The sequence below is a fragment of the Stenella coeruleoalba genome, assembly GCF_951394435.1.
Source record: "Stenella coeruleoalba genome assembly, chromosome: 19".
In the NCBI taxonomy this organism is placed as follows: domain Eukaryota; kingdom Metazoa; phylum Chordata; class Mammalia; order Artiodactyla; family Delphinidae; genus Stenella; species Stenella coeruleoalba.
The window spans coordinates 53,963,339-54,079,416 of NC_137165.1; the positions used below are offsets into that span (position 1 = coordinate 53,963,339).

The 116,078-nt window shown below is 55.8% G+C and overlaps 4 protein-coding genes across 14 annotated transcripts; 1 reads left to right on the forward strand and 3 right to left on the reverse strand.

Moving 5' to 3' along the window:
* Window positions 1–258: 258 nt before the first annotated feature.
* On the reverse strand, window positions 259–34,009 carry LLGL2 (LLGL scribble cell polarity complex component 2). 2 transcript variants are annotated; one of them, XM_079904361.1, is made up of 26 exons: window positions 33,784–34,009; window positions 22,867–22,959; window positions 13,512–13,609; window positions 12,351–12,432; window positions 11,941–12,056; window positions 11,412–11,570; window positions 9,256–9,418; window positions 8,989–9,121; window positions 8,619–8,673; window positions 7,862–8,016; window positions 5,936–6,153; window positions 5,790–5,857; window positions 5,499–5,652; window positions 5,305–5,409; window positions 4,634–4,926; window positions 4,385–4,535; window positions 3,881–4,031; window positions 3,108–3,224; window positions 2,827–2,993; window positions 2,195–2,459; window positions 1,800–1,953; window positions 1,517–1,545; window positions 1,245–1,292; window positions 979–1,021; window positions 790–851; window positions 259–600 (listed from the first exon to the last, which is right to left on the reverse strand). In XM_079904361.1, the coding sequence occupies exons 2-26, from the start codon at window positions 22,939–22,941 to the stop codon at window positions 590–592; spliced, it is 3,072 nt and encodes a 1,023-aa protein (XP_079760487.1). In that variant the 5' UTR covers window positions 22,942–22,959; window positions 33,784–34,009; the 3' UTR covers window positions 259–589. The 2 variants fall into 2 exon arrangements, 1 of the variants encoding a protein (XP_079760487.1); XR_013825018.1 differs by lacking the exon at window positions 259–600 and having other exon boundaries at window positions 792–851; window positions 1,245–1,545; window positions 5,790–6,153.
* Window positions 34,010–34,379: 370 nt separating this feature from the next.
* On the reverse strand, window positions 34,380–42,150 carry TSEN54 (tRNA splicing endonuclease subunit 54). Of its 3 annotated transcripts, none has more exons than XM_079904702.1 (11): window positions 41,919–42,150; window positions 41,425–41,589; window positions 41,263–41,326; window positions 41,095–41,178; window positions 40,668–40,766; window positions 39,623–39,675; window positions 37,977–38,078; window positions 37,146–37,792; window positions 36,398–36,470; window positions 35,979–36,095; window positions 34,380–35,471 (listed from the first exon to the last, which is right to left on the reverse strand). In XM_079904702.1, exons 4-11 carry the CDS (start codon window positions 41,158–41,160, stop codon window positions 35,321–35,323), a joined length of 1,308 nt encoding a protein of 435 aa, XP_079760828.1. In that variant the 5' UTR covers window positions 41,161–41,178; window positions 41,263–41,326; window positions 41,425–41,589; window positions 41,919–42,150; the 3' UTR covers window positions 34,380–35,320. The 3 variants fall into 3 exon arrangements, with proteins under 3 accessions (XP_079760828.1, XP_079760827.1, XP_079760826.1); XM_079904701.1 differs by lacking the exon at window positions 41,919–42,150 and adding an exon at window positions 41,733–41,884; XM_079904700.1 differs by lacking the exon at window positions 41,919–42,150 and adding an exon at window positions 41,733–41,884 and having other exon boundaries at window positions 41,095–41,326.
* A 675-nt stretch (window positions 42,151–42,825) lies between these two features.
* On the forward strand, window positions 42,826–55,844 carry CASKIN2 (CASK interacting protein 2). Of its 4 annotated transcripts, XM_079904307.1 has the most exons (21): window positions 42,826–43,073; window positions 44,220–44,301; window positions 44,455–44,768; window positions 48,805–48,856; window positions 49,378–49,475; window positions 49,878–50,023; window positions 50,126–50,221; window positions 50,308–50,438; window positions 50,625–50,733; window positions 50,912–51,020; window positions 51,212–51,306; window positions 51,762–52,023; window positions 52,145–52,266; window positions 52,366–52,426; window positions 52,540–52,631; window positions 52,830–52,940; window positions 53,019–53,120; window positions 53,210–53,348; window positions 53,486–54,955; window positions 55,047–55,269; window positions 55,709–55,844. In XM_079904307.1, the coding sequence occupies exons 3-21, from the start codon at window positions 44,675–44,677 to the stop codon at window positions 55,797–55,799; spliced, it is 3,603 nt and encodes a 1,200-aa protein (XP_079760433.1). In that variant the 5' UTR covers window positions 42,826–43,073; window positions 44,220–44,301; window positions 44,455–44,674; the 3' UTR covers window positions 55,800–55,844. The 4 variants fall into 4 exon arrangements, with proteins under 4 accessions (XP_079760433.1, XP_079760435.1, XP_079760432.1 ...); XM_079904309.1 differs by having other exon boundaries at window positions 44,269–44,768; XM_079904306.1 differs by having other exon boundaries at window positions 42,826–42,989; window positions 44,220–44,768.
* On the reverse strand, window positions 55,832–92,047 carry TMEM94 (transmembrane protein 94). Of its 5 annotated transcripts, none has more exons than XM_079904304.1 (32): window positions 91,926–92,047; window positions 80,959–81,088; window positions 70,135–70,254; window positions 69,654–69,781; window positions 68,927–69,063; window positions 68,151–68,353; window positions 67,645–67,796; window positions 67,158–67,260; window positions 66,857–66,943; window positions 66,481–66,597; window positions 66,034–66,090; window positions 65,629–65,733; window positions 65,336–65,500; window positions 64,946–65,089; window positions 63,966–64,281; window positions 63,342–63,515; window positions 62,848–62,950; window positions 62,509–62,726; window positions 61,655–61,836; window positions 61,426–61,564; window positions 61,062–61,177; window positions 60,838–60,937; window positions 60,384–60,492; window positions 60,000–60,189; window positions 59,679–59,756; window positions 59,303–59,388; window positions 58,961–59,042; window positions 58,547–58,695; window positions 58,371–58,465; window positions 58,184–58,277; window positions 57,839–58,009; window positions 55,832–57,662 (listed from the first exon to the last, which is right to left on the reverse strand). In XM_079904304.1, the coding sequence occupies exons 2-32, from the start codon at window positions 80,980–80,982 to the stop codon at window positions 57,590–57,592; spliced, it is 4,017 nt and encodes a 1,338-aa protein (XP_079760430.1). In that variant the 5' UTR covers window positions 80,983–81,088; window positions 91,926–92,047; the 3' UTR covers window positions 55,832–57,589. The 5 variants fall into 5 exon arrangements, with proteins under 5 accessions (XP_079760430.1, XP_079760428.1, XP_079760429.1 ...); XM_079904302.1 differs by having other exon boundaries at window positions 55,833–57,662; window positions 61,655–61,833; window positions 64,946–65,155; XM_079904303.1 differs by having other exon boundaries at window positions 55,833–57,662; window positions 59,303–59,367; window positions 64,946–65,155.
* Window positions 92,048–116,078: the final 24,031 nt, after the last annotated feature.

The window sequence follows — 116,078 nt, forward strand, 5'->3', positions numbered from 1 at the left end:
GGATGCAGTCAGACTCAATTCAGTTAACTTTCACCATTTATTCCCAAAGAGAGAAGGCATATAGCGTTCGGACACGACCAGATACAGTTTGATCTGATTCAAATAGCTTAAAAAACAGATTCTCCTGAACACCAGCCTGGTCCAGGGGATGGACCCGAGGGGCAAAGGCAAGGAACCAGCTAACGATCATTCCTATTTACGTGGAAAATCTCTGCACAATTAAAAAAGTAAAGTCGTTGGGCCAGTCCAGTGAAGAGGTAATAAGGTGTTTATTAAAAACTTTTTCACCCAGAGGCAGTTAACATTTATAATTTAAAACCCAGCCCACTACAAAAAGCGGGGAGACGGGGATAAAAACTGTGCAACATTGACAAAAGGACCGAGAGGGTCAAGGCCCGAGGAGGGAGAGCCCCAGGGGCCTGGGGTCCCTCCTCTCCCAAGGCCAGGAGCAGCAGCAGGGTGGGCACTGGGGGTGCCCCCAGCCCCTGCACGGCCCAGTGCACGGGCCTCTCCAGGTGGGGCAGTGCCCCCAGGAAGAGCCGTCAGTAGTGTGTGTTCGTCGTGCAGAAGGAGACAGAGCCACAGCGACTCAGGAGCACCCTGGGCGGGACGGGGGCCTCAGTCACCCGCCTGAGCCCAGACATGGAGGTTTTCAGGCAAGTGGGGGTGTGTGTCAGGGCTGGGATAGGCCTAAGGGCCTTGGGGAGCGGGGACGGGGGCTCCTGTCCCTCCTATCCCTCCCCAGGAGCGTGCCCCACCCCACCGTGCAGCAGCACCCAGAGCCCCTACCTCCCCCATTGCTGAGGCTGTACCCCACGGCCACTCGCGGAGAACGCCAATCACCACAGCTCCTGCATGGGCAAAGACAGGGCCGTCACCGTCCACGGGGGCTGCAGACAAGGACCCTCATTCCCAGAGCTCCCCTGGAACGTCTCCCGGCACCAGGGGCCCAGCCCTGCAAGCCTGAGAGTCACTCACCCTCGGTCTCCCTCCAGCGTGCTCTGGATCTCCTTCAGGACTCCTGCGGGGCAGGGGGGCAGGGGTGGGGAGCAGAGGCGTGGTGAGGCAAGCTGGGGCTGGGCCAGACACCCCCCTTTCTGCCCCTTCTACTGATGGGGTGAACGGGACTGCCCTCCTTCAGGAAAACGGCCCTCGTTCCCACCCTGGCCTTCCAAGCACGCTCCCACCCTCCGCCCCGCACATCCCCCCTGCCAGCCAGCCCACCAGCACCTGCCCTGACTCACTCTCGTCATTGAGCAGAGCGTGCTCCATCACGGGGCCCGACCTCCTCTCTGGAAGGCAGAGGCCAGGCCAGGTGAGCCTTGGGCCCTCCTCTGCCCCAGCTCCCTGCTTCTGGGGGTGGGGTTGCTGAAGCCTGAGCCCAGGACTGGAAGGGAAGCTGTTTCGACTCCCAGCCCGAACACCACCTGCTCACCTGGGATCCCCTTCCCTCCCCAGGTGTGCTCACAACGCCTCGGCCCCCACACGCCCCTGGCCCCCGAGAGGCCTGTCTTACCCTCTCCATCACTCTGGCTCCCTGAATTCCTGTGGAGAAGAGACAGTAAGGATGGGGGGGCCACTAGGCTCCCCGTTCCGGAAAGCCCTGGTCCCGTGAAGAATGAGGTCGACTGACCAACTTGCGTGGGAGGGTGGGGCATACAAAGCGGGGCAAGGAGGCAGAGCTGGGAGGGTGGGCTGAGTTCACGGGGGAAGGGGACTCTGACCAGCCCCCAGGGGGCACCCCAGGGAAGGTGGGGTGAGGAGGGGCTGGAGCAAAGGCCACCTGGCCTCTTACCCACCTGGCTCGGCACGAGGCCTTTTCAGGGCCCGATCTGTCGCGGAGACGGCTGTGGTTCTTCGTTTCTGCTGAATCCACCAGGCACCGGGGCTCAACCAGCCACTTGGTGGAGAGAGAGAAGCGCTCAAACTCGGAGGGTGAGATCAGGTAGAAACCTGGGGGGTGGAGAAGCCTGGCAGGTGAGGCCAGCCTGAGTCTCCCGGACCTTGTGGCTGCCAACAGAGCTGCCCCCCCAGGGGGGCTTAGGGGCCAGAGGCTCCCAAAGTTCTCTGCCTGAGGAGCCTGGCCTTGACCGGAATACCCCCGACTGCCCTTCCCAGCAGCCCTCGCAGCAGAGCAGGAGCCCCAAACGCAGCCCTGCGGGCAGAGGTCCCGACGTGCCCACCGCCTGCACACCTTGGCCATATTTGGTGAAGACGCAGGAGGCGATGCCGCTGACGTCCTCCCGGCGGATGCAGCTGTACCGCACCTGGGGCTTGAGCAGGGGCAGCGAGACCACCTGGATGTCGCCCAGGTTGGTGAGGACAGCCAGGTGGTGCTCCCCGTAGTCCTCGGCTCGACAGCTGCCGAAGCGGGCCGCGCTGACCCGCCGCACCCGCGAGCCCTCCAGGGCGGTCAGCTTCAGCTTCAGCCTGGCGCTGACCTTGGGCAGCGTGAACACCTAGGGCACAGGGCAGCCGGTCACGCCTGAAGCCAGACCAGTTTGCAGAGCTTCGTCCAGTCAAACGAGGACTTCCCGCTTCCCTGCCCGAGGCTGCCGCTGGGCCTGGCCCTCAGATGTGTGGTCGCTGCACTCAGACTGCGAGGACGCCAGTCCCTGTCTGTGTTTTCTGTCCCTTACCCAGACATAGGTCCTGCTTCAGTGTCCCCACCACTGACCCTGGGGTCCGGGGCTCCATCAAGACCCTGCTTCTTTCCTGTGCCTCTGCAGCCCTCACACAGCAACTACAAACAACGTTAAGTGAGTCCCAGCCATTATCGTTTGTGCCAGGGATTCCCGGGGGACCCCAGCTCCTCCCATAAGGCACCTTGAACTGCTCCTCCGACACGACAAGCAGCTGGTGGCTTCCCTGCATGTCGGGGCTCTTTGACAGGTCGTGGGCCACCTCCAGGGGCTCGGGAAGGGGCACGCTGTGTCCGTCCAGCACCAGGATCCCCACCACAGGCGCTCGGTGCATCAGCTGGATCTCCTTGGCTGCGGGGACGGAGGGAGGCGATGGGGCCGGTGGTCGGGCGCAGCACGAGGCCGGACACACCCTCCCGCTCCCAGCCGAGGCAGACAAGCGCTCTCCCCCCGGCCGGCACTCACCCTGCTCCGCCCGCACCGGCTCATCCATCCTCCGCTCGGCGGGGGGCACGCGCAGGGCAAAGGCGTAGACGGTACCTCCGTTGGTGCCAGCCCACAGCGAGGGGCAGTGGCGGGAGCCTGCCAGGAGGCAAAGGTTTACATCTAACCCCTGGCTCTGGGGGTCAGGGGGAGCCAGGAGACCTGGCTCACTACCTGTGTGACTCTAAGGTCAAGTCAGCAAACTTTCATAAACCTCAATTTCTTCCTCTGTAAAATGGAGCTGCTGTGGGCCCTGCCTACCTCCTGGGTGTAGACGAAAAAGGCTGGGAAGGCTCTCTGACGACCCAGAGACCCAAGCAGATGAGCCCAAACCCGGGACAGCTCGGCCCTCGAGATACAGCAGCAGACAGCCCTCAGCCCACCCTTGCCCTGGCAGGAGAAGAGAAACAGCCAGGGAGCTTCTAGAGGGCCTACTGGGTACCAGCAGGCACGTGGCACGTCCCAACGCTCGCAGCCACTCTAGGAGGAAGCTATCCCTCCATTTTACAGGGGGAGAAGCGAGACCCAGAAAGGCTAAGTGACACGTCCAAGGTCACACTTCTAGAGAGTGGTGGAGCCTGGATACGAAGCCGGGGCGATCAGACTCGGAGACCCAGGCACGGGAGGGAAAGGGGCGGGCGAGGGCTCCAGTCTCCCCTTGCTCACAGGGGGAACCCCTCTTAGGGGTGCACCAGCCAGCAGCCTCCGACACGCCCTCACGCCAGAGGGCCCCCCACCTCAAGCTGGCCACTCACTGTCCCGCAGGTAGGTGTCAGCGAAGTAGAGGGTCCGGACAAAGCCCGTGAAGGAGTCCTCCGCCGAGCGGGCCTCGATCTTGCGCTGCACGGGCGCCAGCTCCATGTTCTGGAGGCCAGTCCTCTCTGCCCTGCTGCTCCCCTCCTGCACCTGCGGTCAAGTGGGCCAGGACTGAGGGTGGGCTCTCGCCTTCCTTCCCGGGGGCATCAGATTGCTCAACAGCGGGCCTTCCGGGAAGAGTGGCCACAGCCCCTGCCACCGCCTGCCTGGTAATACTGACTGAGGACGTGGCCCTGAGGCATTACAATGACTGCCTTTCACACTTAGGGAAGCCGAGGCACAGAGAAGCAGTGCGGCGGATCCGAGGTCACAGGGTTGGTGGGGGTCGGGGGTGGCCCAGAGCCCGTGTCTATGGCCAAAGCAGGCGGGGCAGGGATGGGTGGTGGGGACCTGCCGCTGGCTGCTCCGGGCTCTGCCCGGCTCGTGTCCGGCCCCGGCCTCACCTCTCCCGGAGGGCCAGCAGGCCGCCGCTTCCTGCTGGACACCCGGCTGCGACGTATCCGGCGGAAGGACTGGCGCAGGGACTTCTTTAGGGACTTCACACGGGACAGCGGGCCCTCCAAGGCTAGCTGGTCATTGGGGTGCAGCGTGCACCTGGGGGGACGATGGGCCATCAGCGTGGCCAGGGCCCGAGGGACCTTGCCAATCCAGGCACCAATCCCAGACCCGGCCACCCCGGGAGGTCTGCTCACTTGACAAAGACCTGCCGCCGCTGCTGGTGGTCAAAGAGGCCAAAGCCGTGGCTGGTGCCGAAGGCCACGAGCCGCCACTCGGAGTGCAGGGCCAAGGAGGTGACCACAGCCGGGGGCTGGCACTGCACCAACACAAAGGGCTGGAAGCCGGGCTCGAAGTGCACGGGCCCCGGGCGGGCACACAGGCGCTCGTGCCCCTTCCAGCGGTAGCCCTCCTGGTCCTGCAGCAAGTCGGCCTCCACCTGCTCCACCGCGTGCTCCGCCGCCTCGTCATTCAGCTCCAGCACCAGCACCTGGGCGGGGCGGCAGATGGGCTGAACCACCCCCCGGCACCAAGGGACGGACGGCAGGACCTCAGGGACCCTAACGGCAGGGGCGGCAAAGGACCCAAGCTCCACGCCAAGGCCAAGGGTCAGAAGTGCCCAACCTCTGGCTCTTAACCCTGATTTCTGGAGGAGAAAGGCCTCCCTCTAATGGGATCAGGGAACTTCTATTCACTGGGAGAAATCAGAGCCACAGGGGCAGGGGATGCACCAGGGGGGCGCTCAGGAAGCTGGTTCCTGGCCCTGCTGCCCCCCAAGACTGAGAAGCAAGCTCGTGGGCCTGGACGCTGCCCAAAGTCACCTGATCAGCCCTCCCCACGGCTCCGCACGCCCAGCCCGGCCCGCTACCTGCCCTGCCGTGCCGGCCACAGCCAGGTAGCCACTGTATCTGCAGAGGAAAATCTTCTGGATGCCCAGCCGGGGATCGTCGCTGTAGGGGTCGAAAGAGCCCACCTGACAAGGGAGAAGAGCTCCGTGAGGGGCCCTAAGTGCTGGGCCTGGCCTATCCCCGCCCTCCCCGGTTCCCAGGCTCCGGGCCTCACCTTGCGGAGGGGGGGCCACTCGTCCTCACCCTGGGCACTGAGGCTCTCGCTGGGGTCTGTGTCGGTGAGGAACACCCGTACCGTGCTGAGCTTGTAGAGCAGCCGCAAGCAGACGCCCGAGGCATCCCAGAACCGCACTGTGCCGTCCTCGTGCCTGTGGGCAGAGCCCGCCTGCCGCCCGTGAGAAGGATGCCGGGCCAGAGGAGCCCGGGACTGGCACGCACACCCCCCGAGCTCTGCTCCCACCCCACACGTCCCACTAGGCAGGAGAGTACGATCAACGTCACCTACCCCGTGAGCAGCAGGTCCCTCTGGGGTGGGGCCGGGGCCAGGCTGGTGCCACCGTCGATGGGCCACTCCTGGAGGAGATGACGGAGAAGTTCATGGGCGAGCCTGGCTCTGGGCTGGGGCGGGGCTGGGGCCGGGGCCAGACCTACCATGGTGGAGAAGTGTGTGTTCTGCCGGCTGCCGGCAGCGATGATGCGCTCCCACAGCTTCAGGGGGATGTTGGAGACATGGTGGGAGCAGGTGATGGCGGAGCAGTGCAGGGAGGCCAGGTAGGGAGGCTGGACCGGCGGCCAACCAGCCGTCTGCAGGTCAATCACGACCAGCTCCTCCTCAGCCAGCACTACCAGGGCATAGGGGTCATCAAGGGCTGTGGGGACAGGCCAAGGGTCAGGGGCTGCAGGAGCCACTGGGAAGCAGTCTGTCCAGCCTGGCCCTGTAGAATCTGAGGCTCTAGGGCTGGAGCCAGGGAACCCACATTTTAAAAGCAAGCTCCAGATCCAACAACGCATAAAAAGAATTATATGCCATGACTAAGTGGGATTTATCCCAGGTATGCAAGGCTGCGTCAACTTTCGAAAAACAATTAATGAAACCCATTGCATCAAGAGGCTAAAAAAGATAAATCGGGAACTCCCTGGCAGTCCAGTGATTAGGACTCTATGCTCTCACCGCCAAGGGTCCGGGTTCAATTCCTGGTTGGGGAACTAAGATCCCACAAGCCGTGTGGTGTGGCCAAAAAAAAAAAAAAAAAAGAAAAATCACATGATCATAGCGATAGATGCAGAAAAACTATTTGACAAAACCCAACATCCATTTATGATTAAAAAAAAGCTCTCAGTAAACTAGGAATAGAGGGGAACTGCCTCAACTCGATAAAGAATATCTACAAAAAACCTACGGCAGGCTTCCCTGGTGGCGCAGTGGTTGAGACTCTGCCTGCCGATGCAGGGGACGCGGGTTTGTGCCCGGGTCCGGGAAGACCCCACATGCCGCGGAGCGGCTGGGCCCGTGAGCCATGGCTGCTGAGCCTGCGTGTCCGGAGCCTGTGCTCTGCAACGGAAGAGGCCACAACAGTGAGAGGCCCGCGTACCGCTAAAAAAAAAAAAACAAAAAAAACCCAAAAAACCTACGGCTAATGTAATACTTAATGGTGAGAAACGTGAAGCTTTCCCACTGAGATCAGGAACAAGGCAAGGTTGCCTCCTCTCACCACTCATTTTCAAGTACTAGCTAATGCAATAAGACAAGAAAAGGAAATAGAAGGCATACAGATTGGGAAGAAAGAAGTAAAACCGTCTTTGTTCACAGATGACATGATCATCAATGCAGAAAACCTAAAAGAATCGACCAAAAACTGGCCCTGGCTCCCACCATGCTGTCAGGTATGAGGAGGGAAGAAGAGGCTGAGAAAGGAGGAAAAGGAGGTTCGGAGTCTCCCTCCAAAGGGCCACTGGTGAGGCTGGGAGAACACAGCCCAGGGTGTCCTGAGCAGGCCTGCCTCCCTCACCTGGAGGCCTCGGGCCTGTCAGGTCAGAGTCATCTAGGGAGGAGGCCCACCCTCCTGGAGATCTCCCACCAGGCCTCCTCTCTAGGTTTTGACACCAGCCCTTTCTGGTCTTGCCTGTCACCCAATTTAGAAAGCTGACTCAGGGCTTTGTTGGCCTGGCTGAGTTCCAGGAGACCAGCTCAGCTGGCCCACACTGCTACCGGCCCCACCCCACAAGGAGGGCTTCACCATGTCCAGGCCAGGAGCCCTTTGCCTCAGCCAGGTGGGTGTTAAGCCCAACAGTGTGGATCTGCCCACCTTTGGGCCAAGTCCCAGCTGAGCTGGGGGAGGGCAAAGAGAGCTTGGGGTGGATGGGAGGCGTGGCCAGCAAGGACAAACCACAGGCCAGCAGGGAAGGGGAGGGAGCAGCCTTGGGGACACAAAGAAGAGGTGCAGTGGGACCTAGGGACTCAGGGGTGGCAGCTCTGGGAACGCCTGCAGGCCCTTCCTCTTTGTTTATGGATGGGGGTGGGCCGGATCCCCACACCTCCTGGTGGCCTGCCCTTCACACTCACTCCCGCTCGCCTACCAGCCTCAGGGTTCGCCTCAATGAGGACAGTGAAGTCGATGACACGGGAGGTGAAGTCAAAGGCTGTCTGCTGGCCATTGTGGATCACTGAGATGCAGTGGCGGTCCCCATAGCTGGCCCGTGGCATGCCGCCCTGGAAGATGGTGAAGGGCAACCTGGCAGGCACAGAAGAGCAGGGGGTGGGCTGCTGACGCCGCCCCAGAAGCCAAGGTCTGAGCCAGCCGTGGGGTGGCCCTGTGACTGGCCTCTGCAGCAGGGCCTGGCATGAGGGCTGGCCTCAGTGTAAGTGCTCACTCAAGGTTCCCAGGAGGGGCTGGAGCGGACCCCCGTCTCTTCCCAACTCAACAGCCCCGGAGAACTTGGGGGCCAGCAGCGGAGCACACAGGCTGCAGGCTCTGAGTCTCTGCCACCACTCCCGTTTCAACCAGAGTGCCCTCTGTCCCCCTTTTCTGCTTATACATCAGGTCTCCCTGTATGATTCCGTTTGAAGAAACAGGTCTGCTCCTAAGACAGAGTTTGGAACCTGCTGGTCTGAATCATCTCTCCAGGAGGGTGGAAGGGAAAGAATGGGAATGAGTTTTCAGGAATTAGTCGGAGAGAGGTATGAACGGCACCCCCCTTCCCTTCCCTGGAGACCCGGATATGAGACCTAAAGGCAGTCACTAGGCACCATCTCCCCCAGGCAGAGGTTTGAGCAGCCTTTCCAGCTCCCCAGGAAAGCTCTAGAAAGGGAACAGGACAGAGCACTGATACCTACCCCTGCTTGGTGGTCAGCCAGAAGATTTTGGTAATAGCTTTGCAAGGAAAAGGGCCTAAAAGAAAAGGAAATACCTTGAACGGCCCTCCCGCTCTCAGAGGCCCGCGGGTCTGCAGCACAGATCCCGCAAACCTGCGGAGCAGATCTAGGCTTGGGAGTCTCGCTGTGAGCAGTTCCCAGAGAAAGTCACAGTGCGTCTCAGAAAACCCGCTGTGTGGCTTCGGACACAGCCTTCACCATCTCTGGGCCCCAGGTTTTGCTTCTGTGAGTTGGACACCTACATCTGAAAGCAGGAGAGACCGACTGGGGCCAGAGAGGACACCGCCTTGCTCACTGGAAGGCGGTCCCAGGTGGCGGGCAGAGCACTGACCGTAAGGCACACAGCTGCGCAGGGGCTCCAGTTGCAGGGTGTCACTGGACACGGGCCACTGGCAGTAGCTGCCGTCAGAATGGCAGCTGACAATCAGATGGCCATCCCGCTGCCAGCAGACGTTCTCCAGTTGCTTCACGGTGGGAAAGGAGAGAGAGTGCGCGAAGGCTGGGATCAGGGGTGCGGTTCCATCGCCTGCACCCCCATGCCTCAGATGGGGGCTGGATGTGTTATGTGGGGTCTGGGAGAACCATGTGGCACCCCTACCTGGCTGCTGAGGAAATGACAGAGCACACAGCTGCCCTGTAGGTCCCAGATGACGACAAGGCCCCGGCTGTAGCCAATGAGGATCTGGTTGGGGTCCCGAGGATGTTCCTGCAGAGCCTCCACCATCTCAAATGCCCGCCTGTGGCGGACCTCCTCTGGCAACCTGGGCGAGGGGAGCACCGTGAGCCCACGTCACCGTCCACCGGTGGGGCGTGGCTGAGAGCGTGGCACAGCCATGCCCGGCATCCCCGAAGCAGCGGGCACGGAATGTGCCAGCGCGGAAAGGCTGCCAGGACACGTCATCAAGGGGAGAGAGAAGCAACGCATAGAACAGGGCAGCGATAGAGAAAACCCCCTAAGGATGCAAACGCAGGTGGCATGACTATAAGGAAAAGCAAGGAAGTGGTTTCCAGAAAAGTCGATGTGGTGGTCACCTCTGGGGGAGGGAGGGAGCTGTGACAGAGAAGGGCAGGTGGGGGACCCTGGGGGCCTGGCAAAATTTTGTGTTTGCCCAGAGTTGGCTGCAGAGACGCTCACTTAACAAGAATCCATTAAACTGTACATTCAAACCTAGTGCATTTCGGCAAGGTGTTGGTGTTTCATGAAAAAAAAAAAAAGTTTTTAAGACCTACAAAACAAGACTCTCTGTATCAGTTGGCCTGGCCTTGAGCCTTGACCCCCTCCTCCTTTTCTGGGCCTGGAATGCTGGTGTGAAGTTTGGAGGTGCTACACCAACGGAAGACCGTGAGGTGGCAGGCACAGGACCAAACGCCAATACCGAGCAGGGCGAGTAGGAAATGGAAACAGCCTGGATCCCAAGGGCATGTCTACGCTCAAACCCAAACCAAACCCTCTACACTTAGAACAGGATTTAGACCAACAGGAGGGGTTCCCAGGGCACCCAGGCTGGGAAAGCCCAGCAGGGGCTCCTCCTCGACTAGACTCCCACCGGCGCGGGTACGGTGGGCACTGGTACCGCCACACACTGAGGAGCAGGTCCTTCCACCGTCCTGCCCACAGGCCAGGCGCCCCGGCTGAGCACCAGCTGGGCCTGCCACCCTGTAAACAGTCCTGCTCTGACCATGGTCACGCTGCCCTGACTCTACCATGCCCAGTGCTCAGAAGGACCCGGCCCCAAGCAGGAATCCTCCCAACCCAGCAATGCCCAGCCCTGCTTGACCATCACCCGGGGCCTGACGACTATGTTACAAGCCTGGCCCAGGGCCCTTAGGAAGGTCTGGCATGAAGCAGCTCCACAGCCCAGCACACTGGCCTCCTCCCTGCCCCTTTTTTTTTTCTGTGGTACGCGGGCCTCTCACTGTTGCGGCCTCTCCCGTTGCGGAGCACAGGCTCCAGACGCGCAGGCTCAGCGGCCACGGCTCACGGGCCCAGCCGCTCCGCGGCATGTGGGATCTTCCCGGACCGGGGCACGAACCCGTGTCCCCCGCATCGGCAGGCGGACTCTCAATCACTGCGCCACCAGGGAAGCCCTCTCCCTGCCCTTCTTCACTGCAGAACACTCCACGGCCATCAACCTGGCTCCCGTGGGCTCCTGCTGGACTCCTCCATCCCCTCCTGTTTTGGGCCCTGGCCCCCCTCCACACCCAGACCTGATCTGACTCCCTCTCTCCCACGGACACCACCATTAACGAGCAAAGATTCTCAAATGATCTCAAGAAACCTACAGGTTGTGGCCGCCAGGGACTCGGGGCCATGGAGCCTGCAGGCAAACGAACATGTGGCAGAGACTCCAAAGTACAAGCATCAGCAGAAGCTGCCCGGCTGATGCAGGGAGGTCTGGGCCCCGTCTGCCCCACTGTGGAGCCCTGGGGCTTTGAAAGAGGTGGTATCTGTGCCAAGAACGCTGGACTGAGAGTTCGTATCATTGCACAATCATTTTGAGCCTTGTTTTCCTTTTAAATGAGGTGACAAGTTACTCCCAAAACCCCTTTTAGTGCTGGGATGCTAACTCTTTTTTGGGGGTGAGATTCTCAATTTGGGGGACAGGTGGAGAGCTGAGAGTCTGTCCTCCCATCCCTACAGACTTCCCAGGAGAGAAATCATAAGCTCCTGAGGCATAACCGGCATGGAAAGGAGAAGGCCACTCGAGGGGACAGGTTCCTCAGGGCACGAGGGTCTCCGGGCCTGGGGCTCACCGCTGCAGCACAGCATCTGAGCTGATCGTCTGGTCCTCCAGCGCGCGGAAAGCCGGCAGCTGCACCACGAACACACTGCCGCTCTCGGTGCCCAGGTAGAGCAGCTGGCAGGAGGAATGCGGCAGGACCACGGTGATCTGCGTGGCACTGGGGGCGGCCCTGCAGAGGGAATGATGGCCCGTGAGCTGGCCCTGCCCAGGCAGGGGGGACCCACAGATAGGATCCCCCACTCCCTCAGCGGCCCCAGGGAAAGCCATGCCTGCGGTGGGGAAGCAGGCCGGTGAGGTCCTTTGATGGGGTCCAGCTACTCAGGCCCGGACAAACATACTGTTTTTTTTTCTGCCAAGACAGGAGACAGATGGCAGAGAGCTGGGGCTAAGAAGCAGAAAAAAATCCCTTGGCGCCTCCCACGTAGGCTCTGTGTGGGATGGGGGGAGGCGGGCCGCAGCCCTGCCAGCTCCTCCCAGGGCACCCTGGAGTTGGTGCACGGGTCAGGCTGGCTAGGAGAGCAAGAAGACAGAGTTCTTACCCTGGGGGGCCACGCAGCGTGAAACTCTCATCTTCCTGCAGCTCCGACACCCCGCCTTTGACCTTCAGGCTCCACAGGTGCAGGCTGTTGTCGTCCAGCAGGGTGACCAGCTGGCACTAGGCAGGAAACGGGGCAGAAGCGTGCTGTCTCGTTAACCAGGGAGGGACAGCATTCACCGTGACCTTTACACACTGGGGCGGCCCAGCCTGTGCGGGTCATTTCCAAGAGCTCCAGAACCAAGAGACCCCCAGCTCCTGTTAGGGTGGCCGTGAACGGCAGCTGGGGAAAGACAGGTTTGTCCCGGGTCCTCCCATCAGCACCAAACCCGGGGCCACCAAACGCCTGCCTTTCCATACGTCCTTTCTGGAAGATGGGAAAGTAAGAAGGGCATGGGGGCAGGGGGGCCTCACCTGGCCAGGCAGGAAGTGGATCTGCACTACCGCATTGTTCTCACGGTGCAACCCCATGAACTCCACCCCTGGGGCACCGTAGCTGGGAGTAGCAGGCTCAGGAAAAGCTCCACAAGGCAGGACCCCACCCCTCGGCCTGCCCGCTGGGCCCACGTGGCAAGGAGTGTAAATACCCAGCAGCAGAGAAGGGCTGCTGGGGGCGGGGGTTGGGGGGGTGGGGGGGATGTTTAGGGTGGGGAGGGGACAGCGGGGGGCCTGCCCTGAAGGCACCGGGCCAGTAACCTGACCCCTGAGGGTAAAGCCAGCCAACCAGGGGGCGCTGTCGCAGCCAGGAGGGGTGAAGCATTATCCTGGCAACTGTTAGGCTGTTCACTGTACCCCTGTCCCCCACCCCACCGAAACCCATAACCTGAACTGCAACAGACTGTCAGCTACCACGTGGTGGCACCTGTGAGAAGACGCACAGGGCACCCGTGGGCCCACCTACGGCAGCCATGGCCGTGAGCCTTGGCGCTGAGAATCGTAACCGGGATATGGCCGTGGCCTGGCAATGATTAACCACCTAAGGAAGGGCTGAGCCGATGGAAGCTGGGCCTCTGCCCTCCTGTGTACACACCCCCTGCAGCCTCGTGCTGCTGACTTGCACCCCCAGGCTCCCTGCACCTGCCCTGCAGCAGTGGAGGGAGTTACAGCTTTACTGGAGGAGGTGGCGGCTGGGCTCTCCAAGGGTGGTCCCCCACCTCCCAATTCCCCTAGGTCCCACCCTGGCTCACCGTGGGGGCTCTGAAATGGACCCACTGGACCATGTCCAGCCGCAGGCCAGTGTACGCGGGGGGTGTGCAGGGTCGGGGGTAGAATCTGGAAGAGCATCTGGCTTAGCACAGCTCCTCTAACCCAAGGCCACCCCGTCTCTGGTTTGGACTGAGCCCTGAGCCCAGTCTACTGATCCTTTGCGGGTGGGGCCCATCCCCGGCCTCCACTTACTGCATTCGGGGCTGACTCCTAAGAGGGTATTTGGAACGTCCCGGGAACAAGAGGGGTCGTCTGCAACTTGCTTTTCTATGGAGAATTAGGGGAGTCCTTCCTGAATCTCACCAATGCCAAGGCCCCTGGCCCTTCCAGGGCATCCCTGGGTGGGAGCTGGGAGAACGGAAAGGATACAGCTTGATGGCTCCGGAGCGGGTGCCGATGGCCAGGATGCGCAGAGAGGGGCTGTAGCCGAGGGCGCTGGGCTGGTGCGGGAAGCCATGCTCCACCGTCTGCAACGAGAACCAGGCAGGCATGGGCCTGTAGACGTGTCCCCTCTGCCCCTCCATGGCCGGGGGCAGGGGGTCAGTGCCGGAGGGAGGAGCCACAGCAGAGAGCCACCCCCAGCAGGAAGAAGGAATTCAGTCTCGTTCAGGTCCCCACCTGGACCCACCCGGGCCCCACCCTCAGTCCATTTCTGACCCGGTCCTTGGCCGCGTGATGCTCCCTGGGAGCGCATTCTCCCGGGACACCGTGCTGGCCCCTTGCTCTCCAGGAACTCTGACCTGGTTCCTCCACCACCCGTACTGTGGGCCACCCACCCAGCCCTCCTGCAGGGGTGCGGGGGAAGCTCTGGGGGGCTGGCACAGGGGAGGCGCCAGGTGGCTCAGGAAGCCCAGCTGCACTGCAGCTCCAGGAGGGGCCCTGGGGTCTGACGGAACCCACAGCTGCCCTTCCCGACTCTGAGCCCCGTGAGGCTCCTCCAGCACTGAACATCTGCTCTGTCTCAAGTGCCTCATTGCCACTATGAGTTCTCTTCCACCATCTTCCCAGGGAGGAAGCTTCTGGAGTGTTGTTGCAGACACATGCCTTGGCTCAGTTCTTCTTATAGAAATAATACACATTGTAGAAAACTTGGAACATATAAAGGAGTTTGAAAAAGAAGACAAAATCACCCACACTCCCCAAACTGGAGTAACCCTTCCTAACAAGGGTGTGTATCCGACTGTAAGCGTGTATGGGCCTATACTTAAAAACAGACACCTCAGAGAAAGACAAATACTGCATGATATCACTTATATGTGGAATCTAAAAAATACAACAAACTAGTGAATATAACAAAAAAGAAACAGACCCACAGATATAGCGAACACACTAGTGATTACCAGTGGGGAAGGGTGTTAAATTTTTTTTAGATTTTGGGACTTCCCTGGTGGTCCAGTGGTTAAGACTCGGCGCTTCCACTGCAGGGGGTGAAGGTTCAATCCCTGAACTAAGATCCTGCATGTAGCGCGGTATGGCCAAAAAAAAAGAAATTTTATATATATATAATTTTTAATGTTTTAAATAAAATAAAGTAAAAACATATAGGAAAGGACCAAAAAAAAAACCCAGAGACCTATCTGGGACCATGCCACATGAATACACATACAGACACATAGCTCTGTGGTCTGTCTTTCCACCTATAGCCAGCCCAGGCTGTTAAAAGCAGTAAAACGACTTTTATTTTTCATTTTCGTCGCACGGTATCGGTATGGCTTGCAGGATCTCAGTTCGCCAACCAGGGATTGAACCCGGGCCACGGGCAGTGCTGAGTCCTAACCACTAGACCACCAGGGAGCTCCCTAAAACGACTTTTAAACGGCTGAAGAATATTCCTCAGGGGGAGGTGCCCTAACTCACCAGGCCTCTGTTATTGAACATTTACTTTGTTTTCAGAGGTTTTGTAATTGCCCGTTGCATCGATGACTATTCTTGGGCTCCTATCTCTGCCTGCAACTCAGTATTTCCTTAGGCAGGTGTCCCAGGGGTGGAATTACAGATGAAAGAGGTATGGATTGAGATCGACAAACCATCTTCAGGCAGGTTTTCGGTTGTTTCTCAGTCAGCTAACCCCACTCTGCCCCACCTCATCCAACCCGCCAGGGGATACTGAACCTGTAGAGCTATAGATTCGAGCAGGACAGAGGATGCCAGCCAGCGATTTCAAAGTTTTGTGTTTTTTTTTTTTTTTTTTGCGGTATGCGGGCCTCTCACTGTTGTGGCCTTTTCCGTTGCGGAGCACAGGCTCCAGACGTGCAGGCTCAGCGGCCCTGGCTCACGGGCCCAGCCGCTCCGCGGCATGTGGGATCTTCCCGGACCGGGGCACGAACCCGTGTCCCCTGCATCGGCAGGCGGACTCTCAACCACTGCGCCACCAGGGAAGCCCTGTGTTTTTTTTTTTAAACCATGGAGACTGCCCTGCAGAAAAAGGGTGTCCCAATGAGGCAGCTCTCCTTAGGCCCAAGGCTCTACTCTGGGCTTCACTTGGCCTCCAAGGAGCAGAAACAGATAAGTCGTGGTGACAGCTGGAGCGCCAGCTTAGCAGACCCAACTGCTTTGCTGCCTGCCTGCCCCCAGGCCAGTGGCTCGCGGAAGAGGGGCCCTGTGCTGGGGTTGGCCCAGGGATGAGAGCTCCAAAGACTGCCTATTCTGGGGACACGTAGGTGTGAGGGCCCCACAGGCTTGGTTCTCTGCCAGGAACACAGTCTGCCCTGCAAATGGCTGTACCTGGAAGGGTCAGCTGGGAGGGCAGCAGCACACCAGCAGAAGCCTTCCCCCACCCCCGCCCCGGCCCGGCCCGGCCCCCCAGGTTTCTGTTCAGCTATGTCAAAAATGCAGAGCCTGGAAAAGCCTAGGGGAGATAGCAGGGTATCTGGAATGTAAACATTTCCCAGGAAAAGGAGGGCAGGGCTCCTGACTCGGTGTGGGATGAGCTTCCCCAGGAGCCCCCACTAGGCCTTGGCTGGCCCCAGGCTGCTGGGGCCTCGGGAAGTCAGAGGCCCGAGCTCCAGAGAAGGTTCCTGGGATGACAGCCTTCTCCCATCATCCCCAGCAGCCGCAGCTCAGGATCAGCGTCTGGAATTTGGAGGACTCTGGGGGAAACACCCAGCAGGAGCCTGGTGGCCAGCAGGGGCCCAGACCCTGATGTCCAGTATAACAGCCACAAGCCGTGTGTAGATCCTGAGCCCTTGCAGTGTGGCAAGGGCCACAGAGGAACTGAACTTTTTAATTTTATTTAATTTCTATTAACTTAAATTCAAGGATGGACCCTTAACTCAGTAATTAGAAAACTTCCCAGGTATGTTCTTGGGTTCCAAAGGAACAGGGGCTGGAGTCAGGCAGACCAAAGCTTTGAATCTCCTCTTTCAACTGTAAATCTTCCAAACTCTAAACATAGATCACATATTCCTAAAGAAAATTTAATGGCCAAATTGAGATGTGCTGTAAATAAAAAATGTACCTTTGTATTAACAACAACAACAAAATACTAAGAAAAAAGTCTAATATCTATTGACTACGTGTTGAAACAATAATATTTTGGATATATTGGATTAAACAGAATATGTTATCAAAATAATGTTACTTGTTTAAAAAATGTTATAATGCGCTTCTACAACATTTTAAATTACGTATGTCTCATCATATTCCTAGGGGACCGAGGCGCTCCCCTAGACATTTTTACCTCGGGCATCAGCAGGAAAGTCAAGCCAAAGAGAAAACAGTCTGCAGCTTTTTGTCAGGTGCTCAGGCCACACGTTATCCTATCAACTCGCTGGCAGGAAGTTCTCCTAACATCTCACCTGAGTCATACCTGCTGCGGATCAGCTCTTTTCCCTAACCCAGAGGGAGACAAAGGTCAGGCCCATCGTTCAGTCACTCATACTCATTCCTCATTTCTTCAGGGTCCTGAGGACACTGTGCCACCCCCTCACTCCCGAACCACCTTCTTTTCCATAGGCTGGTTTAGAAAGAACAGGAACTGAGTCAGGCCCACGAAACTTAGAATCCCCGATACCACTTAAAAGGTGACGGGACGAGCTGCTTTGCCTCATTTCACGTGTGGTAACCGGGGTGATGCGAATGACTGCGCTGCGCGGGGCTGTCCTTGGCTCCAACAAGACGAGCCTCAGGACAACCACCTGACCGCCGCTGGAGGGCTCAGCTGGCCTCAAGGCGCACACAAGCCTTGCTTGCCTTCCTTCAAAGGTTCTCCCTCATGCCTTCCTTCAAAGGTTCTCCCTCATTCCCTCATATCCCTCGGGGCATCTTCTCCAAGTTGACCAAGGCTCCCTCAAAAACAAAATAAGGGGAGGGAACTTCATGGTGACCCTGACTGGCTGGGGCCAAGAGGGTGGATTCAAATGTAAATAGCGTGGTGACAGGGGATTCCCCAGGTCCCAGAGGGGAAGCGACCGGGCTTCAACATGCAAATAAGACCCACAATCCCTGAATGAGGCAACATGATATGACGTAAAGCGAGTCATGAGGTCAGGGAACTGGTCAAGAAAGGAGGCGCGGGGACCCCAGGCCAGTTACGAGAGGCCCAGGGGGTCTTGCTGGGAATGAGGAAGGGAGTGATTTGGACATGGGGAGAGAACAGAGGTCAGTTAATTGAGGGGAACGGGGAGGAGCTGGACACCCAGGGCCCCAGAAGCCTGGGGAAGCAGGAAGTTTCCACGAGGCCCCTCTGCCTGCGCTCCGGCTGCCTCCCAAGGTGGGGTGTCCTTCCCATCCCCTGGTTCCCCCTCCCTCCGACTCCTAACAGCCTTTTAAGACGTGGTTCCCCCCACTGGAGCAGCAGGTCCACGTGGACAGGGACCCCTCCAGGCTGGTTTAGGGTTTAGGCACAGTTCCAGGACCCCAGAGCATAGAATGTATCTGACCTCCCTTAAAGAAGGCAGCCCCCGGGGCACAGGAGGCGCTCAGCCCCAGGGGGGTCCTGCTGTGGACTTCCAAGGCACACAGCGACCCCATCAGTCCTCCGCCCAGGACAGCGGGCCCGGGTTCCAGGGCCGGCCCTCCCAGCCAGAGACCCCAGCCGCCTCCAGCTCAGGTTCAAGCTAGGAGGCTGACCAAAGTGGGGTGTCCTCCCCTACCTCCTGAGCTCAGCATCCAGCCTACCTGGCACTGCCCCCACCCTGCTACCTGGCTCAGGTGACCCGTGCCAAGGGAAGAGAGAACAATGAACTCTTTTGACAGAGAGCTGGGAAAGGAGAGATTTCTAGGAGCCGCCAAACTGCAACATTAGCCCGGTGTGGGAGAGAGAGAAAGCCCGTCTGTCTCACACCGGCTCCGGGACCCCATTTCAGGTTCCCGGAAGGGAGAGAGCAAAGGTGGTTTGTCTGAGAGCCAGGGGGCCCTTCGTCCTGCCCCCAGCAAGGGGGGACCCTGTCCAAGATGGAGGGCTGAGAAGTCCCTAGCACTTGCTGGGGGGGCAGGAAGGAAGGCTGCCCAGGGGCACGGGGTGGGAGGGTGTGCAGGGGGTGGGCTGGGGGACAGGGAGGCACTGCCCCGTACTGGGTGTGGTCAGCCCAGATTCCTGGCGGTGGCAGCAACCTGGCCCTCCCTGTGCGGCTGTCACCTGACACCAGGGGCCCAGCCATGCAAAAGCCAAGACCAAACCGCCTGGGCCTGGACGGGGCAGCTGGTCAGGAACACACTGTTTGTTCAGGGCCTGGGGTGGGGGAGGGTGGCCCAGGCAGGAAGGGCGGCCAGCGGGTTTCACCAGGGGAGGCAGGGCCTCGAGGGTATTTTCAAGGAAGGGGTTTTAATTTAACATGAGCTTACGTCCCCTTATCTCCTCGGAGTCACTTCCTCCCTCCTGAGGCGCCCAGTGGGTCCCGCAGTTCCCTCATTTGGTCCTCAGTGGCCCTGCTGGCACTGCCAGCTGACCTCTGTCTTCCCAACAGGCCTGAGGACCCGGCATCCGGCACAGGTGAAGAGATGGAAGGCCGCACCCTGAGGCCACACGGCTGTGGGCAGACGGAACCGGCAGCCGCATCCCCAGCCGGTGCCCCCTCCAGGTACTCAGGCTGTGCAAGCCTGGAGGCCTCAGTTTCCCCACCTGCAGAGTGGGAACAGCGCCCACCTGTGAGTCGTCAGGAGGCTGAGGCGAAGGTGAGGCAGACCCTGTAGGGCATCAGCTGTGTGTGGGTGCCATTCAAAGCAATTTAACTCACTCAGCCCACCAATCTGGGTGTAGGGGTGATTACAACGCCCACTTTACAGATGAGGAAACTGAGGAGCAGAGAGGTTAAGTAACGTGTCTGCAGTCACTCAGTAAGGAAGCAGCACAGCTGGCATCTAGACCCAGGCCGCCTGGCTCCAGGGTCCCCGCCCAAACCACTGCACCACCTGGCCCCTTTGCTGCTTGGCATGGAGCCCCTGGTGAACCGGAGCTGCCCCTCGGACAGTCAGTCCCCAGCAGGGGGTTCAGAGCATCTGTCCACAGACACAGCTCCTTCCCAGGTACCGAAGCCGAAGAAACAGGACGTGCTGCTCTCGGCCCGCCGGGGGCCATGTCCCTGCTCTCTCTGAGGCACCTCGCTTGGTGCGGGTATCAAGGAGTTGGGCCAGATGGTACTGGAGGGAGAGGCCCAGCTGGTGTCTGCGGGCCTCTTGGACTGGCCTATGATGGTGCCACCGTCCCACCTCCCAGCTCACTGCCCTGCAGACCGGCACTTCCGGGATGGACACTGCCTGCTTCCCCAGACGTGAGGCTCTGAGCTCCAGCTCTGTGTATCCCACTGTCTGCTGGGACCCGCCCTCACCTGAGGGTGCCGAGATTCTCCACACTGAACCTCGAGCCAGATACATTCACAGAGCCGTGCTGATACTGGAACCACGAGCCACTTAGGCCCTTCAACTCACACACTAACTCGTTTAATCCTCACACCAACACTGTGGGGTGGCTGCTGTTACCCTCTCCACTTAGAGATGAGTGACTTGTCCAAGGTCACCCAGCTGGTGAACCCAGGCAGTCAGGTGCCGAGGTTGGCGCCACTCACCCCTGGGCAAGACTGCCTCTCGATAAGTGGACGATCATAATTGTTGCTATTCTGTCGGAATCGAATGCATCACTTTCCTCAACCCTGCTCCTCGCCCCTCCTGGGCTCCCCAACCCAGGGGGTGGCATCACTGCCCAGCCAGGATGCAGGACAGCTGCCTCCCTTCCCTCCTACGCTCCGTCTATCACCAGGTCTCATCAACCTCTCGCCCTAAATAAGCCCTCAACCAGGGGCTATTTCACTGGCCAGGGGACACTGGGCAGCGTCTGGAACAGTTTTGGTTGTCATGTCTTGGGGAGGCAGGGCCAGGGATGCTGCTAAACAGCCCCACAACTCAGTGGGCCCCAAAGGCCCCAAATGTCAACGGTCAAGCCCTGCGCCCCAACCCCACTGCTGGGCCCCAGTCAGTCAATGCAACGTCTCCTAAGTGCTCTGAGCTTACCTGCTCCTGACTGAAAGGTAGGGGAAAAAAAAAAAAAGGTCCCAGAGCTACCTCCTCTAAGTCATAAATGAGATCGCTCACTCCCCTGCTCAAAACTCACCAGGCTCTGGCGTGTCAGACCCAGATTCCCAGGTTCCAGCCTCCCTTGATCCCACAGCTGACCTCACAGCCAGGGGGCCGGGGCAGGGCTGGCGTGGGTAGGACCACCCAGGCTCCCAAACCTTCCAGGATCTGGACTCACCCTCCAAGCCCAACCCTTCGGGCTCTACCATTCACCCAGAACCTAGATGAGATGAGTCTAAGCCCCACCCCTCCCCAACAGCCCCCCCAAGACGTTCCCCTCCCAGGAAGTGGAATTTTAGACCATCAGCCCCCTTCCTTCCACCAGACTATAAATGTCCTGGAGGGCAGAGGTCTTGTCTGAGATTCCCACAGCCCCAGCGCTGGGCTGTGTAGGTACTCAGTGCCTGTCTCTTGGAAGTGAATGGGAGGAAGAAGGAATTCCAGGAGCCTCCCCTCCCCAGCCAGGCCTGGGGGTGGGGCAGTCCAGTCTGGGGGCACGGGGTGGAGGGGGAGGCATGATTCTTCTGCCCCAGCCCCACCCCAGCCCCACCCTGCTGCTGCACAGTTGGAACTTGGGGCGGGGGTTCATCCCTCTTCACTGAGCCTGTCTATCCGGTTTCCACTGGAATTGGCCACCTTTTTGGGGTGTGAGATCCCAGCATCATCAAGGGCAATGGAAGGCGACAGGGGTCACCCAGGCGCCGAGGCAGATGCTGAGGTTCTGAGACCCACACCCAACACCCATGGGCTGCTCCCTTGTAAGTGAGAATGGCAGGCCGCAGGGGCCCAGAGATCCCCCATTCATAACATATGCACGCCCACATCCCAAGGCCCAAAAGCCGTGCCCACAGCTTCCTTCCCCCAGTGGGAGGAGGTGTTCATTTAGGGAAGCCCTGATCCCAGAGGCAGTAGCCTCACAGCCACAGGTCAAGAAAATCAGAGGAAACCGGCAGAGCAGTTGGGACCCTGACTCGCCTCGAACAAGCCCCCGGGAGCTCTCTCTCCCTGGCAGGCAGGCAGCCCCTGAAAACAGCACCTGACACTCCTGGACCACTGTGCTTAGCACGTCAATGATCTAATTCCGTGTAATCCTCACAGCCAGCCTACGCAATGGGTGACGGGCACAGGGTCATCCAGCTTCTAAGTGGCTAAGGTGGATTTGAAGCCCACCCGTCAGCATGTCCTGGAGGGGTCCTGGGACCCCCGAGGGGAAGAGCATCTTGCTGCTCCCCTTCCTGCAGTCCACCTTCCAGGGTGGAGGGAAGCTGAGGCACGGAGGCCAAGGGCCTAGATCAAAGCAGAGGTGAGAGGAGCGAATTGCCCCGAACCGGCTGCGGATTGCTAGGTGGCCTCGGAGCTCATAAACCACCCTGTGCTCCTTCCCTTTTACAGGCCAGCCCCCAGGGAAGCCCCATGATCGTGGGTAAGAGGACACCCGCCTGGGGGGCCTTAGGAGCAGGTGTGGAGCTGGGGTGGTCAAATGCCAACCCCCACCCCCACCCCCCGCCGACACCTTCTCCCAGGTGCCTCTCCCCACTCACCCAGGCCTACAGCCGGCCAGAAGGAATTATGTGTTCTGCCTGCAGGGAAAGCTGTGTTTTCCTTCGAGGGTAATTTGAGGAGGGAGGGAACGGCCATGGCCTGTGGCCCCAGGGCTCCAAGGAAACTGGCATCACAGGAACATCTTATACTTCGCAGGGTTCAACGCACTTTCACCTTTCCCGGCCCTAGGCCTGCTCCATAACCCCGTGAGGAGGGAGGCAGGACAGGTTGTTTTACCCCCATTTTACAGGTGGGGAAAACTAGGCTGGAAGAGGCGGGGTGACCTGCAGAGGTCACACAGCCAGCGAGAGACATGGGACAAGGAGCGCTGACTCCTGGGCGTCCTGTCACCCTTTCCCAGGAAAGCCTCTAACCAGACCCCATTTCCAAAATCCAGTTCCCAGGAGGCATAGCAGGCAGTGCCAAGTAAGTACCTTAGTCCAGGGAAAAGCGACCCCAGCGCCAGCCCCAGCCTGTGGGGAGGGTGATACCTTTTGTTTGTTTGGCCACGCAGCGCAGCTTGCGGAACCTTAGTTCTCCAACCAGGGATCGAACCCGCGGCCTCGGCAGTGAGAGCGTGGCGTCCTAACCACTGGACCGTCAGGGAATTCCCTGGGCGCGTGACACCTTCGTGCCTGCCGTAAACGCCCGGCCGGCCCTCCGCTCCCCTTACCTTGTTAAACTGGAAGAGGTCCCGCTTGAGCCTCTCCCTCGCAGGGTCATGTCCCGGCCTCAGGAACCTCCTCATCTTGCTGCGCGCAGCCCCCTGGGGAAAGGGGGGCAGCTGCTGAGCACCGGCCAAAGGAGGCCCGGCACCCCAGAGCCCGACCCGGCACCCAGGCCCACTCGCCCAGCTTAGGCAGCCTCTCCCCAAGCACGGCAGGCGGCCGCCCCCGGGGCCGGGCCAGCTTCACCCTCGGCTTCCCCACGCCTCACGCCCCACCCGTGGAGCGCGGTTCCCTGAGAGGAAACCGGAGGGAGCTCTGGACCTGGAGGCCGGAGCTGGTTAATGCTCTGATGCTTGCTCCCGGCCACCTGTGGCCTAATAAAGCCAACAGGAGAAGCTGGGGGAGGAAGCCATTTAGCCCGGCTTTATGGGAACAAGGAGGGCCAGAGGCCCTGAGGTTTTAAAGCTTAATTGTTAACCTGTTTTCTGAAAAACCATAAAACTCTGGCTAAACAGAAAGGGCAACTTCACAAGCCGCTGTCTCCAGAGCCGGCTGGAAGGTGGGAACGCAAAGGCTGTCCACCTGGGCTCCCAGATCAGAACCCCGATGGGGGAGGGGAAACGCGCCGACAACTCCAGGCCAGGGCCCAGCAGAACTCCCTGGGGTGGGGGTGGGGGCTGGGGTCTGCACACCTGGGCAGATGCTTCCTTCTAACTTCAGGGAAGGCTCTCCAGCAACTCTGGGCTTAGGCTGCTCCCACCCGCCACAGCCGTCCAGAACCTGAGTGAGTGAGGTGCAGAGCACACAGTCGGGGGGTGCTGGCCCACCCCACCCCACAGCGGGGGAGCTGGGTCCGCCCCCACGGCTGCTGGGGGTCTCTCTCTGGAAGCCCAGGCTTCCAGGCTGCCCCACCTCCCACCCTCAGCTCCGGCTCTCCAGTTCCAGCTCCCCTGGGCTCTGATGGGGTGTGCTCGGAAAGGCTCCCTTTCCCAGGGGCCCAGTGGAGAGTAATCAGGGGAGAAATCTGCTCCCAATAGAGAAGCCAGCCCCAGGCCCCCAGCTGTCCTCCCACCGTAGAATGCATTCCCAGTCCAGGGGGAACTATTTCTGGCTCATCCTTGGGGGAAGCGGGTGGGATCACATGTGCTCCAGCTTCCGGCTTCCAGGGGCACAACCTCCCACTGACCACAGGACACCAAGGCCCGTCCTCAGAAACACAGGGGCTCAGGCCCACCCTGGAAATGGCTCCATTCACGCCTGACACTATAAGGGAAGGAGGCAGAGCCAGCCCCTGCCCTGCAGGAGCTTACTCTGGGGTAGGGGCAGGTAAAGACAGGACAGTGCACAGTGCCGGGTACCCTGATGGGGGGGGCACAGGGGCATCCGGCCCAGACTCGGCAGCAGGAGTGTCCTACCGGAGAAGAAGGAGGTTAAGCTGAGACCCGAAGGATGCCCTGAAGCTTCTGGCTTCTTGAAAGGTGACAAAAATTAACCGTCAGGCCAGACTTCGCGTATGAATGGACCCCGGCAGGCACGTGCGGGGCAGAGTTGGAGGGAATTTCTGGCAGAGAGGCATGTCCCAGGGCAATCCAAACATCTCCAGCTGGGAACAGGCGGAGACCAGCCCTCTGAACGCCTCATCTTCTGGGGACAGCGAAAAGGCCACCACTTGTGAGAGGGCTGGAGAGGAGAGGTCTGTGCCTTCACATTTTGGGGGAGCCAGAGCAGAACGGGGAGCCCCACTTCTCCAAGGAACAGCAGGTAGTCGGGAAACTCCCAGGTGCTCACTTGACCCGAGGCCCCGCAGTGGGTTCAGGGAACAAACACGGGAAAGTCCCGGAGGCTCCTGGGCCTGGGAGTGAAAACAGACTCGGGGCCTGCAGCGACCTCGGCCTCCTGGACAAACAGCTGGGCTGGTGGCCTCGCATTCCAGCCATGGGGGAGGGTAGCACCAGCTCATCAACCTGCCACCCCAGGCTCCTGGCGATGCCCCGTCTCCCTCTCCCGGCCCAGGTCACTGGGTCAGAAGCCAGAGGAGGCTGGGAGGGACGCCCTGGAGGAGGAAACGGGCCTGCAGACTCCAGGAAGAGGCCACCCTGGGCTCTGCCCCGGGGACCCTCTCAGCCTGCAGGGTGGGGACAAGCGGGCACAGTGCCATCTGTGCCAAGGACCCACAAAGGCTCAAGGGTGACACCGCCCAGGCCCAGGGGCAGACGTGCAGGTAGGAGGGAGGGAGACAGGATGCGGAGCTGGGTGGGAGAAAGCCCCACTCGGGGAGGGAGGGCGGGCACTCCATCCACCCGGCTGCCCCTTGGAGCCCCTGCTGCCTACCAGGCACTGAACCAAACCTTTGTGCGTTAGAACAAGGTACACCTAAACCTCATCCTGGATGCTCGTTCTCCTTCCAGAAGCCTCCCTGGAAGGTGAGCGGAACATCCCCACGCGGCAGACAAGGAAAGAAGACCACAGAAGCTGGGCAACTCATCCAATCCCTAAGAAGGTACCAACAGAACTGAGATTTGACCCCAGGTGTGGTGAACTCCCCAATCTTAGGTCTCTGGGAGGCAGCAAAGGATGCACAGACAGGACAGAGGATGCCTAGTTACAGCCGTGCAGTTCCAAGGCGCAGACACATGCAGACACACACACTCCCACATGCCTTCAGCTCAGAGCCAAGCAAGCAGTGTGGGTCCCGGCCTCTGGTGAGGTCTGGCTGGGCAGAGCCGGGGGCCCTTGCCTGGACCTGCCACTCATTCCAGCCGGGGGCTGGAACACCACTGGCCTGGGGTGACGGAGCCAGGACCTTCAGCGTAGCTCCCAGTACAGAAAAGCTGCCCATGTCAAGGCATAAAAAAGTACCATCCCTTCTTGAAGGCGGACAGGTCTGGGACTGGCTGGACTTACCTCCAAGCAAACCCTCAGCTCCACTCACCCCAGGCAAGAGGTTCTCTGCGGAGAAGCTTCAGGAACCTGGGCCTGGAGCTCCCTGGTGTGGAACAGATCCTACCTACTCAACCCACTCCTGACGGGGGCGGGGAGACATAAGGGAAAGAGCCCAGGGCTTGGGACCCACAGCCAGGGCTCAAGCACCACAGCTCGGCTCCTCCAAGCTGGGTGGCAGCTCCTCGAGGTCCGGAGAGCTTGTCTGCTGCAAGCAGTGGGAGCAACGGCAGAAGCCATTGCCTGGCGCGGAGCAAACACTGTCTGAGGACCGGGCATACGACCGTGACAGACAAGATCCTCCAGCTCACCAAGCTTATATCCTGGCAGGGGAGCGCGATGACTAAGAGGTACACAAATCAGTCAGCGGGACGGTTTCAGAGAAAGCTCAGAGCCTACAAGAAAATAAGGGAAGATGCTCAGCTTGAGTGACCAGGGTTTGGTGGTCAGGATTCAGCGAACCTTCCCGAGTCTGGGTCTGCGCGTTTGCCGTTCCTTCTGCCTGGGGTTCTTTTCCTCCAAATACTCACGAGCCTCCCTCCCTCGCCTCCACTCCAACGTGCGCACGCTGAATGAACGAACAGAGGTGATAATACCTCCACCCAGTCCTGAATGGTAGGAAGTGGTCAGCCCGCGGGAGGATTCGGGGCAGGGCGTGTCAGGCAGCAGGCTTCCGTGCAAGGAGGGATGACATGGGTCGGAAGGGGGGCCTGGTGGGCCACAACAAAGAGCTTCAGTTTGACTCTACTGGGAACCCCCTGACAGTCCTGGGCAGGGGCCTGATGTGGTCCGCCCTCCCCTCCCCCACCCCATGTCCCCTTCTGCTTGGCCCTGTGTCCATCTCCTCAGCCCCCGCACCAGCCCCATTCACTGTGGTCTCCGTGCTTTCGTCTCCACGTTTCTCTCTGACATAACCTTGCCCCTCAAGCAGCATACAAAAAATCACCTTCCCAAAATCATCTCCCCCTGACCCCATCCGGACCACGTTCACCGTGCTCCCTCAGCGCTCGACTGTGCCTTATGCTAAAATGATGCCTAAAACCACTGTGGACTCAGGCACTCGTCTAGCTCTGTGGACGGTCTCCCCCGCCTTGTCGTGCTTGTCATTAAGCTGCTAGGAAAAATCAGAAGCAACCTAAGCGGCCAACAACAGGGGGCAGGTGAAGGGTGCTCAGCCCGACGATGGAACGGGTACAGTCGTGAAAAGGGCAGGAGACGATGGCCACGGAAACATATGTCCAATGTATCCAAGAGTCAGGTAGAGTCTTAAAAATATTTACATAAGTCGACAACACAGTGGAAGGGTTATGGGATTACTGGTGATGCTTCTTCTTCTTTCTGTTTATCTGCCTCCCAGGCAGGGAAAATAAGAGGATCACACGGGAGGGGCCCAGGTCCTGGTCAGGTGTGAGGGCGGCCCTGCGCTCACAGTTGGCACTCAGTCCTGCTGGGGGATCGCTCCTGCCCTGCCCACGGCTATGGACACCAAATGGGCACAGAGGCAGGGAGTAGACAGGTGGGTGGAACCAGCTGTGTGGCCTCATGTTTCAGGCGCCCCTGGTCCGGGGCGAAAGGATGTTACTGCTTTGCAGGCTATGACGGGTGAGGCGGCTGTGAGCCTCAACAGGAAGGCCTGGGAGGAGCTGGCAAGCTCTCAGGTGCTGTATTCTTCAATGCCGCTTTTGCCGTGAGGGATGTGGGGTAAGAGAGTTCAGGGGCCCCCCAGGCTGAGAAGCCCCCCAAGTCTGACACCAAGAAGGGTCTGAGGCAAAGACTGGGGAAGGAAGGAGCTCCGAGGGTCCTGGCTTCCTGCGCTGGGGGTGCCACCTGGCTAGAGCACAACCCGTGCCGGGGGCGCTTCCTGAGAAGAAACACTTTCTCCATCCGCTGAACTTCTAAAGATTGCCCAACCTCGGCCTCCATTCCTGTCCACTGCGCCCTCCGTCCGTGTCCAGACCTACCTCTGAGCCGCCCTCCCTGCTCTGCCGGGCTCTCTGGTCCCTCGGTGGTGGGGCGGGGGGGCGCGTAGGGTACAGGGCTGGCTGGGCCATGAGGCTTGCTGACCTGTGGCTGATTCGTACTCATTCTCCCCACAGGTCTGTGCCGCGTGCGTGGAGCTGGCCTGAAGAGTCCCCCGCGGGCAGCTGACCTGGCGATTCCCTTCGCTCTCACTGCTCTAATCACCCAACACTGTTGCCCGCCAGTGAAACATACCAGGGCCTAGAATTGGTCTCCCCACACCCTGATGCCCACCCTGGACAAAAAAAGGAGAGCTGCGTACTTGGCAACAGGCTAGCCAATTCACACCCTGTCTTCCCTTCCCATCCTCTGCACAGACCCTGTGGCAGGGACGCACATAGACCCTGCCCCCACTCCTGCATCTCAGGAGCTCAGGGCAGAGACCAGTGGAGGCAGAGAAGAAATAAGTGCAGGCGAGTGGGCTTGTCTTGTCTCCCCGCTCTAAGCAGCAGGTCTGATTGTGTCACAGGGAGGAAGACGGGGGTCCCCAGAGCAGACGGCTCCTCCCACGCTGGCCCTGTTTGGGGTGCCTGGGCTAATCTATCCCCAGGAGACCAAGGCTTGGCCAAGCTGCGTCAGCCTGTGCTGGAGGTGTGTGATGGGCCAGCCCCCTAGAAGGTCCCTCCACAGCCTGGGCATTTCCACTGAGCTGCTAAGAGAGGCTACATCCGGAAGCAGGACTCTGGACATCTCAGGCCCACGGGAGAGAAGGCTCTTGGGGCCACGCTAGCACCTGCTCGTGTTCACGATCTCCGGGAGCACGCACGGCACGAGGCGCAGTCCCAGGCTCCCCTCTGCTCGTGCTTCCCACGGCCGGCTGCTGCTAAGCTGCCCTCCCTTCGCCGACATCCTGCGTGTAGCTTTGGCCTCCGTCCGCCGGGTGTGAGTTCGCCGCTGCACCTCCCACGGCGGGCAGTGCTAAGAGAGGGCTGTAAGCAGCTGGGGCAGCTGCTGACCCTTGGGCACCTGTCCGTCCCAACTCAGATGCCCACGGCTGCTTTGCCAGCGCCTGAGTTATCCTGGGAAACCCAATCTCCCAGAGGCACTGGGCAGCCCCTGGCCAGCAGCTTAGCAACCAAACCTTGGCAGAAAGGGCACCTCTGTGGAGGTGGGACTAGAACACCGAGAGCGAGGGGGTGGGAACCACAGAATGGTTGTCGCTGTTGTTGTTAGGTAATGAAAGGGATTGAGAGGGACTGTGGCCAGATGCTACTTGAAGCACTTTGCAAGCATCATCTCATGTAATTCTTACAATTACTTACGAAATAGCCAATTCTGAGAGCTATGGAGCCTGGGCAGTAAGAGTCCACGTCCCAGTCTGAACGCCAGCCAGGCTGCAGACCGTCTGCTCAGTTCAAGCCTCCCTCCCAGGACAAAGGGGCTCGCCAAGAGCAGGCTGGATGGGACCACCTGGGGTCAGCAACTAGAGCCTGACCTGGCCCTCCACCCCTCACTGTCCGTCCCACGGAGCCACAGGCCAGTCCCACAGCCCTGGGAGGGCCCTCCTGCCACCCCCAGGCTCTTCCTGCAGGGTGAGTGGGAAGTCGGAATGCGTGCGTCCTCCCCACGTCCCCATCCTGGGGGCCTCGGTCCCCTTCTGCAATCCAACACCAGACTCTCTCCAGGGAAGTGACAGACTGGATGTGGTCAAGCACAAGGAAAAGCAAAGCAGTTCTGGGGAGAACACTGACTACTTGCCCGGGGTGGGCGTGGGTGGGGGTGGGCAGGCTGCCTGGCTCATCCCATCAAGCTCCATCCCACGGCCTCCGACTTGCCTCAAGACGTGAACGGCTGACCCAAGCAGCTTCCAGGCTATGTCATCTCCAGGGGGGAGGAACCGGGCCCCACCTGACCTGTCCATGGTTGCATCTCCAGTGCTTAGTGCCCTCACACCTGAGAGGCACCCAGCATTTACTTAAAGAACTCCCTCACCTCCTGCAAGTCTGTGCTGAAATGTGACCTTTTTGACGAGGCCCATCCTGACCACTGTTTAAAGTTGCAACCTGCCCCCCTCCCAAGGGGTCTTGATCCCCGGCTTTAGTTCTTACTCTATAGCTCGTATTGCCTTTTAACAGATTATTTACTACCTACGCTCATTTCCAGTCACTCACGCTTCCCATCCTTTAGAATTTGAGTCCTGTGACGGCAGAGACCTTTGCTTGGTGCCAGGATTAGGCCTGGTGTCTAAACCACACCGCACATACAGAGGCACCAATAAATACTTGTTGAATAAATGAACAGCTGGGACTGAATGGGGATCAGGTAGGCAAAGGTGTTCTCCAGTCAGGAGCCGCTGACCCTCAAGAGTACTGGGCTGGGGCCCCACGGGGTCCTCAGGGAACTTCCCCGTCCTGTTCTCAAGTCTCTGACCAAGGCCAGGGCCGTGTGCCTATCACGCCTGACATCCTGCTTGGGGATACCTTACAGGTCCTGCCTCAGCCCCAGGCTCCAGGAGACCCAGCTCCTTGGCAAGTAGAGCCAACAATAACATTATTTACTAGAATCAAACAGTTCTGTACCCAGTCCCTCTCATCAAACCCTGGGAACACCGAGGCAGGTGTCTCGAGAAAAGTCTCCCGTCTCTGCTGAATTCCTGAAGGGCACAGTCAGGTATCTAGCAGCTTCCCTGTCCCCACGCCCAGAGGAGCCTCTCCTAGCTCACAAGAATTCACTGTGGTCCCTGGGAAGGGGAAGGGGAAGGAGTGGGGTGACTCTTCAAAGGACCAGTTTCCTCTGAGAGGCAGGGCGGGGAGGGAAGGCCACCCCCAAGGGAGCTGGGCAAGCCCCATGCTGACAGGGCACAGGGAGAGGAGGCTTTCCCGGGGGATCCTAGGGAGCCAGGGCTGGAGAAGAGCGAACAGTACTGGTGGCCCTACTGGGGGACGCCCATCTTCCATCCCATACCCCACTTTCTCCCTGAAAACTACTCCTGGGCAGGGGAAAACGAAGTTGCCAAACAGATCTGGCATGCCTCAGGAGACCCAGGGGGAGCCCTGATAGTGATATCGCCTGGTGAGATAAGAAGGCCTCTCCGAGCTGAGTACTCAGGATAAGTGAGTCCAGGCAGCCAGTGCTCTTCAAGGCAGCCAACCCAGGAGCAAGGGCCATTGGCTTCTCAGGCCTCCACCCTGGCCCCCGATCCAGGTGTCTCAAAAGCTGCCTCTGCACGTCAGGAAGGACCCCCTTCACGGAACACCACATGGCCCCTGGAGATGCTTGCCAGGGATGCTCAATGTCTCCAATGCGGTAGATAGGGGGGGTCACAGACTGATGGCAGAGAAGCCAAACTTTCCAGCTCCGTGTACCATTTTCTCTATGGGAGGGAGGGTCCTGGGGCCAGGAAGTCCTGGCAGGAGAGGATACCCCTTCCCTAAATGAGGTTGAAAGGAGGCACTGTGGAGTTCACAGAAAATCTCCTTAATTACAACAGAGCAGTGCAGGAATGTGCTACCCCAACCTATCCGCCCACCGGGGTGCAGAATGTATACAGCCAAGCCTTCCCCCGAGCAGAAAGCAAAGCAGATTAGATTGTACACACACACTCCTCCCAGGAAAGGCCTGCCAGTGGGGGTCCGGCCGTTAGGCCTCACTCCTGGCTTTTCCAAGGAGTCCCAAGGGCCCCTGGAACCCGAAGTGAGGTTAGGAGAGGCCACTGCCCTCTACCTCTGCTCTCCAAGGAGCAACATCCTCATTCTAAAAGTTCTGATCTCCAGAGGCTTTCAGAAATCAGGATATCTGGACAGAGAAGCCAAATTCCCTCACAACCCGTCAGGCACATCCGAAAGGCCCAGGCATCTGCCCAAGTTCCCGCAAGTGACCACGCTCTGAATGCTTCGTGGGGACGCTAAGCAGCCCACCCTCACCTGGCGCCAGCTATGGGCCAGGCCACACGTGTTTATGACGTTTTTCATCCTCTCGTCAACAACTGTAAAAACAAGGCTTGCTGAGGTTTGGTTAAGTGACAGAGCCAGGGTCACCCAGCAAGAAACCGGCAAGGCACAATTCAAAACTACACCTGAGTCGAAAGACACTTAAAAAACTTAATGAGCACTATACCTGAGGAAAGACCGTGAGGCTCGAGAGAGAAGTTGTTTTCTGTCTTATTTTACACTTTCTAAAACACTTCATTTGCCCCAGTGGGCTCCTATTACCTTTTTTATTTTTTAAACCAATGGGGTCAGCTGGGATTAAGGGCCTTTTTCTTTCTTTTAATGCTACTGTGCATTAAAGCGCTACTAAGTGCTAAGTCACTAAGTGATTAAAATTATATTAATCTGGAACTTCCCTGGTGGCGCAGTGGTTAAGAATCCACCTGCCAATGCAGGGGACACGGGTTCGATCCCTGGTCTGGGAAGATCCCACATGCCGCGGAGCACCTAAGCCCGTGCACCACAACTACTGAGCCCGCGTGCCTACAGCCTGAGCTCTGCAACAAGAGAAGCCACTGCAACGAGAAGCCCGTGCACCAACAAACGGTAGCCCCCGCTCGCCACAACTAGAGAAAGCCCACACACAGCAACAAAGACCCAGTGCAGCCAAAAATAAATAAATAAAAAATATAAATTAAAAAAAATTATATTAATCTGCTGCTAAAGGGGATACTCCATTGCCTCAAGGAAAAGTAGGGATGCAGGATGACCCCAGACCTTGGAAACACTGCCCAGTGGCTCCCACAGACAGTGGCCCAGTCTAACTTCAGAGAACAGGAGCAAGCACTGGTCAGAGCCCCCAGAGCTGGGTTTGAGCCCTCACTGTCATAAGTGAGCACTGGGGGCAGATAGTTGAAGAAAACCAAATCTGAATCCCCTGTGCATAAAATAAAGAGGTTGGACCATTCCCATGCTTCAGCTCACGAAGACCCAAACTGTTCCTCAGAAGCCACTTCTGACTTTGGCTTCCCCTGGGCTGGGCCAGGGCTTTTCTGTTCTGCTGCTCTATTCCTCCCACCTGGGGTTTCCTGTCTCCCTGACACACTCCTCCTCTCCCTGCTCAGAATGCCCTCTGCAGCCTGACAGGACCTTGAGTTGTAAACTCTGCAGAGGCTCCCTAGAGCCCAGGTTAAGACGCCCTGCATCTGGCACATGGATCCCCATGGGGACGGCGCCGAGTCTACGCCCCGCCCACCTCACCCAAAGCTCACCTGGCTCAGGTGAGAGCCTCAGGAGGCCACACCACGGCTCTCCTAGTTACAGTCAGTGCCCCCCACAGCCAAAGCTTGGTGTGTCTGTGAACCGTCCAGCCTGAGCAAACCAAGAGCAAACTTTGCACACTTTCTTTGGCAAGACGGTATTTTTCACTTCTTGCCAAGCCCCAGTGTCCCGCAGCGCAGCCCAACCCCCGTGGTCTTGGAAAAGAGACTGGGTCTCCGAAACGTCCCCTAAAGGTATCCAAAGCCGCCTGAGGCGGAGAAAGGCCCCAAGACCCAAGTCCCTTCCGCGGGCTTCCTGTGTCCGGGGATTAGGAGGCACAAAGGGCCGGCAGGGAGAAGGCCCAGATGGCAGGAGCAGGGGCTAAGCCGCCAACGTAAAGCGCTCCGGGCCCCGCTCGCGGAGAGAGGGCCACTCTGGAGACGCGCGTCGCCTGCCTTTCCGGCCAAGCGCCTTACACGTGGGGCCCGAGACCCGGAGACTCCGTCTCCGCCCGCAGTGACCCTCGCGCCCAGCCGGGCCGAGCACCTGTTTCCCTGCTCTCCAAAGCCAACACTATTGTGCAAACCCGAAACCCAGATTCTGTAATCGCGGGCGGATCAGGCACAGAAAAGTTCCCAGCGGCACTTTCTACAGGTGTTTCTCCCAGACGAGCGGAGCGACGGGATCCGGAGCGAGGCGAGCGGATCTGCGCGCAGCCCTCCCCGCCCAGCCCGGAGAAGCCAGGGGTCCCGGCCCTCCCCTGCCTCCCCGCCCCGAGTGGCGGGCGCCCCGAGGGGGCGGGCTCGGCTAGGTGGGTCCCGGCCCTCACCTCACCTGGAACTCCAGGCCAGCCCCCGTCCGAGGCCTCCGCGTCCCTCGGCGCCGGCCGCCAGCTCCGCTCGCTCCGCCGCGGGCCCACGGGATGCTGGGCGGCAGTCTCCTTCCTGCTCACCTCCGGCGCGGCGAGCAGGGGGCGGAGCCGCCGCTATTTACATAAAGGGTGAGCCGGCCGGGCCGCGGAACCCGGAGAGCAGTGCCCCAGCGGCCCGCCCCCCGGGCCTGGCCCCGCCCCCGGTAGCGCAAAGCCTTAGAGGCCGAGCGCAGCGCGGGCGCCCTCGGGGAGGGCGGGGGCCGTGCTCCGGCCAATCCACGACTCCGTGGACCGCGGGGGCGGGGCCGAGGTCTGCGTGAATATGTACGAGGCACTGCCGGCCCGCCCTCGGCCTCACCTGGGCTCACCTGGGCGTACCTGATCGCAGGACGCCACGCCGCGCCCAGTGTCCCGCCGCCTCCCGGAGGAGGAAATAGTTCCCGGAACGCGCGGCTGCCCCGGGCCACCTCCTAAACCGGGCGATCGGTTCCTCCCACAACCTGGCCCCGAGCTGCCCCGGAGGGAGGGGCATAGCCCGGCCGGCTCTTCCTGTCCGGGTCCCTCAGAGCAGACCCCAATCAGAGAGGGTGACCGGCGAACACAGGGCCAAGTTTCGGGACCCAAGAACTAGGTGGTTTGAGGACTGGGGTGTCGCCGAGGCGCCTCCTCTCTGGGCGGCCTCCAAGCCTGGACCTTCCTCCGGGTAACCGGCAGCAACAGCGACCGGAGTTTTCCGCACGACGAGGGAGGGGATTAGGAACGAGGAGACAGGAGCAGAAGGGGCGCGGAGGCCAGGCCCGCACAGCTCAGAAAGACTAGGATTCAAGCCACACTGACATGTCGCCTCTCGGCCGCCCCTCTACCCGGACCTGGCTGCGTTCAGGGAAGGAGCAGTGGAATGCCATCTTCCCTCTTCGGACCACCCTTCTGAAAGCCAAGCTAGCTAGACGTCAGTGACTTCCCAGAGAAAGGGTCGGGTCGCATTCCTGCCCTCCTGAGAGCTGCTCTTAACTCTAGCACCAGAGGACGAAGTACTCTCTGTGGGTGGATACAGCAGGGGTGAGTGCCCGGGGGCCAGTTCCACGGACAATGGGATGGTGGGTAGGGAGGACTCGTCCAGTATATCCAGCCACAGCATAAAAGGGATCTATTTTTTAATGGCTTTGGCTTTATCGCAAGAAGCAGGCACCCTCTCATTTAAAGGCACAGAGTCCTCTCTTCTGCCCCGCCTCGCTGGTCTCTGAAATCTAGTCCTGAGTTCCAAGGGGATTTACTGCAAGGCAGCAATCTCAGGCCTGGGGCATGGAAGTGCTGCAGCAGCCAGGTAGGGGGGGCAAAGCTCCCCTCTCCTGCAAGCATCAGACACCCAGGGCCAAGGCCCAGACTAGCCTCTGAAGCTACAGGTCAGAGTCTGGGTGTAGGAGGCAACTGAGATGGTCCCTGAGAGCAGAGAGTCCAGGTCCCTCAGAGCAGACCCCTGGCCCGGCCAGAGCTGCGTGGTCAGTGCTCCAGATCCCTGGGTAGCGTGAAGTCCCTGAAGCTGTAGAAGGAGATGTCTCCGTGATCCACCAGGGCAAAGATCAGAGGAACATCCCCGCTCTGGTAGGACAACCGCTTGAGGGTGCAGAGGTCTGGGACTGGCTCATCAAATCTGCGAGAATCAAGGTTAGACTGAGACCTGAACACAGCCCACCCATAGGCTTTGAGAACCCAGCCCTCTGAGGCTCCCAGGGAAGGGTAATTGTAAGACAGGAGTTGGGGGTACAAGAAGTCTGGCCCCTGGGCTCTCCTGTCTGCAAACTGCACGGCTCTGATTAAGTTCTCCAAGTAACACCCAGAGCCCTGGTTGGGTAAGGGGACTAGGAAGAGTAAGGTTCTCGCCACTCTTGGCCTGGAAATCCCTCTGATTCACATCCCTTCTGCTGGGTGAGCCTGGGACTAACGTGGCACAGGAGAGAGACTACTTGAAAATGCCAGGAATGAGAGGTGAGGATTGGGAAGCCTGGGTTCCTGTAGCACTAACTGGCTATGGGGCCTCTCTCTGGACCGCTGGTTCTTTTCAGGGACTGACGAACTAGCCAGGGGCATGGAGAGGAGGTCCAGCTGGTTTACAAGAGAACTGGCAGCAGCCCGGGGGAAGTGCTCGCTGGTCCCGTACCCACTAATGCACATCCGGACATAGGGCTTGCCAGGGTTATTCTTTCGGAAGGTGGCCACAGCATCGGCCTGGTAAACATCAAAGCTGATCTCCAAGCCCCCAGACTTCTCCACCAGCCTGAGGACAGAGTGAGAAACCTTAGGAAACAGGGGCTCTCCTCCCCCATCTTTTCTTTCCACACCACCCTTTCGCTCCCCCAGTTCCTCCAGGGGGACTAAGGAGGGACGGCTACCTTATCTGAGAACCTGGGGAAAAATCTACTCTTGTCTCTCACTCCTCCCTCTCCCCTAGATATACATGAATATTAGCCAGGGTAGGGGTCTCTAGAATGATTCCCCCAGCTCATGCCCAACTTCAGGAGTAAAATCCCAGCTACCAACTCCTGCCGGCACCCAAAGTACTGTGGAGACAGGCACTACCTGGAAACTCGCCGCACGCCTCCATCAGCAAGGTGTGTCGTCTGCAGCACAGAGATATGCTGAAGGACTGTGGCTACAAGGATGGTGAAAATAAGGCGTTGGTGAGGGGAGTCAACCCTCCAGACTCCCCCTGACATTTCTGAATCTGCCATCTAGTTTAGGGTTGCCAGATTTAGCAGATTTCTTTTTTTTAGTCTAGGTATGCCCCATGCAACTTTTGCAATATACATATACTAAAAAAATTAGTTGTTTATCTGAAATTCAAATTTAACTGCTCTGACAACACTACTCTAGTTACTTACAACTCACCATGTTCCCATTAAGGACGGTAGTTCTGAATTCATTAACACAACTCTTGCCTATTAGTTCTCTATTCTTAACATGCAGGGCATACAAGAAGCTTCCTATTTATTTGACCAATATATCACCCCCTTGTTCTCCTCTGACAGAGCTGGGAGAACAGGGAACCACAGCCAGTTGGTGGCAGAGCCACTCCACATGCATCTCGTTTATGATTTTAAGGATGTGGTTGTAGTTTTCATTCCTCCTCGCCTCTCCTTGGGCACTGACTTGCCGTTTCTAAACCTTCCCACCTGGGTCTCTTTGCTGCCTCCCAGAATGGACTATCCTTGTGGGTTCCACTCCACTGACAGCTCTCTCCTCCCCCATCTTCCTTAAGCCTCCATCAGTTGTGGTCAATCCATGCCCCCCTCAAAGTCTTGTGGCCTATGGCAGGATGAGGGGGTACCTGGGGAGTCTGCCTGACCGGGACTCAGCAAGGGCGTGACAGGCTGGTCCCACAGGTGTGGGGGGCGGCTCTGGGTCTTCTGCAGGTGCCGCCTCTGCAGCAGCTGCTTGTACTCCTGCCAGCTGGAGCAGCGCTGCACCTCGGGATCCGAGTTTACATCCTCCCGGAAGCGCTGGGCCTCCTCTGCCTGTTGCTCCCGCTCCCGCCTGGAGAGCTTCTCCTTCCGCTGGTTTAGCTTCTGGCACCAGGACTCAGCGTCCGTCTCCCGCCCTGCCACGTTGGCCGGGAGCAGCTCTGGGGCGGGGGCAAGCAGGAGGGTATGGCGGCTGTCTGAAGCCATGTTGGGGAAGGAGATCTGCTCAAAGTTCCAGCGTGGCTTGCAAGCCCCCTTGACCCCGTTCTCCATTTTGCCACTCTCCTGGCTGCACCGCACCCCCTCCCTGGCCAGCCCAGGGCAGGGCTCCAGGGACCCCAGAAGCTGAAAGGGGCCCATGGGGCCCTTTACGGGGCTTGACTCCTGGGATTTCTCCTCTGGGCATCGGCTGTTCTGGTTGCGGGGAGGTGGGCTGGAGGTCGCCAGGCTCTCGGGTGTCCCATCCACCCCCTGCAGGGGGTTCTCCAGGGCCTTGGGCTTCTTATTAATGGACCTGAGGGACGTGGGGAGGAAATGCAGCACATCTGCTCCTGACTGCTGAGGTGCACGCGACCCACACGTGCCCTACTGCCTCCCTGAGCCCCAGCCCAGCTCTTAAGCCCGGGCATTCTCCAAGGCCCAAACACCAGCACCCCCTCAAGGCTCTCCCTGGGGAGTGGCCATGTGGGGAGCATTACTGAGAGCTGGAGCTCCTCCTCTTCCTCTTGCCATTCCGATCCTCCAAGCGCTGGACACTGCCATCCAAGTTCAGCTGCCTCTCGTAAGGGGACAGGACAGAGCTGTGGGTGAGAATGGGGCAGGCAACAGAACCACCTCCTCAGTCTGGTGCTCCCCGTGGAATGTGTGAGGGACTGACTCAGAGTAAGTCATGGGCCAGGGCTAGAGCCATAACCAGGGGCTAAGGCCCCAGGCAGACCTGCACACGGGGTACGTGGGGGCAGACACAGGGGCCTGTCCATGCAACTTTGTCCAGGCCTCTGGGTCTCACCAACGGCACCTTTGAACAGAGGTTCCCTGAAACCAGGGCTCCTGCAGAGCCAGCAATAAATAATTAATCCCTAGTGAGAAAAATCAGGGGGACGAGAAAACTTGGAAAATCAAGAAAAATGAAAATAAAACCCATAGATACTACTGTAACGTTGTTTCTTACAAACACGCATACTGTCTTTCTCCATGTTTCTCCCTCTCAAAAATGACATTGTACTAACATACTACTGTGTAGTCTTTTTTTACACTCAACAGTATGTTATGGACATTATTCATTCTTCCCTGCCATGATTTTTTTATGCCTGTGAGGCTGTACTGTCCAATATGGTAGCCCTAGACAAAAGGGACTATTTAAGTTAAATTTAAATCTATTAAAATTAAACAAAATTAAAAATTCAGTCCCATGGTTACACAAGCCACGTATACTGGATAACACAGACACAGACCATTTTTATCACTACAGAAAGTTCTATCAAATAGCGTTGCTCTAAGGGATAAACTTTAATCTGTATGACCATGCTTTCCCTGTTGGGCTTATAGTATGTTTCCAAAATCACTGATTTCGCAAAGTGATGGTGTTTCATGTAAGCTCCCCACTAAATACAAGTTCTGTGGGGGCAGTGATTTTGCTCTCTGCTATTCCTCAGCAACCAGCATAGGGCCTGGCACCCAGTAGGTAGTCAATAAATATTGCTGAACAAACGACTGAATGAATAAACACGTTTCACAGGTGAACTTACACACACATCTGTGACTGTTTCCTTAAGATATGTTCCACTTTCAAGAATTAAAGGATGTGCTTGTTCTACAGCATGTGTGACATACTGTGAACCTGCAAAGGCTGTACCAGTTTCTCCTCCTGAGTCTGAAAGTCTCTGTGGCTCTTAGCTGTGCTGGATTACTAAGGTGCTGATGCTCAGAAGACCCAGAAGGAAAGAACATTTAACCTAGCAAAAGGAATGTGAAACCCTACTCAGCTGTTAATTCTTCACTTGGTCCTTCATTCATATTTTCACTTAACAAATCTGCTTGCACACCTACTAAGTGCCAGGCACTGTTCCGGTACTGTATCTCCATTCTCACGCTGAGCTGTAGGTGCTCAGTTGTTATCTGTGGAGTGAACGGGATGAAGATGGGGCTCAATCTGACAGCCCAGGATAAGGTGAAATGACCCAGATTTGTCCCAACACGCTTCTCGATGGAGCACCTCCAGCCTGTTCAGAAAGCTGCAGTTCCCCAAGGATTCCAGGTAAGGAGAGGCCACTTTCTACTTTGGGGCCAGTCAGCCAGGTTCCAGGACTAGAATAAATTTGAGGGCAATAAGATAGGGATTTACCTTGCTTGGAATCGTCGAAGCACATAGCCCAGTCGCTTCAGGTGACTGAAGACCTCAAAAGATAAAAAAGTAGAGGTCAGACGTCCACTTTTGAAAACAAGTAGTTTCTCCACACAGAAGCCATTCACCACACCCCCAGATTCCAAACCCTGGGACTGGTAGGACCACACTCCATTATAAACGCTTTCCCCAAACTAAGGTCTCAAGTCTCTGAATTCCTGTCTCTCACTTACTGTGGGCACAAACGACATTTAGCGGTTTCTTAATTTAAACACAAATCCCAAAAAGCTGATAGTTGATGGACCAGGAAAAAAACTATACCCTAGAATATTCTGATACCAAAGCTGTCACCAGTGAAGCTCCTGACTACAATAAAGACGAGATAGCAGAAGGTGGTGAACACCTGGCCGCCCCGCAGCACCTCCATAGATGGGTGGGATGGGGGGAATAGTCTTTGGATGAACCACATGTTCAACCTTGTGTCCCTGTATCCACATCTGAGAGATGTAGGCAGGAATGCCCCCAGCTTGCTTGATCTCTCAAGCCTTCAACACTTGATCTCTCAAGCCAAGCACTTCTTCCTGGAAAGACCTTCTCCTGGCGTCTGTGATGCCACCTCTCCTGGTTTTTCTCCTGCATTGCCAGACCCTCTTCAGTTCCCTTATCTTCCCCCTGACCTCCTCAGGTTAGAGTGCCCCAGTTCTCAGACACAGCCCTCTACTCTGGCCACACCTAGGTACAGCCCAGTGGGGTTTGAAATACCATCCATGCCATCATGGTGTCCACATTTCTGTCTCTAGCCTGGTGCCCCTCCTCCTCTTTGTCTTTTTCCTGGCACTCAGCTGTGAAGTCAACCATCCATTTGCCTGCTTACTTATATATTACCCAAGTGCCACCACTAGGATGTAAGCACCATGACAACAGAGCCCTTGCAGGTCTTGTAGCCTCAGCACATGGCTCTGTGCCTAGCACCTCGGAGGTACTTATAAATACTCATTAGTTCAGTGGATGGGTGGCTTCTGTCCCGCGAGAGGGTGGCAGATACCTGGTACTGCAGGAAAGTCACAGTGTCCTCAGTCAGCAGCAGCTGGTAGGCCTCTTGGATAGACAGTGGAAGGTCTTGGTGGAAGAGCTGGATAGAGCCCTGGAAGCGGGGCCAACAGCTCAGCTTGTGAACCGTCCCTGCAGTGGCACAGCCAATGAGGCAACTTCCCTGCTCCGATATCCGCGTGCTACGCCCCCCTCATCACAGCAAGAATAGGGCCAACCGGGAAGGGGAGGGGGGAGAGGGAGGCAGCACCAATAACTTCGACTGGAATGCCTGCTCCCTGCGTGGTATTCTTGTCTCCTGCTCTAGAAATCAGGTTACAAGCTCCCTGAATACTCAGTTGTATATACTTTTTCTCCAATAAGAACGTCCTTCCGGTTCCTTGGTCTCAAACCCTTCTCCACTCTCCCAGGGCCCCACTCACACACTCCAGCAGATACAAGGCCTCTTCCGGGTGAAGCCGCTGCCGGCCCTGCTCTGAGAAGCCCATAGTCTGCCAGAATTTACCCTGCGTGGGATCCAGACCAAATGTCACAAAAGAGCCAGGAGGGCAGAGAAGGCGGGTTCCCTGTCTCTGAACCCCACCGCTCACCGCAGGAGACTTCAACTCCACGAAGCCTTCTTCCGGTCTCCACTCGGCGGCCACCAAACTGCCCCTGGCGAGGAGTAGGGAGGGGTCCGTCTCAGTCTACCGGATTAGTCTACCGGGTCCGTCCGCCCCGGCTTTGCCCCCGCCCCGGCCCGGCCCCCTCACAGACGCTCCACGCGCTCCTCCGCCAGCAGCTGCCAGAGCTCCTCGCGGCACACTCGCAGTCGCTCAGCCTGGGCCGCTGAGCCGTCGGGGAGGAAGTCCTTGGGGCCATGCGAGCGCTGGGGCAGCTTCTGGGACCTGGAACGGGCAGCGAAGAGCTCCGGGGCACTGGGGAAGGAAGGGACGCGGGGTTAGCGCCGCGCAGTCGGGGCCGCTCGGCCCAGGCCTGGATCCCCGTCCCGGGTGCCCGGGCCCTTCCCGGCGCCCACTCCGCTGTCCCGGCGCCTCCCCCGAGCCGGGCCGCGCCGCACCTGAGCACGCGCCCGGCAGGCACCTCCACCGAGGCTGACTCGGGTTCGGGCTCCATGGGGTTGCGGTCTGCCGCTGCGCGCGCGCGCGCGCGCGCCACGCCCACGCCCCGCCCACCGCCGGAACTCCGCGCGGCCCTAGCGCCCGCGGATCCTACCTCTGCTCCTCGGGTCTCCGGATCAACCCACCTGCTTTCCACCTTCCTGGGTGTCCTGGGTCCTAGAGGCTGCCCACAAACATGTGCCTCGATTCCGGGGGCGGAGAGCTTGCAGGTTTCTGGATTGGGAGGCGCTCCCCTCTCCTATCCCCAGCCCGCCTCTGGGCTTCTCTCTAGTAAAACTTGAGGAGCCCGGCGTTAGAAAAGTGTAGTATGAAGAGTCAAATGCGTGACCCTCCCCTCCGCAGCCCTGGGCTGCTTAGTCCCCACCACCCAAGCTGGACAGGGAGGTTAGAAGAGGGGGTTTAGAGAAGGGAGAGCTTTGGGTTCCTGAATTCCACCTTCACAAACTGAAGGTCACCGAGGGCTGTCAGGTGCAGTCTAGGGAGGTTCGGAGTTCCTTCAGGGTCTTCCGTTAGGTCCCTTCCTAAGGGGTCCGAAGCCGGGTTTCCAGGGCCGGGGCGGGTTGGGGGGAGGCGCTGTCCGACCCACGATGGTGCTGAAGCGCCACCCCAGCCCGTCATTAGCACCTCCTCAAGGCTGGGGTCCCCGCCGCCGCCACCGTGGGTCGTTCCAACACAGTCCGCTAGGTGGCACCATTGCTCCGACCAGTGGCTGTCGGTCGGAGACTCTGGCTGCGGGCGGAGGTCGCCGCGGGAGTCCCGGGAAGGGCGAGGGTCAAAGAGGAAGGGGGTCTTCCCAAGTGGGATTCCTGGGTCTCGGTTCCCAGATCCCTTCACATCACGTCTTCTGTCCCACCCAGTCACAAACAGGGTATCTCACCATTTTCGGTCTGAACTCTAGAGCCCCGGGTCGCCCGGGGCTCCACAGCCAGGAGGCAGCTGCGCGCACTCTCGGCCCCACCCACGCCGCTTCACCTGGGCGCATGCGCTGACCCGGCCAGCGTCCTCGGTCTGGACCAGAGAGAGGGGGCGGGGCCTGACGCGGATCGGGGCGGGGCCGTAGGCACTGACTGACAGTCCGACTGCGCTGCCGGGACGGTCCCTCCGCTCCCGATCCGGCCGGAGGGAGGGGGGAGGGGCGGGATTTCCTGCGGGAGGCGCCGAGCCGGCCTTGGAAAAGGAGAAGGAGGAGAAAAAGGGTAAGGGGGGCAGTGGGAGCCGCCGTCCAGAGTGCCAGGGACCGAGCAGGACCTGCCGGATCCCCGGCGGGGAGGCTGGGAGAGGTGAGACTGCGGGGACTGATCTGGGGGTCAGCACCGTTGAGGGCGGGCACAAACTAACTTTTCTTGCGGGATCCGCGGGCGCCTTCATCTGTCGTGTCCTTCCGTCCTCCTCGCTCCCCTGTACCGTCTTCCCGCATCAATTCCTCCAGCGCTTGGCCCTCCCGGTCCCTCCCGCCGCTTTGTTCCCCGGTCCGCCTGGGCTGGGCTGGGTTGGGGGGTTGCGCGGCGCTGGACTGGCATTCCGGGGGGCGGGGGAGCCAGCCCGACCCCATGCACTGCCAGGGGCGCCCTCCCCCAATGTCGGCCGCGGGCCTTGAGCTGGAGTGCCATCTGGTTTGGGCTTGGGACTTTTGGGGAGTAAGAGGACCCCAGCTAGGGCCCCAGGCCTGCACAGGTCTCATGCCACAGGACTCGGGCAACAAATTCTCGGCCACCTAGGAACTGACGTAAGCTTTTCCAAAGTGAAGTCTGGGCTCTGGGCCTCAGATTCAGGCTTGGGAGGGCAGGCAGCCCCATTTACCAGCAGTGCCCGGGCTCTCACCTCTGTTCTCCGCCCAGCTGCTTCCCCATCCCACACAAGGGGTGAGGATGGGTCAACAACAGGTGCTGTAAAGCCTCCCTGTCCTGCAGGCAGACACCCCGCCAGAGATGGGGGGCCCTAACTCCCCAGTCCACCCTCTGAATTCATAAAGAGCCCTGGGGCTAGGGCATCCAGCTATTACAGCAAAGCTCGGATAGGGGAGGTTCTGGGGGCAGGCACCTTCCACAGGGAGTGACCCCTGCCCATCTGCCTGTGCCTGACCCTCCCAGGCCCCACCTCCTGGCCCACCAGTTGTCTGTGGGTGTCAGAGCCTCAGGCTGTGGAGAACAGGCTGCTGGCCCGACCTGCCCCAGTGTCGTGCTGCCAGGGCCCCTCCTGCCCCAGGTTGAGGTGCTGCCAGGCCCTGGGGCCTCAGTGACTCAGCCTCCCCCTCCCAGAACACCACCTCCCCGCTTCCAAATACTCCTCTCATGCATGGCGGCTCCCTCCCCCTTTTGAGTGGCTCAGCCCCTCCCTTGACTCAGAAGGGCAGCCGGGGTGAGTGGGGGACTCCCTGGAAGCCCTGTCTGTTCTTTCTCTGAGCCCTGCTTCTGGGACCCTTACAGACTCTGGCCCAGCCTTCAGCAGACCTTCAGCGGACCACATCTTTTGCAGACCCCTGAGACATGTCCACCGCTGCTGACTGAGGTGTGAGGGAATGCTGGCTGCTCTCTGGGTGGGCACTGGTGCTCCTGAGCCACGTTGGAAAGATTGGCGCCCCCAGTCCTGGCCCATCCCTGGGCTGTCGGAAGCTGCAAGCTGATATCCGTTCAGATTTCCACACAGCCTCTGCCCCCTCAGAGATCAGCTTTCCTGCTTGTGGTGGCAGCTCACGAAGCACCTTGAGGGGGTACCCGTCAGCGCCTAACAAGAAGCCCACTGCCTGGGACACCAGACACACTCCCCCTGGACGCCTGGCCCTCCAGAGGGCCAAGGGATGGCACCCTGACACCTCGGCTTAGACCCGTTTCCCTGCCTCTGCCCTGGACTCCTGAGCTCAGAGCCCAGCCCAGGGACCAGGATGGGTCGAGAACAGGACCTGATCCTCGCCGTCAAGAATGGAGATGTGACTGGTGTGCAGAAACTGGTGGCTAAGGTCAAGGCCACAAAGACCAGTGAGTACTTGACGGGGTGACTCTCCAGCTAAGACCCTCCCCGGAGAGCCAGGCTGTGGAGAGAGGCCTGGGCGGTCACTCCGACCTGGGGACTTGGGGTGGGAGTGCCTCTGTGTGGGAGAGCCAGTGAGGAAGTTGGGTCCCCCTTGCTGTGAACCCTTAGGCAAGTCACTTTACCTCTCTGGGCCTCAGTTTCCTCACCTGTAAAGTAAAAGGATTGAAGTACATTCATTCTAAGTTTTTTGAGTGCCTATGGTGTGCCAGGCTCTGAGCACTGAGCCACAGCAGTGAACAAGACAAACTAAAAGCCCTGCCCTCATGGAGTTGCCTTTAGCAGGTGGTTTTTCCAATGTGTTCTTTGGAGCCGTGGGGTTTCTGGCAGTGAGTTGGGAAAGACTGAATAGCTAGAGCTCAGCCTCCACGCCCACCCCCAGTTCAACCAGCGCATCTCTGTGTTTCTGTCAGCTTGTGGAGATATCTGTAAGATGGCTTTTTAAAGGGAATTCTGCTTAAAGCAAAGTTCAACATTATCTAACTGCTTACGAAAGCCCCCATCCCCCTGACTTATCTGCCTGTGTCCCCTGGCGGGGGGTGTCCAAAGTTAATTTTCTGGAGGTCTCTCTGCAGCCTGGGGTCTCTAGTCGACAAGGTTGTGGGAGCTCTGTGCACAGGTGGTCACACCTGACTTCCATCTCCTGAGTACCTCTGCAGCGAGACCCTGCAAGGAGAGTAGACCTCTGGGCTTCAGGGCAAGCTCTCTGGACTGTCCCAGGAGGACACTGGACTTGTCCCCTTGAGTTCCTGGACCAGCAGGGACAGGAGATGGCTCCTGCCACCAGACTTGGGCTGGGGGAGAGAGGGTCCTTCTGGAGTGCTGGGGCTCTAGCCCAAGACACAGCTTGGCCCTCTGCACAGGAAGGAGTCCCCCAGGCTACCTGAAGATGTCCAATTATCCCCACCCACACCTGGGAGCGTGGGGTGCCGGAAGGAAGGATTTTAAGGGCCTGGGAGTTGTGCACGTGTGTGAGTGTCCCCACTTACACGCCAGGGCAGGACACCCGGGGTGTAGGGAGATGGAATCCTGAGGGGTGCTCTCTGTGCCCTGGGGGAGTGGATGCAGGGTGAGCCCGATGGGGGAAGGTGCCAAGGAGGGTCCAGGGAGGGCCCTGGAGGCCCCAGGGTGGGAGCCACTGCCCCTCCTCCCCTCACCTCTGTGTTGCTTTTGGCAACCTGCCCAGTAGGGCCTTGGTTGAGCTGCTGCCGGCCTCACAGCCCTGGGGCCTCAGACCTCAAAGTGAGGCCCTCAGGAGGGCAAGTGGCTGGAGGCTGGTGGCAGAAACCTTGCAGCTAGGCTCCTAGGCTCCGGGAAGGTCCCCTGTGCCCAGAGGGGGGAAACATCTGTGGAGGAAGATGATCCTTCCCCCCACTCCCCAGGGGACTTGCACAGAGTGTAGGCACAGGCACAGAGCGATAGGGTCCTGGAACCACCTGTCCCCCCTCCCAGTCCTCTGAGAAGCTGGGAAAACTGGTGACAAAAAGGAGATCACAAGGTGACCTTTGCAGACCCTACAGTTTATGAAATATTGTAATCCCCTCCATTCCCTGGGAGATGGGTACTTCTACATGCACTTTACAGATAAGGAAACTGACACTCAGAGAGGGTTAGTGATTTGCCCAAGGTCACACGGCCATTGTGTGGCAGATCCAAGACAAGCCTGAGCCCTCTGCCCTGTGCTGCCGCACTTGGCTGCCCATCAGAATTACCGAGGGATAGTTCTGCAAGTACAGACTCCCCGGTCTCTCCCAGAATTACAGAATCATCACAGAGAGCCTGGGACTCTGCAAATCCGAAAGTTCTTCAGGTGATTCTGAAGCAGTTCTGAGAAGGGAGGCTGGAAACTCCTGCTCCATACCCAGAAAGGCAAAGGAAACTGCTGGAAGGGAGGTGGCAGGGCTCCCTCTTTTCCCTCTGCCGGTGGCTAAAGCTTTCTGGCTGTCCAGAGAGGGGTGCTCCCTCAGCCTGCTGCATCTGATATCTGGTCACTGGGGGCCGGCTTTCCCTGCCTACCCAGGTCCTCTTCAGGGAGCAGGTGGCTGGGAGGAGAGGGCTACAGTTGCCCTGGCCTTGCCTCTGCCCTTCCTCCCACCCTCCCCTGCCCCCTTTTTTGAGCTGTCTCCTTCTCTGGCCAGAGGAAATGGAGTGGGCTGGGGGCGGCCTGCTGAGCTCACATCCTCTGCCCGAGCCTAAATCAGGAGGAGCGACCCTTCCACCCGCAGAGCCAGGCCTGGGAAGAAGGTTGTACCGCAGGGGAAGTGCCGGGAGCCACTGCCAAGAACCTAGGACCCTCCACCCTCCCACCAAGGTCCCCAGTTCAGTCACTCTGAGCCTCTCCCCACCGCCTTTCCGCCCATTGTTCTGGAAAGAACAGAGCTACCCAGCCTGGCCCTGCCCCTGTTCCTGTCCCTTCTGTCATGTTGTCCTGCCACTCCCCGGAGGGGCTGCCTCTCACCGCCGAGCTGCCCCAGCCCAGGCTGTCCAGGCTGGCAGTAGCTGGAGGGACTTTCTGTGCCTCTTCCCTGCTTGACCTCGTTGTCTTCACTGAGGCTCAGAGAGGTACCAGGGCTGGCCAAGGTCACACAGCCAGTAAGAGGGAGAAGAATTTGAATCACGCACTTCCTGCTTCTAGGGCCCCTGTTCTTTCCACTGCCCTGAATGGTTCTGTGTGACAAGGACTTTCCAAGGGGGCTACAGGAAGGCTGGGAGGCCTGGGTTTCTTTCCTGTGGCCCCCACCCCCTCACCTCTTCCGTCACTCTTTGACTCCGTATTTACCTTTTCGCTGTAGCGCACTCGCCTCAGCCCTAAGCGTAGCTGTCTCCCCCTTCCCATCCTGTGCTCCTCACTGCAGGCTTGGTCCCTCCCTACTGGAATGAGGCCCTGTCTTGCTGGGGTATTCAGGGGCCCACCAGGGCCTGGGGGGCAGGCCTGGACCAGCATGCTTGGCGCCCTGCCCAGCCGGGTTGAGCCAGGCCTCCTCCTTCCCGGCAGGGGTGGGTTCCAGCAGGAGGCAGGGGCCCGCCTGTGACAGGCACTCTCCTTCCCCTCTGCAACACTCCTCGGGGCCCACCCCCTCCCACCCCCTGGCTCACACGTGGAGCACACCTGTCTGAACCCCGTCCCTGTCACCGAGAGGGGGATGAACCAGCATCCTCCCCTTGCTCCCCGGGGCACAGAGCTCTCTGCTAGGAGCCTGTGGGTGCAGAGTCAGCAGTTACTCCCCTGACAGGGGCCCTGGGGGGACTGTACCAGCTTTCGCTGGAGGACAGCCTCTTGGTAATAATGGGTAACATGTAAGGAGTGCTGAATGGTGAGAGCTCCCGTCTTTCACAAGGGTCAGGCATTGTACTCACAACCCCCGTGAGCAACTTGTGTGATCAGCCCATTTTACAGATGAGGACACAACCCGAGAGGTCAAGTGACTTGTCCAAGATCACACCGCTAGTATGTGGCAGAGCCAGGGCGTGGTGAGGTCTGTGTGACGCCACCTTCCCCACTATGCTCCGCTCAGGGATGACCCAGGGCCGGGCAGTGTGGCCTTTGAGTCCAGCCCTGGCATCCGCCCTCTACTCTCGAGCTCCTGGTACCCTCTCCTTTCTCTCCCAGCCCCCTCAGCCCGTGGGACAATGAGGCTCACTCCTTGGTCCATTCAGGCAGGAATGCCAACCATGCGCTCGTGGGACTGTCCTCTGAGGGCACAGCATGCCAGTCCCCCCCGTCTCCGCCCCCTTTGACCCTATAAACAAGCGGGGCTGGGGGCCCAGGGAAGCCAGGCCACTGCTGCAGCGGCGCCCTCCAGCTGATGGGCCAGGGTGGGAAGCCATAGGGACCGACAGCTAAAGGGCCATGGGGCAGATGCTTTCCTGCACTCCAAGAGGTCAGCTGGAGGCGGGAGGTGGGCGGGGAGGGGGCGCTGGGTCAGGTGTGGGCAAGGGCGGCTCATTCGAGGGTGCCCTGATGCCTCCCGCTCTGACCCCCAGAGCTCCTTGGCTCCACGAAGAGACTCAACGTCAACTACCAGGATGCTGATGGGTGAGCGGGAGCCCCTGTCCCTCTTGAAAACTGGGGGGGGGGGGGAAGGGCAGTGGAAAGACCTGGGGCCTAGAGTCCCTTCCCCTCTCAAACTTGGCCCTTGAAGCGTGTTTGCCGAGAGCTCAGGGCCCTGCCCGCGTGCCTGCCCGTGGAGCTATCCCTGAGGGAGGGGAGGGGGCCCTGGTGCCTCTCTGAGAGGCCGCCTTGGGTCAGATTCCTGCTGGGCCCCCCTTTCTCCCTGGAGGGTAGGAGCCCTCGGGCTCCTGCTCCCACGGCCCCCTCCCCTGGGCCGGCTGTGAGGGAGGCCAGACAAACAGGCCTGTCAGCGCAGACACTGAGCCCTTTCATGCTGCAGCCCGGCTGCTCTGCTCCCGTGGCAGGGCTGGCGGGGGGGGGCCGGGGGTGCAGTGGCAAATAACTCATCCCTGACGGCCCCCAGGATGGGGCTGCTGTGAAAGACCAGGATTTGGGGGCGGGGGGCCGCTCCCTGACACCCCCGACCTTGTGTCCCACCACACCAGGTTCTCGGCTCTCCACCACGCCGCCCTGGGGGGCAGCCTGGAGCTCATAGCCTTGCTGCTGGAGGCTCAGGCCACCGTTGACATCAAGGACAGCAATGGTGAGAGCCCCGTGTGCCCGCACCCCAGACCCTGTGGTCAGAGTTTGCCCCTGCTACATCGTAGCCACGCCAATAGATGTTGGCATAGCTTCTCTGAACTTGCAAATGCTTCACCTCTTCAGTCTTCACAGCCTTCTGGGGTAGTGGGTGGTACTGACGTCCCATTATCCAGGTAAGAAAGTTGAGGTTACATCACCGTTACAAGGTCACCAGCTCATCCGTGGTGGACAAGGTGGGATTCTGGCTTCAGCCCCAGACAGCCGGACCTCTCCCTGACCAAACCCGGGTGAAGCCAGCTTCGCTTCTCCCCGCCAGCTGGGGTGGCTCCAGACCCTGCTCGGTTCCCTCCTCCGGCCCCACGCCATCCCTCGACCTCCTTTAGAACCCCCTTCCCTCTGGCAGGCATGCGCCCGCTGCACTATGCGGCCTGGCAGGGCCGGCTGGAGCCCGTGAGGCTGCTGCTGCGGGCCTCTGCGGCCGTGAACGCCGCCTCGCTGGATGGGCAGATCCCGCTGCACCTGGCTGCCCAGTACGGACACTATGAAGTGGTACGTGACCCTGCCAGCCTACAGGGGCGCGGGGGCAGGGAGAGGGGGGCTGGCACGGGGGGCGGCCAGGCCAGACCCCTCACTTGGCTCCCTCCACCCCAGTCAGAAATGCTCCTCCAGCATCAGTCCAACCCGTGCCTGGTCAACAAGGCCAAGAAGACGCCCTTGGACCTGGCCTGCGAATTTGGACGGCTCAAGGTAGGGCCTGCCGCCCTTGGGGTACTGGGTTCTGGCGGTCTCTGGGGTCTCAGGAGGAGGCCCTACCTGAGTGCTGGTTGCTGCAGGTGGCCCAGCTGTTACTGAACAGCCACTTATGTGTGGCACTGCTGGAGGGGGAGGCCAAGGACCCGTGTGACCCCAACTATACCACACCCCTGCACTTGGCTGCCAAGAACGGCCACAGAGAGGTCATCAGGTACCCACCGGGGCCCCCCCAACATCCTCATCCTTTTCCGCTGGGACTGGCGATGTCCCCTCAGTGCCCCGCCCTGCTGCCCTCTTCACCCTCGCTCTGGGTCTCTCTCCCAGCCCCCAGCAATCGGCTTCCTCTCCTTCCCCATCCCCTGTCCTCTGCCCCAGTAACTCACCCTCCCCTCCACAGGCAGCTCCTGAGAGCTGGGATTGAGATCAACCGCCAGACCAAGACAGGCACGGCTCTCCACGAGGCCGCGCTGTATGGCAAGACCGAGGTGGTGCGGCTGCTCCTGGAGGTGCGTGTGGGCCCCTGGTCAGCCCGCGGGTGTGGACCCCTGTGACCCTATCTCTGAGCTTCCACTTCCTCATCTGTAAAATCTGAAAATAGTAACTACCTGCTGGGTAGCTGTGAGAATTGGGAGACGCGACAAACCAGGAGCCCAGCACAGGCTTACCCCGCACTGTTGCACCCAGGGTGGGGTGGACGTGAACATACGGAACACGTATAACCAGACGGCGCTGGACATCGTGAATCAGTTCACCACCTCCCAGGCCAGCCGTGAAATCAAGCAGCTACTGCGGGGTGAGCGTGTGGGGAGAAGACCCAGCCCAGGGCATCCGGAGCCGCTCCAGAGGGTCCCAGGGAGCGGAGCAGGAGAGGATGCCATGCTCCTGGGCCCCGGGCTGGTCTGGGGGGTCATGAACAGGGGACTGGAGGGGTGGGAAGATGCCCTAAGGACCCTCAGATGACACCTGTCCTCCTCCTTCTTCTAGAGGCCTCAGGGATCCTGAAGGTCCGAGCACTCAAGGATTTCTGGAACCTCCACGATCCCACTGCCCTCAACGTCCGGGCAGGGGACGTCATCACGGTGAGGACCCAATGCAGGCGTTCCTTTGAGACACAATGATTGCTGTCACCTCCTTGGGCACCTACTGGGGATCAGGCTCTGTGTTAGGGTCTTTATAGGCACAACCTCGTTGAGTTCCTCCCAATCCAGGTAAGGTAGGTGCTCTTACCATTTCCTTTTTGGCGCTGACAAAATTGAGGCTTAGGGAATGAAAGCAGTCTGTCCAAAGTCGCAAGCTAGCAAGCAGTGGAGCTGGGACCTGAACCCAGGCTGACTCCAGACTCTTGTTGGTATGCCCTGGAGGCACCCAGGGGATTGGGCTGGATGCTGGCGGCAGGGCCAGAACTGTGGGCCAGCTTGGGCACCAGAGGCCAGCTCCCCGGGGGGAGGGGAAGAGCTGGACCGCAGCTGCAGGGCTGGGCGCTGGGTGCAGCACGTGACCGCGGCCTCGCCGGCCCCCGGCCCCTCTGCCACAGGTGCTTGAGCAGCACCCCGACGGCCGCTGGAAGGGCCACATCCACGAGAGCCAGAGGGGCACGGACCGTGTGGGCTACTTTCCCCCGGGCATCGTGGAAGTGGTCAGCAAGCGGGCGGGCGTCCTTGCACCCCGCCTCCCCTGTGCGTCCACCACCCTGCGCCCAGGCCTCTCCAGGACACCACAGCCCCCTGCTGATGACTCCCTGCACCCCCTTACCTATGGCCAGCTGCCTCGGGTGGGCCTCAGCCCAGACAGCCCAGGTACCTCCTCCTGGGGGGGCAGTGCTGGGTACTGGGGTAGACATCTGGCTCTGGCAAGCTGCCAGTCAGCTGTTGGCAGGGCCAACTGGGGCTCTAACCCCTTGGTTTCTGCCCCCCACAGCAGGTGACAGGAACAGTGTGGGCAGCGAGGGCAGCGTGGGCAGCATCCGCAGTGCTGGCAGCGGACAGAGTTCCGAGGGCACCAACGGCCACAGCACCGGCCTCCTGATTGAGAATGCCCAGGTGGGGGGGCGGGGGGGGGTGTTGGTTGGGACCAGGGCCGGGCCCCCCACACCCGCTGCCAGTTCCCCAAGTGAGAGTCAGTTCCTTCCCTGTCTTCAGCCACTGCCCTCTGCTGGAGAGGACCAGGTGCTGCCAGGACTGCACCCCCCGTCCCTGGCAGGTAGGAAGGGAGACTGGGACCTGGGTGGGCTAGGAGCGGTGCAGGTGGGGAGGCTGAGGGCTTGGCACCCCTTTGTCCTGCCACCCTGATTCCATTTCTCTCCCTCCTTGAAGACAACCCAAACCACCGCCCTCTAGCCAACTACCGCTCCGGGGAGCAGCTCTTCACCCAGGACGTGAGGCCGGAGCAGCTGCTGGAGGGGAAGGTGTGACCTGCACTGGGGAGTGGGCTGCGGGTAGGGGTTGGGATGGGCCTCAGTGTGGACTTAAGTCCCTTCTCAGACCAGGCCCCTGGGGAGGCTGGGGTCAGTGGCAGGTCTGTGGCCTTGGCACCCCGCCCCTGCCCCTGCCCCCGCCCCAGCAGACTCAGCTCCATTACCTTCACCCCTCCCCCCACACCACAGGACGCTCAGGCCATTCATAACTGGCTCAGCGAGTTCCAGCTGGAGGGCTACACTGCCCACTTTCTGCAGGCTGGCTATGACGTGCCAACTATCAGCCGCATGACACCCGAGGTAGGTGCTGCAGCGGGAGGGCAGTGCAGGAACCAGTGGGCAGAGCAGGAGGCCTGATGGCATGACTCTGTGTGGCAGGACCTGACGGCCATCGGGGTGACCAAGCCCGGGCACAGGAAGAAGATCGCCTCAGAGATCGCCCAGCTCAGCATCGCCGAGTGGTTACCCAACTATATCCCGGTGAGTGGGCGACGGGCACGGGCTCCCACCTTCAGCTGCGGCTTTGCACTGCCTTCCTGGCTCGGGGGCCGACGGTGCTGCTTTTGCAGGCAGACCTGCTGGAGTGGCTGTGCGCGCTGGGGCTGCCGCAGTACCACAAGCAGCTGGTGAGCAGCGGCTACGATTCCATGGGGCTGGTGGCCGACCTCACTTGGGAGGAGCTGCAGGAGATCGGGGTCAACAAGCTCGGTGAGGACTGCCCTGGGCCTCTGGCTGGGCCCCCGCGTGCCCTGGAGGATCTCCAGAATGTTTCGGGGGTCCAGGAGGGATGAGGGTGACCCTTCCCAGCCCCAGCTAACCCTTCCGCCTCTATCCCCCCCTCCCAGGTCATCAGAAGAAGCTCATGCTGGGGGTGAAGCGGCTGGCCGAGCTTCGGCGGGGCCTACTGCAGGGGGAGGCCCCAGGTGACGGCGGCCGCCGGCTGGCCAGGGCCCCGGAGCTGATGGCCATCGAGGGGCTGGAGAATGGGGACGGTCCGGCTGTGGCTGGCCCGCGCCTCCTCACCTTCCAGGGCAGCGAGCTGAGCCCAGAGCTACAGGCGGCCATGGCAGGGGGTGGCCCCGAGCCGCTCCCCCTGCCTCCTGCCCGCTCCCCCAGCCAGGAGAGCATCGGGGCACGCTCACGGGGGTCTGGGCACTCACAGGAACAGCCTGCCTCCCAGCCCAGTGGCGGAGACCCCAACACCCCACAGGAGAGGAATCTTCCAGAGGGGACAGAGCGGCCCCCTAAGCTTTGTTCCCCACTTCCTGGCCAAGGGGCCCCCCCTTATGTTTTTATGTACCCCCAGGGCTCGCCCTCCAGCCCAGCCCCAGGGCCGCCTCCTGGCGCACCCCGGGCCTTCTCCTACTTGGCCGGGCCCCTGGCCACTCCTCCAGACCCGCCTCGGCCCAAGCGCCGGTCCCACAGCCTGAGCCGCCCCAGCCCGGCCGAGGGGGAAGCCGAGGGGGAGGCCGAAGGGCCGGTGGATAGTGCCTTGGGCAGTTACGCCACCCTCACTCGGCGACCAGGACGCAGCGCCCTCGCCCGGACCAGCCCCAGCCCGACGCCAACCCGAGGGGCGCCCCGCAGCCAGTCCTTCGCCCTGCGGGCCCGCCGCAAAGGCCCCCCGCCCCCGCCCCCCAAGCGCCTCAGCTCCGTCTCCGGCCCCACCCTGGAGCCGCCGCCGCCGCCGCCAGATGGAAGCCCGGCGCCCAAGGAGGGGGCCCCAGGGCCCCGGAGGCGAACACTCAGTGAACCCACGGGCCCCTCGGAGCCCCCCAGCCTGCCCGCCCCGGCTGGCGCCGCATCGGACACAGAGGAGGAGGACCCAGGGCCCGAGGGGACACCCCCGTCTCGGGGCAGCTCAGGGGAGGGGCTCCCGTTCGCGGAGGAGGGGAACCTGACGATCAAACAGAGGCCCAAGCCGGCGGGCCCCCCACCCCGGGAGACGCCTGTGCCTGCTGGCCTCGACTTCAACCTCACAGAGTCAGACACTGTTAAGCGGAGGCCCAAATGCCGGGAGAGGGAGCCACTGCAGACGGCACTCCTGGCCTTCGGGGTGGCCGGCGCCACGCCCGGCCCCCCTGCCGCCCTGTCCCCGCAGACCCCCGGCGAGTCCCCCTCGGCCTCTGCCAGCCCTCCCCGGCCTGACCCTAGCAGCCTCCCAAACCCCGGAGCTCCAGCCCCTCTCTCTCCCAGCCCCCCGACCCAGCCCCCCATGGCTCCCTGCCCGGGGCCGGCTCTGGAGAACAGTCGGCGGCCCGGGGAGATGGAGCCCCCGGCTCCCCCTGCTGCCCTCCTCAAGGTGCCCGGAGCAGGTATGAGGCGGGACCCGCGGGGAGAGGGTGGTGTTGGCAGGGCTCGTGCCCAGCCCAGCTGAGTCACAAGCCAACCTCTTTGTCTCTGCAGGAACAGCCCCCAAGCCTGTGTCTGTGGCCTGCACCCAGCTGGCATTTTCTGGCCCTAAGCTGGCTCCCCGGCTCGGCCCCCGCCCTGTGCCCCCTCCAAGGCCAGAGAACACTGGGGCCACGGGCCCAGGCCGGGCCCAGCAGAGACTGGAGCAGACCAGCTCATCCCTGGCAGCTGCCTTGCGGGCCGCGGAGAAGAGCATTGGTGCTGAGGAGCGAGAGGGGTGAGGGGTGCTGGGTGCTGAGGAGGGGGAGAAGGCGGCGTAAGAGCAGCTCCGCCCGAATCCTGAAGCCTTTTCCCAGGGTTCCGGGAATGACGGGAGGGGGATGTCACCGTCACGTTGGGCAGATCCTCAGGCTGGGGGGCCTCTATTGGGATGGGAGGAGCCTGGGCCTGGGGTCACCCGGATCTGACCTGCAGGGAATCCTGGTGGCTGCCACTTAGAGGCACGTGAGCTTGGGCAAGTCACTTCTCCCTGTGAGCCCCAGCGTCTCTGTGCAAGGAAGGGAACGGTAACTCCTACTGCCTCGGGAATTTGTGAGAATTAGGAGAAGACGCACTCAAAGTGCGCACCAACCACGCTCCCGGTAGCAGCCCCCTTGCCCTGGGCCGGCAGGGTGCGGACCGCTGGCTGATCTGACCTGCTCCTTCCCCTGCTGCAGCCCCCCGGGCACCTCCACCAAGCACATCCTGGATGACATCAGCACCATGTTCGACGCCCTGGCTAACCAGCTGGATGCCATGCTGGACTGAGCCGGACCTGCTGGCAGCTCGCAGCAGTGCCCACCGTGACCTTCCTCAGCCACTGCCTTTCCCCCGGCACGGACGCCGCCCCTGCCGCCCTAGCGGGGTCCCTCCTGCTGCTGCAAGCCAACGGCTGTTGGCACCAGGGCTCTGGGAGGCGGCCCCCAGGGGAGCTGAGGGGACTCGTCAGAACCTGACACCTCAGCAGAGCCCCCTCCCAGTGTGTAACCTGACGGGACGGCCCTGCCTTTTGGGCAGGGACCCTGGTGAAAGCTTCCTCTCCAGGAAGGAAGAGGTGGTGGCCGGGCTTCTGGGGTACCTCCTCTGTCCCCCCAGTGTCTCAAGCCCCTGTGCCAAGGCCCTCTGGCCACCCACTGTGCTGTCCTGGCGCCCAGAGGCTGGAGGAGGCGGTGTGTCTGGCCTGGTCCCCCGCAGGTGTTCACAGGACATGTAAACAAGCGGCCAGGCCAGCCTCCGCCGCCGCCCCTGCCTGCCCTCAGTGAGGCAGAGCTGGCGGGGGTGGGAACAGTGGGATTCACAGGTCCCCCAAAGTCCAGACGTTCCCAACTGTAAATGTTATTTTTTAAGCAGAGAGAAATGCATATATTTTAAATGGAATTTATTCTATCTATAACTGCCTGAGAGGACGCAGTGGGGGAGGGGCTTCGGACCACAGCAAGAGCACCCACTGCCCGCCTTGGGGCTGGAAGCCTGACCTGGTTGGCCCAGGCCCCGGCTCTGTAACCAGTAACCTCTTCCCCCAACTAACACCAATGAAAGTGTCATTCCACGTGATCGGGCTCTGTGTTTGGATCTGCGCCACGGACCTCTGAGCCAGGGGTCGCACCTGAGCCGGACCCGAGCGCTCCCACTGACGCGCAAGGAGGAAGGCTTGGGCCCTCCCCTCCTCACCTTTGCGGAGGGGCTCCGTCACTGGCCGAAGCCCTGGGTAGGTCCGTTAGTGGCTGCCTCATGGACCAGCCACAGGTTTTTCTTCAGGAATTTATCAGTTTTAATACAAACCAGTCTGTATTCATTCCTAAAAGGCTCATTTCCAGTAAAAAATAATAATACACCAGTGAAAACGTTCTCACAGGATAACTAGGGCCGGGGCTGAAAGGAGCCCTGGGCTGCACCCCAGGACTGGCTCTCCCCGCCAGCTTGAGGGCAGGCACAGGAGGAGGTTCCAGGGCCAGGCGGGGGCTCTGCTGCATCTTCAGGTTTCTGTGTGAGGCTCCCCCCTGACCACAGAGGAAGGGAGGGAAAGTACTCAGGGCCAAATCCAGGCCCCTGCCCCAGGAATACAGGATGAGAGGGGCACAGGGAGGATGAACCACCACCCCTGCCTTCAACAGTGGCCTAGAGAGCTGTTCGGACCTCCCACGGCTGCTCTCCCACAAAAGGTGGAAGCTCAGCCCCATGGCTCATAGCTCTGCCTGAAAACCCAAGAGCAGAGGGCGCTGCATTCGGTGACCCTGAAGGGGGGCGGCCCACAGGTGGAGGGGGCTGAGGGCCCCTCTTTTAAGCGCACGAGGTCATACATTCAAGAGTCCAGGGGTGCTCCCCCTGGTGAGGAAGAGCCAGACTGTCCTGACACCAAGGCCACAGCTCAGCATCTCTTCAGTAATTCCCCGGGGGGCAGGACGACAGCTGGGTCTGACACCGGGAGTTGGGCCTCCAATGCCATAGGGCGCAAGAGCAAACCCTGAAACATTCATGATATCAACTCCCCAGACTCAGAAATGGGTCTGGCTTTAGCCCTACGATCCAGAGCAACTATGACCACCACGGCCAGTGGCTCAGAAGGGAGAGTTCATGCCCAGCTTAGTTTCAAACTGCAGTTTCTGTCGCTTCTGGTAGCGGACCCGGACCCTGGTAGGGTGGGAGATTAAAGTCCAGGTTAGCGCAGACCCCCAGACGAGGGGACGGGCAGGACACCTGAGGAGGAGGGCGGGACGGCAGTGGGAAGGCAGGGGAACGGTGCCCCGGAGGTGACGGGCTTAGGGAACACACCCAGGCCCAGAGGGGGCACCCAGCCGGTGGCTCACCGAATCTCGTGCAGCTTCACGATCTCGTTGGTGACCACCACGAGGACCAGGGAGAGGCAGCCCAGGAGCCACGTCAGCAGAGGCACGTCCTCCAGGCCAAAGTGGACGTGGCTGTCCCTGTGTGTCCACAGCTGCAGGTCCACTGCTGTCTGGACCACCTGCCCCAGCAACCTGCAGGAGGTGGCAGCCCTGCGTCAGCGGGGTCTCTTGCTTCCTCCCCTGCTTTTCTCAGCAGGGACAGCTTAAGGAGGGCACCCTTCAACCTCTGGCCCAAAGCCCGCCCTCAAATCACAGCCCCGCTGCAGCCACTCCCCTGCTCCCACCCTCCATCCCAGAAGGACTCACACCACGGGCACGGTCACCGCCCACCAGAGGTTTGTCAAGGGGCTCTTTCTCCACAGGGGCTTGGTGCGATGCACGTGGGTGATGGAGATGAAGACTGGAGAAAATGGGGTCAGTGGTGGGTGTCAGACTTCTCACGGCCAGAGGCCTGGTCCCCAGGGTGCCTCACCAGCCCCGGGGAGCCCCTCACCAGTGTGCAGGACAGTCAGGGCGGCGGCGAGCTTCTGAGCCGGCAGCAGCCCGTTGGCGAAGTCGTCAAACCAGGCTGGAGCCGTGTCGGCATGGCTGCCAAAGCAAGGTGTGGGCTCAGCTTCCTCTGGGCCCCGGGGAGGGAAACCAGGGCGGGGGTGTCAGGATGGGACCCACCTGGGCAGCATGATGGAGGAGCAGTTGGTGAGGTTACGGACCCGGGAGCTGTCGCAGAAGCTCTGCAGTGTGAAGCCAAAGCAGATGAGGCACGAGCTGATGGTGAGGCTGAACTTGAGCAAGAAGCAGAGCAGGAAGTAGTGCTGGGTCTGCGGGAAGAGGAGACCCGTCACCGCTGTGGCAGCCGCCCCTCTGGCACACGGATTCAACGGGGTCCTCAGTCGGTGGGCGGGCCCGGTGGATAAGGAGCAAGGATCTTGCCAGCTCTCTACCACCCCTCCCCCTTGGTCTGGGGAAGTTCGGATGGAATTCCTCCCGCCGCCCCAACCCCACTTCCCTCCCCCAGGGCTCAGCCCCCTCCATACCGACATTCCTCAGGAAAAGCCCAGGCTCACCGGGCTCCACGGTGCTTACCTTCTTAGGAATGGACTGAAGGTTTTTCCCCGTTGCCATAGACATGATGGAGCTATGGGGGGGCTTCCCCAGCAAAGAGATGCTGAAAAGCAGGAACTTCAGTGAAGGGTGGTGACTGTGACCCTCTGTCCCCCAATTCTCATGTGGGAAGGACTTCGGGAGTCCTGAGAGTGAGGGCAAGTTTGCTGGGCAGATGGGATAAGACAAGGGAGAGGGTGCCCCCGGGCCTCCTGTACCAGAAGTGAGCACTGAGCATGGCTTCCTGAACCTGGGCTCCTGGGGACGCTTGGTGACATCCCAACCCTGCCTGCCTGGGCACGGAGGGGTGGCCCGGCCTCTCACCTGAGCAGAGGGTAGCAAAAGCAGGACAGCCACAGGATATCGGTGGTGCTCAGGATTGGCGGCAGCTGGACGAGGCAAGAGAGGAACTGAACCAGGAGAAGCCAGGAAGCACGATGAGATTCTAGCAAAGAGTAAGACACTGGGAGCCCCAGGGCTGACTCGCCCTGTGCCCAGACGGAGACTCACGTCCTGGCTGAGAGGAGATGGTGCTGGAGGGGACACTATTCTGCCGGCGGGGTCATCTCCAAAAGCCCAGGGGGGTTCACAGAGGCTGTGGGGGCCCCCCAGGCTGTGCTGCATCCTCCCAGCCTCTCAACCGGCCCTTGAGTGAAGGAGTGAGCAGGGAGGGGCGATGCCCGTGCTGGCCCCACCTCACCTGGATGACCACGAGAGTCAGCTGGCACTGCAGCAGGAAGAGGAAGCACTTGCGAATGCCGTAGGTGGCGTGCCGAGCCTAGGGACCGGGAGGGGCAGGTTGGGGTCTCTCTCAGGCCCCACAGCTGATAAGCTTCGGCCAAGAGCCAGATGCCCCAAATGTTCCCGCGAGGGAGGGGCGGAGGCAAACTCCACCGCCTGGAAGAGCTTCGCCTGGAGGTGAGCCACCCTTGGGAGCTCAGGCCGGTCCTGCGTCGCGACTGCCCGCCCCAAGCAGGACCTGCCCCCCTGCCCCCGAGCGCCCCCCACCCCAAGCCCCCACCTGCTCGATGAGCCGGATGACGCTGATGGTCTCCTCCTGGCGGAAGGTCAGGGAGCAGGGCAGGCTGTTGAGCTGCCCCGAGAGCTGCAGAGGAGAAAGGCCGTCCGAGGCCTGGGCCATGCTGGTGCTGGTGGCGTAGCCAAAGGTCTCCCAGGAGCAGCGGGACGGGTACAGGGGATCCAGGGCAATGCTGCTCAGCGTACGGGGGGAAGCATACCCATCAGCTGAAGCGTGCCAAGACCCCGTCTCCCACGGGACTGAGCAAGCACCCGCTCCCTCTTCTCCCCACCAAGTCCAGGTTCCTTGGTCCTGACCAGGGCAAGATCCGCTGTGGGGTCTCCGGGAGAAAGAGGCTGGCCCCCGGCTCTGGGGTGTCACCCTGACCTGATATCGCTCTGGAGGAAGAGGCAGCTGTTCCGCAGGTTGGCAGAGCTGCCCAGGCAGCAGGTCACCTCCCCATATTCCTGCATGATCTTGATCATCTCACACATGGCTGAGGGGGCAGAGTCGGGGGGCACGAGAGTCAGGCAGGCGAGCCCCACGTGGGATGCTGGGCAGAGACCCCCAGGACAAAGCAGGAGACAAGGGAAAACAGGCCCCTCTTTGGGACCATCCTGCCCCCAATTTCGTGAACATCGTATGAATACTGTCACTTCTGACTCCCTAGAACGGGCCACCAAGGCTCCAGCCCGCAAGACCCCCAGCTCCTCCCAGCCCAGGTTCCTCTGCTCCCTGCGTGGGAAACCAACATCGCTCCGGAGCCCGCGGGGTGCCCATGCACTGGCAGCGCTCCACACAAGGGCCGGGCTGGCCGAGTAGCCGCCACCACGGTACTCACTCTCGGGGGTGCAGTCGGTGAAGAGGGGCACGAGCAGGGGCACATTGTCGATGTTCTGCAGGTGGGGCCGCACCTGGTGGATGCCCCGGGGCAGCTTGGCCTGCAGACAGCAGAGGTGCCAATTGCCTCAGGGTCCCTCCTCCCTCACTCCTCTGCCCTGGACAAGCCACGGGCCAACCCCAGGGCTCTGGGGACACAGACACCCCACCACCACCACATCGTACCCGGTTGCAGTCCTCCAGGAAGCTGGGGAGGTCGCTGTCCGTGGGCTGGAAGCTAATGAGGTCCGAGTGACCCTCCTCCTCCATTAGGAGGAGCCCTTCCGCATCATCTCGGGACACTGTGGGGACAAGAGCCTGTCCCTCACCTTGGGGCCAGACTTCTGGGGGCCTTTCCTCGCCTTGCAGATGACGCAAAACTTCCTGTTTCGAGGTGTCCTCCCCCCCCACCCCGTCGACTGCCGTTGCCGCAGGGAGATCAGAGCCATCTTCCAAGGGGGGGATCCATGGAGGCTCTTTCTAGTTGTAGCCCCAAGGAAGGGGAATGACCCACACCCACCTCGTGTCCACACCAAACCTTTGCCCTCACCCTGATTCAGGTCATCGTGCAGGGATCCAGTGTGGCTAGGACTGGAGGGGGGGATCTCAGAGCCGGGCATGTCACCATTGGGCGTGAGGGAGATGTGACAATTCCAGCCCGTCTCCAGGCCCATCTTTTCTGCAAACACCTGCACCGGGAAGATGGCAATGAACAGATGGGCCCAAAGGGTCACGTGGGGAAAAGGGTCAGTGGGAGCATTGGGGGGGTGCTCCCCCACCTTGCTTTTGAGCTCATCCTCCAAAGAGAAGTAGACGAAGCGGATGCAGGCGTTGACCAGCCCGTCGATGAGGCGCACGATGTCCAGCCGGGCCTGGTACTGGGAGGACACCATGCCCATGAAGATCTGCCCGCTCAGGGCCTGCATGCAGTCTTCCTTCTCCAGCACCTCCCCGATCCCTTCTTCAGGAGGCACAAGGCACAGAGCCCGGCCAGGACACGGCCCAGGCAGGACACCCAGGAACCGGCAGATTGCAGGAGGCAGCCCGGGGCCACACGTGCAGATGCCATGCCCAAGTCAATAAGCACGCGGGCCCCAGGGGACCACACACGCAGCCACACACATGCACAACCAAGACATAGAGAAGCCAACAGACACAGGGGAAAAGACAAGGAAAGGTACTCATCAGTCAGGTGACAATCCCTGGTCCAGGGCTAGGGGGCGGGCCCCACCCTCAGCAATGGCTTCAGTTCATGGTCTCTGGGGTCATGAGACCCCAGAAGGCTGTGTGTTTGGCGGAGTGGGGAGGGGTGGGTGGAGCTCTGAGTCCCTCTGCTCCAGCAGGCTTTGTGACCCGGTCCTTTGTCTGACTCAAATAAGGCTAATGCTCTATACACGCTACTGCTTTATAAGCTTCAAAGAAAGCACTTTGCTATCTGTCATCCCACTGGAGCGGCACAGTGAACCCGTGAGCAGGGCAGACAAAGCACCTGGTTATAGATGAGAATAAGGGACTCGCCCACGTCACCAGACAGTGAGAGCCACCGCGGTGTTCCAGGTCCTCTGCTACGGTCTGGTCCAGGCTGCTGGAAGCCCTCCCGGCCCCCGGCCCCCGGGCACAGGGCCCACGGTACCGTCTGAGCTCCAGCTGCCGCGGCGGGCACTCAGCTTGATGGGAACGGTGCTGGGCAGCTCGCACGTGGTGAAGATGCTGCTCCGGCCGGGCGCCTGCACCAGCTCGATGCACTTGCCGTTGAGCTGGGACGACAGGGCACAGCTCATGGGCTTGTAGGCGAAGGCAGAGCAGTAACCAGACAGGCAGGCTCGCTGGTAGAAATCCAGCACTTTCTTTCTGCCGGGGAACCGGGGTGGAAGTGAGGTGAGTGGTCCTGGGATGCCCCACCCCTGGGAGCCGGGCAGGCAGACCACCAGAGCTGACTGCTCCCGCCCCTGGCGTCTGCTTCCTTAGCTACCTGTCGGAACCCGAAAGAGGGTAGATGTCGGCTCCATCCCAGAAGTCTGTGCAGGCCTCCAAGACCACGTCGGCCGTGCCGTGGGACAGCATCTGTTCTGTGCCTGAGGGCAGTGGCGGGGAGAGGAAGGCCAAGCCATGAGTGCCCAAGCCACCTCACCTCCGGGGACATACTGCCACCCTTGAGAAGGGCACTAAAGGAGCCCCTGGGGGATGGGAACTCCCCAGGCCTCATGGCAGCAAACCTGTAGGCAAGGCCACTGGGTGCATAGCGCAGGCTCTAAGCTGCCGGTCCTCCAGACAGTCCCAGCATCTGTGGCCACCACCATCCCAGCCCCCGTCCCCGAAGCCAATCTCTGCCACGTTTGAGATCTCGGCAAGAATCTAACGCTCGTCGGCCCAGCGCTCCCTAAAAAAAGACACCCTAAAAAGAGCCCCGCCCTGCCCAGCTCCTGGGAGGTTTGGCCTGATGCGGGCGGAGCCGGGGAGGCTCACAGGTGGTGGTGTCCTTGATGAAGAGGCTGATCATGTGGCTGAGCGGGGGCCGCCGCTTGGTGACACAGGAGAGCCTCCCCAGCGAGGTCTCCTTCATGGTCTCGGCGCTGGGGAGGCGGTAGAGCGCAAGGTGGTTCCCCTGCTTGAAGAGCTCCTTGGCCCCGGGAGTGAAGCCTGCAGGAGGAGGGACGGCACGGGGCCTCTGGGAGGAAGCCCACCCCCACACACCACCCTCCCTGGCGGGGAGGGAACCCCAGGCAGGCTGGGCGGCTTCCCTCTACGTGTCCATCCCGCAGGCAGTTATCTTCCCGGATGAGGAAGCGCCGTCAAGCGGCGGTGCCTGGTTAAAGGGGATGATCAGGGAATTCCCTGGCGGTCCAGTGGCTAGGACTCTGCGTTCTCACGGCTGAGGGCCCGGGTTCAATCCCTGGTCGGGGAACTAAAATCCCACAAGCCTCGTGGCACGGCCCAAAAAAAAAAAAGGGGGTCGATCAGAAGCCCAAAGGGTTGCTGGTGCTCTTGAGCGAGGCCACGCCCGGGCCTGGCATGTTTGGAGCCGGGGGCCCAGCCTCTTGGAAGAGGCCGGCAGCTAGCCCAGCCGCCACCCCTGCGGTGGCCACGTACCAATGAGGCGGGCGAGCTCGCAGAGGCCCCAGGGCACGTGCACGGGCAGCACGGTGCTGTGGCTCTCCTGCAGGGCGATGTTGCACAGGTGGTCTGAGAACCGGCACAGCCGCTCGGTGACGCTGGCATTGCACAGGTTCAGCAGCACGTTGAGGCCCAGGGGCTTGAGGGAGGTGAGGTGGAGCTGCCAGTTGGAGTCATCGAACTGGATGCAGGAGGGATTCTGCTGGTCCTGGGACAGGCTCAGCATCTCCAGGTGGTAGTCACACACGAAGTCCTCGGCCTCATAGGTCTCGCCCTCCAGCACGTGCTGGGTCTGGAGGAAACGTGGAGGGGAAGAGGGGCCTCAGGCTGGGAGGGATGCGGCGGGTGCCCCCGAGAGAAGGCACCGCCTCCCAGCAGGGCGTGCTCATGCTCGCGCTCTCCCATCCCTCTCGAAACCCCTTCCCTGTCCTTCCCGGCTCCTGGCTGCTTCTAGGATCTGTGCCCAACAACACTGTCACCAGCTCAGAGGAGGCTGTCCAGACCGAGCGAGAAACGACAAAGCACCTTTCTCGGCCACGGGAAACGTTTTTAGAAGGAGCCACTGGCTTTCTGTCTTTTGTACTTTTTTTTTGTTTTTGGCCGAGTGGCATGTAGGATCTTGGCTCGATGGGACCCGCGACTCCTGCAGTGGAAGTGCTGGCACCCCTGGACCACCAGGGAAGTCCCGGCTCTCTGCCTCTTGAAGGTTGTGATTAGGAGGAAGGGCCTTGCCCCAACCAATTACCACCATCAGAGAAACACGGAAAATGGGGAAGGGCCTACTTCACGGAAAAGCCGTGGGCGAGGCCTCAGGAGGTCCCGGAACAGAGGCCAAGACGGCTGTGCTTCGGGCTCCATCCGTCCAGGCCGGGCTGCACCCCTGTGGCCCCTTCGGCAGGGGAGGCCAGGACGCCCTGCGGCTGACAAGCGGGCTGCTCTCCGCCCTCTCCCCTCACCTTGCCGGGGTCTTCTTCACCGCCCTCTGTGTCCCTGCTGAAGCTCACGCTGGAGCCGGACAGGTGTTTGCTGCGGCCGTGAGCTCTGTGGTGAGAGGAGGGCTCGGGGGCCTTGGGGCCATCGCCTGGCCAGTTGCCGCGCTCCTGCTCATTGGAAAGGTGCAGGGTAGGGTTCAGGGAGCCGGCCAGGAGGGCGTCTCGTTCACGGGGCTGAGGAGAGCAAGGAACACAGGCCTCGGACCGGCGTCCCGACGGCTGCCACGGGCCAGTGAGGCAAGGCTGCTTCGTCCCCTCAGGGCGTCATCTCTGAAGCAGATCCTGAGGCCTGAGCCCTCCTCCCCGCTCCTCGCCTCGCCCTCCCTGAGGCTACCAGCCGGGCCCAGGCCATACCTCCTCCTCCACCTCGGGATGGCAAAAGGAGCGCGTGGACAGGTCATCCGTTAGGTCCTCGTGGCTGCTGTGCGGGGGCTCCACCTTTCCGCTGAAGAACAGCACGGTCTCCGGGCTGGGGTTGGGCCATGACAGGATCCCCTGTTTGTCCACACAGCACAGGACCTGCAGGGAGAGAAGAGGACTGGGAAGGGGCCTTGGAGGTCCCCAAGCCGCCAGGGGCCGCTTAAGTGACCAGACACGGCCAGAGAGCAGCCTGTCGAGGCCAGGTCCTCCCACGGGGCCCCCCTCACCGTGACGGAGCCCAGGCTGTGCAGCAGGCTGGAGCTGTGGCTCAGCGTAGGAGACGTCCCCTGGATCACCCGCAGGAAGTGGCCCCAAATGCAGCGCAGCATCTCCTGAGGGCAGAGACAAAGCCCGCGAGGCCAGCTGGGGCTTGGCCGTATTTCCCTGGAGATGGCCTCTGGGGCCGACAGAGGAAACGGTCCGGGAGCACCAGGAAGTTGGGTGGAAAAGCCTGTGTCCAGCACGGCAGTGACACATTACCCATGTGGGACGGGTGGACTGAGGGGCTCCAGGAGCCCGTGGGAGGCTCAAAGGCCATAAAGTAGGGGAGTCCCAGGGTTCCAGCAGGGGCCCGAGGGAGCGCGGGCTGGGGGTACGGGGCCTGGAGCAGAATCCATCCTGGGTGAGCGTACCTGAGAGGAGACGACTTCGGTATAGCTGCTCAGAGTGTCCTCCGAGAACTTGGCCAGCTGTGCAGAGAAGAGGGTGTGAGCCTCGGGGAGGAAACCGCCAGCCAGCCTCTCACAGGCCTCCGAGCTGGCGGGTGGGGCCTCGTGCCAGCAGGGCTCCCGACGCCTTTGGTGAAGGACTCCCGGGCAGCCCTTGAATCCCCCGTCTGCTGACAGCCCGGGTGGACACTCAGCCACCCCCGGGGCCTGGTCTGGAGACCCTTCTGGCTGGAGAGGGCAAAGCCCTCGGAGAGCTGCCCAGGCCCTGCCTGTCGCTGGGCCACGGGGTAGGGGTGGGGCTGGACTCCTGCCCTGTCTGCTGGGCACAGCCGACTCTTTTCATTCCTGTCTTTGGTTCTTTTTGCACTGTCCCCCGACCCCCACCCGCCCCGATGCCTCGGAACAACCTACCAGGGAGCTGGGGGAAGCCTTGCTCATCTGGGCCAGGACACGGGCTTCTCCACAGGCAGTTGCCAGGACCCAGAGCACAGGGAAGAGCAAGGGGAGGATGGGCAGGACGCCATTCACCTGGGAAGGAGCGAGCCACACAGGCTCCCTGAGATGTGCTGGCGGCCGGAGGGAGGGAAGGGCTTCCCCGGCCCTGGGGCCCTCCCCTGAGTAAAAAGGACAGCTAGGGGCAGGAAGGGAGGAAGGGACGCAGGCGTTCTGAAGCTAAGCCTAAGAGACCCCTGGGCTGCAGAGAAGGAGGGGCAGTCAGGGCACCACGAGGGGACGCAGTCTCAGGGGAAAGAGGAAAGCGCTACAGAGAGGAGAGGGCTGCCGCCACCTGCAGCTGGAGGAGGGTGTACTGCCAGGTCGTGACACCAGGGGCATTCAGCATGAAGCGCAGGGCGTTGGTGATGAGGAAGCCAGCCTGTCGGGAACAGGAGAGACGCTGCCTTATCCCCCACAGAGAGACCCAGGCTCTAAGCCTCCCCGTCTTCTGCCCACTCACAGCCCCACCCCTGGCACTGGCCGGCTCACACTGGGACCCTCTAGTCTTCACTCACACGCTCGTCCGAGTCTGGCCCCCAGGCTCCCCCATTTCCTGGCCCTCCCCCTGCCCTGTGCGGCCCCGCCTCACGCACCAGGACCACGGGCACCGCGTAGTGCAGCATCACTGACTGCACCGTGAACCTCTCGTTGTCCAGAGCGGTGACTGGGCGGGACAGGGCCATGTCCAGGCACCACCTGCAGAAAGAGGGGATACTACACTCGGGCGAGCCCTGCTCAGGGGAGAGGCCAGAAGCCCACCCCTTCACCTAGCATCACTGGGTCCTGCAATTCCCTCCTATTCCTTGGCCCCGGCCAAGTGGCCTCCTGGTCACTGTGGCCAGGAGCTCGTGGCAGCCTCTGAAGCTGCCCCCTCGGAGTTCAGACTGAGAGGGGGTCAATCACCCAGTCGAAGAATTCTCACAAGACACTAAAGAGAAGACCTTCCGGAGATGCCTGTGCTAAGGGACCTCAGTATGGACAAGGCGCCTTCCTGTCACCGGCCCCACCACGCCCCCTGCTCACAGGAGGCACCGGGCCGAGAAGTCAGGGGACAGGAGTAAGGCAGGGCGGCGCCCTCACCTGATGTTGTCAATCACAGGGGTCTCGAGGACGCGGAAGAGCCGGTGCTGCTGGGGGTTCTGTGGCCCTTTCTTCACTTCTCCCCGGGGGGAGGGGGGCGGAGAGAAAGGTGGAAACAGGTCTCCCGGCTCCAAGACGATGTGCTCATCATCCTGCCAGCGACGAAGGGGAGGAGGTCGAGGGTAATTAATGGTTCCATGGAAGCCACTCTTCCTTGACCGTTCTGGCTAAGTGGAGACATCTCATTGGGTTAGGGACCATCAGTTAGCACAGAGTCAGTTAGGGTGGGGCCTGGGGGACTGGATTCCTAGCAGCTTGAGGACCAGACAGAAGAAAGAACAGGACAAGGAGAAAGATGTTCCAGCTTTTCTCCATTCTCCTGGAGCCCTTGCCAAGAAGCCCAAGAGCTGGGCTGGAAGCATCAGGATTAAGCCCAGGGACCCTCCCACCATTGCCGGTGGACACTCCCACAGCATTTCCAGGGAAGGAGAAAAGCCTCCAGCTACCTTGATCCCCCTCAGAGAAGCAAACGATTCTTGGCCAGGCCTCAGAGCTATGATGTCTCCTTCTACCAACAGGCTAACTGGCAGGTTGACGAGATGTCCATCTCTGTAGGCCCAATGTAGGGACCAGGATGGTGCAAAGGGCATGTGGAGGTCTGGGTACATGGCATCTAGCCACTTGATCTCCTTGCCATCCCTGAGGGCATCTGATGAGAATGGAAAGAGGGAAACAGCCTCACCCACTGGATCCACACACCAGCCAGATCCAGCACACAGCTATGAAGCTCTGTCTGCTCTTCTCCCTTCCCCAGACGGCCTGCATCAACCCACGCCGCTCATTCCAACACTTCCCCTCTACGAGGCCACCTCCCCACCACCCCAGCGCGGGCACTTGCACCTCCTCTGAACACCTGAAGCTCTTATTCTTTGTACCCTGCTTCCATTCAAATACATTTTGCTAACTTTGCTAAGGGCTTTGAGGGGTGTGCTGAGCTTCCTGAGGGGTACAAACGTCAAAGATTAAGCCGATTTGACCCCTGGCTTTGAGGAGCCATTAGCCTTTCTGCCCGCCCCAGGCCACTGCCTGGGTACCCATAGCCGTCCCACGGCTCTCACTGCACCACTGAGAAGAAAGCAGGGCGTCCTTATCCCCTGAATGCTGACCGCAGGCAACGCCAATGTGCTGGGGCTCCTGGCTGGGGCTCGAGACGGGAGCTCCAGGGCTCTGACACACCCCAGGGCACCTTTTCCCACCTGACTCGCCTGCCCCTTGGCCTCACCTTGGATTTGGTCAATGATCCCTCGGAGTCTCCGTTCTACCTCTCGGCGCTTCAGGCGATCTTGCCGCCCAATGAGGACGAGGTTGAGGAGCAGCAAGAGGAAGAGCGCAGAGGCGTTCACCAGCTCCACCCCGTGGCTGGCAGGGAGAAGAGGGGGCACTGGTGGGGGGCGGGCCGGGGGGTCTCCAGCCCACCAGCTCCACCCCGTGACTGGCAGGGAGAAGAGGGGGCACTGGCGGGGTGCGGGCTGGGGGGTCTCCAGCCCACCAGCTCCACCCCGTGACTGGCAGGGAGAAGAGGGGGCACTGGCGGGGGGGCGGGCCGGGGGGTCTCCAGCCCAGCAGCTCCACCCCATGGCTGGCAGGGAGAAGAGGGGGTACTGGCGGGGGGCGGGCCGGGGGGGTCTCCAGCCCACCAGCTCCACCCCGTGACTGGCAGGGAGAAGAGGGGGCACTGGCGGGGCACGGGCCGGGGGGTCTCCAGCCCAGCCAACCCAGGGCCCCACACTCCCCTCCCCAGTCCCTTCTGAAAAGAGGGTCTTCTTCTGGTTCTGACACCAGCCGGCCAAGGGACTGTGGATCCCTACGCGACCCAGGCGCTGACTCTGGGGGCAGCTCCCCTCTCCCCGGGATGTCCCAGGCGGGTGTGGAGGCGGGAGGGGGACAAGCCCAGACCCTGCGCTGGGAGAGGTGGGAAGGAGCCCCTCCCAGGGCCTCGGACCGCGTACCTGCCAGCCGGCTGGCCCCCATAGCAGCCCAGCAGCAGCAGCACGGCCAGGAGCATGAGTGAGGCGCCGGGCCAGTGGAAACAGGAGCAGCGGTTACTGTGGTGCAGGAAGCTGCTTCTCCACAGCTCCTGAGGAGGGAGGGGCAGGAGGCCAGGGAGTGAGAGGCCCCGGGGGGGGGGGGGGGGGGGGGGGGCAAGCGAGGAGGGAGGAGCCAAGATTCTCTACCCCGCATCCTAGCCGCCTTCCTCCCTCACCCACCCGACAGAGAGCCCAGGCGGCCACCTCTGTCTTCTCGCTTTGGTCTCGGCTGGGGTCAGGACATCACTCTGAAAGGAACCCCGGCCTCTTTCTGATTTTTAGTGATGCCTCAGTCGGGTCACACCGTCCAGGGTGACAGGGAGAGTCATGGCCCCGAGAATGTGCTTCCCAAGCTTTTCCACCGCCCCAACTAGGCTCTGGACTCCCCATGAGGATGTGTCACCTTCCATGTGAGACTTTTCTTCCGTTCTTTTAGGTGTCCGTCCAGCACCGCCTCCAGCTGCTCCTTCAGGATGCTGAGGGCCTTCTGGGTGGACAGGCCCAGGGCCAAGGGAGCCTCGCCCTGGAGGGAAGCAGGAGGCACTCAGCATCCCTCAAGCAGGAGGCACTCAGCATCCCTCAGGAGGCCCTCCCCGCCCACCTCCCAGAACCTTCCTCCCTTCTCCCAAATCCTTACCCTCCCTCCCTCCACTAGCCCTGACTCCTCAGGGCGTGAGCATGTTCAGATCTCCACCAAATTAAAAGACGTTCAAGTACACAGTGCCCTGCTCCTCAAAGCCAAGTTTAAAACAAAACCAGAGGGCTTCCCTGGTGGCACAGTGGTTGGGAATCTGCCTGCCAGTGCGGGGAGCACGGGTTCGGACTCTGGTCTGGGAGGATCCCACATGCCGCAGAGCAACTAAGCCCGTGTGCCACAACTACTGAGCCTGCGCTCTAGAGCCCGCGAGCCACAACTACTGAGCCCACGGGCCACAGCTACCGAAGCCCGTGTGCCACAACTACTGAAGCCCACGCACCTAGAGCCCGTGCTCTGCAACGAGAGAAGCCACCCAATGAGAAGCCCGTGCACCGCAATGAAGAGTAGCCCCTGCTCGCCGCAACTAGAGAAAAGCCCACATGCAGCAACAAAGACCCAAGGCAGCCAAAAACAAAAATAAATTAATTAATTAAAAACAAAACAAGGGCTTCCCTGATGGCGCAGTGGTTGAGAACCTGCCTGCCAATGCAGGGGGCACGGGTTCGAGCCCTGGTCTGGGAAGATCCCACATGCCGTGGAGCAACTAGGCCCGAGAGCCACAACTACTGAGCCTGTGCGTCTGGAGGTCGTGCTCCACAACAAGAGAGGCCGCGACAGTGAGAGGCCCGCGCACCGCGATGAAGAGTGGATCCCGCTTGCCGCAACTAGAGAAAGCCCACACACAGAAACGAAGACCCGGGCTTCCCTGGTGGCGCAGCGGTTAGGAACTCGCCTGCCAATGCAGAGGACATGGATTCAAGCTCTGGTGCGGGAAGATCCCACATGCTGTGGAGCAACTAAGCCTGCAAGCCACAACTACTGAAGCCTGCACGCCTAGAGCCCGTGCTCCACAACAGGAGAGGCCACCGCAATGAGAAGCCCGTGCACTGCAACAGAGACCCAATGCAGCCAAAAATAAATAATTAATTAATTAGTTTTTTTAAAAAAAAGCAACAAGAAGAGTCTGGTCTTATAAAAAATTTTAAAAAAAAGAAACGAAGACCCAACACAGCCAAAAATAAATAAATAAATAAAATTAAAACAAAATAAACCCCAAAAAACAAAACCAGAAACAAACCTTTCTTTACTCAGTGTCTTCTAACTCACCTTTCACTCAAGTCCCAACCCACCACCAACAGCATCCCCCAGCCCCACTCAGACCGTGCTCACCACTGAGCTCCCGACTTATTGCACTGGGGCCATCTTTCAGATTTCCCGGGCCAGAAAATAGGTATTGTTTACGTGGGGAGAAGAGAACTAACCTGGAGATTCTGGCTTCACGTTGTTCCTAGTAAAAAACATTAGGGAAAAACCCCCACCGACTTCTGTTACCACCATTTCATAAAAGGGAGGCTACTGTAACCCTACCACATTGGGAAGGACACAGTCTCAGAAAAAAAGGCAGCTGCTGCCAGGAAAGGACCTGCACTGACCGCACTGCACTCTCATCTCACCGCGGGTGGGTGGAACGTGGCATGGACAGGGGTGGTTCCCAGCACATTGTCCTATGTGACCCCATGGCCTGGCCTCTCCCATTGAGACCCCTTGTTCCTGGGCTTCTCTACTGTTTTGTCTTGTCCGTCTACCCCACAGTCCACCCTACGACATCTTCTCCACAACTTTATGTACGTTTCCAGGGCAACCCCAGCCACATGGATTCATGTGCCACCAATAAGCTTACAACTGCTAGATTTCACCTCTAGCCTGACCGCCACCCCGAATTCTGACCCGTTCCCTAAACTGCCGCACAGCTGTTTCATGGGTACCTATGAGTTGACACGTCCAAACCCCCGAAATTACCACCCGGCCCTCCCCGCCCGAGCCAGCACCCCTCCTACAGTTACCATCACCCAGGCACCCCAGCCCCTCCCTGCAACCTCTGCCTCCCCCTCCCACCTCCCCAGTCCCCACCTTTTCCAAACCAACCGCTGCACCCCAGCCAGTGAGCGCATGTCTGATGAACTGACCCTGTTTACCTTTAAAATCTAGCCCAGACTCCTGAGCGTGGTCTGGGATCTGCCAGCTTCTCCAGCCTCCTTTCCTGCCATTCCTGTCACATGCCGCACTCCCCCAGCTCATGTGTCAGCACCTCTATGGATTTTCCTAGCCAAGAACACACTCCCTGCCCCAGACAACTCTTACTTCTCCTTCGAGACTCAGCTCAAACACCACCCGCTCTGGGAAATCTTCCCAAAACCCAGGGCTGCACATACAGGGGGAGGTTTGTATTCCAAAGGCAGCCCGGGCAACCTCGCTCACAGGCGGCATCACGGAGGACCGTCGGTATAGATTTGCCTGTCTGGCTCTCCCACCAGACTGCCAATGCCTTGAAAAGGGTACTAAGTTCTTCCATCTCCACACCCCTCCACCAACCACTAAGACAGTACCTATCACAGGGCAGCAGCTCGTGAATGCTTGCTGACTGACTGAATGAACGCCCATGGAGTTTCACTGGTCCCCATGACACCTTCGTCAGGGTTGTCAACCCAGGATCTGTAGCAGAAACACCTGGACCTTTTACAAACGTGGCTGTCCAGGCCCCACCCAGACCTAGTGAATCAAAACTTCTGGAGGTGAGGCCCAGTCCAGATTGGATCTGATGCACAGATCCCCAGTTGGGGGTCCTGGAAAAAGAGGGCCCCCAGGAAAGGCAGGGCCTGGGGGAGGAGTGAGTGTTTCTCAGGGGCCACCTGAAGAGCACCCATGTGGGCTTCCTCCAGGGAAAGTTCCTGAGCAAGAGGCACAAAGGCCTGGACCTGGGGCACCAAGAAAGGGACTGGGCTTATCTACTGAGTCCTGGCCAAGGGTCACTGAGCCAGCGATGCCCTGGCTGCCTGGGCTCACGCCCTACCCTCTTCCCTCCTATCCCCGGGGTCCTGCCCCGGCTTTGCCCACCAACATTCTGGATTTCCTCCTCCCTGCCGGTCTCCACGTCCACCCACCCCCTTGGCAGGCTTGACCCTCGCCAGACACACATCTCCACGACTAGGAGTTGACGGACTGGGGGCCATATCCCCTGGCTGCAGACCTGGCGTGGTGGGAGGCCCCTGAGTGGAGACCCCATGCTGGCCTGTCGCCAGCTCCCTCGGCCTGAGGAATGAGGACGGGCTTCGGAGTGGGCCCGGCCCAAGACCTCCCAGAGCCCTTGCCTAAGTCTCACCTAATCCCTGCTCTCCACGGTGGCTTTGGGGGATTATGAGGATGAGAGCTGCTGCTTCTCCGAGGGGATAACTGGTTATTTCCGCTCGGGAAGAATGGCCCTCCGGGCAGGGAGCCGGCACCCGCAAGGGTAAATACGGTACTCCAAAGCACCCACCTCCCTCTGGCAGGGATCGGGGCCTCCCTGAGAGGCCGTGGTCCAGGACAAAGGAGTGTCGGGCAAGGCCTGCATCTCTGCCTCCTTGGCTCCTGGCATGAGGGAAGAAAGCCTCCAGGGGCGGGAAGGAGGAAGAGAAAAGCAAAGGGGGACCACAGGCCTTCTCATGTCCAAGGCAGGATGCCTGCCCCTCTCAGCCCAAGAAGGCCCAAGAAGAATAGCATTTGGGAGGCCCAGCCTCCCCTCCCCTTTCCGCTTCCTCCCTCAGGCTCGACCTGCCGAGCTCCCTCCCCGCAGTGGGATGTGCAGGTTCCCAGGGTGGACTTGCCTAGGCCAGGTCTCCAGAAATGATAAAGTGAGCAAACCTCCTGCGGGCAGGGAAGGGCTGGTCCGCAGAGGTGGAAAGGCTGCACGCCAAAGGGCGGGAGGGAGGAAGAGCTGACAAATCCCACGGGGCTGCACAATCACCCGGGAAGCTGCTTGGTCTGGAATGAGCGCCAGGCTCAGGAAGGCAGGGAAAGGCTAAGGGGAGCAGCCAGAGAGCCCGGGTGGCGGCCTCCCTCCAGCCAGGCCTTTAGACCAGGACACTCAGGAACTGCCCTCTGCTTGCCCTGTGGCTGCCCTGCCTCTGCTGCCTTATTTCCGGCACCCCCAAACCCCCTGGGCAACCCCACCCAGCAACTGTTTCTGCTCCTTCTCTTCCTCCAGGGTCTGAGAACCTGTCCCATGCTCCTCTCCAGGTGTGGGAGGAGGGGCCAGAGGGTGGCAGATGCTCCCGGGGCAGGGCCGGCAGAGGCGGGAGGGGCCCTGCAGAGCTGAGGGCGTGCATCTGCCCCCGCACGTTGTGTCTGGCTTGGAGCACCAACTCCAGACTGGAGATTAAAGACAGCACAACAGAGGCAAAATAAGCCATTCTGTAATTATACGCCTCCTGAAGAAAGCGCCTGCCTGCACAGCGCCCCGGGGCCAGGACACAGCCCTCAAGGCCAGCCAACCCTCCACGGCCCCAACCCCACTTATCCAACTGCCGTGGCCGCCCGCTGAGGCCTGATGGCCACTCTTCACTCAGTCTCCGGCAGGAGGGTCCCGGGTATGGGTAAAGTCACTGTTTCTCTCATTACCCCATGGCTTTCCCCCACGCGGTATGAGAACTGAAGCTGAGGAAATTGGTGAGAGACGTTCACGCTTTCCAAAGGAAATTCAGAAAGGGCTCATGCGTGAGCTAGGTGGCCTTTCTCAAAGCATAGAGATAGGCTGGCACCCAGCGTGCCCGGGCACCCATGGCAGGGCGGGCGGGGGGGGGTGGTCTGTGCAAGGACAGGGATGGTGTGAGAAATAAGAACGCCTGTCATACACGTGCCATCTGAGCTCTGCTCTTCTTGCCTAGCAGGGCCAAGAAGGGTGAGGAAAATCTGCCCCAGACTTAAGTAACCAAAGGCAGGAAGCAATTCTTCCTACTTCCCAGGTGCTCAGAAACTCCCACTCCCCAGCCCCAGGCACCTCCAGGAGATTCCTGGGGCCAAGGAGCCAAGGCTAAGCAAGGCCTCTACACCAGAGGGGAGGCGTGGCCCTGCTTCTCCCCTGACACTGAAGCTTTTCGGGTAGAAGCAACCCCATCCCACTGTTCTAAGTGCTCAACCTCAGCTGAACCCAACAGAGGAGCTCGAGGCCATAGGAGGCGCAGGCTCAGGAGAGGCTGCCAGCACGTGCCCATCGCGCCCCGCTTCATTGTCAAAGGGGGACACGGGCGGGGCCTGGGGGCTGGAGGAGCAGCAGGTGGTGACAAAATTCTATCTGCTAAATCAGAACTGCAAGGAATCTGCTACTGAACAGAACCAGCTCCCCAGGGCCCAAAGCTAAGCATCTGGGTCCGTCTAAGGAGGCTTTAAGAGCCAACACGCCTGGGCTGTCCTGTGCCACCTCGGTCAGGTTTCCCAGGTGGCCCAGAACCAGAAGCCCCCAGCCCCCAGTCCCTGTCCTTTCGGGACTCCCCTGAGGTTCCCTCAGCACAGCAGCTGTTTTCCTTCCCATCCTACCTGTTTCGGGAGAAAGTGGAATCTAGGTCCCCTAGGCTCAGGTAGGCAGACTGTGAATTGGCCTTGGCCTTTGGCCTTGGCAACAGCAGGTGACCACTAATTAGAACCAGCTGGCCCCTTCGCCAGGTTTCCCCACGGTCACAGCCTCCTTGGCCAGTGCAGGTGAGCGGGACCCACAGCTGGACTCCACGAGGTCTGAACCAGTGAAGCAGAGATTCGGCCACTATCCACCAGGGTCTATCATAGGCGTCACCATAAATCTCTTCCGAGTTTGGCCAGACACAAATCCACTCTGTCTACAGACAAGCAGCTCAAAGCCTCAAGCAGAGGCACCTCCTCCTCTTCCTCACTCTTCCCAGCTCATGCTGACCTGGGCACTTTCACCTGTCTTCTTTCTCACCTCCTGCAGCCAAGACCTAGGAAGAAATCACCCCAGCCCCATTGGCTCCCGCCTCAGTGACTCATGTGGTCCGGCGAGAAAAGCCTCCTTAATGGCCCCGAGGAGGGGTGGCATCCAAGCCTTGTGCCTGGAGACCCGGGTCCCAGCACACCTTGACAGGATGCCCCACGGGGAAACTTGGGCTCTGGTCCCGCTCTGGGTGACTCAGGAGCCTGGCAGGCAGCTACATACACGGGCTTTCTGGCTCCCATCCCCAGCCTCCTTCCACGGTCCTCACTACCTCGTAATCCAAGCCGCCTCCGGCCCAGCTTCCATCTTCAACCGTTAACCCAAAGCCTCCGACACAAAGCGGGGAAGCGGGCGTGTGGAACGGGGGCATCAAGCCCAGCTGGCATACTCACTTTGCTGCCTTTGCCCTGGTGGGCAATCCATAGCTCTGCCCGTTTAAAGAGCATGGGGTAGAGCCTGAGCCACAGCGAGTCAGCCACAGAACTGCCAACACTGCTCTCCAAGAGGAAGAGGAGACAGAGAAAGACAGAGAGGGAAAGAGTGAAGAAAGAGAAGAGAGAAGAGAGCTGGAGCGCGTGTGAGCGAGGAGCGGGGCGGCAGCGGCAGCAGAGTGGAGCTTCAATCTGCTGATTAATTTAGCCTATTTCCAGTCACGCTGCAGATTTAGGGAGGGAGGAGGAGGAGACCGGCTGCCGGTACAGGAGGGAAGGACGGAAGGAGGGAGAGGCTGCGCAGAGGGAGGGAGGAGGGAAGGGGTTGAGAGGACAAAGTTGGTAGGGGCTCTGCCAGCTGTCCAAGGGCTGGGCCCATTCATCAGAGGAGGCACCGAGGGTGACGTGCCTCCCAGGGGTTCGGATGCGCCCACCACCCACCCCCACCGGAGGAGAGGCTGTGCAGGAAGTGGCTGCCGCCGGCCCGGAGCCCCCAGGGCACCCGCCAGCATGGAGGAGTACTTGGCCTCTCCCCCCGGACTCCCTTTCCTGAGCAAGGTGAGGAGCCCCACCTGGGGCAGCCCCCCAGATCCCTTAGAGACTCCAGCATGGAGTCACGCCAGCAACAGCTCTCTCCACAGGCAGAGCTGCGGGAGGCAGGGGGGCTGCTTATTAATAGCAGCGCATCCTACGTGGAGGGGGAAGGACCGGCAATTGAGAAAACTGGAGCAGTGACTTCTCGGAGGGCAGAGCAGGGGGCTGGGAAGTGAGAGAGCAGAGGAAGCCTGTGGAAGAGGGAAGAGCCAGCTGAAAGGAAGGGCTCTTCCAACACCTAGGACCCAACATCTTCCCACCAGGTGGCAGGGGGCTCCAAGAGCCGCTAATCAAGGCGAGTGCAGAGCTCAGCCAGGAGCCCATACCGCCCAGCCGCATCCAGACACACCTGCCCAGGTGCTGCTGGGACCAGGGCACTGCCTGCAGACGCCGGGCCTCATCCCAGGAAGAAAGAGGAGGCTGGTGACCTGGGCTCCCATCTCCTCCCGGGGCTTCAAGCAGAGCCTGGGCATCACTCTGCGACCCCGGCTTTGACATACGGGAAGCTGTCAGAACAGACCCCCTGGGTGATGTTGGGGCAGGAAACTTCTCTGGCTCCATCCAGGCCACCCTGAGGATGGGGCTGGAAAACCTCGAGGGAGAGGAAATGGCCTAACAGGTCCAGTAACCGGAGCACGGGCTGGAGCCTGAGACCATTTCTCCAGGGCCCTGTTTCCTAGACGACACCATCTCATCGGCAGGAAAGGGAAGAGAGAGCCTCAGCCGGGAAGGGAAGAGAGAGCCTCTGCCGAGTTCCAGCCGGCCTCTCCCCTCCCCCTTCTCCAGCACAGCTCCCTGTGGGCGTGGGCGCGCGCGCGCGCGCGCGCGCGCGCGCACACACACACACACACACACACACACACACACACCGCCAAACCCTGAGCTGAATGGGAACAGGAAAGGAGGGGCCCAGGCAGTCCAGAGGTTAAGGGCAGGAAGTCTCCGTGAGGCCAGGGAAGGAGGGGTCGGCTTCCGAGACAGTCACTCTGAGGACAGCTGCCACCTGTGTAGTCGGGCTGCAGCCTCAGCAAACTGCCAAGGAGACTCCTGTCCCTTGCTCCCAGGTCACACTCCCCTTTAGCTTCCTACCAAGGCACTGCTCTGGGGGAACCACACCCAAGCAAACACTCTCCCTCCTGTGCAACAGGCCCTAGAAGAACAGCTCATAGGGTCTAACCCAGGTATTCCGCAGCGCCCCCCAACACAGCCCTCTGGCGTCTGGCCCCCCTCTGACACTACCCACTTCAGCAAGTGAAAAGGGAAGCTCTGCATCTGGGGAGAAACCCAGACCATCACTGCCACGGCACATCCACCATGGGCTGGAGGACGGGAGACGAGAGAGGAGGGTCTGCAGGGGACACTGAGGACAGGTAGGTCACAAAGAGAAGGGGGGCAAGGTGCAAAGGATCAACCAGCAACAGCCAAACTGATCCTGGGCTGTAGCCAGGTGATGAAAGGCCACCTTACCATCAACTCCCAGCACGCCAGCTTGCCCACTCCTACGCCTCCAAGAAGGCTTCCACTGTTGGAGGCCCCAGGGATGCACTTTAGAAGCCCATATTTACACAACGCGCAAGGTACCTCAGGTAGAGACACCGTCAGATCTGTTACTTAGCTGCTTGTCCTATTAATTCCTCAACTAGACAGTAAGCTTCTCCAAGCCAGAGGCCGTCCCCCAGGGCCTAGGGTTCTACCACCCGAAGGAAGCATTCCATAAATACGGCTGACGATGGTGGTAATGGTGCTTTCTAGGTCAGGAAAGCATCTATCCAGAAAGAAAAAGAAGAGGATGAAGAAAAACCCTCCCCGACAAATGCCCCTGAGAGATATCCAGCCTGGGTTCACAAGTGTTCTTCCTCGGGCTTGAGAGAGAAACCAGCTGCTGGACCACAGAACTTTGTTTCCCCGATTCACTAGGAATGGGTGTTTCAGCCACAGGCTGGAACCGGAGGACAACACTGTCCTTTGTTTTCGGGACATTCAGCCCCACCCTAGGCAGGCCACCACATTGCACAACATCATAGCCTTTGTTGGGGGGGGGGTGCTCCCTGGAACTGAGTAGCGCACAGCTCTTGCAACTACGCAGCAGCCCTGCACCCAGGCTAGGGGACGGGCAAGTGTAGCTTTCCCTGTGTTCCAGTCACTGTTAGGATGGATACCTGCAGAGCAGCCAGAGGCATCTGTGAACAGGAGGCTGAACACCTCAGCAGTCAGCCGGGCACCAGGTCTGTGTGGACCCTCAGCTCCTTCCCCAGTCCTCCCCAGACCTCCCCATATCTCTTTGGCAGGAAGATCGCTATCCATAAGTTCAAGTCAATAAATATTTACTAAGCCCTTGCTACATGCCAGGCTCTGTGCTAGGAGCCAGGGACACTGAGATAAAGTGGGACAGACAGATGGTGCCAACACAGCGTCGCAAGTATGATGGTGGAGGTGCTGTGGATATGCTGAAAGGAGGGACCCTGGAGGGATGAGGAGGACGTATCTGGAGAAGGTCATGCCTAAACCGGGTCTTTGTTTTTTTTTAATTTGGCTGTGCCGGGTCTTAGTTGCGGCATGTGGGATCTAGTTCCCTGACCAGGGATCGAACCCGGGTCCCCTTCATGGGGAGCGTGGAGTCTTAGCCACTGGAGCACCAGGAAAGTCCCTAAACTGGGTCTTGAAGAAAGAAAAGTAGGAGTTTGGCAGGAAAAAGGGTGGGGGGGGGATTTGGGGGTAACGGCTAAACGTGGAGTGTGTGCCCAAACTCTGAAGCGTTCAGAATTACCAGTGGTAAAGGCCAAGGCAGGGGAGGTGAGGGATGCTGGGCCGACAGGCAGGAGTCGGATTATGGAGGGCTCTGGACCCCACGCTGAAGGTTGCGGCAGGTGGTGTGATGCCTTTTAAGCAGGGGCAACGAAAGGCCAGCTCTGCGTGTTGGAGAGCCTTCCCCGCCCGCCTAGTGGAGGCAGGGGGTCAGAGACAGAGGGACCTGTTAGGAAGGTGTGGAAGAAGGCCAGGCAAGGTGGGGACTTCCCTGGTGGTCCAGCAGTTCAGACTTCGCGCTTCCACTGCAAGGGGCACGGGTTCGATCCCTCGTTGGGGAACTACGATCCCACATGCTGTGCAGCAGAGGCAAAAAAAAAAAAAAAAGGCGGCCAGGCAAGGACCTAGAGGAAGGACATCCCCTAGGGCAATCCTCGTCCCAGGAGAGGGGTGCTCTGTTGGATGACAAATCTAACTCCACGTAAAGATGGTATGCCTGGAGGCTGGGGTGCCTGAGCCAGGCTGGGGGAGGATGCCTGGACCTCTGGGCTGCTTACCCCCAGCTGATTCGGCAGTGTGTCTGGAGTCTGACTGGGGAGCTCTTCTCTAACCACAGAGAGGGTGCCCAACTGAGTACTCAACCCAGCTCAGCAGGTTGGAGCAGAGCCCAGCAAAGGGCAAACACGTGAAATTACACACCCCTGGGCAGTGAGTGGAAGACTGGCTCAGAGCCAACCCCAATCAGAAACCGGCTCCCATGCGGCTGTGTTAACTGGTCCACCCTTTGTCCTTGAGTCCCAGCTCCCGGAGCCTGTGTGTTCCACCCAAGCAATAGTACCGTCCAGGGATCAGACCACGTACCCCAAGCCTCAGAGCTGTGCCCCCTCCCTCACTTTTGGTGTAAGGCCTCCACATGAGGACCTCCCAGGCAAACACAGGTAGGGAGAGTCCAACAGAGACACACAGACAATCCCAGTTAGGGAACCGATCATGGCCTACCACATGCTTCTCCTTCAGGTCCATGGGCCCAGGGTACTGCAGGCATGCCCAGAGGAAGGTGGTCACCCCCGAAAGGAAGGCTCCTCCCCAACATGTACGAACCCCAGTGACTCTGTCACAGTCACAGCATCTGGGGAAAAAAAAGAAAGAGGTCCCATAAGGCCGGGTTGCTGGAAGGGGCAGCTACTGTGAAACAAAACAGTATCATCTAAACAGTCGAGCAGGACATGGAGAAGATGGTGCTGGTGACCTCCAGGGCCCCGGCCTGTCCTGGCAGCAGTCAGCTTTACAAATTCCACTCTCTGTGGCCAGGAGGGAGAGGGCTACAGCAGGGATGCTGGAGAGCTGCAAGCTTTCCCTCTTAACCCTAATTTTCGGAGGCACGTATGTTTTGTTCCCTGTGTACTCTTTGACTTGCTGACTTCCAGCAAGCAGGAAAAGCCATGGCTCATCAGCTCTTTATTTATTTATTTATTTAGGCCACATGTGGGATCATAGTTCCCCGACCAGGGATCGAACCCATGCCCCCTGCAGTGGAAGCACAGAGTCCTAACCACTGGACTGCCAGGGAAGTCCCAAACCTTCACTTTTAAAGAGGTGATGAGGGACTTCCCTGGCAGTCCAGTGGTTAAGACTCCGTGCTTCCACTGCAGGGGGCACAGGTTCAGTCCCTAGTCGGGGAACTAAAATCCCACAGGCTGGGCATGGCGTGGCCAAATTTTTAAAAAAGTGAAGGTAAATTGGAATCTAGATACAACTTGAATAATCAGGCAAATGGTGGGAAGAGCAGCAGAGATGATCAAAGTAGAGACATGCTCACTTCACCACCACCAGGAGCACAGCTGGGAAACACACGCCACACAGGCCAACGCATACATGCCCACAGTCAGCGGGCCTCTCGAGCGGCTGGCCGACAAGGAGTGCTCAACAGGGACCTGGACGGGTGTCCACGAGGATGGGGGATCCAAGGCAACAACAATCTAGAAAATGAAGATTAGCCTAACCTCCCCACCCCCCACTCCCTCCCCACATAACCCCGACTCTCACCCATCCATCCTGGCGGCCAACACACCTGAAATGATTTCAGATCAGTGTTTGGGTAAAGAGTGCCACTGAGTAATCTGGTTCGGTGCCAGCTGACTACTTGAGGAGAAAGAACTAACCTGCTGACTGGGGCAGTTCTTTTGGGGGCCTGCAGCAAAACCTACGTTAAGAGGAGCTGCTCAGAAGCCCAGGAGAACTGATCCATAAAAGAGCTGTCTAGAAACAATTAAAAAAAAAAAAAGCTGTGTCCAGAGGACCCCAGGCAGGAGGCCCAGGCTCTGCAGGCACTAAATCCGACCCACGATCCCGTCCGATTCCTCGCAAGATGTCACAGCCCTGCCCTGCCAGGTCTGTCCCTACCTCTGCTTTTCCAGCCAGGGCCCTCAAAGCTGAGCTAGCCCCGGAGGGTCAGAGACAGACAGTGGCGCTGGGAGCAGCACCGCAGTGCAGTGACATTTGGTTTTTGGCAGCCGACTGAAATGGGATCCTGAGAGGCCGAATGCACTTCTGCCTAAGGCCGCTCTGACTCAGGCCCCCTGGCCCTGTTTACAAGTACAGCTCAAGGTCCCCATGACATCCCATGCCAGCAAGGGCTGGATGAGGCAGTCACCACACAGGGAAAGGCACCAGGAGCCAGATGGGGACCATGCTTAGCTCCTTCTGCCAACGCTACAGGAGTGAAATAACTCTGCGGCCGGATGGGACCACAGCCGTTCCAAAAGGGCAGCCAGGAGCATGACATTTTTCTAAGAGTCTCTGTTTTCCCATCACTCCATACATGGGATTCTGGGAGAGAGTTGTCCTTAGCTGTCTGATCTGAAACCAGCAGCTGTATCCTTAAAGGGCCAGGTCCCCTCCCCGCCCATTGTGAAAAAAAAGCACAGGCTTCAAAGCCAAACACTCGTGGGTTCAAATCCTGGCTCCATCACGTATCTAGTGCCAAATGACCTTGGCAAATCGCTTGTCTCTCTGAGCCTCGGTGTCCTTGTTCATTGAATGGAAGTGATGATACCTACCTCACCGCTATGCAACAGGAATTATGTAAAATCCTATGTGCAGAGGGCCTAATACAGTATTTGGTACATGGTAGGTCTTAATAGTCGCCATTACTATCATCTACTATCATCAGCAAACAAGAAATATGAAGAAAGAGTCACCAAAGTCAAGAATGAGAACTCAAAAGTAAGGAGAAAAAAAAGAAATAAAAGGCATAAAGATTGTAAACAGGGAATTCCCTGGCGGGGCAGTGGTTAGGACTTGGTGCTTTCACTGCCAGGGCCTGGGTTCAATCCCTGGTCAGGAACTAAGATCCTGCAAGCTGCGGGCATGGCCAAAAAAAAAAAAAAAAAAGATTGTAGAGAAATAAGTAAAACTGTCTTTATTTGCAGAAGACTCAATCATACATGTAGAAAATCCTAAGGAATCTACAAATAAGATATTAGAACAAATAAGTGTGCAAGGTTGCATGATACAAGGTCAAAATATAAAATGCAAATATAAATTAAATTTCTATATGCTATAATGAAATACAGGAAAATAAAAATGTGTAAATATCACTTATAGTACCAAAAAAAAGAAATACTTAGAGATGACTTTAATGAAAATACACATAAGTCCTATACACTGCTGAGAGAAATTAAAGAAGACCTAAACAAAGAGAGAGCTATACCATGTTCATGGAATGGAAGACTTAATGTTAACAGTAATGTTTTAATATTTAAATTAAAGAATATTCATATTCATACATTTCTATTTATCAGTATTAATATTAATAGGCACCCATCAGAATGACTAAAATGAAAATGACCAACAGTACCTAGTGTTGGTGAGGATATGAACTGATAAATTGCTGGTGGGAATATAACATGGTATAACCATTTAGGAAACCATTTTGGCTGTTTCAGATAAAGTACAGGTGACTCTTTAACAAGGCGGGGGTTAGAGACACCGACCCCTAACACCACCCTCCCACCCCCCAAGCACAGTGGAAAATCCACATGTAACTTTACAGTCAGCCCTCCAAATCTACAGGTCTGCATTTGTGGATTCAACCAACCATGGATCGTGTAGCATTCTGGTACATATTTAGTGAAAGAAATCCACATATAAGTGGACTCATGCAGTTCAAGGGTCAACTATATACACTTATTATATGACCCAGTAATGGAAACATATGTCCTCAAAGAGAATTACATACAAATATTCATAGCAATTTTACTCAAAATAGCCCCAAACTGGAAATAATCCAAATGTCCACTCAGGTGAATGGATGAACATTATAAATCCATACAATGGAATTCTACCCAACAACAAAACAGAATAAAGTACTGATATACACAACAACATGGCTGAATCTCAAAAACATTTGATGAGTGAAAGAAGCCACACATAGGGCTTCCCTGGTGGTGCAGTGGTTGAGAGTCCACCTTCCAATGCAGGGGTTCAAGCCCTGGTCCGGGAAGATCCCACGTGCCACGGACCAACTAAGCCCGTGTGCCACAACTATTGAGCCTGTGTTCTAGAGCCCGCAAGCCACAACTACTGAGCCTGCGTGCCACAACTGCTGAAGCCCGTGCACCTAGACCCCATGCTCCGCAACAAGAGAAGCCAACACAATGAGAAGCCCACACACTGCAACGAAGAGTAGCCCCCGCTCACCACAACTAGAGAAAGCCCATGCGCAGCAACGAAGACCCAACACAGCCAAAAAAAAAAGCCACACACAAAAGAGCGCCTAGTGTATGATTCAATTAATATAAAATTCAGAACAGGCAAAACTAATCGATAGTGGCAGCAAGCAGATCAGGGGTTGCCTAGGGGCAGGGGAGGGAATGACTGAAAAGGGCACAGGGATCTTTTGTTTAATATCTTGACTGTGGGTGGTGACTACAGGGATATGTACATTTGTCAAAATTTTTTGAACTATATACTTAAATAGGTGCATATCATTGTATGGAAATGGCGTTGCCTCCATAGAGCTGATTTTCCAAAAGTACAGGGGAATCCGAGCTCAACTAACCTCTAAAATGCCTAGCACGTGCAAGATTTGGCAGATATAAAAGAGAAGGGACAATGAAGCAAACATTTATCCAGCACCTGTAGTGTGTTACAATAGCAGATACTTAGTAAGTATAAGGAATGGTCCTGTTTTCAAAGAAGTATAAGATGCGGTCCCTTCCCTAGAGGGATTTATAATATAGTGGTTTGGGCTATTATGAAAAAAGATAACAATTCGAGTTGGCATTGACATACTAAATGAGAATTGTAAACGGGTGCTTAGGAGTAGGAAGAGGAAGGGCTGCCCAAGCAAGAGCCACAAGTCCCAACCAAGGCACCAGGGAAGAAATGCAGGAGACTTTTTTTTTTTTAAATTGGGGTATAATTTACAATGTTGTGCTAGTTTCAGGTGTACAGCAAACTGAATCTGTTATACATATACATATATCCACTCTTTTTTAGCTTCTTTTCCCATACAGGCCATTTGAGTATTGAGTAGTGTCCCCTGTGCTATGGAGTTGGTCCTTATTAGTTATCTATTTTATATATAGTAGTGTGTATGTGTCAACCCAATCTCCCAATTTATCCCTCCTCCCGGGAGCCTTTTTGAAAGATAGTGATCTGACCTATTTGGTTAGAGCAGAAGGCCTGAGTAGGTCAGACTGAAGAAATAAGTGAAGAAATAAATGACCACATAGGACAGGGAATCAGGGGCCCGTGAAACAAAGACACCCTGAGGAGTCACTTAAGGTTTCTGAGTAGGTCCCAGGATTTTAAAAGGGTGGAGAATGGATCAGAGGGGAAAGGGAAAGAAATTACAGGCAGAAGAGTTAGAAGAAAATTACAATAACCCTGGTTTGCCATGACGAGTATCTAGACAAAGGCGGCAATGAGAACGAAGGGGTCGATGCTTCCTGCTGCCAAGCTCAGAACCAACATCAAAAAGAACTAGCGCGGGGACTTCCCTGGTGGCGCAGTGGTTAAGACTCCACCCTCCCAATGCAGGGGGCCTGGGTTGGATCCCAGATCAGGGAACTAGATCCCACATGCATGCTGCAACTAAGAGTTTGCAAGCTGTAACTAAGAGTTTGCAAGCCACAACTAAGGAGCCCGCCTGCTGCAACTAAGACCCGGTGCAGCCAAATAAATAAATATTTTTTAAAAAAACAGAACAAAGAAAAAAGAATGGGTGCCCAAGGTTCAGGCTGAGGGTGAGCTGAGGAGTTGGCTGTCCTTACCTCTTCCAACACAATCTTCATTAGCTCTGCTGGCACTCTAGGCACGCCCAACACACCAAAAACACAATTTGGTGGACTCTACTCCGCTGAAAGTGTGCTGATGGATGCATGGATATTCAGTGGGAGGGAGGTTTTTAATCACAAGTCTCGGGGTTCTATCCTTGGTGGCATCCTAGTCAATATCTTTATCAATAACTTGGGTGAGGAAACAGATGGTATGCTAAACAAATTCTTGGATAGCACAAAGCTGGAAAGGAGATCAAAGTCAAGCTCCAGGAAGATCTTGACAGGCAGAAATGATGGGCCAAATCTAATAGATTCAATTTAACTGTAAGAGGTTCGATATTAACTCCTACCCTTAGGTTCAAAAACTACTGTAGTAAACTACTACAAATGGCTTAATTAAATGCATTTTCAAAATAAACGGCATGGCCGCCCAGAGTTCACTCACATTTAGGCTGCATTAACAGATATGCCAAGTCCCCCCAAAGACAGGGCTAAGTCTCATTCCTGTGCATTTCAGAGCACACCTGAAATATCTTGTTCATTTGTGCAACACACACTTTAAGAAGGACACTGACTAAAATGCAAGGCTTCCAGAAAACAGCAACCAGGTTGGAGAAACTATCACATGAGGATTAATGGAAGGGACAGAAGATGCTTGGCCAGGACACCTAAAACACATCAGGTTAGAGCAGAGACAGAAGGGCATGATGGCTGCCAGGGGAAATAAGGGCCAGGCTTACTCTGGGAGGCTCCAAAAACAGGGACTAGATTAGGGGGAGGAAGCTATACGGAGGCCGACTGGGACTTAATATGAGCAATATCTTTTTTTTTTTTTGGCTGCGTGGCTTTTGGGATCTCAGTCCCCATCAGGGATTGAACCCGTGCCATGGCAGTGAAAGCCTGGAATCCTAAACCACTAGGCCACCAGGGAACTCCCAAGCAATATCTTTTATACATATTAGAACTGCATAAAGAAAATGGAAGAGGCCACCCTGAGAGGCAATGAGCTCCCCATCACTAGAGGGATCCAAGTAGAGGTGGGGAATTATGGAGCTAATAAATACATCAGGTAGCAAATAAGAAAGAGATGGCTTTTTATGGTCTCTTCTAACTCCGAGAGACTATGAAATCAAGAAATCCAGTAGCATCTACCCATGAAAAGATGCTCAACTCTACCCACAATAAGAGACATTCAAATTAGACTACCCCAGGGGAACAAAGCTGGAATATTTTCACCACTGGACATCAAGGTTTTATAAAGCTACAGTAATCGATGCAGTGTGGTGTTGGCCTGGTAATGGAGTCTAGAAATAGACCCAGACATATAGGGTCAATTGATTTTCGAAAAAAGGTATAAAGGCAATTCAGTGGAAAAAAAGTCTCTTCAACAAATTGTGCTGGAACAATTGAATATTCAGATGCAAAAAAAAAAAAACCTTGTAAATATAGCTTGCACCACATACAAGAGTTAACTAAAAATGGATCATAGACCTAAATGGAAAAGTGAAACTATAAGATTTCTAGAAGAAATAATGGGAGAAAACCTTTGTAACTTTGGGTTGGATTTCTTAGAATCAATACCAAGAGCATAACCTACAAAAGAAGATATTAATAAACTGTAACTGAGTGGCTGAGGATAGGAGTGGGAGGAAGAATTTTCACTGTATATACTTTTGCACCTTTTGATTTTCAAACCATATGAATGTACCAAATGTTTCTTTAAAGAGTCAGCAACCTCTCACTCCTGGGGATATATACCCACAAGAAGTGACAACGGGGACCCAAACAGATATCTGTACTCTCATGTTCACAGCAGCACTATTCACAATAGCAAAGGTGGAAGCAACCTAAGTATCCATCAACAGATGAATGGATAAACAAAATGGGGCCTATACATACAATGGAATATTATTCAGCCTTCAAAAGGAAGACAATTCTGACACATGCCACATGGATGAACTGTGAAGACCTTACGCTAAGTGAAATAAGTCAGTCACAAAAGGACAAATATTGTATGATTCCTCTTATTTGAGGGTCCTAGAGTAGTCAAATTCCTAGAGACAGAAAGTAGAATGGTGGTTGCCGGGGACTAGAGGAGGGGGGAATGGGAAATTAAGTGTTTAATGGGGACACAGTTTGGGAAAATAAAAAAGTTCTGGAGATGGATGGTGGTGACGGCTGTGTAACACTGTGAATGTACTTAATGTCACATAACTGGTTAAGATGGTAAGTTTTGTATTACGTATATTTTACCACAATAAAAAAAAATCAGCAACTTCTGGGAATTCCCTGGCAGTCCAGTGGTTAGGACTTGGCGCTTTCACTGCCGAGGCCAAGGTTCGATCCCTGGTTGGGGAACTAGGATTCCAAAAGCCACTTGGTGTGGCAAAAAAAAAAAAAAAAAAAAAAAAATCAGCAACTTCTGATTTTGCAATTGGTTCTGGCTTACATTACAAGGAATATTCACCCACTGCATTCCATGTCAACTTTAGGGATGTTTATGTTTTTTTTTTCAAATATTTATTTATTTAGGCTGCTCCTGGTCTTGATTGGGGCATGCGAACTTCTTAGTTGAGGCATGCATGCAGGATCTAGTTCCCCGACCACGGATTGAACCCAGGCCCCCTGCATTGGGATCGTGGAGTCTTACCCACTGGACCACCAGGGAAGTCCCTATGCTCTTTTCAATACACCTTTGAGTCTCTCTCCAGTATATATCTTTTTGCAGGTGTTTCCCAATATTTTTCTCTTCACCTTCCTACTAAGGAAGACTGCTATCAGGAATCTCTTTTTCAAGATGATCCTGAAATTAAGAGAACTGGGTTCATATCATTACACTATTTCTAGTTTCCCAAAGGCCGCTGTGAGCCCTGAAAGGGTCTCCTTCCCTTGGGCACCCCTCATTCCCCATCACTCTAGGCCTTTGGATGCAGGCATCAGGCCGGGTCTAAATCTGGTCCTTAACCTACTTGCCACGCCACGTGATCCTGTTTACTACTGGCTCGGCAACCACAGGCAAAGCAAAGCTTATTATTACACGAACCCCTGGTCACCAAACCACACATTTCTGGCTGGCTGGTCCCTTCGGAAGAAAAACATTCCTGCTGCAGCCCCGGCTTAGCCTTTAGTTCACCTGTGTACTGTAAACAAATCTGGGCCTGCTCAGAAACCAGAGTTCAAACAATATTTTTAAAGGAGCCTGGCTTTTAGGTCAAGAAAGACGCTCTCGTGAAACCAACGCTGATCCAATACCCAGATAAAAAAGATTAGCACACGTTGACCGGCAGAGGAGTGCCAGCCACGACTGGGAACCTTCTCACTTAAACGCCAGGAATGGATTTGAGAAAGGCTATTCTCAGAGCTCCAACTCGACTCAGGTGAGGTTAAGTCAAGCCTTGGGTGTAGGTCACATTGACAACAGCGCTACTCCCTCGCCCCATAGAAATTGTTTCCCAAGCCCGACACTGGGGAAGCAGCAGCGGGAGGAACCGAAGGAGAGCGACTTTCATTTCTCCTGAGTTCTGCAGGAGTTAAGCTTTCCGAAAGGCTGATTTTCAGCACTTGGAGCTGGTACTCCCTAGCAACTTCTCAAAATAGAAATGTGAAGGGCTTTCTGTTTTCTTCCATCTCACCGCCCAGCCCTGGCTCTCCCGGACTAATCTTCTGATGTCAGGTCACCACAAACAAGGGGTGGGAGTGGGGGGTAGGGTAGGGGTTCAAGGGCAGTTAACTCTCAATTCTTTGCTGTTTGGTTATCCAAGGGGATGGTCTGTACTCCAACTCCCTGGCCAATGCACTTCTCCATGGTCTCCACCAGTTTCCCTGTCTGTCGTTCTGACAAAAACCAGCGAGCAAGGAAGTTACAGCTGACATGGCAGTTGAAATAAGCCTTGCAGAATACATACAGTATGTGGATTTTATGTGAACATTTACCCCCAGTTCCAGTTCCAGTTAATGACAGTCTACGTTCTGATGTCTTCTGATCTTTACAGTTTTTTTTTTTTTAACTCCATGGATCATTTTCATTTGACTTTTTAGAAAATGAACCTTACTTGTGCCATTAAAAAAAAATTAAAACTACCTCATTGGATTACTAAGATCAGTTCTTCTTTTACCAAGATCACCATAAAGACATACCACCATGGTATTTCTTCTTTCTTCAGTGCTTCTTAACCTTCTTCTGCCTCTGCACTATTCTTAAACACAATCACACTCTCATTCATAACACCTCTAATGACAGTGGTTCCCCCAAACGGAGGAAGGGCTACCTTGTCCTGACTCTGCCCCTCCCTGCCTTTCCTGAGAACCACTAATTTACACCCACAAACAGAGACTACAATAAATATTAATACAAGAAATCAGCCAGTGAACTACCTGCTGGTTACTTAAAATTAAAAAATGCAAAAATATATTTAGAACCTAGTAAGTCCTAGACCCCATCCAAGGTATCCTTATATACAGACCACCTCATTTAATGCCCACAACCGCCCTGCAAAGGCTGAGAGAAGTTAGGGTACTTGGTTTTCTCAGATCACACCTAGGAAACAACCGGCTTTAGTGGATAAAGGACTCAAGAATCTGGACTTCAGAGTTCCAGTCCTGGGACCTTGATGACCCTGGCCCTTTGCCTCTCCCAACAGTTAGTCTCCACATTTGTAAAATAAAACGTTAAAATTCCCTCCTGACTTCCATCTTCTAAGAGTACCCAGGCTTAACTGAACTGTGTCACTACAGCTGAGGTGAGGGTCTTGGATAAAGCATGAGAAAACTATCATCGTCCCCAGTACACAAAATCACACACAAGAAGGAAAAGGGATTCGATACAGAGCTCCCTCCTTTTCTTCCCCAAGAGCCACACACACAAAAAAAGAGGGTGGGATGTAGCAGCACGTGACCAAATCAACGAACACGCCAAAGTGCAGCCCGTGGTCACACACCAATGAAAGAGCAGGGTTTCCCTCGTAACTGGCACCGGGCAGGGGCTCACACAGCAGCACACGAGGGACTTTAAGAACTGGCTTCAGCGGTGAGCAGCAGAGGAACGAGAGCACAGCAGAGAGATCAGTTTATAGGGTAGGAAGTAATGTTCCTCTGGTTGCTTCTAAGGAGTCTTGAAACAACTTTTTGGAAAGGCGGAAGGGGGCGGGGGCTGGTGGGGGGGTGGCAGGCAGGGCATGCTCCAAACTGCAACGTCGCTGCTCAGGGTTGAAAAGCCCCTCCGCCTCCATCCACCTGGACACAGGGGACGTAGTCAGCACGAGGGCCCGGACGGCAGCTGAGTGCGCGCGCAGGGGAGGCAACCGTATGAACTGGGGGCGGGATGGGGACTCCCAGAGATCTATAAATAAACTGAACACCAGCGCTGGAAGCCTTCTGGGCCGGGGCCCAGGCACCGCAATCCTGGGGCAGGGAGTCTTTGTTGGCGGGAGGTTTCGATTTCCGACGCCGGACCCCCAGAGGGCCAAGCCAGGGCCGAGGGCAAGTGTGAGCACCTGGGGGAAGGAAATGGCCAAGAGCTGGAGGCAAGAGCCAGTCCCTTGACTCCTCCACCGAAGGGATTCCCCCGAGACCGTTACCTGGGTGCAGACCCCAGACTCCCTCCCCTCACCCAAGAATCCCGAGGACGCGGAAGGCCGAGCCCCACGCCCCTTTGCTTCGGGCCACGGGCCTTCTAGTACTTACCGGGGCCCGGGGACCAGTCTTCCTCGCCCGCGTCCTCTCCCCTCCCTGCCCCCTCCTCACTTCGCGTCCCCTCCTCCAGGGGCCGCAGCCATGTCCGTTACTGGCAACTCCAAGGGGGTTTGCCTCCTTTCTCGGACAACGGAGTCGCGGGCTCGCTAGCTAAAGTCCTGGGTGTCGATTGGTCGCAATCCGAGACGGGCGGGGATTCTTGGCTTCTTATTGGCTGAGCGGAGCACTAGGCTGTAGCCACAACCTCCCCTCCGGGAGCCTGGCGGAATTAAGTGCCAAGTGATGCCAGTGGGAGAGCGCGCAACCACTGTCCATCCTTTTTTTTTTTTTTTTTTCCCCACTGTCCATCCTTGAACGTCATGCCGTAGCGTTTTCTGATCCAGAGTTCCTGACCAGAGGCGAGGGCACGGCTTTCACCTAGGTTAGTTTTCCTATGGAATTATCCTAAAAAGATCAACGGGCCGTCCCGACCCCCCCGCCTTTCTTTTTAAAATAAGCCCTTTGCAGAGCGCCTGTGTCTCCAAATCTCCCTCCTTGTTGCTGGGAACAAATACCTCGAGACACCTCGCTCAGAGACCTTGGAGGGAGTCCCTCTGGGACCAATACTGCTTCCAAACCGAAGCTGGAGAATCTAAGGCAATACTGCAGTTTTTCTCCTCAGCTCGGCTGAACTCTAAAGGGAAAAACAAGTTTAAAAAAATTTTTTTTCTAAATAATTAGAGAAGTCGCCTGGGAGACCTCTCTTGGGAAAACAAAGCAAGCCTGTGTCAGTATTTACTTCTGTTTTCCCAGAGATCTAAGTCTGGAGAGTTGTTTTTTTGCTTTTTAGGCTGTTTATAAAACTAGAAGAAGGTCATGGCTGGTCCTGGGAAGTAAGAGCCCCTTCTCCCTGTTAATGAATTTGATTATGTAATTAAATCTCTCTTGCTTTTCAGCTGGACAAGAAGGTGCCATTTCAGTGCCTAATCTTGTACGTTTGAACTGTTTTAGCTGTTGTCTAAAACTGGTAGAATCATGTCCCTTTCCTGAATACAAAAATCTTCTGCCGTTTATCTTCGCCAATAGAAAAAGTCCAAATCTCTCTGCCTGACATCCAAAGCCCCTCATAAATCGACTCAGGCATACATTTCCAGGCTTAACTCCCCACAAACCAAACTACTCCTGCAGCCACATAGATTCACCACCATCCCCTAAATGCCTCTGGGACCCTCCCACCTCTGCTTCTTTGCCCAAGAGTTTCCCTGTGCTTTGTAGGCTCCTTCCTACCAATAAAATCAATGTTCAAATCCACACCCATCCTAAAAGTCTACCCCAAACACTACCTGCCCAAAAGCCTTCCCTGACTTTTAGTCATTGAAACTCTGTAGCACTGAGCTTTTCTTTGTGTCTCCACTGCTGCCTTTACAAAAGTATGCTTTGCACAGAATTATTTTTGTAAGACTTCAAGCAACCTGAAGGCAGCTGGCTTATCCTGGCAGTCCACACAGCACCTTATTTGGGGGCTGGTACCCAGTAAATGTTTGCTGAACTGAACTAGTCAATTGCCTGTATCTAATGTCTTTTCACTTCATCCCAGAAGGTTTATATGGCTGCATTTGGAAGGTTAGCAGGTGTAACATAGTCATCCTGCCCTGCTCCACTTTGTACCCCAGTCGCCTCTGGCCATACTTGTTTCTCTGTTCCGTTGGGTTTTATGAATATCACTCAACAAATTTGAACTGAGTGCCTACCAGTTTCAGGGGCTGTGCCACAGTCCTTCACTGTGCACTGACCATCCCCTCTGTCAATCCCCCCAGCTATAAAACTTTGCCTAAGATGGGACTTCCCTGGCGTTCCAGTGGTTAAGACTCCTTGCTTCTACTGCAGGGGGCACAGGTTCCATCCCTGGTTAGGGAACTAGGATCCAGCATGCTGCACAGCATGACCTAAAAAATAAAAATTAAAAAAAAAAAAAAAACTTTGCCTAAGAAGTAAATCAAATCACTCGATCCAGGGCTTCCCTGGTGGTGCAGTGGTTGAGAGTCTGCCTGCCGATGCAGGGGATGCCGGTTCGTGCCCGGTCTGGGAAGATCCCACATGCCGCAGAGCGGCTGGGCCTGTGAGCCATGGCCGCTGAGCCTGCGCGTCCAGAGCCTGGGCTCCGCAACGGGAGAGGCTACAACAGTGAGAGGCCTGCGTACTGCAAAAAAAAAAAAAAAAAAAAAAAAAAAAATCACTCGATCCAAAACATACTGATACACCCACTCTAAATTCACCCTGGCTAGACTTTTTGTGGCTTTGAGGTCTCTATGGCCATGTCTTCTTGGTTGTGTAGTAACCCCAGGCAGCTGTACCAATCCTTCTTCACTTTTCTGGAGCTTTCCCTATCTCTCCCTACCAAAATGACCTTGATGGGAAGACCAAGGGCTTCCAGTGGAGATGTCTCATCTACTTCATCTACTCCTATTCCCCTTTCAACATTCTTCCAGGGAAGAGATACTCCTCTTCCTTTCCCCATCTGTATCCTCAATCCCTTGCCTCACCCCAGCCTATTTCCCATCTCTAGGCTTAGCTTATGCTGTTTGCGGTGCCTGAAATGCCCTTCTCCTTTCTTTCGAACTCCCGATCATCCTTTAAGATCAGATTGGCTTGTCCCTGCTCTGTAGATAACTGTATCATTTCACTTACCACGTTGTTTTATATCTTCGACAGCAAAATAATATTAATAATACATTAGTATCCAAGGTCTCTTTCTCTCCTCCTGGATTCTGTCCGTGCCTGTTAGGTTGCCAGATCATTGCACAGTATCAGAAGAGTAGAGGAAAGGTAGGACTGAGAAAGGCAAGCCTTGAGTGATTGGGTTTACTTTGGATAGGATGCAGAGTTACCGGCAAATGAGAGCAGTTGGGTTTGAAAAGGGAGCAGGAGAAAGTGAAGAGAGAAGAGCCAGGATGGTACGGGGTTAGGGAAGAGCCGGAGGAAGTTTGGAGAGAGGAAAAAGAGAAGCTTTAGAGCAGAGTGAGAAATGCCTTAGGGGAGTAGGTGGAATACCTTTCCCCCGTTAGTCTGATACTGTACAGTGAATGACCTGGGAACCGAACAGGTAAAGACAGAATCCCCCTTAGCAGAGAGGAGGAGGGAAAGAGAAACGAAGAATAGGATTTTAGGAAGGTTTCTCGTAAATCATTTATGTAATTCCCCCTTTGACGTTTTTCTCAAGAGACTACAATGAGATCTGAAGGGCTTCCCTGGTGACGCAGTGGTTGAGAGTCCGCCTGCCAATGCGGGGGACACGGGTTCTTGCCCCAGTCCGGGAGGATCCCGCAGGCCGCGGAGTGGCTGGGCCCGTGAGCCGTGGCCGCTGAGCCTGCGAGTCTGGAGCCTGTGCTCCGCAGCGGGAGAGGCCACAGCAGTGAGAGGCCTGCGTAACGCAAAAAAAAAAAAAAAAAAAAAAAAAGATCTGAAGTTGCTTTGCAATTACTTTTGAATGCCAATTATCATTTCTTTGTATGATTCTGTATAGATACTGGACGTATCCATCCCTAGGCTTTATGTAGTTAATAACATTGTCTAATTATATGTCATTTCTCTTCCTGTGAGCCCCTTGTGTCCAAGGACAATGTCTTCTTCATCTTTGTGTCACTGTCGATTAACAGAGTACCTGGCACACAGTAGGTGTCTGGTAAATGTTTGTTGAATAAGTGAGCTGGTGCTCAATTATCCTCTCTAGCATCTTTAGTTGCTTCCTGTCCATTGGATCCTTTCCCCTAGCTATATAAACTTTCATAGTTCTCATCTCTCCTTAGAACAAAAGAGGGAGGGGGAACAGTAGAGGGAAAAGAGAAGGAGAAGGGGAGAAGAAAGAAAGAGAGAATGAAGGAGGAGGAAAAAGAGGCCTTCAATACTAAATGGTCTGGGCTATGTGACGCTCCTCTGCCATATAGCTAGTGAATCAACGAGCAAGAAATTCCCTCTCTGTGGGCTTCCCTGGTGGCGCAGTGGTTGAGAGTCCGCCTGCCAATGCAGGGGACACGGGTTCGTGCCCCGGTCCGGGAAGATCCCACATGCCGCGGAGCGGCTGGGCCCGTGAGCCATGGCCGCTGGGCTTGCGCGTCCCGAGCCTGTGCTCCGCAACGGGAGAGGCCACAACAGTGAGAGGCCCACGTACCGCAAAAAAAAAAAAAAAAAAAAAAAAAGAAATTCCCTCTCTGTGAACCTAAAACTGCTGTAAAAATATGAAATCTTAATAAAAAATTAATTAGAAAAAAAGGGGACTTCCCTGCCAGTCCAGTGGTTAAGACTCCATGCTTCCACGGCAGGGGGCACGAGTTCACAGCACAGCCAAAAGAAAAAAAAAAAAAGCTCCCTTTCTGTCTGTGATGTTATGTCTCTGTTAGACTAGCCAGTGTAGTAACACCTGATGACTTCACCTTAGCTACTACAGTCAACAGAGAATCACTGCTTCATTTATTATATTTTGTGGCCCTGGGGAATATTTAAGAGACGTAGCTGAAAAACTCAATGTCGTGTGACTGTAAGAACCATGTTTCAAATATTGTTAAATCAGCCTGGAATAAACTCCTTCAAGACTGACCAACGTGGGCTTCCCTATTGGCGCAGTGGTTAAGAATCCACCTGCCAATGCAGGGGACACGGGTTGGAGCCCTGGGCCGGGAAGATCCCACATGCCATGGAGCAACTAAGCCCATGCGCCACAACTACTGAGCCTGTGCTCTAGGGCCCATGTGCCACAGCTACTGAGCCCATGTGCCACAGCTACTGAAGCCCATGTGCCTAGAGCCTGTGCTCCGCAACAAGAGAAGCCACCGCAATGAGAAGCCCACACACCGCAACGAAGAGTAGTCCCTGCTCACCACAACTAGAGAAAGCCTGCACGCAGCAACGAAGACCCAATGCAGCCAAACAAAAAATACTGACCAACGACGTCCTGCTGTGTTGGTCTACCTGCCAATCCATCAGCAGTATTTACTGAGTTCCCTGCATGTGCCAGGCCTGGGGCTGGATGCTGGGCATAGGTGGAAAAAAAACCTGTCAGGATCACTGCCCTCAAGTGGTTATATTCTACTAGAGGAGACAAGACATTAAGCAAGTAAATAATTATGTCCTCTCAAGTGTGCAAAGTGCAGCAAATGAGCATCTCTAATGGGATCCTGGTGACCACATCTTGGGTGGCTGGGGAAGGTGAGGGAGGAGGTGGCATGTGCAAAGGCCCTGAGGAAGGAGGGTATGAGACTGAGGAACTAAAGGGGATTCCTGCAGGAAAGGGGAAGAGTGGAGTGATGAGAGATGAAGCTGGAGAAGGAGGTGGCAACTCATTCGGGGTCTTCTGCACCACGTTAAGGGTTTTGACCTTTATTCTGAGAGCATCAAAAAGCCATTGGAGGGACTTCCCTGGTGGCGCAAGAATCTGCCTGCCAATGCAGGGAACATGGATTCGAGCCCTGGTCCAGGAAGATCCCACACACTGCGGAGCAACTAAGCCCGTGCGCCACAACTACTGAGCCTGCACTCTAGAGCTCCCGAGCCACAACTACTGAAGCCCGCGTGCCACAACCACTGAAGCCCGCGTGCCTAGAGCCTGTGCTCCACCACAAGAGAAGCCACCGCAATGAGAAGCCCACGCACAGCAACGAAGACCCAACGCAGCCATTAATTAATTGATTAATTAATTAATTAATTAATTAAAAAAGGAAAAGCCATTGGAGCGTTTTAAGCGAAAGAGTACCTGCGATCTGATTGGTGTTTATAAAAATACTCAGGTTGGCTACTGAGTAGAGAATGGATCATAAGGAAGCAAGAACAGCTTTGAGAGGCCCAGAGAGGAAGCCTGGCAGTAGTGTGAGCAACACTGTCCCTGTGCTAAACTGGTGGCTGCCTGGGTGGTGAGTAGATGTCTTAAGAGATCTTTAGCAGGTGAACTACGCAAAACTTAGTGATTGATTGGACTTAAGGTCTGGGGAGAAAGAGGGAAGGGTGACTCCTAGGTTTCTACGCCCTTGACCTCATATAGTGTCAGTTATAACGACAAAGCACCTGTTCAGCTCCAGGTGCTTCAGAAAGGCTAATTTAGAGCAAAGGACTGAACACAACATCAGCCGGAAAACATCGCTGTTTGTTTGTGACTTCACTTCACCTCGGTGGAAACATGGGAGGTGAGTAAGAAAATGTGAGCAACTCAGCAGGGCTGATTCAGGTTCTTGAACAAGGAGTGACACGCTGAATCCCATCCATGCAGAAACACGCTCCTCTCCCCTCGCACTGGAGCATCCTTCGTCTTGCACCATCCTTTCAGCCTAATCAGGTGTTTAAAAGTGACAGGGTGAAATGGTGATTGTTTAGATTCCTGGGCTGAAATTCTTTTAACTTGTCTGAGCTAAACGCCCCAATCAATTAGAGTCCCTTGCCAGAAATCATACTTTCGGGGTCGACATTCTGCAAATGGCTAAGTGTTGATTGTTGCTGCAGCCGAAGCTTCAGACCCACCTATGGACACTTCCAGGCTCTTTGAAAGGAGGGACCAAATGATCAAAGGACGTGAGCAGACAATTTACATAAGAAGAAACCAAATATTAGGAATTGTTATTTTGGAAGAAAGATTCAATCTCACTAATAAGCAAAGAACGTTAAATTAAAACAAATCCAAGGAACTCCCTGGTGGTCCAGTGGTTAGGATTCGACACTTTCACTGCTGAGGGCCCAGGTTCGTTCCCTGATCAGGGAACTAAGATCCCGCAAGCTGCGCGGTGTGGGACAGCCCCACAAAACAAGAAAAATGAAAACAAATCCAGAGGAGCCATTTCCCATTTGTTCAATTAAATAAAATAATAAAATTTAATAATGCTGAAACTGTAGTGAAACTGGTAGGTTTAAGCATTACTTTTTGATTGCAATCTACATTCTTATAATATCTGTACTGGGCAATCTGATAGCAGGTGATAAAGAACCATAAAATGATCAACTCTTGATTATCTCTTTTTATGGCAGTACAGCTTTAGGAAATAATCCCAAAGCTTTGTTTGGGTGGGTGGCAGATACAGCAGCGAACAAGTAGATAAAAATCCCTCCCCTCACGGAGCTCCCATTGTAGTTGGAGACATGGGGGAGAGTTGCTGACAGATGAGTGTGTCAGATGATGGTAAACGGTATACAGAAAAACAGTTGGGGAAGTGAATGGAGAACACCAAGGGTTGGGATAGTTTGAGATGCGGTGACAAGAGAAGGCTTCACTGAGAACATATATACAACCTTCTGGACTTTATTAGAAGTTATTTTGAACAGTGTGTGTGTGTGTGTGTGTTTTAACATAGTCGTTTCTCTTGCAGGATCTGATGGCCAACACCTTGAATCTGTTAGCAGAGTGGGGTGGATATAAGGGGGGGGGGGCTTGTGGTATAAGTGGGGGCTTGATATGTCTCAACTCCTAAATATGTTTGGTTTTTTGTTTCTTTGCTTATTCAAATGATGACAAAGTCTGGGGTGTGGCGTGGGAGTCAAGGGCTGAAATAACATGGATGTTAGGGATTCTTATCTAAGAGGGCAGGAAACTTAGTAGCTAACCTGCAACTACAAGATAGTTGAGTTCTAGATATCGAAAGCACAACACCATGATCATAGTCAGCAATACTGTGTCATATAATTCCAATTGCTAAGAGACGAGATTTTTTTTCTTTTGGCCGAGCTGCACAGCTTGCAGGATCCTAGTTCCCCAACCAGAGGTTGAACCCAGGCCCTGAGCAGTGAAAGTGAAGAGTCCTAACCACTGGACCGCCAGGGAATTCTCTAAGAGGCTAGATCTTAAATGTTCTCAACACAAAAAAAGAAATGATAATTATGTGAGTTGATAGAGGTATTCAGTAACGCTACGATGGTGATCATCATCGCAATATATAAATGTATTAAGTCAACATGTTGTACCCTTTAAACTTACACAATGTCATCTGTCAAGTATATCTCAATTAACAACAAAAAAAACTTGACATCTAAGCTCGTGGATGGGTTGTCCATACAGGGTCATGGTAGAACTTGGAGCAGAGTATGAAATGTGGGGTCACAGATGATTGCCAGATGGCATGCACCTCGAGAGAGGGAGTTTTCATGAGGAAGGAACCAGAATGGCCTGGAAGGAGTCAGGAAAAAAAAAAAAAAAAAACCATGCATCTGCTTCCCTTCCCAACTTGAGTTTGGGAGAACTCCGCCTCCCCTCAAGAGCTGCAGGAAAAGTGGCCTCTTCATGGGAAAGCCACTCCGTGGGTGAAGGAGGGGTTAGCACGAGCATCCTTTGAAGATGCTGAGGCTGTTAGAGATTTCCTCCTCAAAGAAACAAGGGCTTCAGATCACACAGGAGGAAGGTTTGGAGGGAGGTAGCAGTGGAGGAAATGGCTCAGACTGGTATTTGGGGTCGTGCCTGAGGATAACTGGTATGTGAGGCCAGGTAAAATTATCTGGGATGTTGATTCTTGAGTGGGAAGCTCCTATGTTCCTTCCTCAGTTGCCAAGAGCCTTTTGCCTCTAAGTTGTGAGTGATATTTTTAGGAGAAGCTGCTCCTCTAATATCTGCAGAAAGCCGTAGTGACGTCTCACTGACGAGGACCTTCTCTTGAGCCCTTTGACTCACTCGAGAGATCCTCTGGGGAAACTTTGTTGTAAATACTGAGAATGAGGCAATTCTGACACTTGTTTGTCCTCCTGAAGAGCAATCCTGAAACAGGGACACAACTTTACAACACAATATGAACATCTGGCTGCATTCCCTTCCCGAGACTTAAATCTCCGGATGACGGTGAATATCCACACAAAGACTTGGTTCATAATACAGCAAATCCCCTACATATGAACAAGTTCCGTTCCGAGAGTGCGTTCGTAAATCCAATTTCTTCATAAGTCCAACAAAGCTAGCTTAGGTATCCAACTGACATAACCGGCTATATAGTACCGTACTGTAATAGGTTTATAATACTTTTCACACACATAATACATAAAAAACAAACAAAAAATAAAACATTTTTAATCTTACAGTACAGTACCTTGAAAAGTACAGTAGTACAGTACAACAGCTGGCATACAGGGGCACGTTCACATCTTTGAAAGTTGCATACAACTTGAAGGTTCGTAGGCAGGGGACTTACTGTAGCTCCAAATGGGAGACTACTCAAATGTCCATCAGCAGGAGAATGGATAAACAATGGTGGCATGTTCACAAAAGGGAACACCCTGCAGCAGTAAAATAAACAAACCACCGATACACAATATAAATGAATTTCACAGACATTATAGTGAAAGCAAGAAGTCAGACAGAGAAGATTACATACCATACAGTTCCATTTATATGAACATCTAGGACAGGGATGGGGGTGTGGATGAGGACCGACTTCAAAGGGGCATGAGGGAAATTTGGGGGGATGAAGCAAATGTTCTATATCTAGATTAGAGTACAGAGTTACATAGGTTTATCTATCAAAACTCATCAAGCTATACACTTAAAATCTGTATGTTTTAGTGTATCTAAATTACACCTCAGTAAGAAATACATATATATGTATATATTCTTATTGAGGTATAAGTTAATATATATAGATATATATGTATCTATAGATAAAGACACATTACAGATATATACATATCTATATCTTTAAATACAAATATATCAATATAGCTAGAGGTATACGTATATATATATATATATATATATATATATATATGCATATGTATAAGTATATATATATATATAAAACGATCTCCTCAGCTGGGCGTGATTGTTGCCCCCAGGGTCATTTAGCAATGTCTGGAGACATTTTTGGTTGTCACAATTGGGGACTGCTATTGGCATCTAACGTGTAGAGGCCAGAAATGTTGCTAAGCAAGCCACAAGGCACAGGACAGCCCCCAAAACAGAGGTATCTGGTCCAAAACGTCAGTGGTACGAAGGCTGAGAAATCCCGTGTAGGCTTAGGTGAAAAACCATCATTGTATCATCTTACTGATCTCTGGGTTTCCACGTAGGAGAGGCTTCTATGTTGTTTGCTTTCCAGAAATAACAGCAGTTCACTGACGTCCAGGTCTTCTGTGTGCCGCAAAGCAGCCGTTTTAATCTTCCAGAGCGAAGGCCATATTTCACTGCTTAGCGGTGGGAATTGAGACAGATCTACTCTGCCTGTTGTGGTCAGAGAGTCTGGTGCGTTTCGTGGAGGGGCTGCAGCAGAAAATCCTGTTAGAGGAGGTTGGGTCCGTTTTCTGAGGATCCATGGAAGTTATTATTACCTGAAGAAGAAGGAGAATGCTCCCTCCCCTCAAGCTTTTAAACAGAGAAATGAGACGGTCAGGTTTGGGAGGAAGAAAGATGAATTTGTAGAAGATGAACTCGAAAGAGGAGCCAGTGGAGACAGGAAGCCATCGGAGGTGGTCCAGATGTCAGGTGACAGGGCAGCCACCATCCTTACCCCCTACCCCAACCCCAGACACCATCACCAGCACTTTACTTTCCAAACACCAACTCCAGGCTTCTCTGTCTGGCATTCTAGACTCCTTTTTGCACTGCTTCTTAGCACTTTAGGTGTAAATATCATGTCATTAACTAACTTTTAAGCTCTCTGAGAGCATGGACAGCACCTTACTGCTTTATAACTCCTCACAGATTATCACAATGACTGTTTACATGTACATTCATGTCCTTACAGTGACACCAAAAGTCCTGAAAAGGAAGGAAACTGTCTTCGTTTAGGAAAATACTTGATAAATATTTTAAGGAAAGATGAGACCCATAAGGCCTAGGTCAGCAAGGCCAAACAATAAGAGAATGAACCTAAATGCTCTGCATTGAAAAAAATGAACATCAAAATTGGAGCTGGATGAGAAAGAAAGGAAAGAGCAGAGAGGAAGGCTGAACGATGTGAAGGGAGGTTGGAGCCTGAGAGGGCTTTTAGGAAAAAAACATACCCTGGTATGGATTCAAAGTTGCTCGTGTTTTGGGACTTTCCTGGCGGTCCAGTGGTTAGGACTCCGCGCTCTCACTGCCGAGGGCCCGGTTCAATCCCTGGTCAGGGAACTAAGATCCTGCAAGCCTCATGGCGAGGCCAATAAATAAATAAATTAACTTAAATAAAGTTGCTTGTGTTTCTACAGTGTAAACCCCTGCATCTCCCCAGTCCGTCAACAGAGAGATCTACTCATACAGATGCCTGTGTGAGTGTTTGGTTTAGTGAAAATTAAGGCGCAAGTGTATGGGTAACAGGAAGTACACCAGTGGGATTGTGGGAGAATCCCTGAAGTAAACCAGTTCAGCTGGGAACCAGAAAAGCTCATGAGAACATAAGACCCTGCAGAGAATTCTTTCGAATGGGGTTCAGGTTAATGTTGTCTAGATCTAAAAGGACCAAGGAAGCCCCCTGCTGATATCTGAACTACATTTCCATCGCTGTCACAGGGGTCCTCTACCCTGGTAGGTATGCTCACAGGAGAAGGCAGCCAGCTTCCACCCAGTCCAAGAGAACATTGGCTTACCAACAGAGGGGGCCATATTAGTGAAACAGAGTGGAGCCCGTTAAAGAAACAGTAAAACATCTTGCAGAGGAGTGCTCTCTGTTAGTGAGCAGTCAGGACTGCAGAGGATAACAGACATGCTTCCTGGAACATAAACAGCTACTCCTGGCCCTCTCCTCTCTCTCGGAAGAATACATTTTTCTGCTGGCTTCTGGGTCACTCTGGTTTACCTCCTGCCTCACTTGTTACTCCTTCTGAATCCCCCTTACCAGCTCCTCCTCTGATCAGCCTCCAGATATTGGAGGGGAGGGCCTCCTCTCTTCTCTGCCAGAGTATCTCTCTAGGTGGCCAAATTCAGTCTTATGGTCCTAAATACCATGTACATGCTGATGAGTCCCACACTTATATCAGTCTTAATCTCTACTCTTAATCCCAGCTTCACTTACTTGACACCTTCACTTGGATGTCTAACAGACATCTCAAATGTAAAGCATCCAGGGACTTCCCTGGTGGTGCAGTGGTTAAGAACCCGCCTGCCAATGCAGGGGACACGGGTTCAAGCCCTGGTTCGGGAAGATACCACATGCTGCGGAGCAACTAAGCCTGTGCGCTACAACTACTGAGCCTGCGCTCTAGAGCCTGCGAGCCACAACTACTGAAGTCCACACGCCTAGAGCCTGTGCTCTGCAACAAGAGAAGCCCGCGCACCCCAACAAAGAGTAGCACCCGCTCGCCGCAGCTAGAGAAGCCTGCGCAGGAACGCAGGCCCAATGCAGCCAGAAATAAACAAATAAATAAATAAATTTATGGAAAAAGATAATAAAGCCTCCAAAGTCAAGTTCATAGCCTCTTCCCTATACCAGCTTCCTTCTTCCAGTCCCCACCACCACCACCATGCAGTAAGTGGTACTAGCAAATACCCAGCTGCTCCAGCCACAACCTATCATCTTTGATTCCTTCCCTTTCCTTGCTTCCTGTATTTGATTATCAGCAAGGTTTATGGGCTCTAACTCCAAACTACAACCCTAATCTGTCTACTTCTCACTTCCAACTCTACCACCCTGGTTCAGGCCGCTATCAACACCTGCTCTACTCCTGCAACAGCTCCTAATTATTGATAGGACCCTGCTTCTTCTCCGGCTGCCCCCACCAATCCAGTCTCTGCACAGTGGCTAGGGGGATCTTTTTTTTCTTTTAATATTTATTTATTTAGGCTGCGCCAGGTCTTAGTTGTGGCACGCGGGATTTTCGTTGTGGCGTGAGGACTCTTTAGTTGTGGCATGCAGACTTCTTAGTTGCAGCATGCATGTGGGATCTAGTTCCCCGACCAGGGATCGAACCCAGACTCCCTGCATTGGGAGCACAGAGTCTTATCCACTGGACCAAGAGGGAAGTCCCTAAAGGGATCTTTTTACAACGTAAGTCACAACATGTTGCTCCCTTGCTTGAACTCCTTGAATGGCTTTCCATCATACTTAGACTAAAATCTCATGCCCTTACTATGATGTATTAGTTATCTATTGCTGTGTAACAAATTGCCCCCAAATTTGGTATTTTAAAAACAATAAGCATCTATTATCTCAGACAGTTTCTATGAGTTGGGAATATGGGAGAAGCTTGGCTGCATGATTCTGACTCTGGGGTCTCTCATGATGTTGCAGTCAAGATGCTGGCCAGTCATCTGAAGGCTTGATCGGGGCTATAAGACCCAAGGTGCCTGACTCATGTATCTGGTAAGTTAATGCTGGTTGTTGGCAGGAGACCTCAGTTCCTCATCACATGGACCCTCCATAGGGCTGTATGAGTGGCCTCAGGACATGGCTGCTGGCTTCTCCCCAGAGCAAATGATCCAAGGCAGAACAAGGCAGAAGCTCCAATGTCTTTTGTGACCTCTCCTTGGAAGTCATGCTCCATCATTTCTACAACAGCCTACAGGTTACACAAGATAGCCCCACTCAATGTGGGGGGGACCACACAGGAAGTTAATACCAAGATGCAGGGATCACCGGGGACCACCTTGGAGGCTGCTGTCACACATGTCCTACAAGACCTTACATACTCTGATCCCTACTTCTATTTCCAATCTTATTTCCCACCACTGCCACCTTGCTGTTCAGCATGCTCCAGCCACACTGGCCTTCTTTCTTTTTCTCCGACACGCCTGGTATGTTCTTGCTTCAGGACCTTTGCACTTGCTGTTCCCAGAATGCCCTTCCCCAATAGGTTTTCTTTTATACATTTATTTATTTATATTTACTTTTGGCTACATTGTGTCTTCATTGCTGCACGCAGGCTTTTCTCTAGTTGCAGCGAGTGGGGGCCACTCTTTGTTGTGGTGTGCGGGCTTCTCATTGCGGTGGGCTCTCTTGTTGCGGAGCACAGGCTCTAGGCGCACAGACTTCAGTAGTCGGGGCACGTGGGCTCAGTAGTTGTGGCTCATGGGCTCCAGAGCGCAGGCTCAGTAGTTGTGGCGCACTGGCTTAGTTGCTCCGCAGCATGTGGGATCTTCCTGGACCAGGGCTCGAACCTGTGTACCCTGCATTGGCAGGCGGATTCTTAACCACTGTGCCACCAGGGAAGTCCCCCAAGACGTTGTCATAACCAGAATGTCCCTTTCTCTGAGGGGACTCCCCTGACCCCCAATTTAACATGCCCCCAGTCACTATCCCACTAGCTTTTTATTTTTATTTTTTAGAGTACTGATCTCTATCTGCTATATTTTCTTGTTTATTTGTTCATTGTCAGTCTCCTCCACTAGGATGCATGCCTCATCTGAACAGGAAATTGAATCTATTTTGGTTATCACTGCCTTCCCAGCACTTAGAACAGTGCCTGGCACATAGTCATGACTTTGACAAATGAGTGAATGAAGGGCTTTCCAAGGTCTGATGAAGTATCCACAAGAATATCCGCCTGCTTCTGACTTCATGCTTTCTAAGCATCCTTCTGACAGCTTCTTGAATCTCAGAACCAGCTAGGGGATGTCCAGGGAGACACATGTGACTAATAATAATATTAGCAATAGTTAACCCTTGTGTAGGGTTTACTATGTACTATGCACTGTCTGAAGTTCTCTACGTAACTCTTAATAACCCTATGAGGATAGAAATACTATCATTCCCATTTCAGAGGTGAGAAAAGTGAGGCCCAGAGGGTCCAAGTAGCTTACCATCAGATCACCTAGCTAATAAGTGATAGAGCAGGATTCAAGCCAGGCAGTCTGTCTCCAGAGGCCAAGTTTGTTTTTTTTTTTCCAAACAGCTTTATTGAGATACAATTCATATGTCATGCAATTCAACCATTTAAAGGGTATCATTCAGTGGCTTTTAGTATATTCACAGAGCTGTGCAACCATCACCACACCAATTAGAGAACGTTTTCAGCACCTCAGAAAGAAACCCTGGGGCTTCCCTTGTGGCTCAGTGGTTAAGAATCTGCCTGCCAATGCAGGGGACACGTGTTCGAGCCCTGGTTCGGGAAGATCCCACATGCTGCAGAGCAACTAAGCCCATGTGCCACAACTGCTGAGCCTGTGCTCTAGAGCCTGCGAACCACAACTACTGAGCCCGCATGGCACAACTACTGAAGCCTGCGTGCCTAGAGCCTGTGCTCTCAACAAGAGAGGCCACTGCAGTGGGAAGCCCACGCACTGCAATGAGGAGTGGCCCCCACTCGCCGCAACTGAAGAGAGCCTGCACGCAGCAACGAAGACCCAACGCAGTCAAAAATAAATAAATATATATATATATATATTTTTTTGCGGTACGCGGGCCTCTCACTGTTGTGGCCTTTCCCGTTGCGGAGCACAGGCTCCGGATGCGCAGGCTCAGCGGCCATGGCTCACGGGCCCAGCGGCTCCGCGGCATGTGGGATCCTCCCCGACTGGGGCACGAACCCATGTCCCCCGCCTCGGCAGGCGGACTCTCAACCACTGCGCCACCAGGGAAGCCCTAAATAAATTTTTTTTAAACTTATAAATAAAGAAACCCTGTTACCCCCTAGCACTCAATTCCATTTGTCCCCAGCCTCCTCCCCCAGTCGTAGGCAGCCCCTAATCTACTTCCTATCTTCATGGATGTGTCTATTCTGGACATTCCACATAAATGGAATCACATAACCTGTGATATTTTGTGACTGACTTATTTCACTCAGCACAATGGTTTCAAGGTTCGTCTGTGTTGTGATGTGTATCGGTACTCCATTCCTTTTTTTTCCTTTTTAAATATTTATTTATTTACTTGTTTGCGCCGGGTCTTAGTTGCGGTATGCGGCTCCTTAGTTGTGGCATGCGAACTCTTAGTTGCGTCATGCATGTGGGATCTAGTTTCCTGGCCAGGGATCAAACCCGGGCCCCCTGCACTGGGAGCATGGAGTCTTAATCACTGCGCCACCATTCCACCATTAAAAGTCCCTCCATTCCTTTTAATTACTGAGTAATATTCTAGTATGGATAGACCCCATTTTGTTTATCCATTCATCAGTTGGTGGCATTTGAGTTATTTCCACTCTTTGACTATTATGAATAATGTTGCTGTGAACATGTGTGTTCATTTTTGTGTGGATGTGTGTTTTCATTTCTTGAGTAGATAGACACCTAGGAGTGAAATTGCTGCGTCATGTGGATACAGAGACCAGGCTCTTAAATGCTTTGCTGTACAGCCTCCTGTAGCAAATGAATACCTCGAACCAGATGGTCAGTTTGGCTTAAACTCTATCAGTCTTGAGGGTCTTAGCACAACTGACACCTGCCAGACCCTAGGGCCTGATCACTTCTGGGTAACCTAAAACCGAAGTGGTGAGGGGTTGGCCTGAGAATGACAGAAAATTCCCCCAGAGGAAAAACCATTGCCAGTTGCAGATTCCTATGTAAGGTCCTTCCCCCACTTCCTTTTCTAAGGGGAGAAATGGGTTTGTATCCATTCACCTGCCATCTTCTCATCCATGACTCTTTATGATCAAAGGCAGAAGCTTGGGAGGTGACGGGTTAGTGTCTGGAGGTGCTGTCAATACCTGGAAATAGAACATTCCTGTTCCAAAAAAATCGGTCATTTTAGGGATCAAGTTCAGCTGAGGTCTTTCCCAGCCCTTCAGCTCAGGCTCACACCACCTTTCAGCCCCTTAGGAGCGAGGCTGCGTCCACTCACAGTGATGGGTCTTTCTCCCCAGGGAGCTTGTTCCAGCTTCCAGCATCAGGATGTACAGATGAAAGGAAGCTAGCTATGCAATCCGCAGGACCCACCAGCCTTAAAGAAGGGGCAGGATGGATTTGCCTGAGGGCAACACCTGGGACTTCCCCTTCAGGTGTCCCTGCTGAGCTCTGCATAATCCCTTGCCAGGTTGGCGGTGTCACATGCTTCAGCTGTGACTGCCACCTTGCCCACCTTAGGGGGCCAGCCTCAGGGGCTTACTGGCACAGTGAGGACTGAGTGATCAATGTCAGCTCATAAACACAGGTGCCCTTCCTGGGGAGGCACTCCGGGGCTCAGGAAAAGACAGCCCCATGACTGAGCAGTTCATCTGGGGTGTAAAGGTCAACAAACACAGGCTGTTGCCTTGGTTTTGTTTTGATTTTATCATGGGTGTGGTGAGCGTGCTGTTCAGAACCAAACGAACTTTAGTATTCCCTGAATGTCTTTATTGGACTGAAGTTCAGGTCTGTTTGCAGTTCTCATAATAAACCCTTGAACTCACTCGTCACCTTTCCTTTGGGTCCTCACAGAGCTTTTTACTGATGACCTAGGACATCCCTGTGAAATGGCCTGCAGAGTCAGTAACATCTTATCGTATACATAGCCTAGAAGGCAGAAATGTAGGACAACCGCGCTAAGTGGTTTTGCTCAGGATCGAATAATAAATGGGCTGTGGGATGAAGCTGAAAACAAGCCCTAAGCTTGTCATTCAACACACCCTTCCCACAGCCGGAGAGCTTAAGCCGAGTTTGCAAGGGGAAGGGGCACGAGGTGTAGGAGCAGATGCCTGCTGCGTGCACCCGCACATGCCCCGGATCCCAGCTGATTCGAACGTGCCCTTCCAGCTTCTAGGCCATAAGGGAAAATCCCAGCTTAACTTGAAGGTACAGTATGTAGCTGGGTTTTTTTGTCTTTATCCTCGATAAACAGCCAGGTGATTCCAGGCTATTCCAGGATCGCAGAGGAACAATTCGGTTCAAGCTATCGATGTGTAGTCCACAGATTTAAAAACTGAAAAGTGATGAAGACCAAATTTACCTGATGGGAAAAAAAGGGAAAAAGCTTTAAATAAGAAAAGATACCCATTTTTATATTTTTATATTCAGCATTGTAATATTAGTTGCTTGATATCACTCATAATTCCCAAGTTAAGAATGATGTTTAAGAGGCCATCTGGGGAGAAAAATTATGTTCCTAAATGGTAAACATGTGAATTTCCTCTATGAAATGCATTCTCAGTGGAGGCGGTATTGCCCCTAAAGGGGAAAAAAAAAAAATCGGTTCTTTTTTTGTTTCTTAGATTCCATATATATGTGTTAGCATATGGTATTTGTTTTTCTCTTTCTGACTTACTTTACTCTGTATGACAGACTCTATGTCCATCCACCTCACTACAAATAACTCAATTTCGTTTCTTTTTATGACTGAGTAATATTCCATTGTGAATATGTACCACATCTTCTTTACCCATTCATCTGTCGATGGACACTTAGGTTGCTTCCATGTCCTGGCTATTACAAGGTTCTAAGGAACCTAGGGGCAGGACAGGAATAAAGATGCAGATGTAGAGAATGGACTTGAGGACACGGGGAGGGGGAAGGGTAAGCTGGGACGAAGTGAGAGAGTAGCATTGACATATATATGCTACCAAATGTAAACTAGATAGCTAGTGGGAAGCAGCTGCATAGCACAGGGAGATCAGCTCGGTGCTCTGTGACCACCTAGAGGGGTGGGATAGAGAGGGTGGGAGGGAGACTCAAGAGGGAGGGGTTATGGGGATATTTGTATACTTATAGCTGATTCACTCTGTTATACAGCAGACACTAACACACCATTGTAAAGCAATTATACTCCAATAAAGATGTTAAAAAAAAATTGGTTCTTGGAAGATGAAATAAATGAGATTTTGTAAGAGTTTGTGGTCTTCCAAAACTTAACTCTGCCCAACACAATCTTATTTCTTAGTATTTAATTTCCGTCATGAAGGAGAATTTCATTTACTTTTTCCCTTTTGGGGGAAATAGTGAAAATTTAAAAACATTTTCAAACACTGCTCCAAGAGAAGGTCCCCTTTCTCATGGAAAGATTCCGCCAGCCACAGCATATCTTTAGCTCTGATTTTTTTCTACAAGTCAATTATTAATTGGGAGTCAGATTCCCAGGGTCAATCATTGGAATGAAGGCAGTCAGTCCTGCATAATCTGGAGGATGGCATCGTGCTGGGATTTGCCGGACAGAGATGGTGAACACTGGGAAAGAAGAGGGTCTCGGGGCTCAGGCTGTCTCCATCCCCTGTGCTTCCTGGCCACATGGTTCACTCCGGTGGTCGCTCTCACTTGCAAGTGGTTAAATTCAAGAGTGTCATGGATGCAAACTTTGAGAAGGAAGGTAGGAGAATTTCTTTTTCTGCTGGTGCTAAAACTGAATCACTGTGACCCTCATTATTTAAAATCAAGTGTATGTCCCAAAATACTCGACCTTGGACAGAACCTGACCAGGACTAGAGGAAGACAAGGACCCTCGCTTGATCAAATGAGATAATATATGTGAAGATCATGATTAGATGACATAATGCATGTGAAGATGTTTTTTGTGCAGGATCTTAGTTCCCCAACCAGGGATGGAACCCGTGCCCCCTGCAGTGGAAGCTCGGAGTCCTAACCACCAGACTGCAAAGTATATAAAGTATTTTGTAAATCCTCCCCCTAAAGATGTGAATAAGCTACATAAATAAAGGCAGGTTTATTTAAGGGTGATGAACAGATCCCTGCCTTGATTTCAACACAAAAACTTGGAATAATTGATGGATGTTTATGAAACTTCTCTATCTTTGGGTGACAGGGGCTCCGTGAGAGTGTGTGACATGTTATCAGCTGTTACTCCACCTGGTATCTGCGGCCTCGTCTCGAATTGCTGGATGCTTAGTTATTTTTCATTACAATCCTGTCCTTTCTTCTTGTGTCCATAGAAACTACCAGTAATGCGGGGACTTGTCCTTTCACGGGGCCTCTAAGATTCTCACAGCTTTGCTCTGAGCCCGAGAGCTTTGCCCCTTTAGCCAGAAATAGGGCTGGTGCATGTACTGGTGGTGCCTTCTAAGTCAAACCCAAAGTGTCCCTTTTTCCATTTGAATGCTGCCTAAGATGTGTCCCACGGAGAGCGTCCTGGCTCAGGATTTGGTCCTGGGGGATTAGAGGCTTCATACTTTGATAAGCCGGAGAGTCAGTCATTCTGCAGAATAATCAGTGCCTCCAACATAAAAAGGCACATGTACTCAGAACCCAGCTTTGCTCCCGTGCAAAGAATGTGCATTAAATATGTTGCATCACTTTTGTGCCTTTTAAGTGTTTGGTTGACAAAGGAATTTGTGAGGAAGTTCCTAATATGTTTGATACAGTTGACACATCAGTGTTCTTACAGTTACTGAGGCAGCAGGCTGTGAGGGTTACAAGTGGGGCCCAGTCAGATAAACTCAAGTTTGAATTGCAGATCTGATACTTACTGGCTCTCTCAAAGTGGGACCTCCTTGAAGCCTCAGTTTCCTTACCTGTAGAATTTGGGTAATAAGAGAACCTTCTCACTGGCTTGTGGGATTTTGGGGGGTTTTGCTGTTGTTGTTGATTTTAGCAGCACTACACAGCTTGTGGGATCTTAGTTCCCCAACCAAGGATTGAACCCGGGCCCCCAGCAGTGAGAGTGCAGAGTCCTAACCACTGGACCGCCAAGGAGTTCCCTAGCTTGTTAAGTGAGATAATGAGATCATGAACAGAAGATGCTGAGCCCAGTGCCTAGGACATAATGAGTGTTCTGTCAAAGGTAGATGTGGTCCTTGTGATTGTTAGTGAAATGGGGAGGTGAGTAAGACAGGGGGGAAAACGTGATTTGGAAGAAAAGGAGCTAAGTGAAATTCCACACAGATTTTTACAAATCTTATGTTTAAAAAAAAATTACTGTATTTATTTTGGAATAGGTAATCCGTGCACATAAATAATGCAAAAGAAACAAAGAGAGATGAAAAATACGTCTCCCTCCTACCCCTTACCTCCCAGTTCCCCTCCCCTAGGCAACTAATATACCAATTTCCTGAGAATCCTCCCAGAAATTTTCAGTATTGAAAAAATTACTTTGAAATAGACTCACAGACATAGAAAACAACCTTATGGTTACCAAAGGGGGGAAGGGGGTGTGTGTGGATAAATTAGGAGTTTGGAATTAACAGACACACACTACTGTATCTAAAATAGATAACCAACAAGGACCTACCGTGTAGCACAGGGAACTATATTCAAGATCTTGTAATAACGTACAATGGAAAAGAGGCTGAAAAAGAATGTGTGTGTGTGTGTGTGTGTGTGTGTGTGTGTGTGTGTGTGTGTGTATCTATCTATCTATCTATATCTGAATCACTTTGCTCTATACCTGAAACTAACACAACATTGTAAATCAACTATACCTCAATTAAAAAAAATTACTTTGGAGGGAAATGAGTTTTGGAGGGCAGAAGACTTTGATATAATAAAGACAGCTGCCTGTGTGTCGTGTTGGACCCCAAGTGGAGGGAGTATTTTGAAAGCATGTTTAGTTCTCTGCAGCCTGAGCCAGACTGGGTGAAGTCTTTCTAGCTATAATAAGACACATGGGCTCAGAAAAGCAATATGATTCAGAAGCGGGATTCACAGCTCCCAAAGCAGAGCCCCTCATGTTTAATGAGGATGTCAGGGCAGAGCAAAGCCATACTGTGAGATCTGAACTCTGGACTGTGGATTCATTCCCGACATTCCCCATGTGCCAAGCCCGCATTGTCGACATTCCCCTTGGGCTTAGGTCCTCTGCTCTCCTCTCGGACAGGGATCCTCGGGGTCACATAGTTTTGCCTTCAGCTGCTGGAGGGGCCAGAGGACAGGTTAGAGGAGACAATGATCAGAAACCAAGGATCCTTTCTTGCATTCTCCCCCTGGCCTGCTGGAGTCCAGTTTCCATTCTGTAAAATGCACAGATCTTATATTTACCCAGGATCCACTGGGGAAATTTAAACATGCGCAAGTCCCCAAATGCACCTGTTTAGTGGATAAACGGGGCTATTTGTTAACGGGGTATCTGTGCGTATATATGGAATCGAGGTATATATATGTCTCCAATCTTCTGTCAAGCAAATGGGTATTGAATCACCCAACTGAACGAGATTCTGTGACCTCGGTAACACATTCCGGTACGTAAGTCTACGTCAAAAAGTTCCCACTTGGATCTAACCTGAATTCACTAAGCTGAAATTTGTCTGGTATCCAGTCATTAAGGAAAATGGCAGTGATCATCTTCCATGTACTGGAAGACATTCATTAGCCTTTGTCCCTTTAATACTAAAGGAAAGTCCATCCAGGTTCTTTCATCTTCCATTTACATTCAATTTCTAACCTCTCAGTTACTGCTGTGACTGTCTGTATGCTCTCCTTTCTTGGCCTCCAAACCAGGCCAGAACTTTCCCTGTTCAGAATATCAGGAAAGACCCCTGACATAGCATCTTTGACTCCATTTTTTGCTTCCCCTGCAGCCTCCAAGCCTTTGGAGCTGCTTGTCTGGTTCATCTTCAGTCTGCGTGTGTATAAGCTCAGCTATATAAAGCCGATTTTCCCCATCTGACATTCCTAAATATCAGAGTGAGTGAATAAATGACACTCCCTTCTGGTCTGTAGGCAGTTCTGGTATTTATATTGATCTGAACCCATGATGATGCTTGTAGAGTGTTAATTTTCCTAAAGCCCAAACACTCAGGTTAATTTGGGAGAGGGTGGAGGTTTGAGTTCTTGAGTTGAGCCGAAGACTGAGGGACGGAGTTGATTCCTAGACCCAGAAAGCCTGCTGCAACACTGTGAAACAAGTTGCTTTATGATTTTGGAGCTCAGAGCAGAAGAACAGAGATTGCCTTAGTAAACTTCCAGGGATTTTGTGACCAAGTAAAGTCTCCTAAAACACTCAGCTGGACAAAAAAGAAGTACAAGAAGCAGGGCAGGGTGGGGGGATGAGGCAGAATTGGGAAAGCAAAAAGCATTAGAATTGATTTACAAGCAATCCTATCCTATTTTCAAATAAAATGAGCCTTAAGGGAAGCAGGTAAATGTACATTACTATTTCTCACAGCACCCTACTGTTATTATGGCTGAGGACCCTGAAGCTTAGTTAGATGAGATCAGTTGTACCAAGTGCCCCATACAGCGCCCTGAAACATAGTGGGAAGTCAGGACAAGTTCGTTCTCTTCCTAATTGTATTGCTATTAACAAGAAGGGTTAAAGGAGTAATGGAGTTGACGTTCTGTTAGTTGCCAATTAAACCCTCAGCTATATTGCCGTATAAAACACAGGCAGTAAATTGCATCTGTAGCCAAACTGCCCAGGGAGGGTTGTTCCCGGTGACAATCTGGTTTAAGTTGTCTGGCCACCTTGGGAGGGGCCTTGGGATGCCATTGAATCCCTGAAACCAGTCTTGTTTCTCTCAGTCCTGACAGTTTTCTTAGTGTCATAGTCCAGACGCCATAATAACAACAGTGAACATTTCTTAAGAGTTTACTGAGGGCCAGGCTCTGACTTAAACACACTCCGTGCATTATTTCATTGAGGCGCCTAAGACAAAATGTTCAGACACGGAGGATCCTTGCCAGAAGGGAGGACACCAGAAACCTGGCCGCTAAGCTATCAAAATCTGAAGAAGTTTGAGAAAGAGAGAATAAATTCCATAACGCTCTGCCCTTGGGTCATAAAACCAAGAGAATAGACTAGCAGAGACGAAAGATATTTCACACGAGAAGGCAGAGAAAATGCAGCTTTGTGGTTTATTCAATAAATGGGGAAATATGACTTCTGTTCGCTGGTAACCACAAAGAATTGAAACGTGCGGTTAAAGATTGAGGGGTTAAGGAGGGCGAGAGGGGAGGGTAGTCTTGTTTCTTCCTGATTTGTGTCTGATTCCAGGGAACTGGGGTTTCCATTGCGTAGGGTGCAACTGGATATTTCCTCCATGTTTCGTTGCTGGGACCTGGCAAACGGCATTTCCTGGCACTCGGAAGCAGCGAGTCCCGACAGCAGCGAGGTCGAATCCATTTTTGGAGCCAAACACCAGCATTCTTTTGCGGTGAGTTCTGCAACCTCAAGGTAGCGCTTCCCTAGAGTGACCTCTAGTGATGACCACAGGAGTTGCCCGATTTTCCAGCCTATGGAAGAATCCCCCTAAAAATACTGGACTCCTTGCGACAACAGAAGCCTCTTCCTTCTTTCCCCACTAATTGCCCCGTGGAGGTGATGACAAGCAGGGCTGGCAACATGAGCAAGTTGAAGTCATTCCACTTGCTAATCAAAACCATGAAGTATACTTTCATGTGAAACACAAAAGCCCTGAATGTTTGAACGTTCCCAGCCTTCCGACCGCAGCAGTGATCACCCTGCATTGGAATGAGACACTTGTCCACCTGCCAGGGGTGCAGCCTGCCTG

Coding starts and splice junctions, on each gene's coding strand:
- LLGL2 (XM_079904361.1), bottom strand. CDS start 22,941: ATGAGGAGGTTCCTGAGGCCGGGACATGACCCTGCGAGGGAGAGGCTC. Junction 8,017..8,618: donor TGGCTGACCACCAAGCAGGG/GTAGGTATCAGT, acceptor TGTGCCTGCCAG/GTTGCCCTTCACCATCTTCC. Junction 4,032..4,384: donor CTGCTGGCCCTCCGGGAGAG/GTGAGGCCGGGG, acceptor ACTTGACCGCAG/GTGCAGGAGGGGAGCAGCAG.
- CASKIN2 (XM_079904307.1), top strand. CDS start 44,675: ATGGGTCGAGAACAGGACCTGATCCTCGCCGTCAAGAATGGAGATGTG. Junction 52,427..52,539: donor GCACCCCCCGTCCCTGGCAG/GTAGGAAGGGAG, acceptor CCCTCCTTGAAG/ACAACCCAAACCACCGCCCT. Junction 54,956..55,046: donor CCTCAAGGTGCCCGGAGCAG/GTATGAGGCGGG, acceptor TTGTCTCTGCAG/GAACAGCCCCCAAGCCTGTG.
- TSEN54 (XM_079904700.1), bottom strand. CDS start 41,788: ATGGAGCCCGAACCCGAGTCAGCCTCGGTGGAGGTGCCTGCCGGGCGC. Junction 40,767..41,094: donor CCTTGTATCTGCTGGAGTGT/GTGAGTGGGGCC, acceptor CCCCGCTTCCAG/GGCTCTATCCAGCTCTTCCA. Junction 37,793..37,976: donor AGGAGGAGCTCCAGCTCTCA/GTAATGCTCCCC, acceptor CACGTCCCTCAG/GTCCATTAATAAGAAGCCCA.
- TMEM94 (XM_079904301.1), bottom strand. CDS start 80,982: ATGGACCTGAAGGAGAAGCATGTG. Junction 69,064..69,653: donor GGGGGCCAGCCGGCTGGCAG/GTACGCGGTCCG, acceptor TCTCCCTGCCAG/CCACGGGGTGGAGCTGGTGA. Junction 65,501..65,628: donor ACAGCCTGGGCTCCGTCACG/GTGAGGGGGGCC, acceptor CTCTCCCTGCAG/GTCCTGTGCTGTGTGGACAA.